Below are 144179 nucleotides of genomic sequence, written 5' to 3'. Positions count from 1 at the left end.
CTTGCCAGTGTCCAGCAACAGATCACAAAACTTGAAAACCTCAACACTGAATCTGAGCTATCTCATTTTCATCACTTGATCGATGATATCCAAACAAAGCTTGAAATTTTACAACAATCAACACCCACTCTGGCAGATATAGCCCTGCTCCAAGATGCTATGCGTGGTGTGGTTGATGCTTCTGAATTAAATGATGTGAAATTGGCACTTGAATCTTTGCAAAATACTGTATCAAATCTGCCTACATCACAGGAACTTAAAAATATTAAGAGATCTGTGAATCGCATATTGAAATCGGAAGATATCAAGAATATCCAGACAGAGATCAAACAACTCACTCAGACAGTGGCCACTCTACCAACCAATCAACATATTAATGAACTGCATGCCCTGTTTGAGGATATCAGAAGACAGGTCCATGATCTTACTGCTCAAAATTCAAAATTGGCAGTTGTTGAAAATTTACAGCAAATTGTTGCTAATATCAAGCAACAGCTAGGGACCATGGAATCCAATCAAGCAAATGCTTTGTCTGTTTTTGCCACCCAGCTACAAGAAATTGTGCAACAATACAAGAAACTTGTTGTGGACATAAAAATCAAGCCAGGCCATGATGATGTTGTTAGGACTATCAATGAGCACCTTGAATCTGTAACAAGTAGATTGCTTACAGCAGAAAAAGAAATAACCGGCATAATCGAGAATTCAAAACATACAGTAATTCTTGAATTGTACAGTATCCCCAACAAAGAATATGATTCACCATTTACACCAGGTGGCAAAATATATATGCTGTCCCCTGCACAATTTTATTACCAATTTTTTGTTGGGGGCACACTTAGACCAATCAAGATCAAATATTGGCTACAACCACAGGCACACCACTACCCTACCTTATCGATAACAAATGCTGATAATAAACCAAAAATCACCAGTGTAGAATTGGAGGATTTTACAGATCCCAATACATTAGAAACATCTTATGCTGAAGATGATGGCTCTCTGGAATTTCATATACAAATAGGAGACAAACTGTATTTAGAAAATCCTGTAGTATCAGCTGCTGAACACCCCATAGTTGCAATATTCTTGTTTACATATTATGTCTAGACAAATTATTGTTGATGAATTACACAGACAAGCCAGACATAATTTTAAGACACTGCCAGTAGTCACAAAAGGCATAGATGATTTATGGCAGTGCGACTTGATTGAGATGGCAAGTGGACAGCTGAAAAACTTAGACAAAATCAACAAGGGCTACAAGTATCTACTCACTGTAATAGATACATTTTCAAAATTTGCCTGGGCTGTGCCACTCAAATCCAAGACTGGAGCATGTGTTACAGAAGCCTTCAGGACAATCATCAATCAGAGTGGAAGATCACCGCGCTATTTGCAAACAGATAATGGCAAAGAATTTTATAATTCAGTGTTTCCACAATTTATTAAAAGCCAGTCAATACAACATTATTCGAGTTACAGTGATCACAAGGCCTCAATTGTAGAGAGATTCAACAAAACCCTAAAAAATCTTATGTATAAACAATTTACACTTCAAGGTAATTATAAATGGATTAATATTCTTCCAGAACTTCTACAAAAATATAACAACTCGGTCCATTCCACAATCAACATGAAACCCTTTGAAGTAACTTCATCTGATGAGCAAAAATTGATCAGAACTGTTTATTATCCTAAATATCAGCCAACAACAAGAAAAGCCAAATACAAGGTGGGTGATCAAGTAAGAATCAGCAAATATAAGCACTTATTCAAAAGAGGCTTTACAAGAAACTGGAGCACTGAATTATTTACAGTGGTTCAAGTTAAACCTGGGACCCTTAACACATATATAATAAAAGACCACCGAGGAGAAATTCTCAAAGGCAGGTTCTATGAAGAAGAACTCAACAAAACTAAACAGCCTGGCACATATCTCATAGAAAAAATCATCCGCAGAAAAGGCAACAAGTTATTTGTCAAATGGCTAGGACTTCCAGAACAGAGCTGGATCGAGGCAAACAAAGTGACAATATGAGCACCTGGGATGTTATAAAGAGGCTGCCAGAACCTGAACAGCAGATTAAGAGAAATGGCAAGTTGCTGCCTGAAAATATTAGGTGTCTTATTGTTGGGCCATCGGCTTGTGGTAAAACTACACTAATGATTGATAATTTTTTATTGGCACCCAACTGGTTAGACTGGAAAAACAGGCACTTGTATGTCTTCTCTAAGAGCTTGGAACAATTAAAATATCAGCAGCTGATGAAGCTATATGATGGACTGGATATTGCCACTTTTGAACCAGATGTTAAGCCACTCCATGAATGTCTCGATAATTCTGTTGTTGTGTTTGATGACATTATACTGGATAATCAAAACAAGGTTAGAAATTTCTTTACACAGGGCCGACACAAAAACATTGATTGCTTCTACCTTGCACAGACTTTTTCAAAAATACCCAAACAGCTGATCCGAGACAACAGCAATTTTATATGTGTGTTTCATCAAGATCATACCAACCTCAAACACATACATGATGAATATGTAGGTGGGGACTTGAGCTACAATAACTTTTTCAAGTTTTGCAGTAGGTGCTGGAACAAGGACAGTTATGGGTTTGTCACAATTGATATGACAAGAACACCTAATACTGGTAAATATAGAAATAAAATTAACAATTTTCTAGACATTGAAACATATATAAATAACCATGAAAAGGCCAATCATTGATGATCTTAAATTAAAAGATTATCCTGTAAAAAGATTTAAGGGATGGAAATCTGAGAACCGAGGAATTTATGAACAACACAAACAAACAGAACAGCCTATTATTGATGCTATTAGTGAATTAGGTAAAAATATCAAAACTGTTACAGAGCAAAAATCAAAATTTGATCACAGAGCTTGTACCTGTAGCTGCTAGGAACATATTAGATTATCCAATCACCCCACTTTCTAGTATTCATACACCTAGTCCTGTTGCTCCTCGAAGAATTGAAGCTAGTCTGGATCCTATTGCATTGGGTCTTCTTGCTCAAAATATTTAAGCACACGTAAAGACAACAAAGATGAGGTTTTTGGCTTATATGCTGCAACAGAGCGTGATGGTAGCATCATACATAGAATTGGCAATTTCAGAGTAACATTTATGGGGGATGATCTTATTGTATATTCAGAATCTCATCTTGGAGAAAAGGGTGCTTTTGTTAAGTATCCCGGAACACCTGGATTGTGGGAACTGATGACTAGGAAAAGGCCTGGCAGCTATACAGATCAAGATTATGAGCATTACAAAGAAATATTAATAAAATCAGATGCTCTATACCAGAACAATGATCCTACACAAAAAAGAGTCAAGTCTAGCAGTAGAGCAAAATACAACAATTTAATCAAGCCCATATGGTCACAGATCAAGACTGGCAGTGGAATCAAACAATACAACACCCTGCCTAAAGAATTTGTGTGGGTTGATGATGTCAGGAAACTTGTAGATAGGTTGTTGGTGATAGCTGGGGAGGAAAATGCTGGCAACCACAATTTTTACAATGAAAAGGTTGGAATTATGGACATGATAAGCACAAAATTGTCTAATTTTATAGTGAATGACACTAAGGGGATTGGATATCTTATAAATATTATTAATACTCTACCACCTAAATTTTGGAATATTTCTGAGGGTCGGGGGCTGGTTAATGACATTATAAACAAGCTGCCATTTGAACTACGCATTCCAGGCTATCAGTATTGTGGTCCAGGCACAAAATTGGACCATAGATTAAACAGAGGTGATCCTGGTGTTAATCCCCTAGATGCTGCTTGTAGAGACCATGACATAGCATACAACACACATTCTGATCTTGTCAAGAGACATGTTGCAGACAAGAAATTAGAAGAGGCTGCATTTGGTAGATTTGTAAGCAAAGATGCTTCTTTAAGTGAAAGAATAGCAGCATTGGGGACCACCATAGCTATGAACACCAAGCAAAAACTGGGGTGAGGGTTGTGAATGTATATATAATAAACCTAGGATGAAGGCCAAGGGTGTTATGTATCAGATACCTTATGCAGGTCTTAAATCTCTTAAAACAATTGATAGCCTTTTAACCAAAAAGCAGCGCAAGAAAAAAAATTCTTGTATTGCCAAGGGCCATGGTATGAAATTATTACTTAGTACCCCCAATTAAAAATTACAGCAATCTAGAAAAAAATCACATGTGGGTGGATTCATATTTACTATCCCGGCCATCTTAGCAGCACTTGGGGCTGTTGGGAGCTTGGCTGGGGGATCAGCTGCCATAGCAAAAACAGTAATAGATGCCAAGAAGAATAGGGCAGAATTAGATGAATTGAAGCGCCATAACCTGGCCATGGGGAAACAAGGCAAAGGTGTTAAGAGAGCCATGAATAAATTTAAAAAAACAAGAACCGCTTACAAACCAAGATATTGAAGCTTTAATCAAGCCACTGGGCATCAAACATTTTAGAGGTGTGTATATGTCTGATTCTTTACCAGAACAACCACTCAACAAAGAGTGTGGCATTGTTAATTTGGATAAGTACAAAAATCAGGGCACTCACTGGATCTGTTATCTTAAATATTTAAAAAATGAGGCATTTTTGTTTGATTCATTTTGAGGTGTTCCACCTGAAAATTTGATAAAATATCTAAATTCAGCTAATCTTTATTACAATAATGCCCGTGTTCAAAAATTCAAAGATGTTAATTGTGGACATCTGTGTTTATCTGTTCTTAGATATATGTCTCAAATAAATAAACCATCAATTGAAGATTTTCAAAAAGCCTTGTGGTATTTAAAACATCATGGGAGTTTTCCATCTCACCAGCCAAAATTCAATATTGAAACTTAGATTACATGATGATATAGTATATCCCAAAACAATAGCTCTCAGAGCATTTTATGGCATGTACTTGTTCCCTAATATTACACACCACAACAACACAATTGCAGTAGGTGATCAAAAAATTGTCATCACTCCAGGGCAGTATAATCTGTCCACTTTAAATGCTCAATTACCCAGAGGTATAGTATTAACTCAAAATTCTGTCACTCACAGAGTAGAGATTGTATCTGCTACAGAGACAGTGGATCTGGGTACTATAGGAGAGCTGTTAGGATTTGAGAACAACACAAAACTTGAAGCGGCCATCAAACACACTGCTATTAATATACCTAAATTCTTAGCCATAGAGACTCTAAATATTCACTGTAATGTGGCCGAGGGTATGATCACCAAATCAAATGGCATAGGCACTCACAAACAAACTGGCATCATTGCAACATTCAAACCTAATTCTGAATTTATGGAGCCCATCATCTACACTCCATCCCCAACATTATATTTTCCTGTGTGCCATAATAGAATAGATTACATTAAGTTGATGGTCACTAATGAAAAAGAAGAATTAGTTGATTTTGCTGGAGCCATAACAAATGCAATCATAGAAATTAATATTTAAATAAAAATACATACAAAAAAATGGAAAATATTGAGAGTTATGAGCTACAATCATTCCCCTCAAACAGGAGGACCTTTGCAAATTTAAATCAACCCAACACAGAGATTGAGGTTGATCTTGATGTAGGGGATGGCTTTATACACCCCCACAGAGCAGATCTATACATCAAATTTGATGTTGTAAAGCTCGATGGTACAGATTATCCGGCAAATTCAAATATAAGATTGGTGGACAATTTTGTGCCACATCTGTTCTCTGAAATTGAGATCAGAAAACATGGTGTTGTTATAAACAGAGTAGATTATCCCGGCATTACCTCCACAGCTTTGGCCACACTAAAATTATCCAAAACCGAGGCTTCTTACTACAAAATAGGTGGATTTGATGCTGGTGATAAAATATTATCCAAGAGCCACACAGTGCTGTTCCCCATGCGCTTGTTGCTGCCAGGATTCTTCTCAGATTACAAACATATTATGTGGAAGGGTGGTTTAAGAATCACATTTAGAAGAGCTGCCAATGATAATAATGTTTTTAAGAAGGACAGTACATTAAACTCTACAGGGGAAGCTCTGCCTAATACCCTGCCTGATGAAGGCAAGTGCATTATTCAGTCTATGGAGCTAAGAATCCCAGTTGTTGAATATGAAGCCAGTTATGCTCTTAAATACAAAGCAGATATAATAAAAAAATCCACAAATATTTTTACAATTTTATACATATCAATGTGTACACAAGCCCGCCACTGGTACTTATTATGAGTTTGATGCTACAAATTCATTCTCCAGTATACAATATGACATGCCGGATTTTGTGGTGGTATTGTTTCAGACTGGAAGACACAATAATCAGGAAAAAAAAATCAAGTAAATTTGATAGCTGCAACATCAAGAACATATATCTTAAAAATGGCAGAAATGAGGTATTTCCTATAGAAAATTATAATTTAGACATGTCCAAGGATGATTTCCTCAAATTATATGAAGCATTTACAGCATACAAAAGGGTCACTACTGGCAATACTGACATGTATTACACACCAGATGAATTCAAAGCACAGAGACCCATGTTTGTCATCAATACTTCAAAAAGGAAACAAGTTGTGGTTAATGACAGGACAAACATTAAAATTATCTGTGAATTCCATGATACACCCCCTGATGACACCATATGTAGTGTTATTCTTATAGGTGAAAAATCATATATTTATGATGTAAGAAATGAGAGAGTCACAGAGCAATTCTAGAAGAATTATATTATCTTAATACTAAATATGCAAGTTGAGCCTGGTGCCCAATTGAACTTAAACCGGAAGTGGACCGGAAGTAAATGTGGGGGATGTGGGTGGGTGTATCTTGGCTTAGTTTTAAGTGTGGCCAAAAAAAATATCAAGAGGGGCATATTTTTAACAAATTTATGGACAACAATCTCACAGAAGTGCCTTTTATAAGTGTAGGCAAATCAATCTGAGGGGGGTCATACTTTCACGGGAAATTCCCGAGGGCATTTTTACAAAAATCTTGGATTAGACAGGGTGCCACACTTGAGCAAAAAGCTCATATGGGCATGTTGAGCTAGTTTTAAGTGTAGCCAAATCTGCCTGAGGGGGGTTCATACTTTCTCGGGTTTATAATAGTATCAATCACACTACTCCAAGGTGTGCAGGGTCAAAATGACTCGTAATTATTCTTTTAGGAAAATGGTGAAAACTTTACACAGGCGTGCAAACAGATTTGTGACATAGATGATTGAACAGCTCGAATATGGTTTTCCAGTTTTAAATCGGCTAATTTCAGCCTGGGCGATCGTCAACGGCGACGACGAATATATTAAGGCACAAATTGAGTCTAACCCAAGATGGTCGCCCAGAGAAATAGCAGAAGCGCTGGACGTATCTGAAAAGATCGTTTTCGAACATTTCGAGAAACGATATTCCACCTGCAATATCTTTCGGAAACGGAACCAAACAGAACCTTTTTTCTAAAGTTAGTGGTGATGAAAACGTTATCGTGCCTGGCAATGTTATGCAAGCTAGTGAACAGGGAAGGTGTTTTCCGTCGAAATATGTACATTTGGTCACTTGTAGGAAATTAAACAAATTGGGCTGTAACCTCATTGGTCCATCCGATTTCCACTTCTTCCTCTTTTACCGAACTCCTTAAACGGAAAATCATCCGCTGTCAAACAACACATTGATGACTTCTTCGCCTCCAATCCAGCCCAATTCTACTTTGATGGGGACGCACATGGCACAGTGGTTCGGATCCCACTTTAAACTGTAGGTCCAGTCCCGATTAGCCTTTCTGTTCGTGAGGTGGACTTAAAACCACAAATCAATCAATCAATCAATTTACTTTGAACGTATGCTTTGAATTTGGCTAAATGATGATGGATCGAGACCGTCGAGAAAAGTTGACAATACTTGCCTGAATAAGGTTTTTTTCATTTTTGCAAAATCAGAATATTTGTTTTATTTTCTACGACGGAAACGCTCAGAATTTTCTTCGCAACCCAATAACAATAAAAAATATTTTATTTCCCAACTTTACAATCTTTCTTGAATAGAGAATAGCTAGCTCATCAGTTTGTTTCCGTTTATATTGCATGAATAGAGTAAAACAGTAGTTTATTTTTGTGTGTGAATTGGTTTATTTATTCTAATTAAGTGCATATGATTACATGAAAGAGAGAGACAGAGAGAGAGTGTGTGTGTGTATTCAATAAATTTACAAAATGAAATTAATATTCTTATTTTGTATTTTCTTGAAGTTTACAAAATACAGTATTTTGAAAAATGATTAGCACCTGCTTCAGAAATTACAATTCTAACTCACAGTACTCAGGTAAAAAAATCATTAGACTAATTAATATTAAATAGTTACTATATTCTTATGATGGTTATTTTCTTCTTCTATTGCCATTACCATTATTTCTGCGTCATAGTCTTCTTAACAAATAAAAGTTATTCCATGACACCTTATCACACACGAGTTTCTTTCAGTTTCTTTCATTTAGCTGATGAAGGTCTTCATGCACATTGTATAACCATTCCAATTTCAATCTTTCCCTTGTTCTCTTTTCTTATTTATTTATTTCGAACACACAGGCACATGCCTAATTACAATGTTCACAGAGCATTATGTAAACAATAACTTCAGTGGCGCAGGAACGTTTTCCTTTGGGGGGTACAAAATTCACGTCCCGCGCACACACACACCTCGTGTGTGTACAGGGTGTTTCAGAGCGACCCAGACACTACCCTTTTCTCGAGAACGGGAGATGGTATCAAGTTGGGCCCTAAGAATCCGTAGAAAGTATTTGCAACAGCCCAAAAGCCACCCTTTGTGGTTTTAGTGGGGGGCACATGCCCCGTTCGTGCGATTTTCAAATGGGAAGGGTATGTTTTGGAATGCAGATTCGGAAAGGCCGGGAAAAATACGATTGTCATATGAAACATTTGTCTGTACCACCTACCGTTTTCGCGTAGAAATTGGTTTTGCAAAGAAAGGAAGGTGAGCCAAATCTAGTATACCGAGCTTAACAATTAAGATAAGTGCAGCACCATAACAGTTTCGGAAAGTGCAGGACACAAGCTTTCGAACGATATGCCACATGACGACTGCGGGACTAAGAAAGGATGAAACCGCGCGAAACAAAAAAGGGTGTCTAAAGTTAGGGAAGAACTGGAAAATTTCAAATACCTCGTTTTAAAAGTCACAGAAAACGTGAAAAGGATGCGAACATGATTTTGTAATACACTGACCGGTTTCAAAATGGCGACCAAAACAATTCCGACCCCTGAAGTTGTTGTTCCAAGGGGAGGAATTACGTACGTAAATAGCAAAACACAAACACTGGACAGAGAACATGAGATCCTGTACAAAGAATGCCAAAGGAACAGCTGTTTATTCGTGACAAGGTTTCTAAATGGTTACTGGTTCGCTACCATTGTCAGACCAAGCCACCCGTCACATGTAACGTCAGTGTACTGAACGTCCGGGTGAGAGGTTTGCGGTTTAGTACATGCCTTTGTGAGTGTACAACATGCAGTGAGTAGAACTTCAGGTCCATTGTGTACGAGTAGGAATAAGCATAAGCCCACGTGTTGGGTAGGCTGCAGTACACAACACAGCATGCTTGTGCAGTCGACAAATTACAAAGTACGCCAATTGCCGGTGCGTCCAGTTCCATTTGACTGCACGTACGCTGTTCCCACTGCCAGGTTCAACAAAGGCAATCGGAAAGTACCACGGGTCGAGGTGTGACGAGGCTACATTTAAAAGTGATGGTCAGGTAAATCGGCACAACATGCAGTACTGGGTCGCCGAAAACCCACGGTGGATGCAAGATGTTGATCATCAACGTAGATGGTTTGTGAATGTGTGGTGTGGAATCATCGGCGGACAAATAATTGGACCTCATTTTTTTCAAGGGAGGCTTACGGGTGTTGTGTACTGCACATTTCTTCAAGAACAATTGCCCAGTCTTCTCGAAGACGTCCCCTTACACATCAGAACACACATGTGGCTACAACAAGATGGCTGCCCATCACATTTTGAGCTGACAGCGAAGAATCAGGTGAATTAAATGTTTCGAGGTCGCTGGGTAGGTAGCGGTGGGCCTGTGCCCTGGCCTCCTAGGTCACCAGACTTAACATGTTTAGATTATTACCTCTGGGAACGACTGAGAGAAATCGTTTACCAAAATCGCCCTACAACGTGGGACGACATGATCAGGCGCATAGTTGATGCATGCAGGCAGATTAGTAAGGCAGAAGTTATTGAAGCACAGAATGATTTCAGTGTCCGTGTCCAGAAATGCATTGAGACCGATGGAAGACATTTCGAACAGTTACTGTAAGTTGGTAAATGTGTATCATAAAATTGGTTGTTTTACCTATTCTTCTCAATTTCGTTGTTTGTTGGTTTCTGATTATTCTTTCGTTTTTCTTATCATTTCAGTTAGGTCTATTTCTCTTGTCAAAAAATGGTTTGGCAATCAATTGTGAGAAAAGGACCTTTTTCGTTGGCGAAGCAGCCGTTAAACGCGCCAACGAATTCCTTATTGTGCGTGACAGTAAACCATTCGTTGCCAGTCCTAAGCCTGGAGAAAGTGTGAAGGGCGGTTAAAATTGCAGCTCAAACAAAGCTTACAGTAGTACGGTGTTTCATGAGCGGACCCATTACCATAATTGTTTGTACAGGATCTTATGTACTCTGTCCAGTGTTTGTGTCTTGCTATTTACGTACGTAATTCCTCCCCTTGGAACAACAACTTCAAGGGTCGGAATTGTTTTGGTCGCCATTTTGAAACCGGCCAGTGTATTACAAAATCATGTTCGCATCCTTTTCACGTTTTCTGTGACTTTTAAAACGAGGTATTACTCGACCCTCCTTCCCATTTGAAATTTTCCAGTTCTTCCCTAACTTTACCTTTTTTGTATCACGCGGTTTCATCCTTTCTTCGTCCCGCAGTCATCATGTGGCATATCGTTGGACAACTTGTGACCTGCACTTTCCGAAACTGTTATGGTGCTGCACTTATCTTAATTGTTAAGCTCGGTATACTCGATTTGGCTCACCTTCCTTTTTTTTGCATAACCAATTTCTACGCGAAAACGGTAGGTGGTACAGACAAATGTTTCATATGACAATCTTATTTTTCCCCGCCTTTCCGAATCTGCATTCCAAACATACCCTTCCCATTTCAAAATCGCACGAACGGGGCATGTGCCCCCCACTAAAACCACAAAGGGTGGATTTTGGGCTGTTGTAAATACTTTCTACGGATTCTTTGGGTCCAACTTAGTGGTGCATTTTTTGTTTGAACTTGATACGATCCCCCGATCTCGAGAAAAAGGTAGTGTCTGGGTCGCTCTGAAACACCGTGTATATATATATATACACACACACACACACACACACACACACACACATACATACATATACATACACACACACAAGGGGTGTGGAAAATTCCATTCTAGAACAACACACATAAATGTTCGGCTTTTTATTTGGATGTTTACATAAAACATTTTTATTTCTTTATTTTTATTTTAAAAACATGTTTTAAAAAGACAACAATTCCGAAACTCTATTAACAAATATATTCGTACTTACAGAGTTCTAGTTCAGTTAATGTTATAGCTCCATATCTGTACATAAAATTTTTGTTAAGCATTTTATGGCGAATGTCTAGCATACCATATCTAGCCTCTTTTTGATGCCATGTATATTTCTTATTTTCTCAGGCTTCTAGGTGTTCCACAATCACTTTTCCTTCGAATACTAAAACTGTACCGTGTTTTTTTATTTATGTTGGGTTGCTTCGTCCGTTAATGCTGTCCAAGCGCTTGTTGAAAGCTATAATGTTTTATTGTATCTTTTAAAAAAGAAGTTTCCGATCGGCTCGCGAGAGATCCCAGTTTGAAGGACTGCTAAAAGATTTGATTGATTGGTCGATTTGGCTGATTTTCTTTCACTTTTTTCTGTCACTTTTGGCAAATCGCTAAGATGAGGATGGGTGGAGATAGGATGAAATTGATGATAGGGACTCTGTGAAAGAACACCCATGCTTAGGCCGGGATTCGAAATCAGGACCACTGTCTTCGTAGCATGCTGCGAGTAAAAGATTTAACAAAGTTATTATTTACAACGGGGTGGGGCTGCACTTTACGACGCTCTACAAGAGCTTGAATGATATACTTTACATCGTTCTTCTGCCAACTGTGGCTAATCGCGAAGATGATGATGAATGGTGGTAGTAAGATGAGATTAGTGAAGTGTGAACAGGACAAAACACAGGCCCCATAGAGGCCTCGCCCTGCTCTACAAATACTGAAAGCAATACCATTGTATATACAAAACAGAAATTCTTCAGTTCTTGGAGCAAAGCAAGAAATTGACATGACTACTCTTGGAACATTAAAAACAATTTATATACCATGAGTGGATGGTAATTGAGGAGTTCGAAAAAAACTATATTTCGGAATATTTTTTTTTCAATCTTTGGTGGGTAATATAAATAGTCGGTTTGAAGACTTGGTTTTTTTCCGGTTGTAGTCGTATTAAATGTAGATACATGGCCCTCTAATGAGTGTCAACGTTATTTATGTGAAAAGGTGAACTTTAAGGCAACCGAAAGCATGTGGAGTATTATAAACTGAAAATTTTTGCATCTTAAAAGAACATCCTCAACACATTGCCACTTCACTTCCAATCTAAATTGCAACTTCAGTGCCATGAATCTACCCTTAACTGATCAGAGACATCATTTAGAAGTTTCAATACTTTTAAAGTTGCTTTTCCTTCTAATAAATGTACTTTCAGTGCAGTTCTTCGATGCAAAAAAATTGCAACAAAATGGATCAAGATCAAGCATCACAGTGCCGTTAACAAAGCAACTCGAACCTACAGTCGGAACAGCCCTAGTCAAACGTCTACTCAGCCGATTTATACAGTATTCTCACAGTTTAGTTTCACATTTTAACTTTTTACAGTTTAGTTTCACATTTGTGTTCGATTCAATATCAAAATTAGATTTGAAACAATTAGAGTAAGGTGGGGTAAGACTGCGCGGCGGGTAAGACTTCGCACTGGTTTTTCGAGGTGAAAATCACACACAGTTGGCACCACTGGGCCACCGTTACTTCGTCCAAGATGGTAGCTAGCTGTGGACAGTGGTGAAGATACGTTTGAAATTCGTTGTGCTGAGAGAGGTTAGTGAAAAGATTTTGAGGGTGTTTGCTATTTATTTTGGTACTTCGTGTTTTGAGTACTACGTCACTGTGAATGTATACAATATTACGATTTTCATGGATAGAAGAAGCTGTGTTAATGCCGAGCCCACCTGTGTATTAGTTTCCGTTGCTTTGTGCAATGGCTGGGCAGCATCACGTGATTTGTTCAGGAAAGCAGCATGGGGCACGACTGCGCACGTGCACAATTTTACCCCACAAGTGTGTGGCTTGCAGGTGCAAGTGTGTGACTTGCAAGGCCCAGTCATTAGATCATTTTTTGGTCCACTGAAGTCGTTTCATTCATCTGAGTGTGATAAGTGGATGAGTAACCATCCGGGTCGCCCAATCACAGTTTTCCAAGTGGCATCCATTTTTACAAAGGAATATGGGAAGGCAGCTACAGTTGGGAATGGCATGAAGGGCTTTGAAGTGACTGGATTATACCCATTCAATCAAGACATCTTCACTGAGGACGAGTTCCTTCCCTCTACTGTGACAAATGTATCAGCTCCAACTCCATTTGAGCAGCCTTCAACAAGTGGGGTTAACAATACTGGATCATACGGGCACATTTCTGTTAACCAGATATCCACGTGCAGAGCATATTCAGCACCGCCGACGAAAGCGAAGGCAGTCTCAGGTGTTAACTGGATCTCCATTCAAAGTCAACTTGGAAGCCTCGTTGGCTGAGAAGAGTAAGAAGAAAGTTCAGGGGAAACAGAAACGGAACATCGTTGTTGAAGCAATGTAGCAAGCAGAAAACGCCAGAAGAAAGAGTACAATTGCCCAGGTTGTAATGAGAAGTACAGCGATCCTCCAGTAGAGGATTGGATCCAGTGTTCCACATGTGACGAGTGGTGGCATGAAAATTGCACCTCGTATGAAACAGGAACCTTTATTTGTGATTTGTGTTAGCGATTCCTAACCCAAGTGAAGGACGGGATTCACTGTGCCTACTGTGAGAATGTCACGAGAAATGTATCCCATATGATAGAAGAACTTTTTAAGGTGATTTGTGTTTCTTTTTATACAAATGTGACTCTGTGTAGAAATTGCGCATTCTTACCCCAACTTGATCGCAGTCTTACCCCGCGGTGCGGGTAAGACTGCGCATTTGCATGGTCACGGTTTTGTAATTGTTTCATGCAGAAATATTGTTCATTCAGCTTTCGGAAATTTACTGTGAGTCAGCAAAGGATAGTGCAATGTGTATTGCATTTTTCTTGTGTGTCTGTAGTTTCATAGCTTGAATATAAAATTATGAACTCAAACTGCGCAGTCTTGCCCCACCTTACTCTAACGTTCAATTATAAGCATGCTTACTATACAGGGGAAAAAATGATTGCGAGGTTGAAATTAATGGAAACCTGTGTATCTGGGGAACTATAGGCAAATATCTATACGTTTGTTGAGATAGTAAACCGAAGTCCATCACTCCCTGTAAACTAATCAAAGGTCGCAACCTTTTCTTAATTTCTACGAAACGTCGTTTCTTCATTTCAATTAGGAAAGGTATCGAAATGAGACGAGTCAAGACTCCTATGTGATGAGGTCGTTCTCGTTATTGTAAGTGCTTGTCCCTTTCTCAGTCTCTACTCAGAAGTTTGTCAAAAACTTCTATAGTAGAACACCACCCCGTTCAGCGGGTTTTGTACGCTGAAGGCATATGTGTTTTTCTTTGAATGTGCGTGTTTTTGGTGTTGTTAATGAGTTGTAATTCTTGGAATTGTGGGTGTGGTTATGGCTTTGATGTCGGGGGAATTTGCATGTTTCCGGTGAAGTTAATGAGTTGAAATTCTCGGAATTGTGTGTGAGTATGATTTCTGAGGTGGGGGATAAGGAAAACGTGTTTAATGTGTAAAACGTTGTTATTTTTTTATTTTTAGTAGTTCCTGGAAACCGTGAGAGTTTTGTCGGTCGTTAATTGAAAAGAAGATGACGGTTGAGGAGCTAAGGGAAATGTTATGAAATTCTCGGAACAGGTGAGCGGTATGTTTGAAATGGGTAGAGGTTAAATTGCTTAAATATGCTTAACGGAAAACGTGACTTAGAAAAAAAAAGGTATAAATGGAAGGGGGACAAGATAATAGGAACATGTGAGGATGGATGTGTGCGGTACATGACTGTCTGATAATTGCGTGAATTTCTACGAGAGCAGCTACGAGGAGTTCTGGGAACTTGTTCGATCTTGCGGTGATCTGGACAACGATGGAACGGCCTGGCATTGGCTGCTGAGTTATTTCCCGTTTATGTATGTAGCGATACCTGAATCTCCCTGGTGTAGATGTTACCTGTTCGACGAATTACGAAAAGGAGTTCATTATCCCCGCGAGACGTTAAAGGAGATAGAAGAGAGAAAAAGTAGAGCGGACGAGAGAATAGGATTTCCAAGTCACGGGTGTATGTGCAAACTACGTCACAGGAAGTAGGAGGACAAGATCAACGAAGTTTTGAAGGGTTTGGTGTTCGCAGACGTCTGTTCCCCGACGATCATCTGGCTATACCTTTATCGCCATTACCAGGGACGCCATCACCTACAGTATCCGATTGTTTTACCTTTAACGACAAATGAGAGTATTTACTTACCACGATTGCTGGACTCTCGCCGAACCGTCAGTGAATTCGAGATACAGAACGTACAGAAAGTGGCCTATAGGATTACGTCAGGCTCCGTAAGAATTAGTTACTGCAGGATTTTACTATTAAGGTTTCAGCGACAGGGTATTGTGCTTTCATTGCTTTTGGACATCCAAAGATTGTCCGATTCTAGGACATTACCTGTTGATACCCCATTGCCCTTTTATACAGTGTTGCGGCGTTACATCGTAACTCAAAGAGTTGCAAGTATTGCGACAGTGTAGAAACTCAAACGTCCGATAAACCTAGTGTGTATTCTGTGACAGTGTGCAAAATATGTTTTGAGAATCCATGCAGTGTTGTAATTCTTTCGTGTCGACATCTTGTTTCCTGCGAATCCTGTGCTTCTCAATTGGACAAGTGTGCCATGTGCCGGGGCAGCATTGAAGAATACATTGACTGTTTTCACCTGTTGAACAAAATGGATGTTTGTTTCTTGGACGTTCAGGGTCTTCGAGGAGCAGAAGGAGAATTTGTGTGGAAAGAAGTCGGAATTTTAAAATTTCCTTTCGACAATGCATTTGACTGTTTAGTGAAATCTTTATATGGTTTACACTTTTTGAGTGAAAAGTATCGCCGAGTGAATTACTGGCTCCGTGCCAAAAAACACGGTCTCAACTGGGGAGATGGGTGGCTACCGTATGAGAAATTAGGGGACTTTTTATATTTTGTGCTTGTGAATCAGGGAGAGTACGTCAAAGGTACGGAGAAAGTAAAATGGTTGTAAAAATTACTTGGAGAAAAACGTATGGGTAAAATCTCCGTACGTGACATCGAAGAACTTGAATGTCCAAAATTGGATAGTGTTAAAAAGACTTCAGGAACATGCAAAGAACATAGCAAATGTGAAAATGTAAAAAAAAAACTGTGCAGTTGAAAATATCTGGAAGATATACAGTATCTATTGTAGTAAGTACATAAACAATCATGAGGAGGTCCTTGGTAAGTCTCCTTCACCTGATTTATACTGAAAGGTTCAGATACAGGAATTTACGGAGAGTGCCCCGATTGTATCGGTGAAGATTCAAAAATGTAACCATACTTAAAGACTAACACAACATAGAAGCTAATATAACACATTGAGAAATATTACTCACGGTTGTATAGTTCAGCGCTGTACTTTTAACTTTGTAATGATCGACGCTAAAAAGGCCATATATTTGAGAGCTCTCAACACTTAAAGAAGACTCACTATCAAAATCACTGAGCACTTATATTCTTCAACTTCTTGTTAGCACTTCAACTTCATTCCTCCTGTCTGTATCCTTAAAAAGTTGCGGTAGAAGGTAGAAGCCACCTCTCGCCGATTCATCACACTACAAGTCTTTTCATCTTTCACGCTACGAGTTCACCATTCGTATTCTCTTTTAGGCTCGAACTATCTATGCACTTTTGTATTTCGCGGTGACGAAATCTAAAAAAAATGTCAACAGCTCGAACGACTGAAAACTTTTCGCGTTTTTCCAGTAACGCGCGCATGGATATCAACCACGAAGACCAGACGCTGTAACTCTCTTTCGCCGACTTTTGCAACAAAACCCGCACCCGAAATTCACGAGCGCTTATTATCCATTGTCTTCGGGACTCAGTCTATTATTTAAGGGGGAGTGAAGCAATCATATTTCATCCTCATTCGTTCCTACAACAATCGGTTATAAACTGTGACTGTCTTCTACATTCACAAATAACTAATATTTACTTTATTTCTATTGCGTACAGGTTTATAAAATTAACAGGGAACTATTGAGATTAAGAACGCTGTATCAATGTCGATATTTGTTTTAAGTTGTTGATTTCGATTCGTTTTTGTTATATGTAAGAAGATTGACTTAAAATGTCTTGTGTTAAAAATCGAAAAATGAGTTTATTTCAAATGTTATAAAATGAAATAATATTTTGGAAGTTGAGTTGTGTTGCTTAATTCTTGCAATGTAAGTATAATAACATTATGAAAACCAGTTGAGCGCTGAGGACTTGCAATTTAATTCTAAAATTGTGTTAGTCTACTCATCCTTCGCGTACAATATATATTCAGTGTAAAGTATCGTTGCAAAACACACTGGTTCGCAGTAACGTTATATTTTGATATAAATATGTTTTGGAAAATATTTTTCCGATAACTGTTTTACGGAAGATGCCTTGTTGACCGAATCAAAACTAGGCGGATATCCGAGCCAGCGAACCAGGTATTCCAAATTTTTACCTCTTCAACGGGTTTTCATAATCTTATCAATTTTATACTCTTCGTCAGGATCCGAATAAACTTTTTGCAGTTCATGTTTGTAAAATGTACCTTTTACTGGTTCTTCAGTTAAGTGTTCTAATATGTATACAGGTACAGGTGTTCGTTGAACAAGGGAATGGATTTTGAAAAGTTCTCGTGACAACGATTGTTCGTATCCCTTCTCGAAATGTCCTTTGATGACGGGTATTTGTACGATATCACCAACATTCAGATGTGAAGATGGCTGTGAAATATGTGTGTCGGGTTTGTTGAGCCGTTTCCACACAATGTAAACATTTGTCTCGTTGACATCTCGAGGCGGCATTCCTATGGAACTATGGATTGCTGTATTGTAACCTTCGAGAAGTTGCGGTAAAATATCTACATAACGTCTTGTTTGATTTGAGTTGAAATATTTCCACATTCATTCTTTTATGCTCTGTTGAAACGTTCCACTACACTTGTTTTCACAGGATAATTTGAAGCGGTCGAGAATGCAAAGGCATATTTTGAAAATACAGAGGTCACTGTTAGAAGATATCTCTATTGATCGTTATGTTTTTGTATCGATGTCATGTCGTTGAGATCAGGTTCCCAAAGCATGTCTATGTTCCACACATTGTAATGATTTCGAGGGAACCCTTCCCTAGCCGGTTTGTGGAGAGTGTACGTTTCCTGGTGCATCAACCATTTTTTCGCCGTATTGCGGGATATATTTTTATCCCGTACCGCGTTCCATAAATGATCTACAGATGAGAATGAAGCATGGTGTCGGGGATCGTAATATGTTTTGGTGAGAATTTTAGCGTGTTTTAACTTAGGGACTCCCATGACTGATCTCTCTGTCTTCGGCTTTTCTCAGAGGAACCAGCTTGTATGCGTCAGGTGTTCTCAAGAAAGGTGTAGTTTTTCTGCTAACACGGACGGCCGCTTTTTTCTTCTTCTGTTTCTGTCGACGAGACGGTCCAAGGGTTACCGTTAACGACGATGAGAACGTCAACGTCTTTGGATCCGGAAGTGTTTTTTCCTGACGTTTGTATATCAAATGTTGTTTGATTGGTACTCATCGATGATATTTTGTAATTGATGACGTATATTACGGAGTAATGTCTAATAATAGTAAAAGAACCATTGTTATCTTGAACAATAGGAATCTGTAATGGTTCTTTGGATTTTCGACTCGTCTAGTTCTTTTCTGTAGAGACGCCATTTTTGATCGTCTGGTATATTTTTCATTTTTAGTATATCATTCATCTTCTTATCTAGAACGGATAATGTTTGAGTTACAGACGAATCGGAAACACGAATGCGTGCTAACTGTTCCGGTGAAAGGACGATCATTTTTTGTAAGAAGATGTCATTTCTCATTGGGAAATGAGAGTACCGAGAAGACCCGATAGCAAAGAGCCTAGAAGTAAGGGTAGTAATCCTCCTTCCTACACAATAAGTTTTCTTCGTTCACTTTCGGTTTCACGAGATTCCGTAAGACCGTGTTGTAAGGTGTCAGACGACGTTTTGTGGATGGTATAATTTTCACGTTCTCTTTTAAAACGTTCAGGCAGCATTGGCTGATGAAACGTATGGTTTTCTTCGGAGGACTTATCAATAATGATTTACGGATTTTTGTCGGTGAATTTTTCAACACATGCAAGAAAGGTGAATGTTTCTTGAAAGAAGTCAAATGTCTATTCCTGTTAGAACGTGATTTGGTACGTGCCTTCCTCGTTTAACCCATCTCGATATTTTAAACTTTCCTGAGGAAGATATGCAGTTGAGTAATTCTGGTTAAAAATGTCTGTAATTTAACGTATCCAGTGTTGACTGTGAAAGATCAATATACAAATAACTGAAAGTTTGTGTGGTATCATCTATATATACTTTTTCGAGTTCCTTCATGCGGTGAGCATGAAGTTGTTGTGGAAAATCAGTGAATTGGTTCATATCTCGTAGTTTTTTAAAAATAACAAAATGTTTCACGTTCAGTGAAATGTACCTGCAATTTTTTCCTTGAAAGAGATTCTGTGTTATGAACACTACCGAAATGTTTTTGTGATGGCTGCCTTTTGTGAAAAGGTCGGCAACTTTTTCTCCTTGAGCAACCATCATAAGATCATCCAGGATTATGAGAGTGTTTTTTTCCGTTCCACGACTGCCAATCGCCGATACCTTTATGATATTGCACATTGCATAGATTCTTCGGAATACTGTTTTCCTGATCGTAGCACCATATATTTTTTTTGACGAATCCTTCGACAAGATGAACGATGGAGTCGACCATATTTGTCACAAACGTAGTTTTTCCTCTTCCTGATGCCCCGCAAACCATCATGGTGAAAGGATGGGAGAGTTCGGGGTACATTTTACCTTCCAGATTCTCATTCTACGAGGTTTGAAGAAGAATGGAGATCTTTCCGTCTGTAAATATATTTTATACCTAGTCTGCATAGGATCCGACGACAAAATTAACATAGTACCCATCCGGACAGTAGAGAAACAAGCTTTATATTTACTTCATGCAGAAACCCAGAAACCATAAGGATACGAGAGATGTTTATCGTCGAAACAACGTTTCACCAACACCGGTTGGAACAGATGTGTTTCCGATATACTTATCACCTGGAATTGTTTTGTTCTAAAAAAATTGTCCACAACAACTTCAGATTTTTCATTTTTCACCATATCACACATTGTGTGGAAATTCACCAATGTTGAAGTTGAAGCATTGAGTGGGATCCCTTTTACTTTGCATATATATTCTGGTTCTGAAAAGGGTTTACATATTTTCAAACTGTAACTTTTTGTTGCTGTCGAGACAAATTCTTCACACACAACATTCGAACCAAAGTCCACTAGTTCATCGGTGAGTTCCCCGAGAGCATCACCTATTTGGGGATGGTATTCCATTCTAGAGTTGTCAATGTAAATTACAGAACACACTCTATCGTCCAATTTCTCGAGAAGGTCGTACAATTTAAGACGTGCATAACATGTTGTGAATGCACCAATGGGGACACTTACTTTATCGTTTCTGCGAAAAGCCTCTTCAACATGTTTCCAGTTTACAAATACAGTGTCCTGGTTGATAAATATAACTCCACTAATATTAATGTTCGGGTCGGTTATTTTATCAAGAAAATCTTTTGATTCTGTGATGATGGTGGTTTGTGAAAAATTATCCCGTTGACAGAACTTGCCCCACAAAGAATTCAGACGTAGCTTTGCAAGGGTGCGTTTACCAGGGTTCACCTCAATGTTTTTTCATCCAACAAAACCCGCTCTCTCTCAAAATTGTTGGATGTTTGTTTATCCTCTTCTGTCTTACACCACAAAGGCCAACAACTTTCTTCTTGTTTGATTTTTAGAAACGTTTTCACATAACCCGTAAACAAGCATCCGGATTTGGTGATAGGATTGTACACAGTTGTTTCATACTTCCACACTTCTGATACCGATAGTACAGTGTAACCTAAAGTGCAGTCTTTACGAACCTCTGCTATCACCCACGTGCCAGTCAGTGCACGTTGTTCTATAGAATGTTGACAGGTACCTTCACACTTTAGTTGCATTCCACATTCTTTGCACAGAACAAACATTAGTCTGCTGTTCATTTTTGTAGGTAAAACAGGGTGGAGAAGTGTTTGAGGTGGAAGAACAGTACATTTGATTAACCCTTCCATAGTTAATATTTCCGATACAGAAGGGATGGAATCTTCAAGGAAAATGGTAAGATGTCCTATTGGATAGACACAGTATTTGTTCACATAGGGGTAAAGCCACTTAAAATCGTAGTATTTGAACTGTTCATTTTCCGTGACTTTATAATAGGTTCTGATAGTCTCTACTCTCCCTCCATATAATGCATCCCGTTGATTTAAAGGTGTGCACTGTACAAGAGGATGTGTTGTTAAGTATTTCTCAAGTTGTGGGTCGGTTTGTAATATCTTCTTAAAGTCACACTCCCACATGGTTTTAACATTGTAACCTTCAGAGTGTAGGACACTGATTCTGCGACATGTTGTTTCATACCTGAATGCATACATATTTTTCACGCGTCCTTCCACCTTGGATGATGGTGATGTTATTTTGCTCCTCGACATATGTTAGTCATTTTAAGGCAGACTTCGACATTGTGTCGGCCTGGTGGTATCCTCCTTGAGGAATTATCCCTATACTATTACTAGGCATAAACAGTTGTCTGTATATTAATGAACATACGGATGCTATTGTAATATAATTCTGGAAAATGTCTATTTTGCTAATATTCATAAAATCCTGTCTAAATTTTAAGCACCTCTGTCGCAATAGTGTCACATCCTTGATACAATATTCCACTAGCTGTTCCTTGTTGTTGAAAGGAATATTTTTCTTGCACTCATTTTCGTACCATATCATAAATTGTTTTGATCAGCCACAGATTTAATGTAGTCATATCCGTATTCTGAAGGTGGTGGTATTTCTTCTACGTAATTTCTGTGTTCGTAGGTATTCTACACATGTGGATAATATCCTTTTTGAATTGCCAATCCAAAAAGTTTGGAAAATCCTGCAAGATTTGATTGAACATAATTTAAACTATCGATGAAGTGTAAATTCTGGTACGTCATGCTCAGGATATTTGTCCCATTCAAAATAATTCTAGGTTCCATTCCTCTTTCCAACATTCTACGTAACAGAAATGTACAATCGTACCCCCGTGCATTGTGTGCACAAATGGTGATGTTACTGAATTTATGTTGCAGTTCCAGGTATGATAAAAATGTGTCCACAGGATCATCCCAGAAAATGTATTGTCGTTGTTTCAACTGGGGTATTCTGTGGATCCTCGCCATGTATACCCTAGACTTGATAAACCCTCAAATGTAAAACTCTAATGGGGTCAGATCGAGGGGGGCAACTCCCCGTTGCGAGACATGACCAATCCATCTACCGGTGAAAACTTCGTTCAGGTGATCACGAACGATGATGGCAAGATGGGGTGTTGCTCCATCCTGTTGGTGTTGCGTCTTTTCCGAGAAATACATTTTTTACTCTATTTCTTTTCTTTGTACACGGCTTTCGCGGCGCCTTTCTCTTTTTATTCTTCCTCCATCGCATCCTACACACGAAACATCTTTCTCAAGTCTTCTCCACTCATGGTCAACATATTTAACGAGATGCCCCATCTCTTTACTCATAAAGCAATTACTCTACCGACCACTCTTCTCTCACACCCTTTCACAAAATTCATCTCCTTTTATCCACTCAAGGTCAACACATTAAATCAGATGCCCATCTGTTATCCCTTAATCCAATTCATTTACCGACCATTCTTCTCTCACACCCTTCCCCATTCCAGTATCCATTCCGGAAACACACAAATTCCCCCGACATCAAAGCCATAACCACACCCACAATTCCAAGAATTTCTACTCATTAACAACACCAAAAATACGCATATTCAAAGAAAAACAAATATCCCCCCAGGGTACAAAACCCGCTGAATGGGGTGGTGTTCTATTACCAAAACACGCACATTCAAAGAAAAACAAATATGCTCCTAGGGTACAAAACCCGCTGAACGGGGTGGTGTTCTACTTCAATATTCATTTTCAAGGCATATATACGGGTGTCTATAAAGTCACTTAACATTTCTACATGAACAGGATGTATGGTACAAAATACAATATGTACTGAAACCTATATCACAGTAGGACATAAAATCAGTATAACTCAATGTGACCTTCCCTCAAGTCTAGGCATATATGCCAACAATCCACCACAGCCCGAAACACCTTCTCCAACATAGCTGGTGTAATCTCAGCAACTGCGGCCGCAATGCGTTGTTTCAACTGGGGTATGCTGTGGATCCTCGCCCCATACACCTTAGACTTGATAAACCCTCAAATGTAAAACTCTAATTAGGTCAGATCGAGGGGGGGGGAACTCACCGTTGCGAGACACGACCGATCCATCTACCGGTGAAAACTTCGTTTAGGTGATCACGAACGATGATGGCAAGATGGGGGTGGTGCTTCATCCTGTTGGTGCATAGTAAGAAGATTAGTGTGCGCCAATCCACCGTGCTATGAGCCACAGTTGGTAGATGCTGGGATTATGGATACTGAGTCGCGTGGTCGATGCGGTGGGCCTACGTGTGATCGCGTCCTGTACATTTTCCACAATTTGTGGTGTTATGGCTGGCCTACCAGAACGTTCTTCGTCCTCAACACTACCTATTCACTTGAATTTGTTGACCAGGTTCCTAATAGCCAGCCTGGTGGACCTGGTTTTCTGTATTTCCGAGTGAAGTTCGTTGGCACCTGTTCATACGTCATTCCACGCAGACGAGCACAAACAACGGCTATTCTATCTTCTACAGAGTACATTTTATCAGATCACTTGCAAAAAAGAAAAGATTTGTCATTAGTTCATTGAAATGTTACGTGACTTTATGGACACACTGTATATAAATCCATTGAAAACTATCATCACCCAAATTATTTGGAGATTTTTCTATTTCTATTTAATTTAAACTGTAGATCCAGTTCCAGTTCCATAAATTATGCTTATAGTGACGGAATATGGAGTTATAATTCATATAATTTCATAGGGAGTAAAAATTTTCACAATTTCTTTTGTGAGAATTGTGGAAGCATTTAATCTAAGAAAAAACTACTTGAAAAATTATATCATATACTCGATATATATATCTTATAAATCAGTAGACTACTACTTTTGAATAGTGTACCCTCCCCCTTTTGATCACAGTTGATCCCTTCAGACAGTTTGAAGAAGGACGTACACTGCAGAGAACACCTTCAGATGAAGGATCATGCTTCACTTCAAATTCCATCTTTCACTTTCGGCCTGGGTGAGATAAGTACTGAAAGTGTGGATGTTATTAAAATTTTAAAATATATTTTGTGTTAGATTTATTTTTCAGTTCATTAACAATGCATAGAATATTAAATTAACAAAATTCTTGGAAGCCGACCCCTGTGGCGGAGTGGTTAGCACATTGAGCTACAACGCCGGTACGAATCCCGGCCTGGGCATAGGTGTTTGTGAATGTCCATTCATCAATTTCATCATATCATCATTCATCCTCATCTTCGCAATTAGTCATAAGTGGCACAAATGCGAAGTAAAATAAATAAAATCAAATCAAATTCTTGGAAGAACAAACTGCGAGGGTGATTAAAATGAAAACCTTAATTATTTATTATGAAGCAAATGAGGAAATACAGGAAAATTATACATACATCATTTTTCGACGTAGTCCCCATGACGTATTCCAGCGCTTCGGAAGTGCATACCTCGTGAGAGAACTCTTTTGATTGTGACTGTAGCCACTCGTGCACCGCGGTTTTCACCTCTTCATCGATTCGGAAATGCTTGCCTCCCATCGCATCTTTGAGCCGCCGTCCGAACATATAAAAGTCACTGGGGGCGAGGCTTGGTGAATAAGGTGGGTGTGTGAGACATTCAAATTTCATATCCTGGATTGTCGTAACCGTGAAACGGACAGTGTGCGGTCGGGCATAGTCATGCAGTAACAATGAACCTGAAGTCAGAAGTCCTCGTTGTTAACTCCTGCTTGCAGGGTGAAGGTGATTTTGGAGCAGATCTGCATAAGAAATACAGTAGTTAAGCCATAGCTTTGGCACCTCTAGTGTGAACGAGGCTTAATCTAATTTCCATGACTCAGCAAATACTTTACACATCCCGTGTTATGTTATATCCGCTGACCTTGACAACATCCGGTGTAATTGAATTTCTTTGACCTTGACGACATCCGGTGATGAGCGGAAGTATCAATAAAAATTTTTGATTTACCTGTTGATCTTGAAGACACCCGTCGAAGAGCCACAAGGCGAAGTGGAAGGGGAGGGGTAATTGACCTTTGATGTTGTTTCTGGTCGTATGCTAACCTAAGTAACATGTGAGTCTCTGTAGACGACATCCGGTGTAATTGAATTCCTTTGACCTTGATGACATCCGATGACGAGCGGAAGTATCAATGGAAAATTTTGAGTTACCTGTTGACCTTGACGACATCCGGTGATGAGCAGAAGTATCAATGGAACATGTTCACCTTACAGACATCCTGCGAAGAGTTTTGTGGCGATGTGGAAGGGGTAGGGCGTAATTGGTGTATGCTAACTTAATATGTGTGTGTATGTGTGTGTGTGTGTGTGTGGAGAATATGCGCGCGCATCTAGTGTGTTAGATGCAAAGATAGTGTTTCGCGTGCGTCTGCGGCGCGGGTGATTTTATTTATTATATATTTTATATATGATTATATTTAATGTTTTAAATATAAATTGGGTAAGTCAAACTCTAAGGTGTTTAAATACAAAATGGTTAAAGCTGATGTTTGAATCAAGTCGTTCTGGGTTCGATTCCAAATGTTGGCAAAATTAGATATTCAATTCTATTTTTTTAAAAGCCCCGATTTGCTTTTGTGCACAAAGAGGAATTCAACTAAATTGGAAATAGGTTGTAAAAGTTAATGCTGTAATCAAGATGTCCCGGGTTCGATTCCCAATGTTGTCAAATTGCTTAATAATGATTTTCTCTTTAAATTTTTTAACTACGATAAAACATAAACTAGAACTTTATTCCACTATCTTTCCAATGTCTTTCAGAATTTTTTAAAACATTTTAAAATAACTTTTTTTTGGTAATTTTTCTTGCGGACAACAGAGAACAACTTTCGTTGTGAGGGAAGAAACAACAGATATGTCTTCGCTTTGAGAAGAATTTCATATTTTAAAATGATTTGCATGTTTTGAAAGAAACTTGTTTTCATTAACATTAATTTTGACTTTACTTTCATAAGAGTTACATGGAAGAATTCGACTCTACAAATATTTTCCTTTCGGTAATTATTTATTTAAAAAAATGCATAACACAGAACTTGTTTTATTTTGGACTTCAGCCATTTCAATATACATGTCTCCGAATTTCTCCTCTCAAGGTACACCACTGAACATGCTGGTCGCCATCTTGCTTCTTTCCACTTCATTTTGTTTATATTGGACAATCATAACAGTTAAAATTGAAACTGAGTCTAATCTGCAATTTGCCTCCACCAGATATCGAACACCCGGCTCTTTTAACCCATTAAATATCGATGCACAAACACCTTCACACATCTCTCAGGTTATCTATTTTTATTTCTTTGCGTCAATTTTATTATGCTCAGGTAGTCTCATCGGGATCAGACCTACAAGTTAAATTTTAATTCGAACCACTATAAAATTTTTCATCCATCTACAATCTCTTGATTATATGATCTAACTAACTAACTAACTAACTAACTAACTCCCTAGCCTTCTTAAACCCGAAGGTTCATGGCTGCAGCAACACAGGCCTTCCATCTTTCCCTATCTTGAGCAAGTTCTATATACTCTTTTCCATCTCTATCGTTTTCTTTATTATAAGATCACTGAATTAATCAATAAGCTATTGGGAGACCACAAAACCACCTTAAAGCGATAAATAGAATCGAACCCATTTTCGTCGTTACTATTTTAATTTTACTTATTTCGAATCACATATCCTCTAATTTCCCTCTGTGAGTATGCTACTGGACACATTGACCGCTATTTTGATTGATTCAACTCCATTGTATGCTCAGATAGGATAATCGGGACAGTTTAGATTGCAATCAGAAGTATTGTGCAATTTGCTAAAACAAGGATCGAAGTTTTGGTGATAAATTAGCTTGCATTGTCAACTAGAATTGAATACACTTTTATTTATTCTTTGAACTTCAACCATTTCGAAATACATATGACATAAATTCTTCTCAGAGTACACCACCGAATATGCTGGTCGCCATATTAATTGTCTCAATATCATTTTATGCTGATATTAGTTAATCATAACTGAAACTACAGGTAAAATTGGCACCCAGATCATATTTCCGTTAGCAGTTTTTCGTTCAACCTTTCAAAATCCATTTAGACATCCACTGGACATTCTAGCCGCCATTTTGTTTATTTCAACTCCATTTTTTACTCATATAGGCTAATCGCTATTGGATTTAAAGTTTAAATTGCTATCAGAAGCATTGTGCATTTTGTCAAAAGCAGAAATCGAACCCGAGACCTCTTCTTTACAAATCACCAGTGTTAGCCACAAAGTTATCGCAAGATCATAGATTAACATGAATTGACAACTACAATTGGATCCACTATTATTTTTTATTTTGGACTTCATCCATTTCGAATAACATTTCCCCCTGAACTCTCCTTTAGGGGAACGCCATTGAACATACTGGTCGCCATCTTGCTTGTTACAACTTCATTTTACAGTCATATTGGCTAATCATAACCAAATTGACAGTTTAAAATAGGTCTCAGTCTAACCTACAGTTTGCCTCCATCTGGGAATCGAACATCCGACTCCTTTATTTCAAAAGAACAACGATAACCAGTTTACTTTCCGCGAAACCAAATTTATCTTTCCGAAAAAAGTAGACTAGAAAGCTTTTTTGTTAGTACCTTTTTAGTTTAGTCACTTCGAAGCCCATTTACACCCTTATTTCCCCCTGCAGACATTCTTGCCACCATCTTGTTTGCTTCAACTCAATGTTTTGCTCATATAGGCTAATCGTTACTGGATCTACAGTATAAATTGCGATCGAAAGCATTGTTCAATTTGTCAAAAACAGAAATCAAACCCGAGACTTCTTAATTGCCAATCACCAACATTAACCACTAATTTGTCTTTGTTTATTAAAATAAAATGTATGCAAATATGGACTTATTGCGACTCGAACTTCACCTACAATTCTTGAACAATAACAATTATTTTCATCTCTGAAGTAAGCCACTGGACATTCTGGCCGCCATCTTTTTCGTTTCAACTACATTTTATGTACAGAGAGGCTAATCGGGACTGGATGTACACTTTACATTGTAATCGGAAGCATTGTGCAATTTGTCTTAAAGAGGAATCGAACCCGAATTATTTTAATTTCCAATCACCAGCGTTAACCACATTACAATACAATTTATTCAAAAATAGGACTCATCGGGACTCGAACTACACCTACAATTTGAACAATAACAATTACTTCATTTGATTGCATAGGGAATCGAACCCGAGACCTCTTCATTACAAGGCAGCAACACGTGTATGAATACTAATCGGGACTGATAACACACTTTTTCTCTATTTAAAGAGAAAATTATTATTAGGCAATTTGACAACATTGGGAATCGAACCCGGGACATCTTGATTACAGCATTAACTTTTAAAACTTATTTCCAATTTAGTTGAATTCCTCTTTGTGCACAAAAGCTAATCGGGGCTCTTAACCAAATAGAATTGCATATCTAATTTTACCAACATTTGGAATCGAACCCAGAACGACTTGATTGCAACATCAGCTTTAACCACTTTATATTTAAACTATCATCTATATCGCGGGCGGAAAACACCTTAAAGTTTGATTTTACCTAACTTATATTTAAAACATTAAATATAATCATATATAAAATATATAATATATAAAATCATCCGCGCCGCCACCGCACGCGAAACATTATCTTTGTATCTTACACACTAGATGCTCGCGCATATTCTCCACACACACACACACACACACACACACACAAGCACACACACATATTAAGTTAGCATACACCAATTACGCCCTACCCCTTCCACATCGCCACAAAACTCTTCGCAGGATGTGTGTAAGGTGAACATTTTCCATTGATACTTCTGCTCATCACCGGATGTCGTCAAGGTCAACAGATAACTCAAAATTTTCCATTGATACTTCTGCTCATCATCGGATGTCATCAAGGTCAAAGGAATTCAATTACACCGGATGTCGTCTACACACACACACACTCACATGTTAATTAGGTTAGCATACGACAAGAAACAACATCAAAGGTCAATTACTCCTCCCCCTTCCACTTCGCCTTGTGGCTCTTCGACGGATGTCTTCAAGGTCAACAAATAAGTGAAAATTTTCTATTGATACTTCCGCTCATCACCGGATGTCGTCAAGGTTAAGGAAGTTCAATTACACCGGATGTTGTGAAGGTCAGCAGATGTAACATAACACCGGATGTGTAAGATAAGGATTAACTACTAGTACTGGTCACTGTTACTCCCTTTTTCATTGGTTGTTAAAAATTACTCCATTTGCATCCCAGAAGAGAGTAAGCATGACTTTTCCAGCTGATGTTTGGATGCGGAATTTTTTGGGTTTTGGCGACGAGGTATGGCCCCATTCCTTGCTCGATCTTTTTGTTTCAGGTTGGTGATAGTGCACCCAGGTTTCATCTGCTGTAACGATTATTTCCAGAAATCCACCACCTTCGACCTAAAAACAACGCAATAGTTCCTGACAGGTATCGACGCGACGGTCTCTCTGTTAAGCAATCAACTGGACAATATTGTGTGCTGAACCAACACTAATATCCCAAACAGCGTTTATTTCCTTCACAGCAATACACCTGTTTTCCTTCACAGGTTCTTCCACTGCTGCGATGTTTTCGTTCGTTACTACGCGGTGTGCCTGACCCGGTCGCGGGGCATTCTCCACAGAAGTTACGCAGCTCTTAAACTTTCTACACCACTCGTACACTTCCTGCAGGGAGACACACAAATCACCGCACTGCGCTTTCATCTTGTGATGAATTTCGACTGGTTTAACACCTTCAATACTAAAAAAAAACCTCATCACAGATGGCTCCTCTACCGCGGTGTATTTCGACGATGGGGCGGCCATCTTTGCAAAGACGCTGCTTCCTTCTTCAGTGTTGGATCATCATGTTGCCACCTGTTGGTCATTCTGTCAACCACAACGAGTTATGGACGAACGGCTAGGGGCAGCATTAACAACTTGAATTGCATGCTAACAGCAACAAACCTGACCCACCTAACCTATCCACGTATGCATATAATAGCAGAAATCAGCATGTAAACAGGTTAGGCTGGTTAATTTTTGTTTATTTAAGCTATTATATGCATACGTGGATAGGTTAGGCAAGCCAGGTGTGGTATTGTTAGTCTGTATTTCCAAGTTGCTAATACTGTCCCTAGCCGCTCGTATATCTCCTGCCAACTTACAAATCAATCGTACAACTTTTCGGAATTTTATTGCACTTTTAAGGTTTTCATTTGAATCACCCTCGTATAATACATTATGCGTAATATATATTTGAAGTCATTTATATACCACTCTCAGCAGTTCAACAAGTGAAGGGCTCGGGTGTAAAACATGGTAAGTGACATTTTGGTCATTTTGGAGTTATAATGTGTATCGTGTAGTCCATCGTAAATGGAGTCGAATCATACTCGAAGTGTTTCGCTTCGTCAACAGATGACAGAGCTAGACGTGTTGGAAGTCATGGTATCTACCAGTTGTTTCATGTAAAGTATGGTAAGTAGCAAAGATGGCGGCGAAACGGCTGTTACTGAATTGCAACGTGTCTCAGAAAGTTTACGAGGATTGAGACAACAGCAAAGATGAGAACGAGTTAGAAAGTGTATCTGATTCCCATAATGACCCGGAATATGTACCACCGACTATGAATGAGGAGAATGAAGAGGTTGCCAATCAAAAATGCGAGTAAAACTGTGCATGGTTACGTACATTCTATTTCCAGTAAAACGTGGTATCTACTGTAGATACTATTGTTTACATGCAGCAGTGCTCATAATGGAAGTTTCGAATTAAATTTTACTAGGGTAGGTACCGCAAAGCCCGACCCCCGCGACCGGCCCCCTCTAACTGGTGAAGTCCAACTTTTAAAATATTTGCATCCTCATCATTAGTCAGGGGCTCCACCTTGCAGTGGAACGCAATAGGTGAGGACTTGAGGCCAGGCGGATCTGCGACTGTTGCCCCAGGGGGTGGAATTTTAACGCGTGTGTGATTGTTAATTTATTGATATTTCCTGGGGAGTTTTAAAGGGTGTGTCTCGGAAGAAGACAGAAGTGGATATTATTAATTTTAGAGGTCCTCTTATAATGATTGTGTTTGTGTTGTGATAGAGTCAAATGCATAATGAAAGATCGAACAAAACATGAAGGGACAGTTCCTCCGCTCCCACACCCAAGAGGAGAGCACCAGAGAATGGGGACCAAATGATAATGGAAGAACAAGCAGGTATAGGTAATCAGCATAGAGAGATCGCTAAAATGTTTAGAATCCACGTTAATGAGCTACAAACGGGTATCGCTCGGGAGAAGTTGACGATACCCACAAAAAACTTGATGACCGAGTTAGGGAGCAAGCTCTTGGCGGGTTATGAGGATATGAGAACCAGTCTCGAGGTTTCCCAGGCCGTCAATGAAGAATTGAGAAAGGATAAGCAAATGTGGCAGGATGAGTTAAGAGTTAGACAATATCCCTCAAATTCACATGAGAGCCAGTCAACCAGAAGTCAGTCCTATGCAGATACATTGAAGAAGGACTGTAGAGTACCTGATGTTCCCAGGCCTTCTAGAGCCTCTAAACCGACGTTATTCATTAGGACAAAGGACAAAACTCCTCGAGATATAAGGTAAGATATTACTTCAAGTATAAGACCTGCTAAGGATAAGATTCGCATCACTAGTATGAGACCCGTCAAACACCTACTTATAGTTGAGCTAGCAACAGAAAATGAGTTGGAGCGGATGCTCGAGAATCAAGATCTTCAATCGAAAGGCTTAAAGATGGAAACAACTAAAAAGAGAAACCCGTTAATTATTTTAAACGAGGTTTCCAAATCTTATGAAGACCAAGAATTACTCGACGTGTTGTATACAATGAACTTCGAAGAAACAATTTCTAAAGAAGAAATGGAGAATAATTAAAGTATTCGTTTTAGGACTGGCAGCACAGGAAAATTTCTTCTCATGTTGTTATAGAGGTTTCTCCAGTCATGAGGAACCTGATAATTGATTGGAATCAGCTCTATCTCCATTTTCAAGTGGTAAATATTAAGGACTATATATATCTGTTCCTAGGTGCTACAACTGTCACGATCTTGGCCATATCAAGAAACATTGCGGCAAAGAACAGACCTGTGGTAAATGCAATGGAGCCCATCCCGAAGAAGGGTGTCCGACTGTCAACATACGCATTTGTATACCATGTAAGAACAGAACCAGAAACTGTGTTAGGAATAACTGCCCAACATATCAAGAGTTGTATGATAGAGCCATGTCAAAGATTGACTATGGGTAGTTCTACTAAAACTGATCTAAGTTGGACATCTAAGCATTATTCAAATAAATGCTCAGGGCTCTCAATTGGCCACTCAAGAAGTGGTCAACTATATAAATACCAAAAATGTAGATATAGCACTTATCCAAGAACCTTATACTAAAAAGGGTAAGGCAGTAAGTGTGTCTAAGAAAATGAGGACATATGCCATTTCAGACAATCCACAAGTTCTAACTATTGTCTCAAACTCTAATCTACAAGTATTCTGGCACCTCAATTACTCAAAATCTCTGTACAGTTGTGAAAATAACGCTGAAAACTGAGAGATGGGTACTGGCAAATTTATATTGTCAGTACAAAGATCCCATTAAACCTTACCTGGATATCTTGGATAAGACTGTCACGGACCTATCAAGCAACAACTTATTGGTAGCGATGGATTCCAACGCAAAGTCTAGACTCTGGAATAGCAGAATCTTGGATGATCGTGGACAAGAACTAGAAGATTTTATAGCAAGCAAAAACTTAAGTGTGATAAATCGCAAGTTGGAGATTACTATTTATTCCAATAATAGAGGAGGGACTTCAAATATCAATGTTACTACTACAAATCACCGAGGGCGGATGTCTGTTTTCAATTGGAAGGTAGAATACAACCAAACAGTTAGTGATCACAATCTGATTAGTTATAATATCTAACTTATGAAAAGACACACACTTAATAATAACAACATCAAGAGGATCTGGAGTACCTAAGATCAAGACCTCCTGAGGTCACTGTTCACGAATCATCTTAAGCTAAATCCTATAAGTCCAGGAAGACTGGCTGAGGATATTGCAAAACCTATTACTAATGCTATTACATCTGCAATTCGATCAATTCCCAAATCCACTAAGAGCTCACCCAAGGATGAGTTGCCCCAATATATATTGACACGTAGGAGTGTCACCGTTCCCCCTGTCAATTAAATTTTACTCTCGTACCCTGATGTGAACTGCTATCTAGTAGAGAAGCACATACTTTTCTTCTACTAGATATAAATAACTGTAGTCACATAGACATTCGTTTGATATTTAATTGGGTATGCGCATTTAAGGCTGCTTGAGATACCATGCCTTACAAGCAACATAAAAAATGTATTACATCAATTATTTGGAAAAGTTTAGTTTTTTTATAAAATATTTCTTGGTGAGCTTGGTGGTAAGGTGCTAGAGGTACTAAATTTACACACTTGAATGGCAACACATGACACTTGAGTTTCACACCCCTAAAGATTGGATCAGCATGGGTAATGTAAGGATATACCTGTCTCTGTACTGCAACTGAAGATCTGCCGTGAGAGGTTATGCCTGTGACTGTACGTAGAGTCTGACTTGCGACTAGCGTTAACACGCTCTCCCTAGAACCTCCTCCTCTCTCTCTATTCAATAGTAACTTGCTCCTCAATAACTGAATTAGAACTGACCCCGAACTCTCTGCCCCCCAGACGTTTATTGCAATTCAATTTAATAAACAAATGCACAGTCAGGCCTGTAGCCTCTTCCTGGATTTCGTCTGTTTACAGCTGATGACCAGGAAGAGCTTCAGTGCTGTCTGACACTGCATTCCTGTGATGTTTCTGAATATTTCCTGATTGGAAAACGATGGTTGAATGACTGGAAGTTGGAGTTCGTTCTCCATAATAATTAAAAGATACTACGGATCGTTACGATGTCCCTCTCCGGAAAAGAATTCCCTTTTGAATTCGTCTTTATGTCTGATCCAATCTTATAGGGATACCATTTATTATAAAAATAAGAAACGAAAACAAAAATAAAATGCCGAAAACATTAAAATAATAAAGTAAAAACCATGAACCTATCCAAAGTGAATATCCTATAAACCCACTGACCCACAAAAACATATAACACAATGCATTATTTCTGCTGAATAAGTGAGTGGATCAGCGTAAAATAACATAACGCATGCATTTGTTGATGTAGAGACCTGACGTCACATGGCGTCACGTCAGAGCGTGACCAGCCTCTTGCGACACAATACGTATTTGTCTACACGAGACAGTCATTGCACCGTTTGAAGGTAAGAGACTCGAAATTACATAATAAATTTGCGTTAACATTAAATTATAGATACTAATAGCCTTCCTTCACCGTAAATAATGTGAAGCACTGAAGAAGAAATAAATCGAAGCACTTGTATAAATACATAATTCGTTGCACCTGTGTTGCTAGTAATTTTTGGTTGCCGAATATGCGAACTGAGTTTATCGCACATAAATATAATCGTAGCATGTATCACTATAGTTTTCCTGTATTATTATTATCGATGGATCACCGTCTTTATTTTTATATTAACAATATATATTTACTTATTTATCACCGTCCTTTACTATGAAATATGTACACACTCATATATAACACATGAATTAATAATTCAAGTAGAAATAATATTTAAGCATCGCAATTGTTACACCTTTTGTCCATGCATATCAATGTTGTATTTATTCTTCGATTAAAATTGTTCGTTGATAATTTCATAAACATGCATTGAACACACGCTGAGAGTGAAAAGTCCAACATCTTTGACCTCGATGTCGTTCACCTAAGGTACGATGAACAAATGAATCGTAACATTGTCCATTTAGGATAAACATCCTTTATTCCGGACACGATGTTCAACTCAGATTGACTATACTTCGTGGAATTGTACTGTACCTGAGAGTACAGTACCACTACGTATCTGCCACACTGTACTTGTGTGGAATGTACTGATGAAAGTCAGACAACCCGGATTGTACATTTCCTTCTGCCTGTCACTGTATGCCTACTGAATGAACATCTTCCCTGTAGAGTTCTGCTGTCTGCGTTTCTCGTACTTGCACTTTGGGAAGGGATAATTTGGGGAAGTTCAAACTTAAGGGTAAAAAAGTGATTTCTTCTGGCAATGAGAATTGTTCTGCACTGGAATATTGATGAATACATTTTTGCTGCTGAGTGTATCATGTAACGACCAATGGAATGTGTGGTCGTATGTGTCCTCGGAATGGGAGAACTATGTTCCTGGAGGAATAATCACTATGTGTACTGCTTTTTTTTTTAGAAAACTTCGTGGGGTGGACCAATGATTTTACCCCTTTGATGAAAAACTGGAACATTTGGTGTGAAAACTTCTTGTACTGCTAACACTTCGTTGGGCGATTCTTCTTTTGAGGCTTTATGAAGAAGAATAGACGTACGTTCGTAGAGTTGTACATGACATGGAAGTGTGTCAAGTAATATGTGTATTAGGAGTGTAGCATGACACTTTAATGGAGGAATCATGTAGTTTACACTCTGGAACATGTCGTTGTTTGTAAAACGTTTTACTGCTGGACTTGTAGATTATATTGAAGATTTTGTTCGAGACGTAGCACGACAATTTTGAGAAGCTGTGTAGATTCTCTGGAACGTGGCACGTCGTGGTGTACTTTACGAATTGCCTTAACAAGGCGGGGGGGGGGGGGTTCTTGATCCCTTGTAGAGTAAAGCTGGAACATGTTTCAGCAGTCTGGCTCCCAAGCTGGCGAATGCTGTCAGGATGCTGGACGCGCTGCTAGTGGTTCCCGGTTCGACATTTTCCTTTCGGGTTTGGGAATGCCGAATTGTTTCCCTTGCGGCTGACACTGGCTGTTCTCTGGCCGACAGCTGATAAATTTCGAATTTGAGACAGGTTTAAGGTAAAGGTAATGTTAGCGTAGATTTAAGATAGGGTAATTTTTCCGGGAAAGGATTATGTTGATCCAATCTTTTTGGTACAACACTCAAGAATAATATTTTGCCACTCATGATTTAAAAATGCCATTCAGCTAAGAGACTTCAGATAGACAGGTAATTATCCTACACCCAGCCATGATACAGGTTCAACGGTTCACAAAACCCAACGAGTAACCATTGTCTTTTCTGTAGTCTAGTCCCTAGTGTAAATTTGTACCTTTCGCATTGCCAAGCGATAACTCGTCATGTCAATGACGAGTGGTCTCATCAAGAGGATGAATGATGAGTAGTTTACATCACCCCATCAATTAACTGGTTAACCTTCTAGGTACTCTTAAGATCCCACGAACTTTAAGGTTCGTTACGATGTATTCTTCTTGGTTCGAAATTAGAACTATTTTAATCCATAAGAGCTAAATATCAGTGAAAACTTTAAAAATCTTTTGAAATTATTCTTTACAAACATGTCAAGTTAAAGAAAAATACAAGAGCAAGTTACAAGATCATAATTGTGTCTTCATTGATTTGCTTTATTTTACTTCGCGTCTTGTGCCACTTTTGGCTTATTTGCGAAGATAGAGATGAGTGATGATATCATGAAATTGATGAATATGCACTCAAAAACATCCATGTCCAGCCAGGGATTCGAACTCGGGACCCCTGGCCTCGTAGCGTCCTAACCACTCCGCCACCGGGGGCGGTAATTGTTATCTTTAAGATACAGATTTAAACTAGGGATGATCTTTTCGAAAAAAATGTTTTTCGATTTACGAAAATGAAATTTTTCAATTTTTCGTTTTTTGGTTTTTCGAAAAGCAAATGGTTTTTCGAAAAAAATTCCTTTTTCGTTTATTGAAAAAAATACGTTTTTCGCTTTCAAAAAAATGTTGTCTTTCGAAAAAATGTTCTTCGTTTTTCGGAAAATTTTGTTCGAATAAAATTTCGTATTTCGAAATAATTCGTTTTTCCTTTTTCGAAAAAAATAGTTCGTTTTTCGAAAAAAAAATCATTAGAAAAAAATATTTCGAAAAAATCATATTTTGAAAAAAGTTCATATTTTAAAAGAAAATCGTTTTTCGAAACACAATCGTTTTTCGTAAAAAAATCGTTTTTCGAAAAAGAATTGGTTTTCGTTTTTCGAAAAAAATCGTTTTTCATTTTTTTGTTTTTCGAAAAAAAAAATCGTACTTCCATTCTTTTATTTTCGAAAAAAATATTTATAGATTTTCAATTTTTCGAAAAGAAGAGGGCATCCCCATTTTATGTATAAATTGCTTATTGAATCACAAAAATCTAATATTGCCATTGTATGCAATTTGGATTGTGTACGTAACACAGCTTTATATCAAGAGAGGCTTGTGAATAGAATTCTGCTTGGCATGCTGGGGTAATAAATAGAGCCTCTGTGTGTGTGAAGTAGATATGTGAAGCTGAAAACCCGCTCATATATAAACATTTTTTTAAAGAATATTGATCTCCATATAGATAGAAGGAAGTTATTTTTAATCACAAGCATTCAGAACTTATTTTTTTAAATACTAACGTAATAAAACGATGAAATCTACGTACTTTTCTAATGGTGAAAGCAAAAACTTGTTACAACAAGGAGCTCAGGTTATTGTTTATTAAATAAAATTATTATTATTAAAGGCTTTCATTTTTGTGTTACAAATGCTATAAAAAGTCTAATGTCAGAATATTATTATTCAAGTGACATCACAAGTTAGCTTGAATAAAGCGGTATCTGATCACTCATCTTGATAATATCGTTGCATGTAAAGCATGGTAACTACTAATAATTCCTTGAACAACCCTCAAACAAATCGCATATAGCACCACCAAAAAAATAATTCGGATGAAATATCATGTTTGTATGATAGTAAACATACAAGTTAATCATATTTCCTGTAAATAATTTAGAAATTTATTTTAATTTGAAAAACAGATTCTTTTGAAACATCAACTTTCAATATCGAGAAACCTGCATTTTGTCACTTACCATGTTCTACACCCGAGCCCTTCAATTAACACTTTCAGCTGAGTCCCTGAGGCTGGGCGTGTAGAGTCCATATATTCTTGTTATTGCAGTGTAATAATAATAATAATAATAATAATAATAATTATCGAGTGTAATATTTAACATTTCTAACAAATTTCAGTCATATGATCCTGGGATGATAACATTAAATAATGTGGATTTTAATTTTAATATTCATGTAACCATTAAACTTATTTATGGTATATGTGCTTATTTTATAGTGAATCCTTTGGAATTGGCAATAGACATTTTTTAACAGATCACCTGCCTCCAGGTGCAAAAATTTCAATTGTGTTATCCATGCGTGAACGTTTTGGGAAGGTAATATTCATTTTCTTCTTTCTTTATTTTAATAATTGATACGCCTTTGTAGCAAGTCAGCACATAAATAGAATAGAATATTCATAATGTTCTCCAAAAACTCAATATGCTGACCAAGGCACAAGTTTTTCTATTTTAAAACATAAACTAAATGTTACCTTTCAACCTAGCAAGGTCGTGTACAGACTCTGTACCAAATACAAATCAATTAAGGTACAAAACAAGAAGATATATATATATATACAAAAATCACTCCACTCCAGACACAAGATTATTAGAAAGTTGTTTATCTGGAACATTCCTTTCCAGGTGTTCCAGCAGGTGGCCTTCTCCTGTCAACTGTTGTCTCACCTGACAGGCGATTTAGATAAACATTTCCTTTCATCTGGAACATGGTTGGACTCCTTATCTCACGCTCTTTTTCCTTATCCTTTCTTTCATCATTCTTCTTCCTTCTTTCCCCTCCTTTTCTTCCTCCTTCGCTGAAGAAGACCTTGCTAGAAGGTTGAAACGTAACATTTAGTTTATTTTTTAAAAATAAAATAAATTCTGCCTTGGTCAGCATGTTGAGTTTTTGGTTCTCATTTTCTAAGGATATTTTTGCGCGTTACAGGGAACGAAATGAAAGTAACTATCAACATAGTTATCTTTAAAAATTCCAAGCCTACTACTTCTAGAGTTACACTTAGTAGAAATTATTGGTCTTTCGTAGAATTTGGCCTAATCTTGGATTATTAAAAATTCCAATTTAGCTCTTTGTTCCAATAATAGTTAATCGATGTTCTTCTCGATTTAAAACCCTTTGATGAACATTTAATTTTACATATGAAATATTATGCGTTCAATGATATTTTTAATATCAGTGAAAATTTATCTTGAAGTAAGTTATTTTCATCTTAAATAGCAAAGAAAAGATGAGTAAAGAAGGTCAAACAGAAACTTGCAAAATCGAGAATGCTGAAGCTGTGTGGCCAAGTTATTGAAACTCATTTATTTCCATCAATATAAAAGTACATTTCATTCTCAACATTACTGTATTCATCAGTAGTTTGTTACTTTTTCCGATTTACAATTGCTTTTTGACATCTACGTTCATAATTTCACACTAGAAAGTCTTCAGTTACATTTGGCTGGTCTCAAATTCTAGTCCTTTGCTAGATTCCCATATAACGTTAAACAATAATTCCAACATTGTATGACAGATGTCCATTTTATGATCATGTAAGCGACCAAGCGTAGACGAGACGCAAATATCTACCCATCCCGCCCTTAGCGGCCAAAATGTAGCCAGACCACACTGAGTGAGAAAATTGCTTGACTGGAGTACAATAATTCTCACCAACGAAGGCGACTAAGTTGTCGAGACATCTATTCAACAAAAGACTACAGCAACAGGGAGTAAAAGTTATGGAAGTTATGTCAGAGTGGTAGTTTGCTGTTGGATTGCATAAATACAGGTTAACTTTTAAGCGCTCGTAGCGCAGAAACTAAGCGCTTTTGGGGTAAACTTTATCAGGAAGAGTTACTTGTTTTTATTATATCTACCAACACCCAAGCGTAGTTAAGTTGTTTTCCAACACCATGTATACACGATTTTACAGAGTATTTACAACTTTACTGCTTACCTTCTGATTTATGTGTTAACGGTGGAAGCTAGTATTGATGCTTTCTAGAACCCACCGGTGCACCGCTGGTGAGGCTGGTGCATCTAAATGCTTTGAAACTTTTCTGATTAATGATATCCGTTCTGCAGGGAATAGCACGGGATGTTAAGCCGATTTTGTTGCACTGAGAGCTAATAAACTGCATGCAGACACATACTGTCAACATCTTAAGGCGTACTGCTCCTTCTCTTGCATGCAAAATTAAATAAAATATGTTGATTGATCAAAGTATGCGTCCTTGTTATCTTACAAAGTGCAGAGAAACATCGATTCGCAATGTTCAATGTTTTTACAAAGAATGCCACTTAAATTCGTACTGCACATGTAAAATGAGATATCGCTATGTGAGAATATATTATTTTCACGAAATAAATTTCGTATTTTAAGATTTGGTCACCATCAGTGACTTTTCCTGATAAATGCGAATACATGTGCGCTTTCCGAATCTAGTCTTTACCTGTTTGAGTATGAAGCTTTCCAGATTTAACCGAATTTGACGTCATTTCTTGTTCACCAGTCTGATCCATGCTGGTGATTTCCTTGTTGAAGAGTGTTCATAAATGCCTTTGAGTCCATTGCTCTCAGCCCGCTGACATGCATGTCTACCACATGTCCGGCGCGGTTTCGTCTCACCTGATCCACCTTGTCGTGGCTGTTGTTCTAGGGACACTGCTGGTGCCGGATCTACACATTTTGGGTCTTACCGCAAATTACAGTGCGTTCGTTTTGGCTCTGGCCCGAGATAGCGCGTGACATGCCGCAGATGCTGGCATTTTCGTCCCGTAACGTCTCTCTTATTTACTCACTGTGGTGTTTGCTTGTATCTCGCATAATTTTAAAAGCTCCACCACATCCTCCTCGTTATTCTAACAAGGAGTTCTTGCGTCATTATGTTCTTGACGCTCGGCTCTGCATGTCGAGCAGAGTAAATTTGGCAACTCTGTTTCCCCTAGTGGAGAACTTTGTAACTAAGGAGGAAAGCTTCGGCTGCGGGCGAAGTTTTCTCCCGACAGAACAGAACAGATCGTTGCAGCTGAGGCATAGGTAGAGTAAGGAGCTTCCTTCTCCTTCTTTGGTCACGGGCGGCGGTGATCGGATCCGCATCGACATACGAATTTGACTGTGGCATTGGATTGATGTCTGGACATGGAATAACGGGGTATTATAATTCAATTTATTTCAATTTATGTTAAAGTAAGTGACCGGTCCTTTTCGTTTAGTTATGATTTGCAGGAATAGTCTTTTTAGAATTATCCGTTCTTGTAATTTAAAACTTTGTGCATTTATTCCATGACTGACGTAACACAGTTAAAAACTCGCCACCTGATTATTGTGAAATTCGTCGATATTGGATTCCGATCACCTAAACCACAAATATGGCTTTGTATTCATTTTAACGGGTGTTCCTTGTTATAAATTTTAACGATCTGTAGCAAAAAGGGGAAGTATTTATTCTGTTACGTGGGTTTTATTATATTGTTCAGACAAATGAATATATATATATATATTGGGAGAGCTTTTGTCAAATTGTGGGGGAGATGTTTCTATTTGTTCGGGTGCCAAGTTTGTTACAATAAATGGACACTAAAATTGAAGTTTGACGCATGCAATGATTCTTATTTTTACGTTCACTAGCGTTCCATCTTGCTTTGATATATATATATGTTGAGAGCGTTTCCGTTTTCGTGGCTAGACGACCACGAACAGGGAAACCAACATTAAATCTCGACGATTAGATATACTGGGAAATATATGGTATTGTGGGGATTGGTGCTCGAAGATCCACGTTAATTTTTGAGTCAGCGCAAGGGGGCCAATTATAGTTGTGGTCATCGTTTTGGACTGAATGGTGATTTTACCACAGTAGCAATAAATAGTGGAATAGAGCAAAAGAAAAAAAAGGGTTGTGGGTTTTTTTTTTAATATTTGTACGGATCTAATTTTTTTTTGGGCAACCAATCTTTTGTGGCTCTATTTTTTTTTGGCCAGTGCTGATGTGAAGTGGTCGTGTGCTTACTGGTATAATAAAACCTATTTCATATTTTTGTTTAGCTTCCAAATTTATACCATTATACTAAAGGACGCGACCACGTCACATCACATATCTTTAGCATGTAGACGATTACATTTATATTGCTTAACGAGTACTAAACCTGTGTTATAAGAGTTGTTCAAAGTTCTTCAGGACCTATCTCGGCCCAGATCAAAAACGAACGCACTGTACTATTGAAGGCTTCTTCTATATAAAAAACATGTATAATGAAATGATGTGTCAAAGCTTTTGCTGTTATTCAGTTTCTTCAGTGTATGTGATTTGATGATTGTTAGCGTCGCTATTCTGCCACTTTTGGCTAATGGCGACGGTGAGGATGATGATAAAATGAAATTGAGGAAGGAAATATCACATAGAACACTCATGCTTAGGCCGGATTCGAACCCGGTACCCTCGTCGTAGCACGCTGTGCTAACTACGCAACGGAGGTCGGCGGCATACTTCTAGAGAGCTAAGTAGAATTGTACTTTTCAAACAGAAGTTTTGCAAAATATTGAACGGGTAAAACGTTTTGATGAATCACTTTTGAGAGCTGTTTAAGGAGACAACAATTAGGCTGGATTGCATGGACCAATATCCGTTTCATAATATTTCTGTAATTGCTCTGCTTTAGCTATCCGTTCGCAATGCCTTGGGTTGGGTATGCATTAGTGTTAAGGTAAGCAAATCATGTTTGTGTGTCCCCAAATTAAGTAATAATTTCGCTATTGCTATTAATATCACCTTGCTCCGCCGTGTTGGACTTCTATGTATAGTAAGACCCGTCTCACCTTCTAACTAATATGTACGTACAAAACAGAAGCTATGAATAGAAAACTACTGTATGTTAACCAACTTGAAATGAACAACAAACCCTTTCACCTTACAATATTTCCGTGATATTTTCTTCCCTGCTTCGCGGTGCTGAACAAATTACTGCGCTTATTATCTTACATAAGCATATTTGAGCATGCAAAGGTCATAGCAAGGATTACTCACCCCCCCCACGCCCCCGCACTGCGGGATTTCGCGCTTTATAGGTACATCTGGCACTGGGTACTACTATCATTGTTCGCGTTTCGTCGACTCGGCGTGGATGTTCGCCTCAGACATTCTCTCATGAGGCGAACTTCTATTCTCCGGATCTCGTCACTATCTCTCGCAACCAAATTCGCGCCTGCGTCAGGAGAATATTTTTGTGGGGAATAGTGTAATTGGGTATGTTCAAAGTAACACTTGGTACGAGGCCTATTATTTTATTAATTTAACAAGGCAAGACCAACATTACCACTATGTTATTGTGTTGAAGGGGATTTTTCCATTATCAATTGTGTCCTCACACAAAACTTAGTACCTGTCTGCATCCATACCTAGATCAAAAAATTCGAACCATGTCTCAGCCCCTTGTAACTTATTTAATTATTTACGCTTGTGCTCGTATTTGCTCTCTTCGGGTTTAAGAAGTCTAGAGAGTTAGTTAGTTAGTTGTTTCCCACTGCACTATTTGAATTTTGAATAATCACATGTTAGTTATAAACGCATCGTTGACATCCTGTCTTATTATATATGTGTTTGGGTTGAAGCTTCGTATCTGCCTGCAACATTTATTTGCTTCTTTCTCTTGTTATCTGCTTTCTATATAGAATATTAGAAACAACACATTTCCATTAACAGTATTTCATGTTATGCAAAACATTTAAGTTTATACACCATCAGATGTGTGATTGCAATAACATTACCACTACGTCATCTGACAAAAAGCCAGAATCGGTATTATTATATTTTATTGCTCAGGTCATTTCTTTTTTTTAATATGTACAGCTATAGGTGGACATAGTAACTTAAGCCCTCAGAGTCGTAAACCAACAAAAGTACACCTCTGTTAACTACCTTGTGTGGGGGTAGGGGGGGACAATTGTAGCTGTTGGTGAAATACACTTTGAAGTTTTGTTTTCTAAGTGCCACACATCAATTTCATCATAATTATCATTATTCATCCTTATCGTTGCCATTAGTCAAAATTGCCTCTTCTTTTTTTACAAATTTTCGTACTGATATCCGTGGACCCTGGGCCTTAGCAGATTAACCAATACCGTTGCAAGCCTCTTTGTGATTATTCTACTCAATTATTCAAAGTACCTGACTTTCATATTCAAATACACACAAGTGAAGGGGGTTCATATTACATTAGTGATTTTAAATTGTATTCTTGGGGGCCATGCACACACTTTCTAACATTGTTGCCTGATATTAAAATAAGCAAAGACACACTGCTATGCTTAATAAAAAAACATCTATTCATTGCCAGATTGTACAACTGTATAGGTCGAGGTTCATAAGCCTCGTCCATCTTATTCCAGGAACTGAATATTTTGTATACAGTTTATAGTGGTGTCACAACACAGGTTATAACTCATTATTAAGTCTGTTAAAAAAAGCGTCAGTCCATATGAGAATTCTTGCTGTGAAATTTTTATGCTGTTTAACCTAACAGGATTCGAATCCCTGAGGGAGCCAAGTACTGATCTTTTGCATTCCATATTAGCAAAACCTTTATATTTATAACCTCAATTTACTAATCGGGAAATTCCCCTTAGTCAACCAATCAGCACATTCACATGACCTCCTATAAAGAAAGGGGGTCATAACATTCCTGAGCTAGTATTATTGATGTAACATTCTTAACAGGTTAATGCCCACACATAGCTGTAACTGCATCAATCTTTGCGCACACACTTAAGAATGTTTGGAATGCAAATAATTCTTGTAACAAAACAAGTAATTGGAAAATTCCCTTAAGCCAACCATTCAGCTAAAATCACATGACCCTCTCTCTCCCTTTTTTATAAAAAAAAGGAAGGGCATAACATGGTATGGTATTTTATTTATATGTCATGCGAGGTTAGGAAGAAAGTTCGCGCCTCAGTCAATGCGATGAGTTGTATGATGATGCTGTCTGTTTCCGCGTTTGACTCATAAAAATTATCCGTATATCGTCTCCTTCCTAACCTCGCCTCATGAAGCTCACCATACTATCGGCCATCTTTTTGTCTGCAGCCCAAAAAAAAAATCTGGATTCTGCAAGTTTTTCATACCGCTTATTTTGCGAAGATTGTCCATAAAAATCATCAGGCGCTATTTTGCTTAAGTCGACGAGCCTCGCGACATCCTCATCTCCATCGAATGTGTACGCAAAAATCTTGTGCAGCAGTTCGAGTGGTAAGTCGGTTATACGAGTTGTCATTTTCACAAAGTGTTATTTAAATAGAAGTTTCTCGGTATTTATATATAAATTTTCTCAGGGAAAAATACAAAACGCACAATGAACTCAAAATTCAATAAATTCTATTTACTAGAAAAACCACTTTTAAACTTACGATAACTGATAGAATGTAACTTAAAAGACAATAGTTATAATTATATTTTTTCAGCTCTGGTATTTATATATAAATTTTGTCGGAAAAAAATACAAAATTCAATACAAATTCAAATTCATACAAATTCAATCTGTGTGAACAAAACTACTTGAACCACCTTCAAAATAAAATAATTTTAGCTATTACGATAAAATTTTCAGCTATGTTATTTATACAGAATTTCCGGAGACAACAAGTAACATCTGATCACATCAAAACTCAATCTGATCGAAATTACTATGAAAAAAATCACTTGATACACTTTTTAAACTTAAAATAATAAATAGTATGTAGCTTTAAAATAAATTAAATTCTTAACTTTTAACACTGCAACAACACATCCGTACTCTTCAAACTCTCTCACGATACTGACTGATCTGTAATGCGAAAACCCTTTAAGTAACCTAAGCGCGGATGAAAACATCCGAAACAGTAAGTCAATCAGAAGACACCCATTACGTCATAACCAACAACACGTTATATACGGGTCTGCGTAATAACTTGTTGCGTAAACATTGCACAATAGTTTACCTTACGAGCCATCGCAATGTTGCGTAATTTAAATCGAGAGAAATTATGACACTCGTACCAAGTGTGAGGTGAAAAAACAGATTTGCAATAGCATAAAATCGACAAAAACATCATCAAAATAGGTTTTTCATTGTAGTTAAATTAATAAAAACAATAGGCCTCGTACCAAGTGTGAGTTTCAATCCCCAAAAATATACTACTTGTACTTATAAAAAAAACTGGAAAAACCCACAGGTGCCTGTCAAGTAATCCGGAAGTAGACCGGAAGAAGACCAGAAGTAAATTTGTGTGGGTTGGTGTAGGTGTGGGTTCAGGTATGGGTGTTGGTGTGGGGGTGGGGGTGGGTGGGTGTAGGTGTTACATACTTTAACTCGAAAGTAATTATAACACTCGTACGAAGTATGAGATGAAAAAAACGCAGAGTTGCAATAGTATAAAATCGACAAAAACATCATCAAAATAGGTTTTCCATTGTGGTTAAATTAATAAAAACAATAGGCCTCGTACCAAGTGTTACTTTGAACATACCCAATTACACTACTGTGGGGGGGGGGTGCAAAATTTTATACCAATTCTATATATCTTCATACAAAAATGGGGGGATCGTTTCTTTTATTTACTTGTTATTGATTTTTAGATATGATTATTGTGTACAGTTTTTCTACCTACCTGCCGGTGATCGCGGCGATGGAGTTGAAATGAAGTACCACCTCTTATGCCTTTAGAATCGGTTTGGAAGAGGAGACGTGCTGTTCGCTTTAGCTTTTTTTTTTAAAAATAATGCGCCTTAAAACAAGGTTAGTCAAGCGGACAAACTCTTAAGAATAAAATTCAGTACACTAACAATGGCAGTGAGTGTGAGCAGTTTTGTACGTTTTATGTTAGCAAACATGAAAGCCTATAAAAAAAAAGATAAAAAAAGTGCTCCCCTGTGCATAGCACCACGACATGAAGGCGTATAGGGGGTGTGGGGGTAACGTCTCACACTTTCTTGATCCGGTCGTGAGTGGGGGTGATGTGACCGCCTTTACCCCCAGGGTTTCCCCCAGGTACCCATGTTATTCGACGCTGGGTGGGCGCCGGGGCCGCTTCCATCGTTAGAAAAGTTCCCGGATTTGAACCGTCCGGGGATCGAACCCGGGACCTTTAGCATGGTAGTCAGACGCGTTACCGATTGAGCCACCGCGGCCAACCTATAAGGAACTTAAAAAAAAACACATATTGCGTAAAAATGTCTGTATTATATTGTTCTGCAAATTTTGTCTGACCAAAATAATTTGAGTAAATAAAGGGGGATGTTCTACTTTGGGGGAAGTGCGTCATAGGTGTTGGGAGGGATGCGCACCCCTGGATCGATGCACTTATCTCTTGCGACCAACTTATATGTACTAGCGCAAATCAAAAAGTAAGTTACACCCCTGTATAAAACAAACAAGACACATTAGAAAGAAACTAATTATTGGAGAAAAATGCATGAACATTTAACTTTTTTCGACATAGTCACCAAGCACTTTTCGAATCTTGTGACCAGTTTTTTTATTTTTGTGTGTAAAAATTCCGTCCAACTTCAATTGACTTGACTTTTGTGCTCATCGGTTAAGAATCGTGGCACCCAGTGAGAGCACAGTTTACTATACACCCAACTGGTCATGAATCAGCCTAGACACACTATTGTATGATATGTTCAGTTCACTTGCAATCTCTTTTAATTTTCACATGGTGGTTGGCAAGGATGATTGCATTCACATGCTCCATTTTGTCGATAGTGTTCCAGTTGCAGGCTGCCCGACACACTGTTCATCGTTAACGTTCGTTCTTTCGAACATCTGGCAATTTCCTGATCATGGGATGTGACATTGCATTCCCACCGTAAACCTCGACAATTTGGCGATGGATTTCACTCTGATTATGGCTTAGTGTCCACAAAAATCGGATGACTCAGCGCAACTCAATGTTGGACGCCACCTCAGTACGACACGCCATACTGACACGGTGACTACTCTCATAATAAAGCAGCTGCAGTATGCCTGCTACAGGTATGGGGAGAATACATTCCGGACGGTGCTGCCACCAAGCATGATTATTTTCTCTCTTTTAGTAGAGGAACACGGCTCGGGTGTAATTTACTCTTGATTCGCCAACTGATGTAACTTCCTGCTTTCCCAAAATGCGATACAATAACCCAGTCTAGCGCTGCACTTTTCGACTCTCTTTGCATTCGTGCGTCTAGTTGGTTACATGATGCAGCACCGACCCGTCTACTTCGTTGGTTTGGAGTCAACGTAAATTTGGTGTCTGAACCGTTTGCACTACGTTCTGGAGCGGTGTGTCGCGTGTTGCAGGCCCGTACCCAGCGGAGCGGCCAGGGGTACCATGCTCCCCCTCGAACCATGCAGTCATTTAAAAAAACTAGGAAAACAACACATTTGTAAAATAATAATAATAATAATAATAATAATAATAATAATAAAAATACTAAAATTCGTCCTTGCATAAATTAATCTGTTTGTTGTATAGAGAGGTAGGCTCCAGAACTCAGCAGTTTGCAATATTGGGCAGTGTTAGTTTTATAACCATCGATGCAAGGTTAAAAACAGTAGCGGCGATTAGGGGGCATGGGAGACACTTGCCTCCCACTTTTCTCCACTTTGCCCCTGCACTATGACCTCTTAATGCTAACCCTTGTCTACCAAGATCCGGTGAGGCATAGTGGTTCGGATCCCACTTTAAACTGTAGGCCCAGTCCCAAATAGCTTATCAGTGCATAAAAGTGGATATAAACAAACACTCAAACTCGAACTTGATTAGCAAGAGAAAGTAATTTGTGCTTGACCCCCCTCCTCCAGATGTGGCACCCAATCGCCGCAAATATGTCTCGTTTCTTGGTACCTCATATTTAGAGTTCTTTATTGTAATAATAATTTCTAATAAGCATCATTTAATTTATAAATATATAATTTATAAACATAGAATTATATGCTTAGTTAGATGCTCCGACACCAGAGGTTCCGGGTCTGAATCTCAGAATGGGCATAGGTGTTCTTTGTGAGTGTGTTGCTTCATCAATCTTCATCGTCTCAATTAGACAAACGTGGCAGAAAGGTAACGCAAAATAATTTAATTCAATCAACCTCACAGCATTTCTGATCGTCTCTTTGTTCCACATTTTAGGATCTACCCCCTCTCCTTTAAAGAAATCCTGGGTACTGGCCATATTAAAAATAAAGACGATAAAATACGAAATGCAAGACACACATACATATGAAATGTTAATCATTATTATTAATAGGAAGAAAGAATTAAATAAAATCTAAGACTGAATAAAAAATTACAACTATTTTGCAATCTTTTTATATATATATATATATATAATGTATGTATTGGTTGGATTTATGCACACATTTCTTGACCTGGCCCCTCCCTCAAAATAATCCTGGTGTGGTTATGGTCACATGGTGCGTGCTAACTAATCAAATGAACGTTTATGAAGCGGAGACATTTGTTGAATATTATGAACTTGAACACCGCTAGTCATCTACTTGGTTGAACGTTATTTCCTTATACCAGCCTGACAGCAGTATACACCAGCACTATACCCTGTACCAGTGTAGCGATTTTCGGTAAAAAAAAACCTAGTTTATTTGTATAAAGTTGCCAAAAATCCTACAATCTTCGACACCGAGTGTTATTTGCGGATATTCCGCTCTGTTTACGAAAGAAAAGTGACGTAGTTTAGGAAAATCGCTATAGGTGGCAACACCTGTTATGCTGTTTGGCTGATTTCTTAATCATGCCAGTTCGCATGACGTAACTTGAAGTGCTGTGCGAAGCAAGCAGACCCAGTCGACACACAGTTCGAATCACGCATCAGAAAGGCGCAGTTGCAATTGCCGTTACGGCACTTCAAATTGCTATCGCAGGTACTTTGCTATTTTCGGCAAGAGCGATATAAGGGGAGTATAATTTCACGCATTTTATAAGCAGCGTCAAGAAGTAATATATACGAACGTCTGACTATAACACGTAAAAATCCAGATGCACGAAGTTTAAGCGTGGGCAAAAACTCGAAAAGTTGGTCAAATTCTTCTTGGTGATCAACACGTTTGGAATATGCATTGAAAAAGGACTGAAGGCTAGCCAAATTCTATAGGACGTCGTGCAGAACTTCTAAAAGGTATGAGAGTTACATCTTTAAAGTGTGCCCACAGTATTTAGTTACATACGGTGATCTCTACAAGTTCCCTAGTGTTTGAATACGTGTCGTAGTACAAGTGAAACCCCTCTAACCCCATGAACCTATTTTACGTTTGAGTAAGGCGTAATCAACTATTACATTGGTCCATCGAGAGGTAGTTAAAATAAATCACAATATATATATATATATATATATATATATATATATATATATATATATATGCTCAAGTGAAGTTCACAAAATGCTTAAATTTAAACAAGGGAGTTGATAGTGAAACTTTACGTAAATTGGTAATTCTCGTTAAATGAAAAAAAAGACATGAACCTATAATTGTTTGCTATACTGGAAATCAGAATTAGTTTTAGTTAACCAGTAGTGGATTGTGTGCTGTGATAAAACTGTTGTTAAGTTGCGAAAGATAAAAGAAAGTAAACCGCCACGAAAAGTCATTTTGGCAAATCGTGACAGTTGTGATTTTCGACGCATGGTTCTGGCATTAGTATCGTCGATTTAAAGAAAGTAATTTGATCTAAAGAAAGTAATTTTACCATAACCTTCCTTCCGAATAATTTAATTAGCATTACTTCACATTTTTAACTGAGTAGTTGCATAACAAGAGTAACGTAAAATGAAAGTCATGGGTAATTGTCACTGTTTATAACTCACGAATACAAAGTGTTGAACACTTATTAATTAAACCGATTTTTTTCTGGACAAAATTGTAATTGGTTTTAAGCAAAACGTGTACGTTAGGCAATTGAATAGTTTTTGCAAGTTAGTTCTCTTGTTATGTATTCGCGTGGAATTAAAAGGAACGATTGTTGAAATTTAGAAAATTTAAAATACTAGGTTATGCAAAGCAATTAATTAGTCTTTCTTGTTTTGAATTATTATTATATTGAAAGACTTGATTAATATACGAGTAATTGAATTGTTATTGTTAAAACGCGCACAATTCAATAAAGTTGTCAAAATTGTCGGAAATTGAAATACGTGTAAGATAATTTAACCTTGCCATAAGAACAAATAAGTGTGGACATACATGACATGTGTAGTTAGTGGTGAAGGCACTAATGTTAACAATCGCAATACTGTTGTTTATGCGTGCGCAACTTGAAAATTTCGTGCAGCATTTATTTCTTTGCAGGTGAATTGTATACGAATACGAAGCTTGACTTGTGTTTCTTCTTACAAGCAACCATCCGCATCTTGGTTAGGCATTACTTAGTCCTTCTTATACATTTATTGGGCCCAGTTTGCATTAATTGAAATTGAGGTGCTACGAAAGTAGTGTAATTTGACCTATAACCATTTCGAGAAAGTATGAACCCCTCTCAGGCAGATTTGCCTACACTTAAAACTAGCTCAACATGCCTATATGAGTTTTTTGCTCAAGTGTGGAACTCTGCCTAATCCAAGATTTTTGTAAAAATGCCCTCGGGAATTTCCCGGGAAAGTATGACCCCCCTCAGATTGATTTGCCTACACTTATAAAAGGCACTTCTGTGAGATTGTTGTCCATAAACTTGTCAAAAATATGCCCCTCTTGATATTTTTTTTTGGCTACACCTAAAACTAAGCCAAACGTATTAACACACACACACACACATTTACTTCCGGTCCACTTCCGGTTTAAGTTCAATTGGGCTCCAGACTCAACTTGTATATCTAGTATCAAGATAATGTAATTCTTCTAGAATTGCTCTGTGACTCTCTCATTTCTTACATCATAAACATATGATTTTTCACCTATAAGAATAACACTACATATGGTGTCATCAGGGAGTGTTTCGTGGAATTCACAGATAATTTTAATGTTTGTCCTGTCATTTACCACAACTTGTTTTCTTTTTGAAGTGTTGATGACAAACATGGGTCTCTGTGCTTTGAATTCATCTGGTGTGTAATACATGTCAGTATTGCCAGTAGTGACCCTTTTGTATGCTGTAAATGCTTCATATAATTTGAGGAAATCATCCTTGGACATGTCTAAATTATAATTTTCTATAGGAAATACCTCATTTCTGCCATTTTTAAGATATATGTTCTTGATGTTGCAGCTATCAAATTTACTTGATTTTTTTTTCCTGATTATTGTGTCTTCCAGTCTGAAACAATACCACCACAAAATCCGGCATGTCATATTGTATACTGGAGAATGAATTTGTAGCATCAAACTCATAATAAGTACCAGTGGCGGGCTTGTGTACACATTGATATGTATAAAATTGTAAAAATATTTGTGGATTTTTTTATTATATCTGCTTTGTATTTAAGAGCATAACTGGCTTCATATTCAACAACTGGGATTCTTAGCTCCATAGACTGAATAATGCACTTGCCTTCATCAGGTAGGGTATTAGGCAGAGCTTCCCCTGTAGAGTTTAATGTACTGTCCTTCTTAAAAACATTATTATCATTGGCAGCTCTTCTAAATGTGATTCTTAAACCACCCTTCCACATAATATGTTTGTAATCTGAGAAGAATCCTGGCAGCAACAAGCGCATGGGGAACAGCACTGTGTGGCTCTTGGATAATATTTTATCACCAGCATCAAATCCACCTATTTTGTAGTAAGAAGCCTCGGTTTTGGATAATTTTAGTGTGGCCAAAGCTGTGGAGGTAATGCCGGGATAATCTACTCTGTTTATAACAACACCATGTTTTCTGATCTCAATTTCAGAGAACAGATGTGGCACAAAATTGTCCACCAATCTTATATTTGAATTTGCCGGATAATCTGTACCATCGAGCTTTACAACATCAAATTTGATGTATAGATCTGCTCTGTGGGGGTGTATAAAGCCATCCCCTACATCAAGATCAACCTCAATCTCTGTGTTGGGTTGATTTAAATTTGCAAAGGTCCTCCTGTTTGAGGGGAATGATTGTAGCTCATAACTCTCAATATTTTCCATTTTTTTGTATGTATTTTTATTTAAATATTAATTTCTATGATTGCATTTGTTATGGCTCCAGCAAAATCAACTAATTCTTCTTTTTCATTAGTGACCATCAACTTAATGTAATCTATTCTATTATGGCACACAGGAAAATATAATGTTGGGGATGGAGTGTAGATGATGGGCTCCATAAATTCAGAATTAGGTTTGAATGTTGCAATGATGCCAGTTTGTTTGTGAGTGCCTATGCCATTTGATTTGGTGATCATACCCTCGGCCACATTACAGTGAATATTTAGAGTCTCTATGGCTAAGAATTTAGGTATATTAATAGCAGTGTGTTTGATGGCCGCTTCAAGTTTTGTGTTGTTCTCAAATCCTAACAGCTCTCCTATAGTACCCAGATCCACTGTCTCTGTAGCAGATACAATCTCTACTCTGTGAGTGACAGAATTTTGAGTTAATACTATACCTCTGGGTAATTGAGCATTTAAAGTGGACAGATTATACTGCCCTGGAGTGATGACAATTTTTTGATCACCTACTGCAATTGTGTTGTTGTGGTGTGTAATATTAGGGAACAAGTACATGCCATAAAATGCTCTGAGAGCTATTGTTTTGGGATATACTATATCATCATGTAATCTAAGTTTCAATATTGAATTTTGGCTGGTGAGATGGAAAACTCCCATGATGTTTTAAATACCACAAGGCTTTTTGAAAATCTTCAATTGATGGTTTATTTATTTGAGACATATATCTAAGAACAGATAAACACAGATGTCCACAATTAACATCTTTGAATTTTTGAACACGGGCATTATTGTAATAAAGATTAGCTGAATTTAGATATTTTATCAAATTTTCAGGTGGAACACCTCAAAATGAATCAAACAAAAATGCCTCATTTTTTAAATATTTAAGATAACAGATCCAGTGAGTGCCCTGATTTTTGTACTTATCCAAATTAACAATGCCACACTCTTTGTTGAGTGGTTGTTCTGGTAAAGAATCAGACATATACACACCTCTAAAATGTTTGATGCCCAGTGGCTTGATTAAAGCTTCAATATCTTGGTTTGTAAGCGGTTCTTGTTTTTTTAAATTTATTCATGGCTCTCTTAACACCTTTGCCTTGTTTCCCCATGGCCAGGTTATGGCGCTTCAATTCATCTAATTCTGCCCTATTCTTCTTGGCATCTATTACTGTTTTTGCTATGGCAGCTGATCCCCCAGCCAAGCTCCCAACAGCCCCAAGTGCTGCTAAGATGGCCGGGATAGTAAATATGAATCCACCCACATGTGATTTTTTTCTAGATTGCTGTAATTTTTAATTGGGGGTACTAAGTAATAATTTCATACCATGGCCCTTGGCAAGACAAGAGCTTTTTTTCTTGCGCTGCTTTTTGGTCAAAAGACTATCAATAGTTTTAAGAGATTTAAGACCTGCATAAGGTATCTGATACATAACACCCTTGGCCTTCATTGTAGGTTTATTATATACATATTCACAACCCCAGACCCAGTTTTTGTTTGGTGTTCATTGCTATGGTGGTCCCCAATGCTGCTATTCTTTCACTTAAAGAAGCATCTTTGCTTACAAATCTACCAAATGCAGCCTCTTCTAATTTCTTGTCTGCAACATGTCTCTTGTCAAGATCAGAATGTGTGTTGTATGCTATGTCATGGTCTCTACAAGCAGCATCTAGGGGATTAACACCAGGATCACCTCTGTTTAATCTATGATCTAGTTTTGTACCGGGACTACAATACTGATAGCCTGGAATGTGTAGTTCAAATGGCAGCTTGTTTATAATGTCATTAACCAACCCCCGACCCTCAGAAATATTCCAAAATTTAGGTGGTAGAGTATTAATAATTTTTATAAGATATCCAATGCCCTTAGTGTCATTCACTATAAAATTAGACAATTTTGTGCTTATCATGTTCATAATTCCAACCTTTTCATTGTAAAAATTGTGGTTGCCAGCATTTTCCTCCCCAGCTATCACCAATAACCTATCTACAAGTTTCCTGACATCATCAACCCACACAAATTCTTTAGGCAGGGTGTTGTATTGTTTGATTCCACTGCCAGTCTTGATCTGTGACCATATGGGCTTGATTAAATTGTTGTATTTTGCTCCACTGCTACACTTGAGTCTTTTTTGTGTGGGATCATTGTTCTGGTATAGACCATCGGATTTTATTAATATTTCTTTGTAGTGCTCATAATCTTGATCTGTATAGCTGCCAGGCCTTTTCCTAGTCATCAGTTCCCACAACCCAGGTGTGCCGGGATATTTAACAAAACCACCTTTTTCTCCAAGATGAGATTCTGAATATACAATTATATCATCTCCCATAAATGTTACTCTGAAATTGCCAATTCTATGTATGATGCTACCATCACGCTCTGTGTCAGCATATAAGCCAAAGACCTCATCTTTGTTGTCTTTAGGTGTGCTTAAATATTTTTGAGCAAGATGACCCAATTCAATAGGATCCTGAGTAGCTTCAATTCTTCGAGGAGCAACAGGACTAGGTGTATGAATACTAGAAAGTGGGGTGAATGGATAATCTAATATGTTCCTTGCAGCTACAGGTACAAGCTCTGTGATCAAATTTTGATTTTGCTCTGTAACAGTTTTGATATTTTTACCTAATTCACTAATAGCATCAATGATAGGCTGTTCTGTTTGTTTGTGTTTTTCATAAATTCCTCGGTTCTCAGATTTCCATCCCTTAAATCTTTTTACAAGATAATCTCTTAATTTAAGATCATCAATGATTGGCCTTTTCATGGTTATTTATATATGTTTCAATGTCTAGAAAATTGTTGATTTTATTTCTGTATTTGCCACTATTGGGTTTTCTTGTCATATCAATTGTGACAAACCCATAACTGTCCTGGTTCCAGCATCCACTGCAAAACTTAGAAAAATCATTGTAGCTCAAGTCCCCACCTACATATTCATCATGTATGTGTTTGAGGTTGGTATGATCTTGATGAAACACACATATAAAATTGCTGTTGTCTCGGATCAGCTGCTTCGGTATTTTAGAAAAAGTTTGTGCCAGGTAGAAGCAATCAATGTTTTTGTTTCGGCCCTGTGTAAAAATATTTCTAACCTTGTTCTGATTATCCAGTATAATGTCATCAAACACAACAACAGAATTATCGAGACATTCATGAAGTGGCTTAACATCTGGTTCAAAAGTGGCTATATCCAGTCCATCATATAGCTTCATCAGCTGCTGATATTTTAATTGTTCCAAGCTCTTAGAGAAGATATACAAGTGCCTGTTTTTCCAGTCTAACCAGTTGGGTGCCAATAAAAAATTATCAATCATTAGTGTAGTTTTACCACAAGCCGATGGCCCAACAATAAGACATCTAATATTATCAGGATGCAACTTGCCATTTCTCTTATTCTGCTGTTCAGGTTCTGGCAGCCTCTTTATAACATCCCAGGTGCTCATATTATTATTTTGTTTGCATCGATCCAGCTGTGTTCTGGAAGTCCTAGCCATTTGACAAATAACTTGTTGCCTTTTCTGCGGATGATTTTTTCTATGAGATATGTGTCAGGCTGTTTAGTTTTGGTGAGTTCTTCTTCATAGAACCGGCCTTTGAGAATTTCTCCTCGGTGGTCTTTTATTATATATGTGTTAAGGGTCCCAGGTTTAACTTGAACCACTGTAAATAATTCAGTGCTCCAGTTTCTTGTAAAGCCTCTTTTGAATAAGTGCTTATATTTGCTGATTCTTACTTGATCACCAATCTTGTATTTGGCTCTTCTTCTTGTTGGCTGGTATCTAGGATAATAAACAGTTCTGATCAATTTTTGCTCATCAGATGAAGTTACATCAGAGGGTTTCATGTTGATTGTGGAATGGACAGAGTTGTTATATTTATGTAGAAGTTCTGGAAGAATATTAATCCATTTATAATTACCTTGAAGTGTAAATTGTTTATACATATGATTTTTTAGGGTTCTGTTGAATCTCTCTACAATTGAGGCCTTGAGATCACTGTAACTCGAGTAATGTTTTATTGACTGGCTTTTAATAAATTGTTGGAATACAGAATTATAAAATTCTTTGCCATTATCTGTTTGCAAATAGCGCGGTGATCTTCCACTCTGATTAATGATTGTCCTGATGGCTTCTGTAACACATTTTCCAGTCTTGGATTTGAGTGGCACAGCCCAGGCAAATTTTGAAAATGTGTCTATTACAGTGAGTAGATACTTGTAGCCCTTGTTGATTTTGTCTAAGTTTTTCAGCTGTCCACTTGCCATCTCAATCAAGTCGCTCTGCTATAAATCATCTATGCCTTTTGTGACTACTGGCAGTCTCTTAAAATTATGTCTGGCTTGTCTGTGTAATTCATCAACAATAATTTGTCTAGACATAGTATGTAAACAAGAATATTGCAACTATGGGGTGTTCAGCAGCTGATACGGCAGGATTTTCTAAATACAGTTTGTCTCCTATTTGTATATTAAATTCCAGAGAGCCATCATCTTCAGCATAAGATGTTTCTAATGTATTGGGATCTGTAAAATCCTCTAACTCTACACTGGTGATTTTTGGTTTGTTGTCAGCATTTGTTATTGATAAGGTAGGGTAGTGGTGTGCCTGTGGTTGTAGCCAATATTTGATCTTGATTGGTCTCAGTGTGCCCCCAACAAAAAATTGGTAATAAAATTGTGCAGGGGACAGCATATATATTTTGTCTCCTGGTGTAAATGGTGAATCATATTCTTTGTTGGGATGCTGTACAATTCAAGAATTACTGTATGTTTTGGATTCTCGATTATGCCTGTTATTTCTTTTTCTGCCGTAAGCAATCTACTTGTTACAGATTCAAGATTCTCATTGATGGTCCTAACAACATCATCATGGCCTGGCTTGATTTTTATGTCCACAACAAGTTCCTTGTATTGTTGCACAATCTCTTGTAGCTGGGTGGCAAAAACAGACAAAGCATTTGCTTGATTGGATTCCATAGTCCCTAGCTGTTGCTTGATATTAGCTACAATTTGCTGTAAATTTTCAACAACTGCCAATTTTGAATTTTGGGTTGTAAGATCATGGACTTGTCTTCTCATATCCTCAAACAGGGCATGCAGTTCATTAATATGTTGATTAGTTGGAAGAGTAGACACTGTCTGAGTAAGTTGTTTGATCTCTGTTTGGATATTCTTGATATCTTCTGATTTCAATATGCGATTCACAGCTCTCTTAATATTTTTAAGTTCCTGTGATGTAGGCAGATTTGACACAGTATTTTGCAAAGATTCAAGTGCCAATTTCACATCATTTAATTCAGAAGCATCAACCACACCACGCATAGCATCTTGAAGCAGGGCTATATCTGCCTGAGTAGGTGTTGATTGTTGTAAAATTTCAAGCTTTGTTTGGATATCATCGATCAAGTGATGAAAATGAGATAGCTCAGATTCAGTGTTGAGGTTTTCAAGTTTTGTGATCTGTTCCTGGACACTGACAAGGGTATCTACAATCCCAGGCAATCGGGATTCTAGAGTTTCTTGTACATTTGTCAAATCACTTTGCACTGCTGCTATTGTACCCTCAAGATGGGATATGGTACTTTGCATTTTTCCAAAATCTTCATATGTTTCAAGTTGCAGCTTGATGTTGGCAACACTACGAGTTATTGCACTCAAAGTATCAGAAGATGGCAAGTTGTTCATAAAATTTTCAAGTGTCTCAATTTTTTCTTTAACCTCGGCTATGGCATTGTTCAGAGGGTCTAGATTAGGTATGTGTTGTGATTGAATCTGTTCCTTTAGAGTGGAAATCACTAGATCAAAATCTTCTTGTGATTTTATGCTTTTGACAATTGTTTGGAGCTGTGTCTGGACATTATTTATCTGCTCTTCCAATTGTTGTTTCAATTGCTCAGAGTTGTTAGCCTGGGTCTTAAATTTGGCTTGAAGAGCTGCTACAGCATCTTCTAAACTTTGAAAATTATCCAATGTGGCCAAATCAATATATTTTTGAAGCAATAATTTGAGTTCAGAATCAATTTTAAGAAGAGGGTCCATGCATTGTGATTGTAAATTTGTAATTTCTAGTTGAAGACGGGCATTGAGTGTGGTTTGTAAAGCTTGTAAATCACTTCTTAATTTCTTGACTCTGACATCAAGCATCAGAATCTCATCACTGTGATCTTCATGTCTTGTATTTCCAAATATATCATTAGGCATTTTGATTTAGTGGTTATTTATTATTGAATATCTAATTCTTAATTCTATAAAAAAAAGGTATAAGCTTGTCATAGGATCCTGGGACCTCAATATATAAGCAGTCACCAGCAGAAACAGTATAAACAGTGCCAGAAATCATGTTTGAGTGCTTAATTCTATAAATATTTTTCCCTATTGAAATCTTGACATTACCCTCTGGAGTTGTAATAAATTGTAATTGTCCACCTACAGGTAATTGGTAATGATTTAAATTATTGTTAAATATGTACAATATTTTACCTGTTTTATCATCAACATCTGTAAGTATGCTGTTCAGATGAATAATTAACAAAGCACTTAGTTTAGATATGTTATCAGAAGAGGCTTGTGGTGTTGGCAGGTCCATAATAGCCTGTTTTTTGAACCCAAATAAGTTCATAGGCATGTTTATTTATTTCAAATCATGCTCTGTAATTGGGCATTGATTGCCATTTTTCAAATCACAATGACCCCATGGTAAAGTATGTATGCCACATGATAAAATGCATCTCTTATCATCATGTGGGTCCAGAGCCACTTTTCTTACAATATTGCTAGTCAATAAGTGATCCACACTCTGAATTCTGGATTCTGATGTTCTGATTGTGCTACATGATTTGAGACAATTTTTGTAATCCTCAAATTCAAGCTCTTTGTCCACAGTTACTCTGCCAATGCCCTTGGCCTTTTTGGCAACACCAGCACTACATGTTTCAAAACTGTACATCTTGGCCCTTAACCCAGCAAATGCCACAATAACATCACCAAGTGTCTCATCTTTTAACTTGCCAGGCACCTTTTTGTTGTAGGGGTGAATTTTTGAATGTTCACTGGTATCAAAATATTCAAGCAATGCAGGCTGTGATATATCTTGAAAAACATCTTCTGTTTGAATATCAAGAACAAAACTATCTGTGTCCATGTACATCAATTTTACACAATCACCATAAAAAGGTTTCAACACATCTTAATACAATTTTAACATGTGTAATTTGGCCAATTCCAATATCACAGCCCCTACATAAATAGGCTTATCAAACTTAATCTTTGTTTTTTTCATGTTGAAAAGTGCCATATTTTCATCATAAATTCTTCTGTAATTGAAGTTGGGCTTTGCTATCAATTTTTTGCTCCGGCTGGGGTCAGTAATTAATTTAACATCGGTATATTTTCTGACATTTTCTATTGTTTTGCCATACACAAAATTGACCATCAATTTAAACAAAGTTTTATCAAATTGGCTCATTGCAGATGTTCGAAGCTCTGTGTTCGTATCAATATATGGTTTCAACCATCTTGAGTGCCTGAACCTCAAAACTTTTCCAACTTTGGTAACTTGAACACCATGATTCATGAGGAACTGGAGGTTTTTGTAATATATAACATAACCCTGTTTTGGCTCCAGTGTCATCATCAATTTCTCATGTTTAGAGCCAGGTGAGCACTCAACCTCGGGAATTGGGGGCAGATCAGAAAATATGTTGTGTAAATCATCAGGAATTGTCAGATCAACCTCTAAGAAGAGGCCATAGTCACTGTCATCAAAATCCTGAAGATCTTCAATATTGAAATCTTCAACCCACTCAAGCCCTGCATATGGCAATTTTTTCATCATGGCATAACCATACAGGCTGTTTGCATCTACATACAGTATATAATTTGATGGCAGTGCTGGATCATAATCAGGAATATATTTGTTATTTGCTCTGGCATATCTCTGAGAACATTGTACCATGCCCCCTCTTATACATTGGTCCATAAACAGATACATGTCTTGATCCTGGATCAGATCCAATTGCATTTTAGTGTTCAAAGACATTGAAGACCATGCTAGGCCTGGCGCACTGTAAAAATACATTGGATCCAGCTTACAATTTTGCATGGAAGATTTTCTGAATACCTGCAGTATATCAGCTAAGAGGGTCACATCAAGTTTTAAATATGCCATGTGATAATCACCAAATGTCTGGCATTTTAAATTGTTCCACATCAACTGGGCATGGTGATAATCTTCATCAGTGATTCCAGATCCTCTGATTTTGCTGTAAAACTCTTCTTGTGTTTGCAGAGAACACTCATCAAATTTAGAAAAATCTGTAACATAGTCATATGGATATACACCCTTCCGCCTAATTAATTTCAGGTCCTGATTTGGAAACAAAGCACATGTGATTTTGAATTGATCATCAGATAATTGAGTGGCAAGTGTAGCCAGGCTAGCCGATAAAATTCTGTATGAATCAAGAAATCTTAACCCTCCAGTACTCGCGCGGGTGACCATTGTCACCCAGCCCATTTGTTTTTGTTACCGCCAAGCAGTCTGATGGAGGGGAGTGTTAGGGGCTTCAGTACCTTCCGCCTACATTTCCAGCTACCTGACTAGTGTGCGTTTGTATGTTGTAGGGAGGAGTGGCCCGTGTTATTGTGCTTGAAAGTCAGTTGGGTGACACTTGTCCCCCGCGCGATTAACGGCGTTATGAATGCACCCAAGCGTCCACGACTCTGTAATAACTCTCTTATTTTGGACGTATTGCTTGGTGAGAGTTCCGATGACGATGATGATGTGGAGAATGATAGCGACGTTGGTGGAGATGACCATTTAGATGTCCAGGACGATCTCTTTGACACCGAAGAAGCAGATGAGCCACAAACGGACCAAGTGAAAAATGCCGAAAATGACCTGGCGCCAAATGCGGAAGAAGAATCCAGTGATGAAGAGGACATCCCATTTGCAAATTTATACATGGTAAGAGACCAGTTTAAGAATGTAATGAAGTGGAAAAACTATCCTCTCAGCCCAGAAATGTACGAACCATAGCTGACAACATTATTTTGCGGCACCCAGGACCAACTGGACAGGGTAGGGAAGCTCGCAGTGCACTTGATTGCTTTGTACTTTTCAACGTTATTGGAACTATAGTTACATCAACCAACATTTATATGGACCATATAAAGGAGCATTTTAGCCGAGACAGAGACTCCAAACACACGAATGTTGTTGAAATTCGTGCTTTCATAGGCAATTTGCTACTAATTGCTGTTTTGGCAGTAAAAGAAAAAAAACTAAGCAATGTGGGACAAGTCTGCAGGAACTGGTGTGGAAGTCTGTTATCTTGCCATTAGTGAGAATAGATTTCATTTCCTTATGCGATGTCTTCGTTTTGATGACATCGGAGATCGTCAGCAGCGAAGATAAATTGATTGGCTTGCGCCTATCAGAGAAGTCCTAGAACTTGTAGGGCAAAATTTGTGGTCGACGCCTCAATCATTTACAAGTTCAACGAAGCTGCAGCTAAGCCACCTGCAAGACGAGAATTCCTGAAACGTTTGGCGTTGGAACTCATAAAACCTCGGATTGAGAGTCTCATCCAGCTTCCTTTCATCCCTGCGCATCTGAAGAGAAGAGGAAAGGCCCTTCTTGTAATCGAAGAAACTCCTCAGCCTGAGCGCAGACAACAAGGTAACAGTAGAGGTCGCTGCTATCTGTGTGGGATGGTAAGAGACAAAACAACCAGAAAACATTGTGAAAAATGTGGATGTCATATCTGTAGTGATCATTCATAAACTCTTCGTCATAGGAATTTTCAACCTACAATATGCATAAAAAATTATTACGAGTAACAAACAATGTTGTGACTATACTCCTTCTATATGTAAAATGCAGGGTACGCTTTAGCGATTTATTTTGCCGTGTAATAAGGGCCAAATTAGGTTAATATATATATTTATGGATTCTCAATAAAGCAGTCTTTCATATGAGCAAGGAGTTTTACAATGTTACCCTGCATTAAAAAAAAGTTACGGTAGCCTAAAGTTTAAGATATTTTTTCCATGCAAAATTTTGTTAAAGAACGATTTGGTATTTTCTTCTATACAACACCTGTTTTATACAAAAATAATTAAAAAAATACTCAAACTGTCCCTAGAATAGATTGTAAATATAACAAAACAAAAAAATCCACCATACCTTAATTAGTCTTTTCCAAATAAATAAAATAACTTATGGGTGACAACTGTCACCCGCGCGAGTATCCGTGTTACGGGATGCCACGCGAGTACTCGAGGGTTAAGTGAATAGAAACACCATTAACTTTAATTATTTTGCTAATAGCTATATATTTTTCATCATTTTCAGCTAAAATATTTAAATTCTGCTTGTCAAACCCCTCATACCTGATCAGATGACGAAAATCATAATTGGATGCACCATGGCAAAATATAGGGATAAATTTTGGTCTCTGGATCTTAATATTACAGCTATTACACAGAGCCATTAAGAATTTACCATCTGTATGAGAATGGTGTTTCACCTTGATATTTGCATCTGAAAATTCAGAATCACATAGCGGGCATTTTTCTGCATTGTTGAAACCTTCAATTTGATCCTCTGTTAAAGGCAACATGGGTTTTGATTTTAATAAGATATTAGATGCTATGTTATGGCACTCATTTTCTATTCTATGTGCAAATTCTTTGATAGCATTTGGTCCCATGTATAAGTGTGGTTCACTAGCTACACCATCCCGTATAATTATATAACAAAAACTAGAAGGTTCATGTAACTGGTATGGTGTAATTGAACATTCATCAGGATCTGGGCTACAGAATGCAAGGGGTTTGAGGTTTGATTCAAAATCACAGACTATATATGCTGGGTGTTCCAACAAGGCTTCAAATTTTTTGAATTTGGCATTTTCACTTGGGTTAGGCATAAGCATATGAACAGGTTTATGGTTGCCACAGTATTTCAGATGCTCAATTAACTTGTTTTTAGCAATTTCTGCATTGTTTTCACAAACACCATTCACCATTTTTCTACCATCAAATACAGTTAAACATCTTCTGCACAACTTGAATATTGTATTGGATTTGTCTAGTTGTGTTCTCACTAAAGCTTCAAGATTATGTATCAGAGTATAATGGTGTGTATCATCCCCTTCAATTAAGAGCAAATCAATCGGAACAGCAGAATCATCATCAAATGTACTGATTCTGAGAGGTGCTATCAAGCAATTGCCACGGCCAGTAGAACAAATAAATACATTAATAGATAATTGTTTACCATTAATATCCCTGGCCTTTTTTTCAAATTTATCAATATTCTGAACAGACATTGGATATTCTAAACCCTCCATTGCTTCATCAAAATTATGTTCATGCTGTTTATAATAACTTATTCTCTCAGGATGCCTTAACTGGATACAAAGCAGCTAAAATACACCACAAAAAGCATTTTTCATCATTATTTTTTATATTAACCACGGCTGTTTTGTTTTTAATATTGGCAGGTAATGGCAAATATGTAGATCCTTGTAATGGGCTGAATTCAGAAATATTAACATAGAGCTTGTGTGGAGATCCGCATAGGCTCCATCCAGACTCTTTTCCAGCAAATTCAGAGTTTTAATATTCAATTGATCTATCAAACTGCTTATTATTTTGTCTGAATTTGCATTTGAATATACCGGTACAGTTTCTGTTATGTGGGGCTGTGTAAATTTTGTGCCATTTGGCTTCTTATATTGTGTAAACAATTTGAGGGATAGCTTATAAGAGCCATTTTGTGCATTTAGAATTGCCTGCACATCAGGATTTATACTGTTCAAAAAATTCTTAATGTCACATCTTGGCTCTGATACAAACCGGTAATCCCTAAGTTGGCCATTAAAACTGCTGTGGATAGGTGGTTCATAGCGTGGCTGCTTTGCAGGTCCAGCATTAGCAGGTGCTTCATACCTTTCTTTTCAGACCAGATGTAGATAGTTGTGGGAGCAATATTGATGACTGTGCAGAACAAGTATCTTTATGTTTATATGTGAAATATTCCATGCTATATTTTCTATGGCATTTAGGGCATATTTTTGTGGGAGTTCTGTATTTGTCTGGATTACAAATCCTTTGATGCTTAGCCCAATTGGGGCTGGATATATTTTTTTTGCATTGATTACAATATTTTTGATTTGGCATTTTTGTTGTTGTTTATTATATAAGATTTCCTGGGGTCCAAATCAAAATTCTATGCTTAATAAAAAATATCAGTTGGGTTCAGTAGTGTGATTTGTGTATGTGTGTGTGTGTGTGTGTGTGTGTGTGTGTTAATATTTTTGGCTTTGGTATTTATATAAAATTTCTTACGGTTCAAATCAAAACTCTATACTTAATAAAGCTATGACAGGTTGTCAAAAATTCTGTATATTAAATCAAATATATTTGTAATTTAATTTATACAAATCTGCAATATTTTTGTGTTTAAAAAATATGAGCAGCGCTGCAACAACACACCCTTTCTCTTCAACAACTCTCACAATACTGGCTGATATGCAATGCAAAATCTCTTTATATAGCCTAAACACGGACCGCATATACCGCAAATACCTCACGACGTTTCCAACCTTAGTAATTTTGTTAGGGTGCTGCGAATATTAATATTTTGATAACGGCTTCTAATGTTTATAGTTTTGGTAGTTTATTATTTTCGAACCATCGAAGCAGACCGTTACACCAGCTATCTGTAGACCAGGCGAACGAGAATAAGTCTCTGCGCAAGTAGTAATGCGAGACTGCTCCACCAATGAACAGGGAGAGAAACAGGATTGCGTAATGAGCGACTGCAGTTACCCGATTTTCCTACTTCGCTCTGGAAGCGTTGCAAACTTTTGAAACAGATAATACCGTACGCTCATGGCAAACGGACCGTATTTTAGTCTCCAGGTCCACACGCTTCGTTTAAGAATTTCTTAGGCAAATATTAGGGATAAAACAGTAGGTGCAAATTTTGATAAGCCGTACATTTATCGTACGGACTGTGGTCTGGACCGTACGTCCGTACATGCCATGAATTGTCCTTACATGTACAGTCAGGACCGTACGGTTGGGAACGCTGCGCTTTCACCACTCGATTTCCCCCCTCTGCCGCTATCCGCGGCCCTGCTTCAAAGTTAACTGGGACAGGGTATAGACGGGGCTAATGAAGCAAGTTCTTGTAGACTCCTGCCACTTATAAACTACGGGTGTTTTGAAGGTTAGACAACTTGAGGGCTATCAGACACATTATCTTCATGGAGACGGAGATATCTATTTTGAAAGAAAACAGCGTAGATTAGATGACAAGGAAATTTTGATAGAAAACGTGTTAACCCTTTCGTTGAAAGATGGGATGAAATTTAAGTTGGTTGCTTCTTTTCCCACGGGAAGACTAACTTGCACTAAATTAAAATGTAGGAGCAGCAACTAAGCATATTTTAAAACAAGGAATATAAATATGTGGATATAATCTTTAAAAAAATAGTTACAATCATAGCGGCAATTGTTATGGTTACAATAAGCTGGAATATATCCTTGATGTGTTTTTTTTATGTAGGAAATGTATGCCTATCACTAATAATAATCAACTAATCCACAAGCGATTAACCTTTCCATTCAATGGATTTTACAATGTTTATTTGTTACAGGTAGCCAGACATTCTCCGTATGACATTCCAGACAAATATATATCTTGTCGTGACGAGCTTGTTTTAGAAGGAGAATTTGAAGTTGTTACGATTTCTAGTTCCAAGGCTGTGAAGGATCTCTTTCTTTGGCAAAGACCTTGCTTATTTAGTGACGAGTCACAAATGCAAATACAATTCTACACTCGCAATTTGTGCATAATGGAATGCAAAATAATTTTCGCACAAAGAAAGTGTAATTGCATACCTCCTATGTTCCTATCATATGGTATGTAAAAAACATTAGTCTTGTACGTGGAACTGACAAAATTTGTTAACCCGCCAGATACACACACACACATACCAACAGGTACAAGCACATACATACATACATACATACATAAGTACAATATAATTCTTTAGAAATATTTGTATTGTTTTTAATCGGTGTATTTATATGGACTTTTTCAGATTATTTTCCACCATTGTCATTGAACGACTATTTAATTAAATTCTGAAAGTATTCAGAATTGAAATAGCAGATATTCAGATATTCTGTGAATATCTACCACCTGTAGGTTCTTCAGAATATCACAAACGCGCATTCTAGAGAAAGGAAACAGGAATTGCCATCGACTTCATATATACAGTGGACCGTTTAAGTTGATGATGTAAAATATCTCGCAAACAAAGCGTTTCAGAAATAAATGCTTCAAATAACAGTTCATGGACTTTAAGGGTGAAAGCGAATGCTATTATGAATGTTTTAGTATGAGGGCAAGAAGTTTTAAACGCTATTCAAAGTCAATTAATTGTTTTAGAGAAACTGATTTTCATTTGTTTATTATTTATTATTCCTAGTTCAAAAATAATAAAACAAATTTGGTAGAAGCTATGCTTCTATTGAGCGCCTAGTTTAACAGATATTTGACAAGTAAAAAGTGCTAACATAAATTCATACAATTTTATAAGCTCAATATTAGTATTTCCGTACAAGAGGTTTCTACAAAACCAATTTAGCCTGCTCGGTGATTAAGCGCATTAAGTGGTCAACTTTCGAACTCACCACCGAAGTTGAGAGGTTCGAGTTTCCGCCAGGTCATCTATCAAATCATCCTTCATATTCATCGCCAGGATTACCAAAGAGTTGCAGAAATTTATGTTCAACTATGAAGCGAGTACATAAAGAAAGCTCGTTCTAAGTTTATTTTACAGGTAAAGAAGTTAAGTTGGAGGAATGTAGAAAATTTGACAAAATATTTAATCAAACAGAATAATTATTCAGCTTCCAAAATGGAACCACTAAAATGACTCCCTAAAAATTGTGATCCCCGATGGTGAAAGATCTTATAATTTTGCAGATTCTCACATCAGTGCCACCAATGGTGATGACATTATGTATTTGTGCATTCTCATTCCACAAAACTATAGAAAGTAACTAACTCTTAGTAGCATAATACAGTTTGTTTCCTCTCCTGTATAATATTCGTTTCATTTCCCAGAAGGAGCAAGACAGATATTTTTATTGCGATTTTTATTATCATCCAAACCATGCGAAAATTATGTAAGATTTCAAATTTCCTCTTTATGAGCAGAGCTTAATGCATTTACTTTTATGCATATTATTCACCTTCAATACACAGCCAACTCTATCGTTCATTTGGAATGAAGAAGTCAATTCAGAGATTGGTCTGCCATCCCTTCCTTAACGTATATAAATGAATTCTAAATGAATTTCTAAATTAGTTTTGAAAACGAAATCGAACGGTAAGCTGTTGACGGAACGAATCATTCCTACTGTAATGTACAGCTTTTTCTGCTATATATATATATATATATATATATATATATATATATATATATATATATATTCGTGTTTATAGAGTTTACATTTTCCTGCCTCGTTGGTCGCTCCCTCTGCCGGTTGTGGAACGCGTTCTTCGGCACCCTTGTTCGGCTCCAGGAATGCTTTTATTACAAAATCCACTTTTCCCAATTTCACGGGTATGGGGGAAAATTTTCCTAAATATCGGCATGCACCGTTATTTCCACCACACTCATGCGCTAGCCTCTCCCGGTCTTCAACCAAATTCTGTTTTTTGTATTAAAAATGGAGACGAAATCCATCGTAGGACCGGCGCCTGATCTCTCCTTGAACCTAAGCGCCGGTGGGCATCGTTTTGCCGCTTCTCCTGTCCAGAAATGTATAAGCGATGCCTTGATTCATTTCTGTCCGCACTTGCGTCCAAGGAGGGGTCTGTGTTTTGCCGAAAGGTGGCATGCCAGTGTTGCCAACCACGTTTCGCTTACCCACAGCAGCGATCGCAAACCCGCTTAGAAATTTACCATTTACATGTCCAAATTATACTTCATATTCCGTGTTGAATACCTTCCTTCAATCACAATCAGCATAAGTTCAGTGTATAAGAGTATTAATAGTATGTTTAGAGGTAGTTCAGTTTATTAATGAGAACCAGGTATTTGTTATTAAGGGGGGAACCTTGATATTGTATGGGATATGTGTGTTCTATTTAATTGTTGAAGGGGAAACATTTGTGTGCAGCGAAACAGTGTATTGGGGGTGGTAATTAATGAATATAACTATGCATAGCATGTGAACTGAAATATAGAGGATGGAAGATTTTGTTCGTCTGTGTGTGCTTGTTTGCGCGGAGAAGTTCCTAGACAGCAGCACTGGAGAGTAAAGAAATCTTTGGGGTCCCTGTGAACAACAGCCCCAGGGCCGCTTTCAGCAGTATCACGGATCCAAGGGTGTCTATGGGCCCCCCTTTAGATTCGGTGGTCACCCCAAAGGAAGGGATGACGCCAAAAGATGTGGCAAACCCGGAATCAATGGTGGCCGGACGAGGACTATGACATGAAGGGGAGCCGACAGTTGGCTTAGAACTGCGGTGATGTAGATAAGTTAGTTTCTCGAGTTGACTTAAAACGGCGGTGATATACATAAGTAGTTCCTCGAATTGGCTTAACACCGCGGGGATATGCAGAAGTAGTTCCTCGAGTTGGCGTGAAACTGTGTTGATACAAAGAAGTACGTTATTTAAGAGGTCTTCGAACTGTGATGTGCAGTAAGACTCCCATGTAACACAGGAGTATGTGTTACAGAGCTCTACGGTGGTACCATACGAACGCGAAAGGGCGGGCTGACTGTAATCGCAGTGTCGGTACGCTGACTTCTTGCCCCATGCTGTCGGGACTCGACCCGAGGACCCCAATAGTGACCCTGCGCACTGACCGGTGCTGAACGGAGGACGACGTACGTCGCCTAGACCAGTTAGGATTGTGGCCAGTACTTCCTACATCAGTGATTAGTGAAATACGGAATGATAGCGCGCAACACTATTTTCGGCCCAGGGGAGAATATGTTGTGGTACGTTGGCCAACGTAGATGGTAGCTGTGTGTGTGTGAGATAGTAGGTTGCTTTAGGTGTGTGTGTGTGTCTATATATATATATATATATATATATATATATATATATATATATATATATATATATACACACACACATATGTATGTATGTGTGTGGCCGCGGTGGCTTAGATGTCGACCTCCGTGGCGAAGTGGTTAGCAGAGCGCGCTACAACGCCAGGGGTTACGGGTTCGAGTCCCGGGTAAGGCATGAGTATTTGTAATTGTCTGTCCTGAAAAGTCCTGAAATAGAAATGTAAATGATATGAGTGAATGAAGTGTGATGGGGAAAGCTTCCGCTTAGGGGCTTTCCTTTAAAAAAAAAAAAAAAAAGTCGGTAACGCGTCTGACTACCATGCTAAAGGTCCCGGGTTCGATTCCCGGCCGGTTCAAATCAGGGAACTTTTCTAACGATGGAATCTGCCCCGGCGCCCACCCAGCGTCGAATAACATGGGTACCTGGGGGAAACCCTGGGGGGTAAAGGCGGTCAGGTTCGTGATGCTGATCACATCACCCCCACTCACGACCGGATCAAGAAAGTGTGGGGCGTTACCCCCACACCCCCTATACGCCTCCATAGCGTGGTGCTATGCAGAGGGGAGCACTTTTTTTTTACTTCTTTATATATATTGTGTATTAGGGTCTGTGTAGGATTTTCCTATGTGTATTTAATATAATATATAAAGTCGACGATTTGCTTTTTTTCCCAATGCATCACCCTCTTTTACTGCAGAGCTCGTGGGCATCGGCTGGCGATTTGGTGAGGTAGGCGAGCATATCAAATTTGTTTCAACTCTGGCGACTTTTTGCTTATCAATCCATGCTCTATAGGCGCGTCTACTGAGCTACAGTCGACGCCGTGCATCACTAAACCAATGCATGCTACATAGGGTGATCATCCGTACTGATTTTCACAGTACAGTCCTTTTTTTTGATGGTCTGTCCTGCAGGATGCGAAGCCATGTATAAAATTAAGAAATGTCCTTTCTTTCACATATGTCCTGCGAAATGTACTGCTTTCTACTCCGGTCTCCGAAGTCCAAATATTTATTTTCTATTTCTATTTTCTTTTGTTTCTTCCATGTCAACAGTTTATGCAGTACATACTTTTCTGTTGTGGTCGGGCTGGAGATAATGAACATCCGGTTAGAACAATGCGTAGTTACCACGGCAGAGAGCAGGTTGTAGACAGTTGCGAACAAAAGGGTCATGTGGCGCTGATCTGTCCAGTTGTTGCGGGGTGCGTAGAGTGGAAGTCTCGTTCCTGAAGTGCACGTCTCGTATTTCAACACTGCCGGGTGAAGATGCCTCCTAGGAGGAAATGTGCATTTAATTCAGAACTGAAATCTCTTTATCCATTTCTTAAGAGAGGCAAGAGCGATAGTGATGTTCACTGTGAAAAATGTTCAGGTGAGTTTTCAATTGCAAACAGTGGAATGTTTGGAATAACACGACATCTGCAAACGGCAAAACACAAATCTGCCGACGCTGCTGCTGCATCTCGTGCTACTCTTTCTACATTTTTTCGAAACAAGAATTTTGGGTCTAAAGAAGAAAAATTGGCAGCAGCAGAGCGTGTTTTGCAGTTCATACAGTGAAACATCAACATCAATCGTTTGTTCTACAGACTGTTGTTCGAAACTTGTTAAGAAGTGCTTCGAACCACAATATGCTTGTGCAAGAACAAAATGTGAAGCGACCGTGACAAATGTGATAAGCCCCTATGCAATTGCAGAGCTTCAGAAAGAGTTGGATCAGGTAAATTACATTACAGTTTACACAGATTCGTCGAACCATAAAGCTACGAAATTGTTTCCATTGTTGGTGCGCTACTTACTTCCTTTGCTGGATTTTCAAGATCAGTGTGGTGAAACGTCCGATATTGTGCCTTCGTATATCCTGAAGACATTAAAAGAATACAACATTGAAACTAAAGTTGTTGGATTATGTGCTGACAACACCAACTGCAACTTTGGAGGAGCAGCAAGGAAAGGAAAAAAAAAATGTTTACAGTATTGTTCAGGAATGCTTAAACAAACCAATTGTAGGTGTAGGTTGTTCTGCACATATAGTGAATAATTGTGTACAAACTGCGATGGGCTGTTTACCGATTTGCATAGAAAGTGTGGTGCACAAAATATACTCATATTTTTACATATACGTATACAGTACGTGAACATGCTTTACGTGAATTTTGTGACTTCGTGGAGATAGAGTTCTCAAAGCTTCTTTCTTATAGCAAAACTAGGTGGCTCTATTTGTTGCCAGCCATAGAGCGCATACTTAAACTCTATCCAGCATTGAAATCATACCTTCTATCACAGGACAAGTGTCCCACAATCATTAAAATGTTCTTTGAGGACCCCCTATCTGAAATATGGCTTTATTTTATCCATTCCAATGCAGAACTTTTTAATGACTTCGTTCACTTTCTAGAGAGTCAAAATGTTTCTATGATAGAAGGTTCTGCATTGATTGCAGAACTTAAACAAAAATTAGTTGACAGATATAACTGCTTTTTTTTGCCTCTTGCAGTCGAAACTGAAAAGTCTGGAGGAAAATGGGTTTGTTTGTATGTCAAGTTTTAAGGAACATGTGCGTTCATTTTATTCAACTTGTATTGAATATATTAAGCAGTGGTCATCTCCCTTTTCTGAAATGACTGTGTTGGATTGGGTAAAACTGGATTCGATGATCGAATGGGACAGGGTGCAAAATAGCGTACAATTTTTCAACAAATGGTCAGGAAAGCAACTTAATGATTCTTATCTCTTTGATGAAATTTCAAATGTAAGAGCGTATGCTACTCTTGCAAAACTGATAGCATGGAACACTGCTCAAATGAGAGTAGATTTAAGATGGGGTGAGATAATCAAATATTTTCGGGAAAAATGTATTTCCTTTTAGCAGGTATTTGATATTGTAGAGTTCAGTTTGTGCCTTCCAGCTAGAAATGCACCCACTGAGAGAGTTTTCTCATTAATGAATAACATGTGGACTGCTGAGAAATCTCAATTGAAAACTGAAACTCTGAAACACCTAAAAATAACTAAATATAATTTCAGTTGTACCTGTAGTGAATTCCATGATATGGTTATGGAAAATACAAAGTTATTACATGCTATTCACTCGAAGCAAAAGTACAGAACCATTAAGGATGATACTTAAATATTGGTACATTTTATTATGAAATATTTGTTAATTTGAATTTATTGGAAATGTTTTAAAGCCTTAAAGTGTAAGTTCATGTTCTCAACAAAATTTTGCTCACAACTGTAGTTTGTTTAATATGTCAAATTTTAAATACATTTAGTTTTAATTTTTCTTTTATGCCACTCATATACTTTGGGGATTCATCAAATAAAAGAATAATTACTTTTAAAACTTTTGTCCTTTATGTCTTTCCTTTTTTGAAGAAAGTTTGTCATGGTATGTGTGTGTACTGTTTTTTGCTGGTAAGGATCTGGTCACCCTAATGCTACATTAACATTCAGTATATCTTCAGTTACTGTATCACATCCTAATCTCCACCTCTCATCTTGTAACTTCAAGGTCAAAATTCTCTACAGAGGAGGGTCAGATGACAAGACGATTGCACAAAGACGAAGATGGAAAAACTATTAAAAACTAAGCTGATACTAATTGGCAATAATTAGAAACCGGATTTTAAAGGGAAAACTTTTACTCTAAAAATAACAAGTAACGAAAAATTATTGCCAAAAAAAGACATGAAAAAGAACTATATATTTTTGCACTCCACTAAAAATATTATTGTAAATGAAAGCACAATACATACCATCATGGCCGTTTTAGGGTTCAACCTCCCCCCCCCCAAAACTTCTGGCATGTTGGAGTAATGGAAGTTCAGAAACAAAATTTGTAAAACATTTTCAAAAATTTATTCGCAGTTTCACAAAAATATAACAGGAAGACAATCATGAAATGATAGAGCAAGATTTTTCAAACATTTTGAATTCTGAAATTGGAGCAAAACTGGTTTAATTCTCAGAATCGCAGCCCATCAGCGATCCTCTTTCCAATGCTGTTCCTGGATTAGACTGAAAATTCACTTGTGATTGTCCCAAAATTTCGGTTCCAACTTTTAATTCCCTGTTCGGTAAGGTTTTAAATCCCCCTTTATAAGAGTTCAAACCTAGGATATCCAGCTTCGTAGCGCGTATAGTACATAGTGGTTGTATGTAATGCTGTTTTGTAAGTATAGGAACAATATGAGCGTTTGAAAGTGGGATCGAATTGGTCCATAGAGCCCCCTCCCCCCGGTCTCCCCTGAATTGACATCGTTTTTTGCAAGTTACAAAATAGCAGAACGTTTGTTAGTTGTATTGTTAATAACGTAAATATAGTCCAGCAAGTTAGTATTCGAACAGAATAACAAAAGAAAAACTGCGTTCAATCGAAAAATTGAGGTTACAATGCAGGCACCAGGTTATGCTTTACCATCTAATCCAAACAATTACTGGTTCCACAGTTATCAAAATTCCAAAAGAATAGAGTTATGTGAATGGTCTAACATTACTTTATGACTAAAATTCCTCTCTTACTTTGAAAATCTTTTCTTGAGGTATGTAAAATTTAATAACAAAATATAATAACAGTGCATTTCAGTACACACTGCATGAAACTTAAAAAATAATAAAATAAAAACAGTTGTGCTGCATATTCAAAATTCTGATGGATAGAGTAGAAAAGTCTCCTCAAGGATATAAGGACAGCAATAATAAATAATAATAATACGTTTGGAATAAATTAGTTTATTATTATGGCATTTTAATCATTATTATTATTTAATAATTATTATTGTTATTATTTCCATTATTCATATTTCTTGCGAAGCCCATGGAAACAATTACGAGTGACCCCCCCCCCCCGAAAAATTGTCCTGCCTACAGCCATGTATACCATTCATATATGAAAAGGGATACATTAAATTTCGTATGGACTAAAGTAAAAAATGCAAGAAATTTAATGTATCCCTTTCTATATATGAATGGTATATATTGTGCTTTCATTTAAAATAATATTTTTATTAGAGTGCAAAAGTATAGTCCTTTTTCATTTCCTTTTTTTTTAAGGTAAAGTACAGCGAATAAACTTACAATACGTTTCGATAAAATCTTCCTTGAAACAGCTTACCGCATTTCATAGCTTGCTGCCATTTATACCTGGCTTCCCAATTTCACTGACTCTCAATACTGTCATCACTGTGACACAGTAAAGTTAAAACTATTCTGAAAACTTAACAATATAAGTCTAAATCTAGCGGTACATTTTCAACTTAACAGGCATGCCGCTTACAATGCGTTTGGTTCTGCTTAACCCCAGATCGCATTGTTGCAACAATCGCTGCAAAGTACTCCTAACACTCATCGAGGGAAGGGGAGGTAGAAAGTGCTTGTTCTTTCTTTCCTCTAAGCTGCAACAAATAGACAATTGTTGAATGTTTTGTTTAGGGAAAATATAGTCGTACGAAATATTTGATATCTTGCCAATAAAGGGACCAAGAAATATGTTTTTTTTTTCAAAAGGGGGGAAAGGAATGTAGGCTGAAAAATTAGTCAATAAAGAGACCAGAAAGGTATTTTTTTTAAAAAAATGGGAAAAAAAGACATGGAATGTGGACTGAAAAAGGAAAAAAAAGAATGTGGGCTGAAAAAGGAAAAAAAAGGGAAGTCAAAACCATGTAATCTTGTTGGTGGAAGTATCAACACTGTTGTTATTTATTTCATGATCCGTGTTGAGAAATATAAAAATGAATTCCCTTTAAAATCTGGTATATAATGATAATAATTCGATTAATGTTAAACCGAATGAAGGTAGCAAATGTGTTTATGCATTAAAGAAAACAAGAATTGTGCACAAAGATGAAAAAAATATTTCTCGTAAGTTATATGACGTCACATTTGGGTCATTAACATAATGATGTTTATAGGTAAACAAACCAAACAAAACTTATAGTAATATGGTATGTGACCAAAACAAAACTTACATTGATATGGTATGTGACCACCCAATACCTTTACACAAACTTTACAACGAATTTCCATGCTTTCAATGAGGTGATCAACCATCGCAAATGCGAACAATGGTCATTCCTCTATTAGGGCAGTTTCAAACTCTCTGAGACTGGCTGGAGGAGGTAAACGTGCAGAGACAGCACGTCCGAGAGCATCCCAAAGTTTTCAATGGGATTAAGGTCAGGGGAATAAGCCGGCCACTCCATACGAGAAATGCCCTCACTTTCCAGGTACTCGTCAACGATGTTGGTTAGATGAGGACGGGCATTATCGTCCATAAGGAGGAAATCAGGACCAACTGCTGCAGCGTAGTCTCACAATGGGGGTCTAGGACTTCATCCCGATACCGCGCAGCCGTCACCGAACCGCCTTTAAAGATGTGCAGCTCGGTGCGATATCCCATTGAAATTCCAGCCCACACCATGACGCTGCCACCTCTGAATGCGTGATGTTCGATGATGTTCTTGGCTTGATATCGTGTGCCTCGTTCTCTCCACACGCCTACACGCTCATCATATGATTTCAGGGCAAATCTGGACTCGTCCGTGAACAGAACGTTGCACCAATCTGGGACAGTCTAATTGACATGTTGACGACACCACTCTAATGTTGTCCCTCTGGCTTGGACGGTTAGTGCAACACAAACACGTGGTACTCGGGCGTACAATCCCTTCATGTGGAGCCTTCGGTGCACAGTACTGGCAGATATTGTCTTACCAAGTGCCGCTGCAACCATTGGATGTAACAGTAGTTGTGATGGTCGCTCTTCGATTTCGCTTGACTACTATAGCAACATATCCATCATCGGAGGGGGCGGAAACCCTTGGACGACCGGGCACAGGTCTCCGGACAAATGCTTGTATCAGAAATAATTCTACAAAAGTTATAAATACTTCGTATCAGCTTTTAAATGCACCTCAAACCCTTCACAAAGTGTGATGACTCTTGCACGAAATACTCGCTTTTATTTCAAGAGCATAGATTAAGCACCTAGGTATAGATGATTCACTCTCTACTTACAAAAAGGAAGCCACACATAAAAACTGACATCTACATCCGAAGCGATTTCCAGCCACTCAAATTCACATACACTATCGAAAATTTGCATTGTGTGCTTAACTTTTGGAAGCTAGTGTATATTGCTGTAATAGAGCATTCTTAAATGAATGCTAGAAATTTATTACGTTCGTCATTATTTTGCATTGTATCCAAAATGTACTAAAGTAATGTAAACATTTTCAATACGATATCAAATTTATTGTATATTCATGTGTGAATTTTCAATTTCAGGTGTTTATAACGTTTGCAATATGTCTGGTATATTGTGTTTGTTGAAATACACGGGTTAGTATGTTTTGTTTCAAATATTTAGTATTATATAATGAATTTGTCACATGTAATATATATATATCTAATGTTATATTTGTTTATCAATTAATATATTGATTACCCATCTAGAATTTACATATCATGCACTGGCGTACGCAGGTTTTTTTTCGTGGTGGCTGAACTTCTGTACTTGCATGGTGCATAGGTGCATTCGGTGGCTGAGGAACATCTTTCATCTGGGCGGTACAAAATTCGTCCTCTCTCTCTCTCTCTTTCTCTCTCTCTCTCTCTCTCTCTCTATATATGATTTGATTTATTGTACTTCGTCTTTTGTGCCACTTTTGGCTAATTTGCGAAGATGGGGATGAGTGATGATATGATGAATGGACACTCACAAAACATCCATGCCCAGGCCAGGATTCGAACCCGGGACCCCTGGCGTCGTAGCGCGATTTGCTAACCACTTCGCAACGGGGGCCGGTTCCTCTCTCTCTCTCTCTCTCTATATATATATATATATATATATGCGTTCACTGGTTTCAAGAGCATAAACTAGGGAGATCGTGACTGTGAACGCTTAAGGGGTCAGATGGTAGAGCAAGGTTACGTTTTATGGTCCCCATATAAGCTCGCTGATAGGCTTTTGGCAGAGAGTGGAAAGATTTCAAGGGATGTCGACTATGTACATCTTACCTCTCGGCCAAGAGGTTGAGTGTAGACGTCAGGCCACAGAGCACGGAGTTAGACGGCCCACGTCTTCTTGCCGTCGCTGGCGACGAAGCACAAGCTTGTCTGGGCGAGATGGCCTTTGAGAAGGCGTCCGAACGACGGTCTGACCTACGGCTGTGACTTACAAGCCGTGGTACTGAAGTTGGTCAACTCGCATATGTGTTTGCGAGTGCCTTGGCGAAAGCTACGTCTCGGTTTCCAGAGATGGGCTTGAGACCTAAAAGTGCAGAAGGTCTTCGCCTGGTAGCTGGTATTCTCTTAGAGCTTCTACTGAATTGTGAGGTGTGACTAACTGCGGAATTCTAGTGCCTAGCTCTTTTAAGCTGCTGGCAAATACTTCCTAGCTGCATGCTCAGCTCTTTCGTATTTGCCAGCCGATGACGGGTTTGAACCAGGTAGTATCGAAGTATGCAGATTCTCCTGACGTCATTTTCTTCCGCTATTTGTGAAATGTTACGTTGTGCAGTGTAATTTCGCTTGACCGAGCACTGATGTGTGGAGAGAGATTTTATTTTTTTACAGTCTCCCTTCCACAATATATATATATATATATATTTTAGGGTAAATCAAAAAGTAAAGGCAATTTTCACATAACATCTTTATTTCCACACAAGAAGAAGAAGTACACATATCACTTTTCCACATGTACAAGAATTAGGTTTCTTTTCGCATGTAGTCCTATTGAATGCGCACACATGTCATTTGCATGAATAAGAACGTGTGTTTTGTAGTTAGATAAATTGTAATGTAAACGAAAGTATGTGTGTGTCACAAGTTAAAGATTTTCACATCTGCAAAGAAAATCCAAGACACATATCCATCTCACTCAAGGGTTATGTTAATTCAATTGAAATTGTACCAATATCCAGCTGAATGTGAATACATACGGGTTCAGTGCCATGAATCTAACCTTTACTAAACAGAGTGAGATTTTGTATGGATCATAGAATCCATCGGCTTGAATCAATTTCGGTGGTACCCCGTTGTTGGTATTTTATTTTCATGAGATATGAGCTCCAATTACCATATTAAACCTTCGTTTAAGGAGTTTTTGAAAGACAAAAATGATTATCGGAGGTCATTTTACGTTTTTTTACTTCACTACTGCCCCCATTTGATTTTTTATTTTCTTAAAAATTCGTGAGGGGAGCTGTAGCCCCTTCAGCCTCCCTCTGCGTACGCCAATGCTATCATGTAAGTTGTAGTAGGATTACCGGGAATTGTGTATACTTAATTTTAGAAAAGAAGTAATATGGAATCTTACAATGACAGAATTTCTCCGATTAGTGATTTGTGTGTGTTAGAAAAAGCCAGAGACACAGAGAGAGAGAGAGAGAGAGAGAGAGAGAGAGAGAGAGAGAGAGAGAGAGAGAGAGAGATATAGATAGAGATTTATCTCATTTGAAGTTTCTTTTGTAAAACGTACAGACATGCAACTATTAATACATTTTTTCTGTGTCGTGAATCTTCACAAACAGATGTAGGCGAAGTACACCCTGTTTCACATTTACAAACATAATTGCAGATTCCTTAACCACAATTGTCATTGTCATACGGGAAAACCCCTTATTTCAGTTAGAATGTGAAGATAAGAAGGGACAAGAAACCAATTTCAAAATCTTATACAATTGTAAATACTTGATACTTCACATTTCTAGTTCTTCATTAAAATTTCATTAAAGGGTCCCTATGGTAAGGCCTTCTCTTGTATCTTCCCTTCATAACTTAAAAATATGGGTATATATTGATGAAGGAATTGAGAGCATGAAAGTGGAAATATCAATTTTATTAAAACATCGCTCTGAAGCTCGCCAGTTGAAAGCTGATTTACCCCATCTTCTACCGGATGCAGAGCCGAGCAACAAGAATTTTCCACTCGACTCTGCACAGTCAGAAAGGCAACGGCCCTCGCCAGTGGTGAGTGCACCTCCACCGCAAATTTCCACTTGCACCAAGTTGGAGGTGTAAAGTCCACCAAGTCTCGGCGAAATTCCGATGTATAAAAAGTCCTGGAGATGGTAAATCGATCTCTCTATCGCTCCATGTCATCAGCAACTCAATCGACGAGACGATCGCGACATTACGAGGCGGCAATGAGCGTACAGTCAACGGCAAAGATAATGGTAGGCAATTTGTCTACCGCTATTTTAATTACTCTTTTCTTCTACATTCTGTGTTGTTTTAAGAAGTAAACTATGTTGGTTCGAAGCAGGCATTGTTCTCTACTTATTGACATCAGATTTTCAGTTCATTGGCATCACAATGTGTCATACAGACAGAATTAAAATGGTGGTGGACAATTCGTCTACTGTTTCTTTCGCCGTTGGGTGTACAAGAACGAGTAGCAGTCCAGACTACAAAGAGCAAGAAGCCAAAGGCTAGGCCAAGCCCGTAGAATCAGTGCTCCGACGAGTAAACCGCCGAATCGCCAGCCGCCTCTTATCGCAGCGCTACAATATATAAAAATACAATTGAGTGAAAAAAATGTATTTTCTCAGTGAAGCTTGGTACTCATGTGCAAAATATATTCAAAATGTTGGCATTATTCGCTCAACACCGAAACTTATGAATTGCTTGGTGATTTTTAATGTAGAGCTGAAAGGGGGGGGGGGGACGACGACCATGCCGTGGCGACTGGGACTTGCCTCCACCGAGAATGATTACGAAAGCTATGAACATTTAAAAATTGTGTAGTTCAGTTTTTTTCTGCTGAAAGATTGCATTCTGTAGCTCTGAACATATTGAATTAGGCGGTGAGTTACTGTGATTAGAGGTGACGAAGGAGGCAGTAATCCCCCCCCCCATTTTTGCTACTTTTATCCCGCACTATGCTAAACCTTATGTACCAAGGGAAAGTGAACTGTCCTTGCCCACCACTTTCTGCACCTTGCCCCCTAGTTAGGAACCCAATCGCCGACACTGGTCAGAAATATTGATTACTAACGAGGAATTATTAGTATCTGGATTTAGTACATCAGATATATACTTTATAATTTCAGAAGTATTTCTATCCTTGAAGTATAACAATGTATCGATTTGTAATTGCAAGCCGGCATGTGAAGAAATTATTTACAGAGAGTTATACGTGAGACACAAAGGTCTTTGGACGTAAGTAATTTGTATATTTATTTATTTATTTATTTATTTACTTAAAGTTTCAGATACGCTATTGAACACCCATTTTATTTACTAAAACTGTAACAGAAGAAGGAACAACAACAATACAAGATGGCACAAAGTCAAACATACTTTGTTAATGACGGTCGGAAACTGTGCTCCGACAAGAAAATGTCGTCACTTGGTTGTATATTATTGTAAAAGTATGGTAGCTCATAGAAAAGAGAGTATTGAAGAAGGGAGGGCCTTGTTTTGTGATTGTGAAAGGGATTTTATATTGCGGATTTGTCGTGTGGGTACTCCACAATTAAATTGATTGATTAGAAAATCGGTTTTAACTTTAAGTTCACAGATAGGCTAATCGGGATTGGGAGTACAGTTTAAAGTGGGATTCGAACTACTATGTGCCTCCACCAAGATATTTTCCTATTGAAGATTGATGATTTGAGTCAGTCAAGTATTCAATTTTATTAGGTTTATTGAAAAAATTCTAATTCGTATTTAAACCTGTAGATAAATATCTTATATTGCTATTTGATTTATTTCCAATATTTTTACTTTTGATAATAATAATTTTATCTCTGCAACAGTAGTGTCTGTTTGTCTCTACGACGCTATCCTGGCGTATGTAGTATTATCTACATAGGTGAATCGCCCAAGAAGCAAGGCCCCATTTCCAAGAGAATACCGTCCTCCCCTTGCCATCAATTTACAACTATCTTTGCTTATCTTCTCTTCCCTCTTATTCTATCCAATCATTTTGCAGGTCAACCTCAGTTGAACTCTGTTGCTATATTTTGAAAACAGACAATAAACTTTTCATTGTATACATGTGGCGCCGCCCGGAATTTTTGCAGGATGTGGCAAAGTCAGGGAAAAGTACCTTGTAAAAGTTGACTGAAGAAATTACTGTCTATAAGACCTCAAATTTTAGTTTTTACTTTTGGACATGGACTGTGTCCTGGGTGCTTCTTTTCTATCTTCGGGGTTTAGATGTTGGAAATATATGTGCACCTTAGATTCGATGGTGTTCAATTACCGTTAAAAAATTATGGTGGGCGTAGTAACAGCTATGATGTAGTTGCCGTAATTAATGTAATTTGAATGTATCAGTTTTAAACAATATATTTATGTCATAAGCAAGTGTAAATTGTAATAATTATTTATCTTTATGCAGGATAAATTATTCAAATTGAAAAAAAAAACGGTTGTGTACCATTTTTGTAAACTAACGGACAGGCTGTTAAATTTTTGACGGTAGAATATTGTAATTTTTACAGTAACTTCTAGAATTGAGGCAGGTACATTTAATTTATGAAACACTAAACGCAAAGCTAAATAAATGAACACATTATAAAATATGAGGTAGACGAAAGTACTCTTCGACACTTTCTATTGGATAATTTTCACGATACTGTTGCCGTGAGTGCAGCAAGGTCGCGTTGCTACCACGTCAATGTGCTCACCAATTTGTTGAACTCAAACGTACAGTCACGGACACTTGTTGGTTGTTATAACTCCATTGACTTTCTATGGAATAAATGCAACCCAGAAGTGTCCGTGACTGTACATCTCTGCAAATTTGCTGTCGGCATTTTGCCTGTCTTGCAGGATCAATAACGAACATTCAGAAGCTCCCTAAATACATCTTCCCTGTCCTTCAAAACCCAATATAATTCTTGTCTTCCAATAAGTTAAGAGGAAATTATACAACAAATGCTAAACGAGTATATTTTCATTATTTAATATTCGTACTTAAGTCTTTCGGGTGTTAGTGTGTGTGTGGGGGGGGGGCGGTCCGGACCCCCTAAATACGTCCTGCCTTTCCTTCAAAGCTCAATATAATATAATTCTTGTCTTCCAATAAGTTCAGAGGAAATTATACAACAAATGCTAAAGAGTATATTTTCATTATTTAATTTTCGTACTTAATAAGTCTATCGGGTGGGGGGTCCAGACCCCCGAAATACATCGTTCGTGTCCTTCAAAGCCGTAAGATCCGAATCTAATCCTTGTCTTACAATAAGTTCAGAGGAATTTATATAACAACGGCTAAACGAATAAATTTTTCATTATTTAATTTTAGTACTTGATGAATCTTTCGGGGGGGGGGGGGTCCGGACCCGCTGGACCCCCCCTAAATACGTCTTTGAACTGCACATATTTTAAATTACAGTTATGAGAGATATATTAAAATTCACACTTCTACTTACTAAATTATAGAAGAGTGTAAAAGATTTATCACTTATCGTGAAGTGTAATTTCTTGTACAGTACAGTTCGAATATACCTCAACAAATTCAAATAATATACAGATCACAATTAGGTTTTCATTGAGAACAATAAACACGAATTCCAGTTTAATTTGTGTTTTTGTCAATTCTGTGAATTGCAATTGTTTGTCCTAGATCACTGAGTTACTAAAATATTTTTTTTCTTCTACAGGAATGGTGACTTTTACATTTGGTTCATAGAAAATTATCCACTAGTAAAATATTTCAGAGATGTACTTTTTGGGTGGAAAGATCTTCTAGGTAAGATTTTATGCGTACACATAATAATTTCCTATTTACCTAATGTTTCAGATAGAGTACTGAATGACCATTTTATGTATACTCAAACAGTAATAGCAGGAAAACAACAACAACAACAAAACAACACAGAAATAATTAAAAAGTTAAACATACATCCTTAACAATTCTCTGAAACTGTGTTCTCGCATGAATGTCAGCATTTGGAGCCAGATTATAGACCCTTGTTGTGGTATTGTGTTCAGTCATGTGGGTTCTCGTAGAATAAATCAGATTATTAGAAATTCGGTTTTAATTTTACCATTGATGACTTATGCGATACTTTCATGTCTGCTGGTTCGTGGCGAGTATGGGTGGCTAGATATTCAAGACAGACACAATATCCGTTATGGAGGTGTCTCGTGAAAGGTGTTCTGTAGCGAGCAATGGTGAGGAAAAAGTTGAAAACAGAATCAACCATGGAAAGATTAGTTTTTGAAGCCATGGTCCGGATAGAGGTGCAGTATTAAAAAATAGGACAGATAAGAGATTTGAAAAATATGCTAGTGGATGATTGGTTTCGGATTTCAGTGAATCTGCACAGAAAACCAAGGAGACATTTTACTCTTTCGGTAGTGTCTGTAATTTTCTCATTAAAGTTTAGTTTTTTGTCGATTATAACACCAATAAGTTTCTGAGAAAACACTTTTTTGATGAGGATGTTTCCAAGAGAATAAACAAAGTGCACTTTGTTCCTTTTTAGAGAATAGTGAGGCAGGAACATTTCAGGAGTTGTTCCAGATTCCATTGACAATATCACACTAGTAGTTCTAGAAACGACAACAATATTACAGTTCTCATAACTGTGGGTCTATAATTTTTCCAGCATCTTTCGGAGGCACAGTTAGTTTCTTCCTTGGATGCAGCATCCTAACGGTTGTGGAAATGTTGTTCTTCGCTGCTGTAAGTTGCAGAGGGACCAGAAATAAGCCACCATTGCTAGGAAGTAATGGTGCAATGTGGAGACAGAAACGCAGAAGGAATTGCTTTATTGATGCCAAGCCACGGGAACATGGTTCTAGATGGAGAATTTTGATTTCTCGAGGCAGGATCAGTTCAATGTGAGTTCATGACAGTCACAAATAAGTGATATATATCGTATCAATCCATAGGATTATTTTTTATTTTTTTATTTTAACTTTCTCTAAGCTTCATTTCACCTAAGTTCATTCACTTGTTTACACCAACTGTCCATTCCTCTAAGGTATTTGAATTATGCACAGTCGAGTGTTAAGCAGACTTCCACTTCCTGATATATTGAGGCTCCAAGGTTTTCAACAGGTAAACAAGGAGTAAGTAGCTTACAATAATAGGAAGGTAAAAACTCACTGATCAGCGTATAGGAAGTCTTGAGTGAGAGGTGTTGAGAGGAACGGACAGACTGGCAAGGGACTCACTTTTGGTTTTGATTAGAGACAGGCAATAGCACTCTGGGAAGGAGAGAAGGAGAGCAGTCTGCCTGAGTTAGGTGAACTACCTACGAAGCCTAGAGAGAGCTCAGTTTTAGTTTACTCTACGTGACTAAATTCATCATCATTCTTCTAAGTGTAGACAGGTAACTACCGGGTGTTTCAACAGAAACGCCGTGATTTCAAATGACCGTAAAAAATATTTAGTATATTCACAGTAATAATTTGTATATGATATGATTGACAAAAGTCTAAAATTTAATTTTTGGCAACCTATAATCCACATGAACGAAGGAGTCACCTCTGTACGCACAAAAGGTTTTGGTATGGTGGTGTATCGAAACGTGGCTTGATTGGACCTTTCTTTTTTTATGGCTGGTCTTCGACGGAAACGTTGTCCAATTCGTCAGCAATGGTTCCAGCAAGACGGAGCTAGGCCGCATACAACTGAACCTGTCCTGACAATCGCTACACACATTTATTTCAAAATGGTTTAGAGTGGCCTCCAACTAGCCCTGATTTAAACCCGTGAGACTATTTCTTGTGGGGTTTCCTAAAGCAGGGAGTATTCAAACGAGAAACCGTGATAACTAGATGATTTGAAAGCAAACATTGAACAGTGTACTGCACAAGTTAGTCGTTCAACCCTTGGTCAGATATTTGACAACATGTGCAACCAGGTGCAAGAAGTAATAAATCGTCAAGGTGGACATTTCGAACATGTTTTCTATTAAACCTTTGCGTTTTCTCTATCAGAATATGTATTTTTTTTTGAGTAGTTATCATAAATATTTTAAAATGCCATTTGAAATCACGGCGTTTCTGTTGAAACACCCGGTATCTTAACCATAACATGCATGATTTACAGGGTCTGTCCTTAAAGTAGTAGGACTGAGTGAATTAAACAAAATATATTGACAGAAATAATACATACGCTTAACATTCTTCGAAATATGATCCTCCTGCATCAACACACCGCTGCCAGCGGGATTTCCAGTTTGTATACGCTTCCTGGAAGGCGCAAACTGGAATGCTGTTCAACTCCCTCGTCACGGCCTGTTGTAAAGCTTCCACCGAGCTGTGATGATGTCCTTTCAGGGTGGTTTTGAGGCGGGGGAGGAGGAAAAAGTCTGGTGGGGCAATGTCGGGACTGTAGGGTGGCTGAGGCAAGGTTGCAACGTTGTGTTGGGCCAGATACGCCGCCACTCGGAAGGCTGTGTGGCTCGGCGTATTGTAATGATGCAGTCGCCAGGAGTTGGCGATGGCTCGGCGGACGCGGACGATGCGTTTCATCAGCCGTTCCAGGACCTCAAAATAAAAATCTGCATTGACAGTCTGTCCGTGGGGAACAAATTCCCTGTGGATCACTCCTTGTGAATCGAAAAAGCAAATGAGCATGCTTTTCACTTTTGACTTCGTCATGCGCGTCTTTATGGGGCGTAGGGAATTTCGGGTGTGCCATTCCGCGCTTTGACGTTTGGTCGCAGGGTCATACTCAAACGTCCACGTCTCGTCCCCAGTTACTACATTGTCTAAAAAGTTTGGATTTTCACTCACTTCTTCGAGAAGGTCCTGGCAGATCCGTTTGCGAACTTCCTTTTGCTCGCCTGTCAGCACTCGCGGCACCAACGTTGCGCAAATTTTCCGCATTTGCAAATTTTCGTGCACAATTTCATGAACTTGGGTTTTAGCAATGCCAAGTTCATCGGCAATCATGCGAACAGTTAATCTTCGGTCACTGTCCAGCAAATTCTTCACTCTTGCAACATTTTCCTCAGTTTTGGAGCACGAAGGTCGTCCTGACAGTGCGGCGTCTTCAACTTCCTCTCTCCCCTCCCGAAACAGCTTGTGTCACTCAAAAACACTCGATCTTCCAATGGCGTTATCACCGTAAGCCGTCTTGATCGATCATTTCATGGGTCTCTTTATCAGTTTTACCGAGCTTCACGCAAAATTTGATGGCGTAACGCTGTTCCAAAAGTTTGGCCATGACGCAGCGTGACGAGGGCACTCGCAGAGGTTACGATGACGAGCTGCTATTGCTGGCAGCCGACTGGCGCTGCTTCCTGCCTTTCCTTAGACCCACCTCAACCAACAACTGGTGGAGTAATCGCCGTCAGTCTGTAAAAAGAAAAGAAAAAAATCAGTCCTACTACTTTAAGGACAGACCCTGTATGTTGAAAGGTTCACAAAATCGAAAGAGTGACTATTTGCCATTTTTAGTTGTATGGTTAGGTATTCTATTCTATTTCAGTTGTACCTTTCGCAGCCAAGCATCCAACTTGTCATGAGGACAAGTGGTCTCATCATTAACATTATAAATGGTGATTATCTACATTTTCCATTAATCTATTGGGAGGGGTTGGTTCGATCTCATCATTCAGTAGAATGATACGTAGTGGAGGTGCGGAGCAGGGTGCGCCCTCTTCCGGAGAGCGGTTAGTCTAGTAGAAAAGCACAATTGTATTTCATAAAGAGATAAAGTCGAAGTACCCGCGCTGCTGGGCCGCCACCACGTATCATTCTAATGAATGACGGGATCGAACCAAACACTCCCGATAGATTAATGGAAAATGTAGATAATCACCATTTATAATGTTAATGATGAGACCACTTGTCCTTATGACAAGTTGGATGGGAAAATATTACAGTATTCAATTTCTCCCCATGTGAAATGGCGTGAAATGTTCGCTTATTTTACAAAGCAGGTGGTCGGTCGTCCATATCCCTCCCTAAAATTTTGTTGTGCAGCAATCGATGACTTGATCTCATGATACCATAAAACACGTTGAGCTTTCTCCTGCTCCGACACCATTTTCAGTTCCAGTAGCTCCTATACCAACTCAGCATCTACCCAGGGGCGTAACGAGACACCTGGGGGGCCCGGGGCAGACTACAATAGTAGGGGCTCTGTAGTTACTGTTATCATTGTGGCTGGATTTACGAAAAAAATGCGTAATTTTAGCATGTGGTGTGTAAGCAAATATAATTCTCCTTATTATGATTAAATATGTGTTTGTTTTTGATAAATGCTAGAGACGAATAAAACAAAATAACTAATAAAATAGATACTGTGTAATACATTATTTACTCATTGACAAATCGGTTAATTATTAATTACAATGCTTACATGATAGATTAATTTATTATCATGTACACAAAGCATTTATTTTCTTGTAAAACTTGGTAATTTTGGCTCTGTCATTTTTAGTTGAAAGTTAAGCCAGATCACTAAGACGTTCATGACTCATAGTACTGCGTAAACAGAATATAAATTTTAAATTTTGAAATCGCTCTGTTTTTGCTGCTTGAGAGGAAGAGTAAGGTAGAGTCGCCGGCAATAAAATGGGACACCCCTATCCTGAAACACTGGCTACCCATAATTTTATCACACGTATTCTTTGGTTAGCATAGCGGGAAAGCGTGGCATAATTACTGCAGAAGTGCAACTATATCTGTACGAAACCACTAGCTTTGGGCCTCACACGTCACCATAATCTGTCTGCAGCAGGTCAGTCTAACAAAAACATAAGTCAGGAAAACCCTTTACATTACATCGGCCTTTCGGGGCCCCTTAACCTCGGAGGACTAAGGGCACCGCCCCGGCTGCCCCAGGCTAGTTACACAACTTACACCCCTGCCTCTACTTAAAACAAGGAGAAAAGAACTATATGGCATTCTCTTTCTTCTGCCACAAGCCATGCAACTGTACCTGTAACAGATTCTTTACAATAAACCTTTGTTGTGTTGGAATTATTTTATTGGTTCGAATGAAAGTGTAAAGGGTCTTTACAACAACATTTTTTTTTCTTTGTAGCATGTTTTAAAAACGAAAACTTTAAATATTGCCGTTTGATATTATGTTGGCATCTTCTATTATATCATTAATTCAGGGGTGCCCATCCCCCAAGGCTAATGGCACAATCCCCCCCAAAAGCCAATGTCACATCCCGCCAAAAGGAAATGAAGCAACCCCCCCTCCCCATAATCCTTCCGGATATATATATATATATATATATATATATATATATATATATTTATTTATTAAGTTTTAATGAACACTTCACTTAATACCCTCAGTCCTGAGTTATTCCTTTTCTTCATCTAACATGTCACTATTACATCAAGTACTGTGTAGTGCAAAGTGGTGACTATCTGATTTGTTTTGCTTCTAGTATGAGCAAGATTTACCATGAATCAGGGTATAAAAGATGAATTGCCACATCAAACTACATGGCATGAATATGAAGATAACTCTAAGATATTTAATGTCATAAAATGCATTTCATTTCTAATCTGCTTAAGTTTATAGAAATAAAAATGTTCGAGTTCTGTTAAGAGAAAATATACTGCATATTTGGAATACAATAGGCAATTATAATTATATGAATTTAAGTATAGACATGTATTGACTTTACTATTGTGCTCATTCATTATAACATGTATATGAACAAAATGTACAATTGTTTTCCTAGTAAGAACTAAAAACTTAATATTTTGTAGAAAAAAAACCAATTAATAGTATTTATGGAACCACAGCTTACACAGTACATTTTTATGACGAGATAAGAAATCTTAAGTTCTCAGAGTATCACGTGAATGGTAAGCCATATTACTCTTTTGCTTTGTTTTTTGATTACTCATTGAAAAAGAATTAATGTTTATTTACAAGACAGCGTAGATACTAAAACAAACTTTAGTATGAAGATCTTAAAAGAAGCTTTTGTCTCTGAATACTGGACCTTGCGAATTTATCTATTATTTCATCATTTGGAATTTGTGCAAGAATGTCACTCTCACTACACAAAACAAGCAAACTTGACAATCACGAATCCCCCAAACTGGAACGCAACCTACTTTTAATAACCTTTAGTCAAACATCACCTCAAGACCGTGGATGTATTACCTCCCCAAAATCGTTCATCATAATCCCCCCAAATAGTTTAAATAGTTTTAATTTATGTTAATTTGAATACAATACCATGTTAAACTGTCCATGTATTTTTAAGTTCAGTTTTCGAAATTACGGACAGCTAGCACATTGATTGGTTAAGGGTAATAAGTTAAATTATATAAATATGCATTTAAACAGTGTTTGTGAATGGAGAATAAGATTTATAAGATTTATAAAAAACCCAATTTTAGTATTTGACAGAAATTGTTACACAACTTAAGATAGAAAATTCAACCTGGGAAAACCAAATAACATGCTGCAGCCGTGTGACCGATTCAATTATTGTTTCACGAGACATTACAGAACCTTAGCTATTAATTCCTAATCTAATGACGAGAATTTAATATGGTTCCTCCTTCACTGAATTCGCCCCCCTGCTTGGGTTAAATATAATTATTTTAGTAATTCATAGCAATAATTACATGGATTCTATCTTCAGTGCAAATGTCACTTGTTAAAGTAAAATTGTCCTGCGACAAGATGTTAGAAATGCGAAGAAATTTGGTATAATTTATTTTTATTTTTCTGTTTTATCGGGTAACGTGCAAGGTGTTACTGTATGTAGTACACTTAGTACAATTACTACAGCATACAGAGAATCAATAGGCTAATAGAAGTACATCCATCATCCAAATGATGCACCTGCTTTAAATTGAGCAGAATACTAACACTATAAGCATTATATTTTAAGAAGTGGTGTTATGAATCAACATCGAGAAAGTAGTTCATGTCTTGCAATGCAGCTATGGTATAAAACTTTAGTAAAATGCGAAACACGCATTTTCGTAACACAATAAACGAAACGAGGAAGAAAATTTTTACATCCATTTGTTTGAAGTCTTTCAAGAATATTAATTTAATGGGATGTCAATACTTTCTTATTGTTTGCGATATTTACTCTTTTCCAGCTTCTCTTTTAGCACGTTCGGCGCCAAAAACGTGAAAACCATATCGCTAAATATAATCCCCTAAATATAATATTCTAACTCTCCATCACTACAGAAATCCATTGACAATCTAAGATTTAATTAACGCTTTATCAAGAGCTCCATATCTCCTCCCTTTAAATTTAATACTCAATCCTCCCACCAAAATTTCCGTGCCAATTTTAGACTTACTGTTTATGTTGAAGAGTGGATGTTGGTTGCCTCCTCCAAAACAAATAATTCTCAGTCACCAGAATTTTCGCAACAGTTTAGACAATAGTAATATACAAGAATTGGGTACCCCCTCAATTTAATGCTCAATCCACCCCTAACTAAGATACCCTCTATAATCTAAGACTTAATACTGATATTCAAGAGTTGGATATTGTCCCCCCCCCAAACGTTTAAGTCTCAATCCCCCCAGATACCACGTGTCAATATGTAAGAGTTGGATATCCCCCCCTCCCGATAATTACCCTTTACAATTCCCTTGAAAGTCTACAAATTGCTATTTATATAGCAACAATGGTAACTTGTGTCCAATGCTATATTGTTCACGTCAAATTTCCATAATTAAAATCACCTCCCCCTAAATACTTTCTTTTCTTCGTCTAATTGATTAAATATGGTGCATTTAAGGTGTACAATTTTTAGATATATTTTAGAAATTCATATCAATAAATTAAATAAAATATAACTTTATGTTACATAAAATAACTTTATGTTATTTGAAAGGGAAAAAATCCCCCCCAAAAATCTCGATGGCGCAGTCTGCGCCAGACATCCACCCCCCCCCCCCTGTAGGCACCTTTGCATTAATTAGTTTGTAGAGGAAAGAGCAATTCACCTGCATGGCGTCAGGTGCTACTTTACTGAAGTTTTTGTCTGAAAGTGGATTAAGTCTGAATCGAGTGCCTCCACGATGGCGCAGTGGTAGCGTCGTCGACTTGTAATCAAGGAGTCCCTGGTTCGATTCCCGTGGAAGCACATAGTGGTTCGAATCCCACATTAAACTTTAGGTCCAGTCCCGATTAGCCTTACTGTGTATAAAGTGGACTTAAAAACACCAATTCAATTAATCAATCTATCTATAAAACAATCGTATGAATCGATTAAGCTGTGGAAATTTGACAACTGCCACTTTCAATCAAGGTTACTTGTTTCCTCAAGAGAATTCGAAACGTGTTTAGTAATTAACATGGTCTAACAAGTTCCTCCTCCCCTCTCCCAATATAATAAAATGTGACACGGGGTTTTGAGCGGAATCTGGGGGGGAAGAGGGAGAAATTTCGTCACATTAGTATCTACACTTTGTTTAGGGCATCTGGAGCAAGCGAACAAATAGGACTCGAGTGGGCTAGACCAATGAACGCGTGAGAGGAGAAGTAAGTGCATGAAGCGGAAATGCTGCTGCAGCTACCAGCCGTTTGCAGCAACGTGCATTGCATTGCTACACACAAGTAGTAGGAAAGTATATAGGGAGAGCACCACTTACAAGTGTAGAAAAGAAGAGGTTTTTGATTAAACAGCCCGATTTGCCTACACTTAAAATAATGACAAGAGGGGCCTATACCCCAATTCTTCAGGTGTGATATGCTCTGAATTTTAAGAATCTTGAATTTAAGTGTAGAAAAGATGAGCACCTCAGACAGATTTGCCTATACTTAAAATTATGCCAAGTTCCCATATCATCTTATTGTTTATAGTGTGTTTTTCTGTCAAAACCCCAGGAATCTTGAATTGATATAAAGCTCATATCTATTGGGTTCTGAGACCCAGTAGAGTGTGGTGCATGGTTTTTATTGCCTTGTAATCGGGAGGCTCGGGTTTGAATCCTGGTAAAATGTGAAGCCTCCCCTGATGGCAAAATGTTAATATTGTTGCTTTGTAAACAAAAGGCTCGGGTTTGAGTCCTGATAAAATTTATAAGATTGAAATACATGTTGCAAAATAATATCTCCATACGTGAGATTTTGAAAATAATTATTCCTAGTTGATAGCTCCCAGATCTGAAACCTGGTAAAAAATATTTTACAACAGAGCAAAATTATTCTCTATTGGGAATCACCAGAGTTTTGTTATTGCTGTTGTCTGGGTAAAATATCAGCTCAGCAATGCAGGCAAAATTGCCTGATCAATACAATGGAAGAGGGGCGAACAAACATAATTAATTGCTTCCATGTTCTTTCCAATCTTTTGATCAGTCCCATGTTTCGGCCAGCAATAAATCATGCTTGCCCGGGGAATTAATGCCAGCAGATAAAATCTACACTGTGTCTTTTCAGAGAGAAATAACATATTATCCATCATCAAAGAGAAATTAGTAATGGCTTCTTTCTGTATGCCTGGGAGATTTTATCTGCTGGCATAACCTGCACTAAGCTTTTTCAGAGGGAAATTACATGTCATTTATCATGGGACTCAAAGAGAAAATTCTTATCTACACTGTGCACCCTTTCAGGGAAAATTACTTGCTATCCATCATATTGAGGAAATTCCTAGTAATAATTATATTGGCTTCTTGGATATTGTCATGCAAACTGAATTGCATTTAGGCTTGGTCTTGTCGCAATAATATAAGCCCCGAGTATGTGTGTAACTTACAGAAATATTCATTGCATATTTCTATATTCCTGCAATGCAGATGTGCTGTGTTTTTTAGCTTCCCTGCCATGAGCAGATGTGCTGTTTTATATGAGCTTTCCTGCCACGAGCAGATGTGCTGTGTTTTTTAGCTTCCCTGCCACGAGCAGATGTGCTGTTTTGAATTCCTGCAATATGCAGATGTGCTGTTTTATATGAGCTTTCCTGCCACGAGCAGATGTGCTGTTAAATTTGGGTAAGTAATATATATAAAAGCTTTCCTGCTACTAGCAGATGTGCTGTTTATATATTCCTGCAATATGCAGATGTGCTGTTTTATATGAGCTTTCCTGCCACGAGCAGATGTGCTGTTAAATTTGGGTAAGTAATATATATAAAAGCTTTCCTGCTACTAGCAGATGTGCTGTTTTGAATCCCTGCAATATGCAGATGTGCTGTTTTATATGAGCTTTCCTGCCACGAGCAGATGTGCTGTTAAATTTGGGTAAGTAATATATATAAAAGCTTTCCTGCTACTAGCAGAAGTGCTGTTTGATATGAGCTTTCCTGCAATATGCAGAAGTGCTGTGTACATAGTTCCATGGCTTATATGTTTTAAAATTAAGAGGCCCCTAGGCCTCCCTGACAGCAAAATGTTGGTATTATTGTTTTATAATCAAAGGGCTTCTATGTTTCAATCGGCCCTCTAGAATTGCTCCGTGACTCTCTCATTTCTTACATCATAAACATATGATTTTTCACCTATGAGAATAACACTACATATGGTGCCATCAGGTAATGCCTCATGGAATTCACAGATAATTTTAATATTTGTCCTGTCATTTACCACAACTTGTTTTCTTTTTGAAGTGTTGATTACAAACATGGGTCTCTGTGCCTTGAATTCATCTGGTGAGTAATACATGTCAGTATTGCCAGTAGTGACCCTTTTGAAAGCCGAAAATGCCTCATATAATTTGAGGAAATCATCCTTGGACATGTCTAAATTATAATTTTCTCTAGGAAATACCTCATTTCTGCCATTTTTAAGATATATGTTCTTGATGTTGCAGTTATCAAATTTACTTGAATTTTTTTCCTGATTATTGTGTCTTCCAGTCTGAAACAATACCACCACAAAATCAGGCATGTCAAATTGTATGCTGGAGAATGAATTTGTAGCATCAAATTCATAATAAGAACCAGATGCGGGCTTCTGTACACATTGATATGTATAAAATTGTAGAGGAATTTGTGGATTTTTTATTATATCAGCTTTGTATTTAAGAGCATAACTGGCCTCATATTCAACAACAAGGATTCTTAACTCCATAGTCTGAATAATGCATTTGCCTGCATCAGGTAGGGTATTAGGCAGAGCTTCCCCTGTAGAGTTTATTGTACTGTACCTCATCAAAGCATTGTTATCATTTGCAGCTCTTCTAAATGTAATTCTTAAACCACCCTTCCACATAATATCTTTGTAATCTGAGAAGAATCCTGGCAATAGGCGCATAGGGAACAGCACTGTGTGGTTTTTAGATAATATCTTATCACCAGCCTCAAATCCACCTATTTTGTAGTAAGAAGCCTCGGTTTTGGATAATTTTAATGTGGCCAAAGCTGTGGAGGTAATGCCGGGATAATCTATTCTGTTTATAACAACATGCTTTCTGATCTCAATTTCAGAGAATAGATGTGGCACAAAATTATCTACCAATCTTATATTTGAATTTGCCGGATAATCTGTACCATCGAGCTTTACAACATCAAATTTGATGTATAGATCTGCTCTGTGAGGGTGTATAAATCCATCCCCTACATCAAAATCAACCTCAATCTCTGTGTTGGGTTGATTTAAATTTGCAAATGTCCTCCTGTTTGGGGGGAATGATTGTAGCTCATAACTCTCAATATTTTCCATTTTCTTCTTGTATGTATTTTTATTTAAATGTTAATCTCTATGATTGCAGTTGTTGTGGCTCCAGCAAAATCAACTAATTCTTCTTTTTCATTAGTAACCATCAATTCAATATTATCTATTCTGTTATGACACACAGGAAAATATAATGTTGGGGATGGATTGTAGATTATTGGCTCCATAAATTCAGAATTAGGTTTGAATGTTGCAATGATCCCAGTTTTTTTGTGAGTGCCTATGCCATTTGATTTGGTGATAATACCCTCAGCCACATTACAGTGAATATTCAGAGTCTCTATGGCCAAGAATTTAGGTATATTCATAGCAGTGTGTTTGATGCCTGCTTCAAGTTTTGTGTTGTTCTCAAATCCTAACAGCTCTCCTATAGTACCCAGATCCACTGTTCCTGTAGCAGATACAATTTCTACTCTATGAGTGACAGAATTTTGACTTAATACTATAGCTCTGTGTAATTGAGCATTTAGAGTGGATAGATTATACTGCCCTGGAGTGATGACAATTTTTTCATCCCCTACTGCAATTGTATTGTTGTGGTGTGTAATATTGGGGATTAGGTACATGCCATGCCATAAAATGCCCTGAGAGCTATTGTTTTGGGATATACTATGTCATCATGCAATTTGAGTTTCAATATTGAATTTTGGCTGGTGAGATGGAATACCCCCATGATGTTTTAAATACCACAAGGCTTTTTGAAAATCTTCAATTGATGGTTTATTTATTTGAGACATATATCTAAGAACTGATAAACACAAATGACCACAATTAACATCTTTGAAGTTTTGAACACGGGCATTATTGTAATAAAGATTATCTGAATTTAGATATTTTATTAAATTTTCAGGTGGAACACCTCCAAATGAATCAAACACAAATGCCTCATCTTTTAAATATTTAAGATAACAAATCCAGTGAGTGCCCTGATTTTTGTACTTATCCAAATTAACAATGCCACACTCTTTGTTGAGTGGTTGTTCTGGTAAAGAATCAGACATGTACACACCTCTAATATGTTTGATGCCCAGTGGCTTGATTAAAGCTTCAATATCTTGGTTTGTAAGCGGCTCTTTTTTTTTAAACTTATTCATGGCTCTCTTAACACCTTTGCCTTGTTTCTCAATGGCCAGGTTATGGCGCTTCTGCTCATCTAATTCTGCCCTATTTTTCTTGGCATCTATTACTGTTTTTGCTATGGCAGCTGATCCCGCTGCCAAGCTCCCCACAGCCCCGAGAGCAGCTAAGATGGCAGGGATGGTAAATATAAATCCACCCACATGTGATTTTTTTCTTGATTGCTGTAATTTTTTTAATTGGGGGGTACTAAGCAACAATTTCATACCATGCCCCTTTGCAATACAAGATTTTTTTATCTTGCCTTGCTTTTTGGTCAAAAGGCTGTCAATAGGCCCAAGAGATTTGAGACCTGCATAAGGTACTTGATACATAACACCCTTGGCCTTCATTGTAGGTTTATTATATACATATTCACAACCCCCACCCCAATTTTTGTTTGGTGCTCATAGCTATGGTGGTTCCCAATGCTGCTATTTTTTCACTTAAAGAAGCATCTTTGCTTACAAATCTACCAAATGCAGCCTCTTCTAATTTCTTGTATGCAACATGTCTCTTGTCAAGATCAGAATGTGTGTTGTATGCTATGTCATGGTCTCTACAAGCAGCATCTAGGGGATTAACACCAGGATCACCTCTGTTTAATCTATGATCTAATTTTGTGCCTGGACCACAATACTGATAGCCTGGAATGTGTAGTTCAAATGGCAGCTTGTTTATAATGTCATTAACAAGGCCCCGACCCTCAGAAATATTCCAAAGTTTAGGTGGTAGAGTATTAATAATTTTTATGAGATATCCGATCCCCTTAGTGTCATTCACTATAAAATTAGACAATTTTGTGCTTATCATGTCCATAATTCCAACCTTTTCATTGTAAAAATTGTGGTTCCCAGCATTTTCCTCCCCAGCTATCACCAATAACCTGTCTACAAGTTTCCTGACATCATCAACCCATACAAATTCTTTAGGCAGGGTGTTGTATTGTTTGATTCCACTGCCAGTCTTGATCTGTGACCATATGGGCTTGATTAAATTATTGTATTTTGCCCCACTGCTCGACTTGACTCTTTTTTGTGTGGGATCATTGTTCTGGTATAGTGCATCTGATTTTATTAATATTTCTTTGTAATATTCATAATCTTGATCTGTATAGCTGCCAGGCCTTTTCCTAGTCATCAGTTCCCACAATCCAGGTGTGCCGGGGTACTTAACAAAAGCACCTTTTTCTCCAAGATGAGATTCTGAATATACAATCAGATCATCTCCCATAAATGTTACTCTGAAATTGCCAATTCTATGTATGATGCTACCATCCCGCTCTGTGTCAGCATATAAGCCAAAAACCTCATCTTTATTGTCTTTAGGTGTGGTTAAATATTTTTGAGCAAGAAGACCCAATTCAATAGGATCCTGAGTAGCTTCAATTCTTCTAGGACCAATAGGACTAGGTGTATGAATACTGGAAAGTGGGGTGAGTGGATAATCTAATATGTTCCTTGCAGCTACAGGTACAAGCTCTGTGATCAAATTTTGATTTTGCTCTGTAACAGTTTTGATATTTTTACCTAATTCACTAATAGCATCAATTATGGGCTGTTCTGTTTGTTTGTGTTTTTCATAAATTCCACGGTTCTCTGATTTCCATCCCTTAAATCTTTTTACAAGATAATCTCTTAATTTAAGATCATCAATGATTGGCCTTTTCATGTTTATTTATATATGTTTCAATGTCTAGAAAATTGTTGATTTTATTTCTGTATTTGCCACTATTGGGTGTTCTTGTCATATCAATTGTGACAAACCCATAACTGTCCTGGTTCCAGCACCAGCTGCAAATCTTAGAAAAATCATTGTAGCTCAGGTCCCCACCTACATATTCATCATGTATGTGTTTGAGGTTGGTATGGTCTTGATGAAATACACATATAAAATTGCTGTTGTCTCGGATCAGTTGCTTGGGTATTTTTGAAAAAGTCTGTGCCAGGTAGAAACAATCAATGTTTTTGTGTCGGCCCTGTGTAAAAAAATTCCTAACCTTGTTTTGATTATCCAATATAATGTCATCAAACACAACAACAGAATTATCGAGACATTCATGAAGTGGCTTAACATCTGGTTCAAAAGTGGCAATATCCAATCCATCATATAGCTTCATCAGCTGCTGATATTTTAATTGTTCCAAGCTCTTAGAGAAGATATACAAGTGCCTGTTTTTCCAGTCTAACCAGTTGGGTGCCAATAAAAAATTATCAACCATTAGTGTAGTTTTACCAAAAGCAGATGGCCCAACAATAAGACACCTAATATTATCAGGTATCAATTTGCCATTTCTCTTATTTTGTTGTTCAGGTTCTGGCAGCCTCTTTATAACATCCCAGGTGCTCATATTATTATTTTGTCTGCATCGAATAAAGCTGTGTTCTGGAAGTCCTAGCCATTTGACAAATAATTTGTTGCCTTTTCTGCGGATGATTTTTTCTATAAGATATGTGTCAGGCTGTTTAGTTTTGCTGAGCTCTTGTTCATAGAACCTGCCTTTGAGAATTTCTCCTCTGTGATTCTTTATTATATATGTGTTAAGGGTCCCAGGTTTAATTTGAACCACTGTAAATAATTCAGTGCTCCAGTTTCTTGTAAAGCCTCTTTTGAATAAGTGCTTATATTTGCTGATTCTTACTTGATCACCAATCTTGTATTTGGCTTTTCTTGTTGTTGGCTGATATCTAGGATAATAAACAGTGCTGATCAATTTTTGCTCATCAGATGAAGTTACTTCAGAGGGTTTCATGTTGATTGTGGAATGGACAGAATTGTTATATTTTTGTAGAAGTTCTGGAAGAATATTAATCCATTTAAAATTTCCTTGAAGTGTAAATTGTTTATACATAAGATTTTTTAAGGTTCTGTTGAATCTCTCTACAATTGAGGCCTTGAGGTCACTGTAACTCGAATAATGTTGTATTGCCTGGCTTTTAATAAATTGTTGAAACACTGAATTATAAAATTCTTTGCCATTATCTGTTTACAAATAGCGCGGGGATCTTCCACTCTGATTGATGATTGTTCTAAAAGCTTCTGTAACACATTTTCCAGTCCTGGATTTGAGTGGCACAGCCCAGGCAAATTTTGAAAATGTATCTATTACAGTGAGTAGATACTTGTAGCCCTTGTTGATTTTGTCTAAGTTTTTCAACTGTCCACTTGCCATTTCAATCAATTCGCTTTGCCATAAATCATCTATGCCCTTTGTGACTACTGGGAGTCTCTTATAATTATGTCGGGCTTGTCTGTGTAATTCATCAACAATAATTTTTCTAGACATAATATGAAAACAAGAATATTGCAACTATGGGGTGTTCAGCAGCTGATACTGCGGGATTTTCTAAATATAATTTGTCCCCTATTTGTATTTTAAATTCCAGAGAGCCATCATCTTCAGTATAGGCTGTTTCTAATGTATTGGGATCTGTAAAATCCTCCAATTCCACACTGGTGATTTTCACTTTGTTATCAGCATTTGTTATTGATAAGGTGGGGTAGTGGTGTGCCTATGGTTGAAGCCAATATTTGATCTTGATTGGTCTCAATGTGCCCCCAACAAAAAATTGGTAATAAAATTGTGCAGGGGACAGCATATATATTTTGCCTCCTGGTGTAAATGGAGAATCATATTCTTTGTTGGGGATGCTGTACAATTCAAGAATTACTGTATGTTTAGGATTCTCGATTATGCCTGTTATTTCTTTTTCTGCTGTAAGCAATCTGCTTGTTACAGATTCAAGGTGCTCATTGATGGTCCTAACAACATCATCATGGCCCGGCTTGATTTTCATGTCCACAACAAGTTTCTTGTATTGTTGCACAATTTCTTGAAGCTGGGTGGCAAAAACAGACAGAGCATTTGCTTGATTGGATTCCATGGTTCGTAGCTGTTGCTTGATATTAGTTACAATTTGTTGCAAATTTTCAACAATTGCCAATTTTGAATTTTGAGCAGTAAGATCATGGACCTGTCTTCTGATATCCTCAAACAGGGCATGCAGTTCATTAATATGTTGATTGGTTGGTAGAGTGGCCACTGTATGTGTGAGATGTTTGATCTCTGCCTGGATATTCTTGATATCTTCTGATTTCAATATCCTATTCACTGCTGTCTTAATATTTTTAGGTTCCTGTGATGTAGGAAGATTTGACACTGTATTTTGCAAAGATTCAAGTGCCAATTTCACATCATTTAATTCAGAAGCATGAGCCACATTTTGCATAGCATTTTGGAGCAGGGCTATATCTGCCTGAGAGGGTGTGGATTGTTGTAAAATTTCAAGTTTTGTTTGGATATCATCTATCAAGTGATGAAAATGAGATAGTTCAGATTCAGTGTTGAGGTTTTCAAGCTTTGTGATTTGTTTCTGGACACTGACAAGGGTATCTACAATACCGGGCAGGCGGGATTCTAGTACATTTGCCAAATCACTTTGCACTGCTGCTATTGTACCTTCAAGATGGGTTATGGAACTTTGAATTTTTCAAAAATCTTCATATGTTTCAAGTTGCAGCTTAATATTTGCAACACTCCGAGTTATTGCATTCAAAGCATCAGAAGATGGCAAGTTGTTCATAAAATTTTCAAGTGTCTCAATTTTTTCTTTAACCTCGGCTATGGCATTGTTCAGAGGATCCAGATTAGGTATTTGGAGTGACTGAATCTGTTCCTTTAGAGTGGAAATCACTAGATCAAAATCTTCTTGTGATTTTATGCTTTTCACAATTGTCTGGAGCTGTGTCTGGACATTATTTATCTGCTCTTCCAATTGTTGTTTCAATTGTTCAGAATTGGTGGCCTGGGTCTTAAATTTGGCTTGAAGAGCTGCTACAGCCTCTTCTAAACTTTGAAAATTATCCAATGTGGCCAAGTCAGTATATTTCTGAAGCAATAATTTGAGTTCAGAATCAATTTTAAGAAGAGGATCCATGCATTGTGATTGCAAATTTGTAATTTCTAATTGAAGACTGGCATTGAGTGTAGTTTGTAAAGCTTGTAAATCACTTCTTAATTTCTTGACTCTGACATCAAGCATCAGAATCTCATCACTGTGATCTTCATGTCTTGTATGGCCAAAAATATCATTAGGCATTTTGTTTAGGGGTTATTTATTATTGAGTATCTGATTCTTAATTCTATAAAAAAGGGTATAAGCTTGTCATATGATCCCGGGACCTCAATATATAAGCAGTCACCAGCAGAAACAGTATAAACAGTGCCAGAAATCATGTTTGAGTGCTTAATTCTGTAAATATTTCTCCCTATTGAAATTTTAACATCACCCTCAGGGGTTGTAATAAATTGCAATTGCCCACCCACAGGTAATTGGTAATGATTTAAATTATTGTTAAATATGTACAATATTTTGCCTGTTTCATCATCAATATCTGTAAGTATGCTGTTCAGATGAATAATTAACAAGCCACTCAGTTTAGATATTATATCAGAAGAGGGTGCTGGTGTTGGCAGGTCCATAATACCTTGTTTTTTGAACCCAAATAAGTTCATAGGCATGTTTATTTATTTCAAATCATGCTCTGTAATTGGGCATTGATTGCCATTTTTCAAATCACAATGACCCCATGGTAGAGTATGTATGCCACATGATAAAATGCATCTCTTATCATCATGTGGGTCCAGAGCCACTTTTCTTACAATATTGCTAGTCAATAAGTGATCCACACTCTGGATTCTGGATTCTGATGTTTTGATTGTGCTACATAATTTGAGGCAATTTTTGTAATCCTCAAATTCAAGCTCTTTTTCAACAGTTACTCTGCCAATGCCCTTGGCTTTTTTGGCAACAACACCACTACATGTCTCAAAACTGTACATTTTGGCCCTTAACCCAGCAAATGCCACAATAACATCACCAAGTGTCTCATCTTTTAACTTGCCAGGCACCTTTTTGTTGTGGGGTTGAATTATTGTATGTTCACTGGTATCAAAATATTCAAGCAATTCAGGCTGTGCCATATCTTTATAAACATCTTCTGTTTGAATATCAAGAACAAAACTATCAGTGTCCATGTACATCAATTTTATATTGTCCTTATAAAAAGGTTTCAACACATCATAATACAATGTTAACATATGTGATTTGGCCAATTCCAATATCACAGCCCCTACATAAATAGGTTTATCAAACTTAGTCTTTGTTTTTTTCATGTTGAAAAGTGCCATATTTTCATCATAAATTCTTCTATAATTGAAATTAGGCTTTGCAACCAATTTTTTGCTCAGGCTGGGGTCAGTAATTATTTTAACATCGGTATGTTTTCTGACATTTTCAATTGTTTTGCCATATACAGAATTGACCATCAATTTAAACAAAGATTTATCAAATTGGCTCTTTGCAGATGTTCGAAGCTCTGTATTTGTATTAATGTATGGTTTCAACCATCTTGAGTGCCTGAACCTCAAAACTTTGCCAATTTTGGTCACTTGAACACCATGATGCATCAGGAACTGGAGGTTCTTGTAATATATGACATAGCCCTGTTTTGGCTCCAGAGTTATCATCAATTTCTTCTGTTTAGAGCCAGGTGAGCACTTAACCTCGGGAATTGGGGGCAGATCAGAAAATTTGTTGTGTAAATTATCTGGAATTGTCAGATCAACCTCTAAGAAGAAGCCATATTCACTGTCATCAAAGTCCTGAAGATCTTTAATATTGAAATCTTCAACCCATTCAAGCCCTGCATATGGCAGTTTATCCATCATGGCATAACCATACAGGCTGTTTGCATCTACATACAATATATAATTTGATGGCAGTGCTGGATCATAATCAGGCATATATTTGTAATTTGCTCTGGCATATCTCTGAGAGCATTGCACCATGCCTCCTCTTATACATTGCTCCATAAACAAGTACATATCTTGATCTTGGATCAGATCCAAATGCTTTTTAGTGTTTAAAAACATTGCAGCCCATGCTAGGCCCGGGGCACTGTAAAAATATATTGGGTCCAGTTTATAATTTTGCATGGAAGATTTTCTGAATGCCTGCAATATATCAGCTAAGAGGGTCACATCAAGTTTTAAATATGCCATGTGATAATCACCAAATGTCTGGCATTTTAAATTGTTCCACATCAATTGGGCATGGTGATAATCATCATCAGTGATTCCAGATCCTCTGATTTTGCTGTAAAACTCTTCTTGTGGTGGCAGAGCACACTCATCAAATTTAGAAAAATCTGTAACATAATCATATGGATATACACCCTTCCGCCTAATTAATTTCAGGTCCTGATTTGGAAACAAAGCACATGTAATTTTGAATTGATCATCAGATAATTGAGTGGCCAGTGTAGCCAGGCTAGCAGATAAAATTCTGTAAGAATCAAGAAATCTTATGTGAATAGGAACACCATTAACTTTAATTATTTTGCTAATAGCAATATATTTCTCATCATTTTCAGCTAAAATATTTAAATTCTGCTTGTCAAACCCCTCATATCTGATCAAATGATGGAAATCATAATTGGATGCTCCATGGCAAAATATGGGGACAAATTTTGGACTCTTGATCTTAATATTACAGCTATTACACAGGGCCATTTTGAATTTACCATCTGTATGAGAATGGTGTTTCACCTTGATTTTTGTATCTGAAAATTCAGAATCACATACCGGGCATTTTTCTGCATTGTTGAAATCGTCAAACTGTTTCTCTGTTAAAGGCAACATGGGTTTTGATTTTAATAAGATATTAGATGCTATGTCATGGCACTCATTTTCTATTCTATGTGCAAATATTTTGATGGCATCTGCTCCCATGTATGAATCTTTTTTAGTAACAAAACCATCCTGTACAATCACATAATAAAAGCTGGAAGGTTCATGTAGCTGGTATGGTGTAATTGAAGATTCTTCAGGATCTGGATTGCAGAATGCAAGAGGTTTGAGGTTTGATTCAAAATCACAGACAATATATGCTGGGTGTTCCAACAAGGCTTCAAACTTTTTGAATTTTGCATTTTAACTTGGATTAGGCATCACCATATGAACAGGTTTATAGTTGCCACAGTATTTCAGATGCTCAATTAACTTATTTTTTGCAATTTCTGCATTCTCTTCACAAACACCATTCACCATTTTCCTGCCATCAAATACACTTAAACATCTTCTACACAACTTGAATATTGTATTGGATTTGTCTAGTTGTGTTCTCACTAAAGCTTCAAGATTATGTATCAGAGTGTAATGATATGTGCCATCCCCTTCAATTAAGAGCAGATCAATCGGAACAGCAGAATCATCATCAAATATACTGATTCTGAGAGGTTCTATCAAGCAATTGCCACGGCCAGTGGAACAAATAAATACATTAATAGATAATTGTTTGCCATTGATATTCCTGGCCTTTTTTTCAAATTTATCAATATTCTGAACAGACATTGGATATTCTAAACCCTCCATTGCCTCATCAAAATCATGTTCATGTTGTTTGTAATAATTTATTCTCTGAGGATTTCTTGAAGCTGGAAACAAAGCAGCTAATATACACCACAAAAAGCATTTCTGGTCGGTATTTTCTATATTAACCACGGCTCTTTTGTTTTTAATATTGGCAGGTAATGGCAGATATGTAGATCCTTGTAATGGGCTGAATTCAGAAATATTAACATATAACTTGTGTGGAGATCCGCATAGGCTCCATCCAGACTCTTTTGCCGCAAATTCAGAGTGTTTAATATTTAATTGATCTATCAAACTGCTTATTATTGTGTCTGAATTTGCATTTGAATATACAGGTACAGTTTCTGTTATGTGGGGCTGTGTAAATTTTGTGCCATTTGGTTTCTTATATTGTGTAAACAATTTGAGGGACAGCTTATAAGAGCCATTTTGTGCATTTAGAATTGCCTGCAGATCAGGATTTATATTGTTCAAAAAATTCTCAATGCCACATCTTGGCTCTGATACAAACCGATAATCCCTTAGTTGGCCATTAAAACTGCTATGGATGGGTTCATAGCGTGGCTGCTTTGCAGGTCCAGCATTAACAGGTGCTTCATGCTTCCTTTTCAGACCAGATGTAGATGGTTGTGAGGGCAATATTGATGACTGTGCATAAGAATTACACTTATGCCATTTGTAATATGCCTTGCTTAATATTTTATGGCATCTTGGACACAATTTAGTAGCTTTTCTGCATTTCTTAGAGTCACAAATATGCCGGTGCCTAGACCAATTAGAACTAGATATATTTTTTTTGCATTGATTGCAATATTTTTGTTTTGGCATTTTGTTGTTTATTTATATAAAATTTCCTGGTCCAAAAAAACAGAACTATGGACAATATGTCAAAACAATTATAACAGCAGTTAATAGCTGAGCTGGTGCTTTTATACCCAAACAACAGCAATAACTAGGCTCGGGTGATTCCCAATATAAAATAATTTTGCTTTTTTATGCTGTTGAACAACACTTTTTACCAGGTTTCAGATCTGGGGGCTATCAACTAGCAATAATTATTCTCAAAATCTCACGTGTGGAGATATTATTTTGCCACATGTATTTCAATCTTATACATTTTATCAGGACTCAAACCCGAGCCTTTTGTTTACAAGGCAACAATATTAACATTTTGCCATCAGAAGGGGCTTCATATTTTATGAGGACTCAAACCCGAGCCTCTTGTTTACAAAGCAACAATATTAACATTTTGCCATCAGGGGAGGCTCCACATTTTACCAGGATTCAAACCCGAGCCTCCCGATTACAAGGCAATAAAAGCCATGCACCACACTCTACTGGGTCTCAGAACCCAATAGCTATGAGCTTTATATCAATTCAAGATTCCTGGGATTTTGACAGAAAAACATACTATAAACAATAAGATGATAAGAGAACTTGACATAATTTTAAGTATAGGCAAATCTGTCTGACGGGCTTCTCCCTTTCTACACTAGAATTCAAAATTCTTAAAAATTCAGAGCATATCACACCTGAAGAATTGGGGTATAGGCCCCTCTTGGCATTGTTTTAAGTGTAAGAAAATCGGGCTGTTCAATCAAATAGCCTCTCCTTTTCTACACTTGTAAGTGGTGCTCTCCCTATATACTTTCCTACTACTCACACACTTGCTTTGTCCCCTTCTCTACCGTTACGCGCGACCTTGCTCCACAGATTTCTAGGGCAGAGTGTAGATTGCACAGATCACTTAGAGGGTCAGGAAAAAATGTAAACAATGATATTCAGAGAATCCACCCAAGTATAGTGAAGAGGGCGTGAATAGTGAACAGCGAATAGGAGGTGAATAACAAAACCGTACACTGGCACATACATGACGAGGCAAAGCATTAGTCACAAGGAATAACAACTTATGGTACACAAAGATAAATATATTATACTTTTTCAATGAAAAACTAAATATGCTGACCAAGCCAGAAATTTATTTTATTAAAAACCATAAACTAAACGTAACGTTTCAACCTTCTAGCAAGGTGTTCTTCAGATTCTGCACCAAATACAAATGTAACAAGGTACAAAACAGGACGATATATACACAAAAATAACTCCCCTCCAGACTATTAGAAAGTTGTTCTGGAACATTCTATCAGGTGGCTTTCCCTTGTCAACTGTACTTTCACCTGAAAGGCTAAACATTTTCTTTCATCTGGAATGTGGTTGGACTCTTAATCTCACGCTCTTTTTCCTTCATTCTTCTTCCTTCTCTCTTCTTTCTCTCTTGTCTTTTTAAACTCTTTCTAACACCTTCTTCCATTCTTTGTTTATCTTCAGTCCTCCATTGCAGTTCATTGTGTCTTCTTCACCTTTCATCTCTATTTTCTTGACCTCTTTCCATGTTCTCACTAGTATTCTTTTCTCACTTCCTATCTTCTTAGCCTCATCCCACTCTATGTCATGTCCTGTTTCTCTCGTGTGTGTAATATCGCATTTCTCTCTCTCTCTCTCTTAAGTCGTACATCATACCTATGTTGTTTCAACCTGTCTTTCAGCCTCTTTTTCGTTTCTCCTATGTACACACTCTGACATTCTTTACATTTCACTTGGTAGATAATCCCTCTTCCTCTTCTCTGTTTTCCCTTTTCTTGTTTGCATTCTTCGATATTCTTAAGATGCTCCTCCCTCCCTTCCTGTAAGTTTTAATGCCCGCTTTCCTAAGCACTTTGCATATCTTTTCTGTGGTCTTCCCCATACTCCTTATTCCAAACCTCCTCTCTTTTTCTTTCTCTTTCAATTCTCCCCTGCCATTTTTCTTCCTTCTTCTGTTTATGTCCAGTCTATCCTCCTTCTCGCAGCCATTCTTTTCCAGCTGTTTCTATAGGCTATTTATTTTGCCTTCTTTTTCACATTCTTTCGTGCATATTTTCTTGATTCTGTCCTCCATATTCTTTATAAAATTGATTTTTGTCACCTCACTTACATCACTTCTTTTGTGGCAGAATACCCCTGCTGCACACTTCTTCTGATGCCAAGCGGTTTCAATTTCTTGTCCTCTCTTTCTTTCCATCAATATATCTAGGTAGCTTATCTTGTCTTCTTCTTCTATTTCGAGCTGCCTCTTCCTTCCGTTACGTTTAGTTTATGTTTTATAATAAAATAAATTTCTGCCTTGGTCAGCATATTTAGTTTTTCATATCATGGAAACAAGGCTTAATGGTCTTTCACTGAACAGGCACAACAGTATTAATCAGTCTACATAGTACGTTACACATAAAAAAACCTGTTTACGAACCTGTTTACTGATTAAGAACAATAAAATTTGTAAAAAAAATGTATACTTACAAATTTTCAACGTATGGCAATCCTGAGTTGACGTAAAAGTTGATAAGTTTTCCATTCAACAAAATGAAATTGATTATCCAAATACTCATCATTTTAATATTTTTCACTGGCAATTTTCAATCATCTTGTTTGGTAATGCAATTTATCATTGTTGTTTGTGAATTAACTCAATTTGAATTGAAAATGTCTTTTTATGAAGAAATACCATTTACATTGTTATCTTTTTATAGTGGACGTAGTGTGAAAGAATACATGAAGAAAAGCTCAATTCATGGGTTTCAGTTTATTGGAGCAAGAGGAAATACCTGGGAGAGGTAAGGAATATATGCATTAATTCAAGACACAAGTAGGCTTCTTGTTTCTGGTTCTCTACAGATGCGAATCCTTCTTGAATCGGAGTGGAGGCCGAATCTTGACACATCACTGAAGAGAACGTTGGCCCACTGTTCATTCGTCAGTTGACATGCTGACGGCACCACACCACTCCAGGCGTCTTCTTTTCCGTAGTCGTGTCAAATGGATACAGACAGCTGGTCGCCTGGAATACAGTCCTCTTAGTCGAAGTCTCCTCTCCACAGTGAATCTGGATACAACAGTTCCAGTGGATGCTGCAAGGTCAGATGCCACCCGCTGTGTAGTACTACGGGGGCATCGTCTTGCTCTGAGTTCCACATAACGGTCTTCTCTCAGTGTTGTCGCTAATGGACGTCCATGTCCAGGTCGTCGGGATACATTTTCAGTATCTACACATTACTGCTACAACAGACCGATACACATTGAGCCATCAAGCCATCAGCTTGCGACTGCCCTGCCTCCATTCGACCTATCGCTCTCCACCGGAGCGAGTCTTCCAGACGTCTTCTATGTGTCATAGCGTATTGTATACACGTTACAAGTTGATGCTGGACTGATGCGAGCAGTCCACAGAAGGTACACTTGCTGCTAGGGGCGCTGCAGTCATTATCAGACGGTGATCATACAGTATTGCTGGACGTGATTGCCATCTTCCGTTTAAAAAACGCGGCCATAATACTCTGTATACATTTAACAGCAATCTTGGACCATTGTATGGGACATTTCTATCTGTGGGGTGAGGTTTATGTTTGTTGCTTTTATTTTGCACACTAGTGTACTTTTAGACACGGATCTTTCATGTCAAGTAAAATGCAATAATTCTATTGTTTCTTCCAAAGCCATTTTGTAGTGGAATAATATCAGACTTACTAATTACTATTTATATAAACAGTACAAAATACGTCATAAGAGCTTCGGATAAACGTATAAATATAAACATAAAACTATTTCTATGTAAAGAGGTTGAGTACTTTTTTTTTCCTAAAATGAGAAAATGAACTACATCAAGAAATACGATAAGATACATATATTTTCATGAGCAGCTACAAACCTTGTTTAAATCCAAAGATTTTGCAAGCTCTTTCTCAAAGAGACAATAGATAGAGCACTCAACCTCTCGTTACCAATTCCATTACGAAGATATCACCTGTTTTTCTGCAAACAGCCGTTGATAGGGGTATCTATGATCATAGTGTGCTATAAACCTAAATTGTCCAAATCACAACAGGGAGAGGCAAAATATTGTAGCTTTTCGGAAAAGTGGCACTCACTTAATAAAGTAAGCACCCTTGAATATAAAATGTGTTAATGATATCATTTACTCTGCTGTCATGATGAAATATCTTACGTTGTCTTGTTCAAGGACTGAAATTCAGAACTTAGGGCTAAAAATGGGGAGGATACGAGAAATACCGTCAACATAGGAGGTGCCACTCTCAAGGAACAAACATATTTTCACTATAAATTCACCTCAATTAGGAGACAACTATATTGACATAAAAGCAATTAATAGAGTTGCAACCCTTGCACCGAGCATTTTGATTAGTGCAAATAACTGCTGAAGATTATAATTTTGTTTCAGAATATATTATGCATAAATACTGATCAGAATTGGATCAACGATTGATTCTCCTGCACGGATACCAATATAACGGTACTGCAGAAATTGCTTTCTAACCTCACAATGATATAATTAATTAAGATGTAGGACTAAGACTGCGAGCAATAAGATTGCCCAAGCATGCCGTTTTTTACGCACCGTATTGCAATGAATAGTTGATTGGATTTGTATTAAGCTCCACAATATGCAGAGAGACCTACAGTTTCTAGTGCAGGTTTAGGGCTAGACTATCGGGGCTGGGAGCCCAATTTTTATGTTAGCATTTAAGAATCAGGTACAGTATGCGCCAAAATATACAGTACTGAAATGAAAAGATGAACAAAAGTATAAGACATGTTACAATATAGTGACTGATCTATATGCAACCCAAATAACAATTGTGCCTTTTGGGTTCCATAACTGTCAGGAAACCTAAGGTTAGGTTAGGGCATGTGGAGTGGACGATTGTCATTTGGGTTGCATATAGAACAGTCACCTTTTTCAAACTCGGTCCACCTTCACGACCGCTTCCGTATGAGCGGAAATAATGCTCAACTATGAATACTTTTTCCTCCGTCGAGAGACCCATTTCCAACAACAACTGTACAAGACAACTTCCTTTTCACTACTGCGAACACGTGCAGCTGGAGCTATGCCCCGTCGACAAACGCAACCACGTGTTCGAGATGCGCGAGTTTCAGTACTGTATATTTTGGCGCATACCGTAGTTTGTGTACTCTCTGATTCTTTATAATCGTAGTTTTCTCTCTCTCTCTAATATTTGCAGCGATAAGAATAGATATAACGACAAAACCAATGAGAGAACATTGCTAACACTCGTGCAATTGTCGGAACTAACAAACAGAAAAGAAACATAACACTTCTTTAAATTTTGAACGTCGTCCAACTTATTCATGCAAAATTCATTTGTCACACCTGCTAGACCTATTCAGAAACTGTATATGCCAACAACCAAAGAACAATGTCACTGTCACTGAATACGTTCACCTACCAGACAGGCACCAGATTTCGTAGCAAGTTTGGCGACTCGATTGGCCAATTACTTAGTATCAAATAAATGATCAGTGGCCAGTATTATCAAGGTATATCTCTAGCTGTTCTCCCCCTATTTAATTTTAAAACACATTATAAATAAGGTAACCTTGCGATCAAACCGAACTAGTAAATGTATTTGAACATTAAACTTGTCCCAATGAAAGTTTTTAATGGAAAATGTAAACTTCTACTTTTTAAGTTTTCGATCGAAATGCATCTACCGTATTACAAAAATCTAGGGGGTCTACAGGGGGGGCTGAGACCATTTTTGGGGGGCTGTAGCGCCCCCCTATAGCGCCGTCCCTGCACGTGTGGCTTATCGTGTCGCCTAGATCTTCTGTTCGCATAATTAGCAGCAAACGCTTGCTAAAAGACTGAAGGCAGCATGTCGCTTGTCACTTAGTTCGGAACTCCCCCTGTAGCGCGTCGCTTCGGTCTGAGCACCCTTTCCTTAAGGAGCTATCAGACCGAAGTAACATGTATCACGCGAATACGGCATATGAACGTGTCGTTTGCTGTTTGGACCCTCATGCGCAATGAATGCTATTTTACAGTCTGGAAGTGTCTGTATCACTTAGTCACATCAGTATGAACATCCCGTTTCTCTTGTCCCATTGGTCTGAAAGTTTCCTTACACTCATGTCGATGGCACTAAGGAAGTTTTGTGGGTTTCCCCTTGTCGTTTCATGCAATCAACATTATCATCATCGCCGCGATTATTTTAAAGCGGAAGAAAAGAGACCAAAAATACAAATGCTTCAGTGTGTATATATTTAAACAAATGATGATGATGATAATAATAACGAACCTAATTCATACACAAAAATTTAGTTACCAAGAGCATTTCACGCGTATATTTTGTTCCGTATTATTAATGAAAGTATAACGATAACAGGACGTGGTCTACTGTCTAGAATTTTCGTTAATATCTTCGCAACCACTTTACCAAATATCATAGCAATTATCACATTCATACAAATGCTTCATGTAAAAGAACCTGGCGTTGCAGCGAAAACTCCATTTACTTCCATTATAAGCAGTCGAATTGTATGCAGCTGTCACGCAATGGCCCCCTCTACGGGCGCTCTTTATTTTTAAAGACAAAGTTTGAGACTGGCAGCATATGAAACACACCGCCGAAGTTACAGGGTGAACTACAAATACATGCCAGAACAATTCCCAGGCATGAAAACTTTTCACTTGTTGTATGCATAATCCATTGTCTAATTGCACATTAGAAATTGTTTTTCGAATTGGAGTGGAAGTAAAAGTTTTCATTTTCAGGTTATTCTGGATATTCTTCGTCTCGTTGTCTGCTACTGGTGGTACAGTTATATGTTACTTCCAATATATGGAGTATGAAGAAAATTCAGTAACTTACGAGGTTAGAAATGATATCCAATCAACAGAAAGCCTATTTCCTGGAGTATTTATTCAATTGAATTTAAATTATGATATGATATCACAAACAAAGCCTTACAGGGAAGCTTTTGACAGGTAATCGTTCTCCTTCTCTCTCTCTCTCTCTCTCTCTCTCTCTCTCTCTCTCTCTCTCTCTCTGTCTTTCTCAGTTGTTGAGGAATTTCTTCTTTATTTGATATCAGACAAGCAAAGTAATCTGTGGATGTGAAAATGTAATATATAATTAAATCTGATAGTATTAAATCAATGACAGTTACTTTGCTACTTTTTAAACTTTTTAATTTCTTTAAAAAAACAACTTTAAATACAGCAGTTCTAGTTTCTGGGCAGGATGACAATAAAGTTTGGGAAGTTGTACAAGAAGCTACCTGGAGGGACCAGTGGCGTAGCAACATATCGCTAAGCCCTGGGCGAGATTTGAATGCGAGGCCCCAATCCGTTCTTTAATCCTCGCTTGGTAACATACACTTGACATCCCAGAGGTTTCGTATACAAGTCAAATATGCCAGTTCTTTCTGCATGACTTTATTATATTGATTTTTTTTTTTTTACAATTTTGAAAGCAAAATAAAATAAAATTACTAAGTTAATCGAGGCTGGATTACAACCGGATCCATACATATTTCCAAGGAGAGTTTTCATATACTCTTCTACGTTTCTTTCATAATTTCAGATCCTCCGTCGTCGTCATCATAAAAATCATCCTTTTTTCAAAATTTGACAAACAAAAAGTAGCGAATTCATGGTGGCCCTTATTTTTCAACTTTTGAAATTTTCAGCTTCCAACCCATAATTTTGTTCCAACATATAAAACAAGTTTACCTTGTAAAATTTCAGCTCAATTTCACTATTTTAAGGTGACCCCAAAGGCATTAAAGTCTCAAATTTCAACAAAATAATAGTCGAGCATAACCGAAATACAATTTTAAATATAACTGTTGTTCGCATACAGTTATGTACAAGAAAATTTAGCCAATATATTGAGTAAACATAAAAACCAGGAAAGAAATACATACGTCACAGTAGTAGTACGCCACCCCCCCCTCAAATCTAACAATTTCATAGTGAGCTCTCTTAGTGTAATTTAACTGAAAATCATGATTTTAGTTGATTTGCCAAGTGTAAAAAACTGAAAATTTGTTTTACGCAAGAGCTTAAATTTCAATTTTATTGTATAAAACTTCTAAGATTTAGATAATTTAGCCTATGACACCCATTTTTTTTAAAATTTCACTTTTTCAAATAGTAGTGTATTTTTGCCGATTCAAAGTAATACTTGGTACGAGGCCTATTGTTTTTATTAATTTAACCACAATGGTAAACCTGTTTTGATGATGTTTTTGTCGATTTTATACTATTGCAAATCTGTGTTCTTTTCATCTCGTACTTGGTACGAGTGTCATAATTTCTTTCGAGTTAAAGTACGTAATACCCACACCCACCCACACTTACACTTACACCCACACAAATTTACTTCCGGTCTACTTCCGGTCTACTTGACAGACACCAGTGGTTTTTTCCAGTTTTTTTAAGTATATAGTTTTATTAAGTATATAGTTTTTGATTTGAGCCCCCAAAAAATTATATATAAATAGCAAAACCAAAAATAGTAACGGACTAAGTATACACACTAATCGATCAGATTGAGTTTTGATGTATTTATTAATTTTTTTATTATATATATAAAAAAACGTCATGAATATTTTTGGGTTTAAGAAGCAACAACATAATCAGCCTGTACAGAGAATTCCAGTAAACATGGATGCATTAAGTGTAATTTATCATCAATTGAAAGGGTTACTTCTTGTTCACTTGAATAGTATTTGGTCTCATGTTGACGAGGATACTGGAAAGCACTTATTTCTATTTAATAATAACTTATCATCATATAACTTACCTGTTAGTGGGAAAATTCAAATAAACATTTCACCACCCATAGGTCGAAATTTGTATAGAATTAAACATAGTACATTACTTCCTGATACGTCTTATGATGTGGAAGCTGGTGAATTTTTGTATACTGAGATAATTGGAGAGTATGATAAATTGATTCCCCTGTTTATCGAAATAAGAATAATCTATCCTCTTATTAATATATAAAATACCTAAAAACAAAACAAAAACAAAAAACATGGATATATTTGGTAATAGAAGGCGACAGGAGATTTTAGATAATTCCCGCGAGATTGCTAGTTTAGATGTACGTCTAAAGAAACTGTAATCAGATTTACTCATATTACAGAATTCGCTAAATCTAAATATTCAAGCAGAGATTACAAATCTTCAAACTCAACTGACTGATCCTATAGTAAAAATTGATGGAGAACTCAAATCTTTGCTTGAGAAATATACTAATTTAGCTTCAATAGATAATTTTCAGAACTTAGAAGAGAATATTGCCAACTTTCAAAAAGAAATTAATAAATTTAGAGAAATCCAAAAATCGAATACCGAGCTGCTGAAACAGCAATTAAATGACCAGGCAAATAGTATTCGTACCGAACTGCAAACCATCATCCAGAATATCAAAAATCAAGAAGAATATGAGAAGGTAAATGCTAGTATTGCTAAATTGCAAGAACAGCTTCAATCTTTCGAAGTTCCTACATTGCAAAGTATCAAATCTGAATTACAGACAGATTAACTGCATACAGCTATAACAGAAGTTCAATCGAAACTACAGACAATGGAAGATTTTACCAATAAATTACTTTCATCTTCTGAATTAAATGCTATTGCTCGGAGCGTTGCTGGCATCAAATTACAGTTGGAGACTTATCAAGATTTTGGGAAGATACAACGTACCATAGCTCACATAGAAGATACTTTGACAACTATGAGAAATGAGCTAACAAGTGTACAGGAAACTCTGGAATCGAAACTGCCTGGCATTACTGATATTCTAGCTATAGTTCAACAGCAAGTTTCTAAGCTTGAAAGCTTGAATACTGAATCAGAATTATTACTTTTCCATCATCTTATTGACGACATTCAGAGTAAATTAGAGACACTGCAACAGTCTACACCTACGCAGGATGACATAACGCAACTGCAAGAAATTTTGAAAAATGCAGCTGATGCAACAGAACCCGATGCTATAAAATTACCTCTTACCACACTTCAGAATACTGTAGCTGCTTTGCCTACTTCTCAGGAAATCAGAGCTATGAAGAGAGCAGTACATCGAATTTTAAAATCTGAGGATATCAAAAACATTCAAGCAGAAATTGCGCAAATCAGAGAAACAGTTGCTACTCTCCCCAACAATCAAATAATTAAAGAACTACATGCATTATTTACAGAAATCAGAAGTCAAGTACACAATTTTGCTACCCAGAGTTCTAAATTGAAACTTGTAGAAAATTTACAGGAGATTATTTCTAATATTACGTTACAAATTACTAATCTTGAAGCAAGTCAAGAATCGGCTTTATCAGGTTTTGCTACTCAACTTCACGATCTCAAAGAGGAATATAAACAACTGTATGTTGATGTAAAAATCAAACATAGCTACGATGAGTTGGTAGACTAGATGACGTAGATACTCGTCAATTTTATTCTATGGAAATTGTTAGGTTACAAAGTGTTCCAAATGCTCGAGGGCACTGGACGTACGTCAATGCTGATAATGTTTACAAATTATATCCGTACACTCAGGTGCATGAATTTTTTGTTGATGGTAGTTTACGATTTCTGAAGTTTACTTTTCTAAAACATGGAAAACATATTGAAGTTCCTCAGTTTACTATAGTGCGAAAAGATGGTATACACAAGGCAGTTCAAATACCTATTGCATACTGGGATGAGTCTACCAATAAATATAAAGTACATGACGACGAACAATTATCAGTTTTTGATATTGAAATTGGTGACAAGCTAGTATTTGACATAAAGCGGATATACCCTGAAAACAATCCATTTTATGCGATATTCTCACTTCGAACTCGATGTCAAGACAAGATATAGTTTATGAATTACACAAACCAGCCCGTCGCAATTACAAGCGATTAAGTGTAGTAACAAAAGGTATAAATGAATTCTTCCAGGCTGATCTGATTGAGATGGCACCCCCCAAGGGGGACTTAAAAAAATAGATAAGATAAATTATGGTTACAAATATATGCTTACAGTTATTGATACCTTTACCAAATATGCATGGGCTGTTCCTCTAAAATCTAAGACTGGTACTTGTGGTACCGAGGCTTTTAAGTCAATATTTAGTGAGGGAAGGATACCAAAATATTTACAGACAGATAGAGGGAAAGAATTTTACAATTCTACATTTGCTAAGTTAATGCAACAACATAATATTAAACATTATTCTACATACAGTGATCTGAAAGCTAGTATAGTGGAACGATTCAACAGAAAATTAAAAAATCGCATGTGGAGGCAATTTACTCTACAAGGCAATTATAAGTGGGTGCAAATTTTACCCGAGCTAGTCTATGATTATAACAATACAGTACACAGTACTATTCACATGAAACCTGCTGAGGTAACCAAATCTGATGAGCAACGATTGATTTCTACTTTTTATTATATATAATAAATTACTACCAAAAAGCCAAAGTCTAAAATAGGTGATCAGGTAAGGGTTGGTAAATATAATCAGTTATTCGAGAAGGGATTCGCTAAAAATTGGAGTACGGAGTTATTCTCAGTGGTTCAATTTTTACCAGGGAATAGAAATACATATAAAAGATAATCATAACAAAATATTGAAAGGGAGATTTTATGAAGAGGAACTTGGTCAAACAAAATATCGAGATACATATCTAATCGAGAAAATATTGAAGAAGAAAAATAATAAATTGCATGTGAAATGGTTAGGTCTGCCAGACAAAAGTTGGATAGAAGCAAACCAGGTGATTCTTTGGCGCCAACATGGAATGTGGTACAGCGTTTACCAGATGTAGTGGAAACTAATAAAAAATGGAGAGTTGTTACCTGATAACATAAGATGTCTCATTGCAGTCCCATCAGGTTGTGGAAAAACCACTTTGCTGGTTGATAATTTCTTGCTTGCCCCCAATTGGCTAGATTGGAAAAATAGACACTTGTATGTATTCTCAAAAAGTTTAGAACAACCGAAATACCAACAACTTATGAAGCTGTACGAGGGACTGGGCATAGCTACATTTGCATCAACAATAAAACCTCTCGACCAATGTTTGAAAAATTCTGTTGTGGTGTTTGATGATGTTATTCTGGAAAATCAGAATGAAATTAGAATTTTTTTTACACAGGATCGTCACAAGGAAATAGACTGCTTTTATTTAGCTCAAACTTATTCCAAAATTCCCAAACAATTACTACGAGATAATACAAACTTAATCTGTTTGTTTCGTCAAGATCATACTAATTTGAAACATGTATACGATGATTATGTGGAGGAGACTTAAATTACAACCAATTTTTAAAATTCTGTTCATCTCGTTGGAACAGCGACGATTTTGGATTTGTTACTATCGACATGACTCGTAAACTTAACAATGGTAAATTTAGAAATAAAATCAACGACTTTTTAAACGTTGAAACGACATAAAATAACAATTAATCAAAAAAATAAATATGACGAAACATAAAATAGAAGATAATTCGAAATTACGAGAGTACTTGTCCAAACATTTCAAAGGTTGGAAATCAGAGAATCGAGGTTTTTATGAACAACACAAGCGTCAAGACCAACCTTTTATCGATGCAATTAGTGGTCTTGGTAAATAGATTAAGAGTGTTACAGAACAAAATAAAAAACTCATCAATGAATTGGTACCTCTTACTGCTAAAAAATATGCGGAATTCCCTCCTACGCCATTATCTAGTATCCACACTGCTCTGGTACTTAAGGAACCACCTGCTAAAGCAGCTATAGAAAAATCAGAGAAAATCGAGTTGGGTCCCCTGCCAAGGGATTATTTGAGTACTGGAAAATTCGAAAAAGATGAGGTATTGGGTTTATATCCAACTATAGAGACTAATGAAGGCGTAGTATGGAAAATTGGCAAATCTAAAGTTACATTCGAAGGGGATAACATAAAATTAATTTGGGTGGGAGAAACAGCTGGTCCAGATATCCTGGTACCGTAGGGCTATGGGAGCTCATTTCCAAAAAAAACAACCAAAAAATTTTACAGAAGATGATTATCAAAGTTACTCTGAAATTTTGACATTCTCTGATGCTTTGTACCAAAATAACGATGCCAGTCAAAAGCGTGTGAAATCGAGCAGCGGGGATAAATACAACAATCTGATTAAACCTATCTGGAATCAACTAAAAACCGGTAGTGGTATAAAACAATACAATACTTTACCTAAGGAATTTGTATGGGTAAACGATGTGAAAAAACTTATAGATAGGTTGCTGGTTATAGCAGGGGAGGAAAATGCTGGAAAAATAATTTCCATAATGAGAAAATAGGTATTGTAAACATGATTAGTGACAAATTAGCTAATTTTATTGTAATCGATCCTAAAGGTATAGGATACTTAATTAAAATTATCAATACTTTACCTCCTAAATTCTGGAATATATCAGAGGGTCGAGGTTTAATGAATGATATTATTAATAAACTTCCGTTCGAGTTACACGTACCTGCCTCAACAATCGGTAACGACAGAAATGTCAAATAACGTTTATTTGGAAGAGAAAATCATAGAATTTTTTTAACCAAAGAACAAGAAGAAAATGTCACCTTAGTAGATCTCAATGTGTGCTCCTTTGGTGGCGCGACAAACATCAAGGCGGTACTCAACCTCCATCCAAGTGTTCTTCAACATTTGATGAGTGACGGAGCCACATGCATCGATAATTCTTTCTCGGAGATCATTGAGTTCTTGCACAGGTGTTTGGTAAACCACAGTCTTCACATAACGCCAAAGGAAAAAGTCCAAAGGAGTCAAGTCTGGTGACCGTGGTGGCCATTTAATGGGTCCACCCCTCCCTATCCAATTACCAGCGAAATTGTTATTAAGAAAGTTAGTAACGCAACGGGCATAATGTGGGGGGGGGCATCCTGCTGAAACATGTACCCTTGAGGTATACGAGGTACAGCATACTGTTGCAACATTTGCAGGGAACTTGCACCTGTAACTGTAGCTTCCTCAAAGAAAAAGGGCCCAATTACGGAATCTCGTGTCAAACCACACCACACATTCAACTTAGGCTGTCGCGTTCATGTTCAACAACTGCATGGGGATTCTCGTCACCCCATATTCTACAGTTATGCCTATGTACTTTTCCGGAAATGTGGAAGGTAGCCTCATCTGAAAATGTTACGCGTGTCAGGAATTCATTGTCATCATCAATACGTGATAGTACTTCACTAGCATAATCAAACCTAGCGGGTTTATCACTGCACTTTAGTTTCTGAACAAGCTGTAACTTGTAGGCTCTTAGCCTTAATCTTTTATGGACGATATAATGCACAGTAGAACGTGGAATTTGAAGTTGAGAACTAGCACGTCTCACAGATTTACGCGGGCTTCTTTGGAAAGCTTCCTGAACCGCAACCACTTTATCCTCCCTCACACGCTTCCGACCACTACCAATCTTCCTCAACAAAGACCCTGTTTCCAGCAATTGTTTATGCCATTTAACAATGTAATGACGTTCTGGTGCTTCCTGTTCATATTGTTGCCGGAATCTTCTTTGTACTCTACTCCACTATAACTCACAGTGGAAACCTGTACCAGAGCTCAAACATTTTCTGCTAAAGCTTTGGATGTACTATATGTCACCTCTAAATAAAATATAGATCTGATATTACATTACTTCCCTACACATTGATTATTCTCCAAAACTGAGCATAAGTTTTAGCCTTAAATTTCAGCCATTCGCATTAGAGATGTTGAAAAAGGGTAAAGAATATAAAATGTAGCTTGAAATGTACCGAAAACAATGTTTTTACTCCAGCTTTCCATAATTTTCGTAACTGAGTTATAATAATAATCACAACTGTCTGCAAAGGCCAAAATTGCAGCAAGTCTTGAAACAAAAATGGCCGCCATTTTGAAACGAAGTCAAGTTTTAGAAAAATTATGTGTTTTTTTTCTTTTTTGGGAGCGTCAGCAGAGATCTGATTATTTGTTAAGGAGAACAAAATAAAAAAAAAGCAAGGGTATTTTGCATCGAGGGTCTGAAGAGTGACAGAAAACGCGGATTTAATAATTCTTCGAAGAGCTCTAAAATTAAAACCGTTTGAGATATTGAAAAAATCAGGGGGTTTCTTTCAACCATAAGTAAAATGTGTACACAAAGTTTCATCGAAATCTGAGGTTGTGGGTGACAAAATCGTTGTTTTTGCGTTGATCTGATGTGGAATAGCCCTGTAACCTCTTCCTATCCCAGGAACCTTTTACGATTTATGTTATGTTTCTACGACTGGTATAGTTAGTCTAAATAGGTTTAGCAGTTGTCACCAACCTAATTGATGCGTGTAGAACGTATAGTGTAGCTTTGACGTAGACCGTGATTGGCTCTGGAAAACTGTGTTCAGGCGCACGAAGCATCACAAGACTATCTTAAAGTTTAGAACTTTTTCTACTTTCTTTAAGTTTGTGTGTTAAAAAGTATATATTGAGCATGTACAAATTAAGTTAATCCTCCAGTTTTTCATGATGTTACAGGTGTGAAAAATGTAATGATACTACGTTAGTATCTGCAATGTGGAACCCATTTGGTACGACACTTGATGAATATTTGGAGTGCATTGAAACTTGCCACGGAAAGCTGAATGTTGATCTTATGGACCAGGTAATTTACTATACTCTGAATGAAAAGCAGTGAAATTAGGAGTTGTTAGGCACAGATTTGTTTAAGACATATTTAACAAGGCAATTCTTCTAAGGTTCAGTTTATATTCATTAGCAAAATTACTGTCTCTTTTATGATTTGTCTTTTCGAAAAATGTTTAAGTCTGTAATTTTCAGTGGAATTGTGGTGATATTCTAGTAAGTAAGTAGGTTACATTCATAGCCTAGTAATGTGTTCCGAAATCTGTTTGTAAAAATTCGATTATTGTAATACCAGGGTGCATAACCACGGTAAAGCCTTAACAAATGAACTACAAAACTAAGCTAGCAACATTTGTTCAGAATTGGAAAAACGAACAATAAGAGATGTGAATGTGGCTGGGAAAGTGCAAACGCGCGACATATAATACTGGAATGTCCCCAAAATATAATATATTATAAAACTTTATACATATAATTTAAAGGTTCAGTTTCCAATAAATTTATCAAGTTTGGTTGTCACTCTAGATGTTCGGATGGATTATAGTTTGTTAATATTTTTAAGAGAGTTTAACATACAATTGTAAAAGGAAACGTTTTTCTTTCTGAATGTAATGTCTGTGATATAGGGGAGAAATTGATTGATTGATTTGCTTTATTTTACTTTGCTTTTTGTGCCACTCTTGGCTAATTTGAGGATGAATGATGACGTGATGAAATTGATGAATGGACACTCGTAAACATCCATGCACAGGCCAGGATTCGAACCCGGTACCCATGTGCATAGGGGGAGATAAAACGGATATTTTTAATGTACAGCAATTATGTATATTTTATATGTATAATGTAATGAAAAAAGGACGGCTTAAAAACTGTTAGGTCCAAAATAAAGGAATGAATTGATTAATTTTTCTCGATTGTTAAATCAACATGCTTTAATGATGTACATTCAATACGTTATACCTATCTTTGACTTGCAACAACACGCTTCCGTTACAATATTCATTTTGAGCCTCCCCGATGGCGCAGTGGTAGCGTCTTCGCCTTGTAATCAACTTGTCCCGGGTTCGATACCCGGTGGAGGCACATAATGGTTCGTATCCCACTTCAAACTTTACGTCCCGTCCCAATTATCCTACTGGCAAACCCGCGAAACAATAATGAATGTATCATTTTCAGGAATTGCTGAAATGCTCCAAGGTATTGAACTCGTGCCATTTAAACGGTAAAATGTTTGACTGCTGTAGTATATTTGAACCGTTAAGAGGAGAATCTCAAAAGTTCCTAGCGATAAGTCAATCGTAAGTGGAAATTTTTTTAATGCTCTGTGCACTGTAACAGAAATCACTTTCAATAATAGGTAGAAGTATTTGTAGTTGTTATTACACTATGTTATCACATTTGCATGTCGCACATGCACAAGCAAGTTACTTTTACAAGAAAACATTTTAGGTACATACCTTCTGAAAATCATTAAAAAGTTGCATCAATTACATGCACTTTTCTCATAGAACAAATTCTGTACCAAATGTAATTATAATTTTAAAAGTATCGTTAATTGTTATATTTTTCGTTATTTAGGTGCATAATATGAACTAATTAATGAGTAAAGCTAATACATAATCTAGAAGCACTACAATACAATCCTCAAACTTACCCAGTACCTCTTTGAAGTGAGATTCCTGCTAACCTGCCCTGTAGATGACTCTACAGATCCTGGTATGCACGTGTACGTTTAGATTCATTATAAGTAATAGCTTAGTTCCTCTAATCTCGTATTCGGATAAAGAGAAGGTGATTTAATAACTGCGCTTTATTTTCAGAAAGACATTATACTTCTCAAATTGTTAGTTGACCGCCCCTTCCCCCTCCACAAAATTCAAAGTCAAGGATTTGTAAATTTCGCAAGTAGAAAAAAAATGTAAATGGCGCCCACCCTCATCTGACTTATGAAAAGGAAATCTACCCCTTGCTGACGAAAATTAAGAACATCTTTCTGTGATATGTCTAAAACTTCTTCAATTCTTTGAGTTCTATAATTAAGTGTAGATTTTGTGTGTGTCTTCAGGCGTATGAAACCTACAAGAAACCTGAAAAAAGTCATCTTTCCTTGTCGCGACATTATTGTTCCGTCACTGATGATCCATAACTTACGTCTGGATCTACATGGCATCCGATGAGAGAAGGTAATGAGTGGATAATTCGATATAATACTGAACTCTATCAAACTACAATAACGCATTAGGTTTCAAAATTGAGAAATTTGAAAAGGCACAGTACAATGATTACAAGGAACGTTCTGGAAAGAGAGATGTTCAAAGATCGACCTGTTTTGCATCCACGACATTGATGGGAAGACAGCATCCGCCATGAAGACAAGGAAATAATGAAGATGGACAACAGGAAGGAAGAAGAAACGAAAGAGGCATAATGGATGTAGAGCAGGGGCGTGCCGTGACCTTTCGTGATAGGCAAGCGATGGGTTAATTTTTCGTTTCGGTTAATTATAACAATTTCAAATATAATATAGGCCTACACACATCCCTACTTACAATAATGTGCATAATGGTGAAGTATCGGGCTTGAGTGTGTGAAGTGCATACATACCGTAAAATCAAATCTTCGCTGCACGGTTTATAAAGAAGAAAAACAGCCTCTCGATATAAACTTGTAAATTTCAACCATGAAGAAAATAATGATTTACTTGATATTTGAGGGCAACTGTAAATTAAATTACGTTTTTTTGTTTGTACGGCATTTTTGCCCGGAGGTTATCATAAATGTAGTGGAAGATTGTCATTGTAGATTGTATCTGGATTGCACTACTTTTTTTTTATAACGCAGCTTCCAAAGTCTTTCACTGTCACGTTGCAACATCCCCTCTTGGCCCACGACACCCTCAGGAAGTACGTGAAACGCTTTTATTAAAATGAAAATGTTCTTATCATTTCATTTTTTTCAAAACTTTTGAGAGAGGAGTATAGTCTAACTCACAATCACGGCCTTAATTCAAAGTTTCATGGCTTCACTGTTATGGTATTTACAGTAGCTTCAAGGGTGAACATGGAGTGAAGGGAAGTGAAGGAATAAAATAGATTCTTGTAGGGAAATAGAACTAATCGTTAGTTTTCCTTCCATCCTGTTTTATCCAATCTTTTACTAATCCAACCATATATTTTTCGTCAATTTAATTACGAATCCTCCCCTCAAAAAGTCCCGATTTCACGTTCCCAATTAATTGTAACGTTAATGTAATTATGAGTATTGCCGTACCTGACCACTTTGCATAGATGTAAGAATCCTTTATACAATTTAAGTAGTTTGAAATTTATCCATTTATGTTTTTTACAGTCCAGTCACTGAATTGGAAAAAGTTTGGAACCATTCGAACATAACAGAAGTAACACTTGACCTGAATATAAGTACATTGTATTATTGTGTAAGTTTGTAAAAGCTATTCTTTCTCTTTTCGTAGTAAAGGTATATATATTTTTGTAGTGGCTTCATTTAAGAAATGAAGAAACAATAGCAAAAATGGGGGAAGTACTCTTATCCTGCGGTTATATCTGTCCTATCCTATCCGTTAGTATTACCTTTCGGTGATTCAGAAATTACCAGAGCTATAATTGAAAAATTCGCTGAACTCATACACCAAATAAATTATAGCTATAGCTATCACAAATTATCTCGAATATGCCGTCTACTTGGTTTTGGGGGGGGGACATTCAATGTTATTTGACGTATCGACATCTAAGAAAATTTTTAGGACACAGCGATAAAATGTAGCGAATTTGGAGATCTACCAAAATACTATTTTAATCTGATATAATTCAACTCGTTTGGTTGAACTCCATTTGTCTACATAGAGAAACAATGAATATGTTTTCATTTTTCCGATTTCTCTGAAGCCGTTCAAGCTATATACTGGCTCGTTAAAGGAGGGAACATACCATCTACATCGCTGATTTAATATTCATATACTGGGTCACTTCAAAGGACAACAAAATCTTTTCGAAATTTTGAGCCTTGTCCTATCCCCTCATTTTCTTTATCGAATCTAGTTAAGCAGTGTTAGGAATAATGATTTTTTTTTTACAAAACCGAAACCTTTATAGATTTTGTGGTGCTGAATTTGAAAAAGACATTAAATTTAATGATGAATGTTTATAATTTCTACCATTAATTCTTGACCAGAGAGACGAAGTTTTAGGTTTTGATCAGTGATGATCCTGTATCACATATAGTTTTAGATATTCTACATATTTGACAAATATTACTGTCAATGGCTTCACAAGAATACCCTTGCCAGCTTGCATTCGAAAAATTTGATACATATTATATGCTTAGTAGTTAACATGAAATAGGGTGACTTTCCTAAAGTCAGCCTCTTCCAGTAGTCAGCCACATCACAAAAAATGTACATTTATAAGGCCGCCATTAAACCTTATCTCTATACTTGGTAACAGACTTGGAAAACCATATTCCAGTAGTCAGCCAGCCTTTGTGTGAAAGGCGTTGGCGTCTGGTGAAGAAGGAATGAACCATCCAGTGGAGTTGTTTGTGTTACTGATGCAAGAACGTGTCTTTTCTATCGAAAAAGTAACAACAGCAACTGTGATAACAAATAGGTAACAAGGTTATTTAGTGAAGAATTACCAAATATTTTGTTTCTAGTTGTGCCAGAAGTAATGAGGATTTGTTTCAAAGAAGTTTTAAGTTTTATATTAATGTCTGTATGTCGACAGGGGGAGGATGAGTACAGGGTTGTGAATTCTGGCTTCCTGCCAGTGGGAGAGGGGCTAAGTGAGATTGCTCGCGATAAATTGTCTGGAAGCGCGCGCGGCAACTCACCTCCAAAAAAAAAAGAAATCCAGACCCGCTCTTCACGTACAAAAATGTAATTCCACCTCTTCTTGCGTCATACTTCCCCCACAGTGACGCAGGAGTTTACGGGCGACAAGTGCAGGAAGCACGAGACAGAAAGGGGAGGAAGGTGACCTGAAATACAAAGAAACTCACGTATAGCACGCGCCGCGCTTCAAGGTTTCAAAAAAAGGTCCAACAGCGAATAGCAATGTTAACCTTCTCCGCTGTATCAAAAAAAGATAGTATTCCTCCAACGTAACCATCTTTCTCACTTCTCTCTGCAATCTAAATTATATGAAAGCTTAAACACGTGTACACTCTCTCTTTTTTTTTTTTTTTGTTAAACTAACCTTCTGATTCTACGCTACGTTTCTTACGGGCAACTCTTATTGATCAAACGTCTCACCAGTAATTAAGACACTACTCAATTCAGTCAACAAATATAATTGCATTCAAGATTGTTCTCCATTTTACATTATTTGAGTACCACAACAAAACTCCCATGTATTTGCACTGGGCATGATTTCAATTAACATATTCATTGATTAACAGGTCGAGCGACCAGCGCTCCATTCTATCGCGTTACATAAACTCATGTTCAATTTTAACAAACCAGCAAAAACACGAAGCAAAAAACTTCCACTTAACAATCTTGTCGTTTTATCAATTAATCCTACGTAATACTTTTACTTGCCGAAGAGTTTCATCTCTCTCGCATAGCGTACATTGCATATCAAAAAAATAAGAACGTGACGTTCTTCCTTTGCCCAATCCAACAAAAGACCTAAACGGCCCCAATCTTTAACATAACTTCTGCGTACTTACGCATACGTTATTACATCGCTTGTCCCCAATTCTTTACGCATCATCTAGTGCTACCTTTTACTTATACAGGATGCTATTAGGACAAAAGGGGGGAAAAGGGGGGGTTACAAATGGAACAAGTCCTTTTGTTTTATTTAATTCTGGTGCAAACACGCACGCCTTTGTCGTCGCATGAACAATATAACGTTTCTTAGAACCACGAGTTCCGCAGCAAGTTTCAAACTTCCATTTTTTTTGCCCAATTGTACTTTACATGGAGATTCCAAACAATTCCCCACACTTCTCCTTGCAACTTTTTACAAACACCGAATTCAACCCAAAAAAGGCCGGTTCGTGATGCTGAGTCCACACAAACACAAAACGTACGCGATTTGCGTCGTTACAAAGATTCGCCGTGCTACAAAGGAGCGGGAAATAGTAAATCACGCACCCAATGCGTAGAAGCAAAAGTACATATATTAGTTTACTCGCAATTTCACTTATTCAATTGGCTTGTATCAAAAATACGGGGTAGTCAAAACTTATGCGACGAACGGCAAGGAATTAGCCTTATTCCCACCTTTCACGGTCTAGTTAAAGTTTGTACGTACCTCAACCATGATTGTAAATGTCACCTAGAACTGCAACGCCTTCCTTTCACAAGAGTCCGAGTGATCACTCCATTTGCCTTCTTCCCATTTAGCTGTCGGCGCAGCAGACGGGGTTCCGCAGGTCGTGGTTCGGGTACTCTCTAGCCGGTTGGGATTGGATGACGTAGCACCTGGCCGGTGCGTGCCGTTCGAAGCGAGCGAGCAAGATTGAGGTCAGAGGACGAACTGAACTGGCAAATAGCAGCAGAATTTACCAGCGGGCGTAAGCCGCAAAAACATGCCACCAGGAGGCAGCAGCAGAGAGCGATCGAGAGGCGAAACGCCCTCGATGGCGAAAAATTGAACTTGCAATTTTTTTCTTAACTATGTAAGGATTGTAAACCGCAAGGGACAAACGTTACATGGTCAGCCTTGGGGGCTGATTACTGGATTAACCTTGGTTGGCTCATTGGGACTATCTTACCATGTTCTGAACATAGAACAGTAATCCCTGTAACTTGGTTCTGTTTAAAATGCTATGAGACAAATCCTTCCAGTGGTCAGCCCCATATCACGAAAGTGGCTGACTACTGGTGTCAACTTATCCTGTAGTCAGCCCCCTCTGCTGAAGAAGGAAAATCACAGACATTTTAAAATTCTAGCTATTATAAAGTGCCTCTTTCACCTGTCGCAATAATTTCATTGATAAGCAGGTATGAGCACATATTAAAATAAGAAAAATACATAAAATTGTAAGCTGGAAGTTGTAGTCATATTTTAATTAGCCAACAGGTAACTGAATGAAGGGAGTAGGTCAACAATAATTTACTTGTTATGCTTTAACATTGATTCACATGTTACAAAGCAGAGCAGGCCCGTAGCCAGGGTGTAGGGGAGTGAGGCAGGCCTTACCGACTGAGCCACCAAGGCCGTAGACTACACAAACTGTGTGCAGAATGCTCTAGAGCATATGTCTTTGACCACAAACTTACAAGAAGGTAATATTAATATTCATGTGAAACCAAAAGAGATGAATGTGAAGTTGCAATTGTTGTAATTAAACACTTCCAAGCTAGACTTGAGAGAAGAGACATTGATGTGGCAGCAGTTGTTGAAGAAATCAGCAGTGTAACAGTGACTTCAGGAGAAAATGAAACTACATGCATTTTAACAAACTCTCTTGCTCCTACCTATGTTCAGACAGAAATGCATGAGGTTCTCCCTGTTCCACCAGATGATGCAGACAGCCTTTCTGCTGATATTCAGATTCATTCTGACTTGGGAAATCTTGCGCCTGGAATGTATCAAGGAACTAACTACCAGTGGACTTCTGGAACCTACTTTTGATCTGACACACAGTGAATCAGGAATAGTTACTCTTGCAACAGGTTCTCCACCAACAACCCCCTTTCCCCAGTAGCTAATTCTTCAGGTGGAGCAGTACAGTGCCTACCACCAACTTTTTCTTCCTCACCAGAAACGACAGGACATTCTCAAGCAACAGTTTCCCCACCAGAAACAAGACTTCCCCCATCAGCAGCAACCACTGGGATGCATGAATATCTCTCTCCACCTCCAACAACAGTGTGTACAATAGACACAACTCCTCCAACACCAACAGTGCCTTCACCAGGAGGATTTGACAGCCATCTGTTTTGACCTGGTCTTATAAGAAGAAAGGAAGCAAAGGACAGAAAAAATGAAAACATTCCACACGCAATATTGTCAGAGGCATGGAGAAAACATGTTGCAGAAAAGGTAGAAATAAAGATGAAAACTGAAGAAGAAAAGACCATGCGGAGAATGACAAGAGAAAAAAAAAGAAAACTGGAACGTTCAAAGACAAAATGTCGAGAGAGACACCGACCTGTCTCATCTAACAGTAGCACTGGAGAAAGGAAAGACAGTCATGAAATATGTGCAGTGTGTGATGAAGATTTAATAAGTGATGTCGAAGATAATGATCTTAAAAACATTGGTTGTGATTGCTGCATTCGCTCGTTCCACCTGAAATGTACAGAGCTGTGTAACTTGCCTTATAGAGATGTATCTCAGCAAGTGTTTGCCTGCTCAGAGTGTGCTTAGTTGGGCCAAACAATGAATGGTTCTCGCAAAAGGTTCATAAAACCTATACTAGGGCCTATCCTTAATGTTAAAATGACAACAGTCTGTGGGAAGTCAGGTGTTCTTAATGTCACCCACAAGTATACCTATTTAATGTTACTTCTCCTCCTTCTTCTCCTATGGCGCTGCAGCCCGATATCGAGCCCTGGCCTGCATAATAGAGCCTCTCCATGCTTCTCTGCCCAATTATTTCCTCCTCCAATTTCTCATTCCTAACATTCCTTTCACATCTTCCTCCACTGCCTCCATCCAACTTCTCTGGGTTTCCCTACAGATCTTCTACCTCCTATTGTACCATAAGCCACTATCTTGGGTATGCGATGTGCATCCATTCTTTGGACATGTCCTGCCCACTCTAATCTTTTAAATTTAATAAATTGGGATATACATAATTCTTTGTATAGATGCTACAATTCATTGTTATATCTTAGTCTCCATCCATCTCTGTCTCTTACTGGTCCCCATATTCTTCTCATAATTTTCCTTTCAAAAGCATCCAGGTCCATCTCGGATTTCTTATTGAACGTCCAGCTCTCGCTTCGATAGTACAATATTAATCTGATTATAGATTTATATAGTTTAACCTTAGTTACTCTGTGTACTTCCCTGGTTTTGAATATCGGCAATAGGGAAAAATAAACTTTGTTTCCCTGATTTATTCTCCTTTTGATTTCATAGCTTTCATTTCCATCTTTATGTATTTTTGCTCCCAAATATACAAATTCTTCTACTAGGTCAATATCGTCATCACCTACTGATATTGTTTTTCTTGCATCATATGCCTTGGTCTTTCGACTCTGGATCATCATTCTTGTTTTATTTAAGTTTATTTGTAGGCCAACTGTTTAGCTGCATTTATAAATTGAGTATATGTTTCTTCTGCTGCAGCCATTGTTCTTGAAATGATAATTACATCGTCTGCGTAAACCATTATCTGAGTGGTCTTATATACTATAGTGCAATTTCTGTCTATGTTAGTTTGTCTTATTATATATTCTAAGACCATATTGAAAAGTAAAGGAGCAAGTCCGTCACCTTGCTTCAATTCCTGGTTCACTACTATGTCTTCTGTGAGTTCGTTCTGTATTTTAATTTGGCTTTTGGTTCCTGTCATTGTCTGACTAATCAATTTAATAAGTTTCTCTGGTATTTTAAATGTCCGTAGTATGTTTTCCAATTGCCCTCTCAGTACACTATCATATGTCTGTTTAAAATCTATAAAAATCATATATATGTCCACATTGTATTCCCAGCATCTCTCAGTAATCTGTCTTAATGTGTATGTAAATCTAGTCTGTTGTTGATCTTTCTATACGAAAACCTGCTTGGTATTCTCCTATGCATTTTTCCGCCAAGGGTTCCAATCTCTCTTTAAGAAGTCCTGATAATATTTTATATGCTGTTGACATAAGTGATATACCTCTGTAGTTGTCACATGTTAGCTTATCCCCTTTTTTATATATAGGGCATATAATACTATTCTTCCATTCTTCCGGCATATGTTCTTCTTCCCAGATTTTATATATCAACTGGTATATTGCCTTTATTAATTCCGGTCCTCCTTTTTTGAGTAGTTCACTGGGTATGCCATCACTTCCCGGTGCCTTATTCCTTTACTGTTAGTACATTACTTTCTTAAGATCTTCTGTTGGTGGTTCGATTTGTACTTCTATATTACCTTGCTGTTCTCTATTTATCTGTATTTCTATTACATTATCTTCTACGTTCAGGGATGGGTTTAGTAGCTGTTCAAAATAGTCTTTCCATACTTGCATAATCTTCTGTCTTTCACTTACTATTTCTCCCTCACTTTTGCGGATTAGATCTGTTCTTGGTTTGTATTCTTCTTTGAAGGATCTAACTTTTCTAAAAGCTTGTTTTATATTAATATATTTCCGTTTCTTCTTTTTACAAATTTTATCCGCTGCCCTTCTTGCTTCTTTATACACTTCTTCTCTTCATCTAGTTGGTCTATCCTGGTATTCCATTTATAACACCATTAAGCCATGTATTTTCTATTCCTAAATTCAATTACTTCCTTACATTCAGTATCAAACCATTCCTGTTGTTTTGGTTTCTCTTGATATCCTAGGATTTCTCTCGCTGTTGTTACATTCTCCCTCACTTTTTCCCACATTTCTTCTATAGAGTCGCCTGGTATTATTGGGTTTCCTTGCATTCTTTCCTTTATAACTCCTCTGTATTCAGTTAGTTTTTCTTCTTGATATAATCCCTCAGTCTTGTATTTGTCCTGCCTACTATTTTTATTTAGTTTGTTTTTGTTCATTCTGCTTCTATATTTGATCGTTACTAGATGATGATCCGATCCACAATGTGCTCCTCACATGGTTCTTACATCTAATATGCTTGTGGCGAATCTTTTATCTATTAGGACATGGTCAATTTGATTAAATGTTTGACCATCCGGTGATATCCATGTTCTTTTGTGTACATCTTTATGTGGGAAAATAGTGGAGCTAATTATCATGTTCTTACTTACTGCAAATTCCATTAATCTCATCCCATCCTCATTGGATTCATTGTGCAGACTATGCATACCTTTCGTTCCTCTATATTCTTGCTCTTTTCCAATTTTGGCATTCATGTCTCCTAAGACTATTATTGTATCATTATTAAGCGTTGAATCAGAGACTCTTTCCAGCTGTTGGTAGAAAAAATCCTTTGTTACCTCATCCTTTTCCTCTGTTGGAGCGTGGGCATTTATCAAGGTTAGGTTAAAAAACCTGGTCTTAATTCTTAAGGAGCATATTCTTTCACTGATTGGTTTAAAATCCAGGATATTGTTTTTAATCTTCTTATCAATGATAAATGCCACTCCAAATTCTCTTCCTCCTCCTTCTTTTCCACTGTAGCAAATTGTATGAGTCCTATGTTCAGTGATTCCTTTATCTTTCCATCTTGTTTCTTGTACGGCTGTTATCTGGATGTCATATTTCTTAATTTCTTGTATTAAACCTCCTATTGCCCCTGGTTTATAGAGTGTTCGGACGTTCCATGTACCAATCTTTATATCCATGTTCCGTTGCCTTTGTCGTTTCCATTTGTGGCTACCATTCCGAGGCTCCTTTTCTGGTTTCGAAATCTTTCTCATTTTGCGGTGTGGGGTTGTCAGCCCCACCCCAACCCCCATACTTGGAAGACCAGGATTTTTGATTGAGGTTTACTCCCCTAGAGAGACTGGCTTCACTACGCCTTCGGAGCACTCTCTGCCCCTTTGGTTTTCTGTCAGGGTTCCTTCCCTTAGCCTTTGGGGATCCTTCCCTCCCTGCAAGGCAGCAGGGGCTGAGCTTTTATAGTGGCGGCTCTACTTCCCCACATCACAGGATTTTCCTCGGAGTCTTGCAGTATTTACTGGGATGTAGATGCCACTCCACTTCTCACTGCCTCCTCTAATCCTGCTGCTGCTTGTGAGCGACTGTTTCCAGCTAGCCAACATATCTGCTGGCCGTCCCCCTATCCGCAACCTGGGGACCCCTGCCTCTGGGAAAGTAGCCCAGCCCAGGATTTAATGTTACTAGGCACACATAATGTTACTTACATGATAAGTTAACCTTCATTTTTAAATATATACTTTCTTAAAATGTTTTATGCACAAAAAACAGCTCTGTGAAACAATATCTGACCTGGGGCAACCTATATTATCTTTGTGCAGTTGCAAGCTGACCACTAGTGTTGACCATGGCTGACTTCCGAATTTCAGTGGCTGAGTACTGGGATTTTTGCTCTCTTTACAATATGAGCTTAATTGCTATACTGCAGACATAAAACTGCAATTCTCAATTTTATATACATCCTGATTACTAGAAAATGTACTCGGATATTTATTCACGTGAAATCACTGAAATAAAAAAAAATTCTCTTAAAAGGCTGACTACTGGCAAAATCACCCTATACAGTAATAATTTAATTAATACAAAATACAATCTCCATTGAACTGAGAAATGTGTACACTTACAAATCGTAAATCATAACTGTATTATTGTTACAGATATCAATTGGAGAGAGAAATTTCATTCCGTATGATCCTTCAACGGTGTTCATATCCAAGGGCAATTTAGAGAGGACATATCTTACGAAAGACTTCACAAGCGAGTTTGCAGCTAGAAACGTCGACATTAATAAAAGACGTTGTCGCTTTCGTGATGAGATTCAGGGTCTGTGGGCATTTCCATTCTATAGCGAATCTGGCTGTTTAGTGCAATGTCGAGCTGAACTAATTATGCAGTCTTGCAACTGCACACCTCCATATGTATCGGGAGTTGGTAAGTTACTTTAGTATAAGTTGGGACATTTCGATTGTCAGAAAACACTAACTTCAATTCTGCAATTCAAATGTACGTACATTACCGGGAGAAAAAATTATTTGGAGACCATTTGATTTCTTTTTAATATTAAAAAAACGAAAAATTGAATTAACTTCAATAAGAAACTTTATGAATAGTTCCTGAATGATAACGGAATTTAAGTACTTACGAATTGAGACTCATGTAATAGAAATATCCAGGACATCTAAACGAATACGTGCAATGGATATGTGGAACTTTATAACCATATGAAGGAAGTTTGATGAATATTAACTTAAATATTTCCACAGCAGTGTCTTGGAGAAGCAACACAACTTTGTAGTAGAACATAGAGTTATGTGTCAAAAGTTGTAGCTTTTTAATGCATTAAACTGTTAGTATTAATACTGAATTACGATGTATTCAATTGACGAAATCGATCTGAAGTTTGAAACTCCAAAATTCGTAAAATTTTAAATTCTTTGATAAATTGATGAATAATTTCCCTTGGACTATCGACCAGGTCAGTTCTGTAACGGTTTTCTGTCGCTTACTTCTTTTGATTTTTTTTGTAAAAGTTAGCGAGATACACATCCAGCTAACCCAAGAAGTAAACCAACAATACGAAAATCCATAGAACGTATCCAAAGCAAGTAGTGGAAACTTCAACACAAGGCAGAGAAACGAAAGCTGACCTCTGGCGTGTCCAACGGCGCTGTTTGCTTTTATTCTTCAATATTCTGTATTTGGACGAACATTTTACCCAGTGTAAACTTACTTTCTCGAGAGTCGACGCTTAAACATGTTGAATCGCGGGTACACCACGGGACATAGGCGTAACTTGGCGGTGGCAAGTGGGGCACTTGCCCCCCACATTTTTAGGTTTGGTAAAATTTACAAGTTAACGATATTTTTGTCAGCTTTTTTGACCTGACGAGTTAAGTAATAAATACTAATATTCATGATTTCGCAAATGTAGCAGTTATTTAGCAAATAATCCTGGACACTATTTTTATGGTATGAGAAACTTTTCGACTCTGCTCCATTAACGCATTAGTTTCACACCAGAAAATCTTTCGAACTGCTGAATTAAAGTGCAAATTCATGCTCAGAGAAAGTCTATCCTTGTTTGGAACATGGACGAGAAGCTGTAAATAACGAAATGTACATAATATGCCCACTTGTTTAATTTATTAGTATTCGAGGTAGCCTATTTACCTTTAGAGAAATAAGTAAGCGAGTACAAATTAAATAGAGATTAACGACGCTGTAGCAGAAAAAGTATTGAGTATCTCTGTTAATGCAAGTTCAAATTATCGTGTGCTACAAAGGTTCTAGACGATTTCTCGAAGTCTATGCCGTGGATAAATAGTTTATACCTTAAAGCTTTTTTCTATTAACCAAAATGGAGGTATTTAAAACATTTCCATGCAAGTTTATGAAACATAACAAAAATCTATATATTTCTAACGTACTTTCTTACAGATAAATTACCAATGTGCAACACATTCGCATTCATTTACTGCCTTGGTCGAGTATCACGTACGTACACTAAAATATGAGTATTTAGTTTTGTTTTACGCACTAGATAGTATTAAAAAAAGGTTCGGATCACAGCATAGTACTTGGAATTTGCTACAGGGTACAGGGTACAGGGTGTCCAGTTAGTATCGCAGTAGGTGACAAGTGAGATAGTAAGCAATTGCCATTTCTATTTCATTCTTATTTCTTTTAAATCCTACGTGTATTTAGGAAGTAGAACCTTCCATGAACTGCGGCAGTGGTTGTACTCTGATGTAGAGCTGTTAAAGAGTCCTAATTAGAAAAGCGGAAAGGAACTACCCTTTTGAATACTTATATCCGTCTGTGTCAGTTCTCTGCAATCTCATTACCATTACTATTTCATAACCATCTTATGTCCATTTAAAAAGGTTTCATTCTTAATGAGTGCACTTCTTCCGTTTGAAACTATATGTGCAAATGAAGCCCTTCAATAAAAATGCGAGACACATTACATTCAACCTACATTATATATATATTCCTTCTTATCATTCTTCCAGAGAGACACTTTGTATAATTCTCCCTTTGTTATTCGTGTCAACACTCTTCCTTGATACATTGACATACACCATACTGATGAGAATAGAAGCCAAACATAAGTTCTTACATAAAAGATAATATGATGATCAACAGAACAGATATAATAAATTCATGCTGGTTTACACATGATAATAAAATACATAATACAAACAACTGAACTCGTTTTTGCACAAATTACAACAAATTCAACCCTTACGTACAATTACAACATAAATCAGTATTTCTTAACAACTCCTTTCTTTTCTCCTCCGAACAATTAAAAGGTTTAATGTTTTCTAGATTTTGTCTACCTTTTGTTCCCTTTCCATCTAGAGAAACTACAGTCGCACAATTGTTTCTTACTTCTATTACCGAGAATGGGCCAATAAACAAATCATACAATTTGTAGATAGTTTTGTTTAAAGCAGAGCTCTTAGCATGATTTTTAATCATGATTAAATCTCCTTTGGCAATATTTTTGGTACCAGAGCTTGTTTGAACACCTTTAGAATTTCTTCGATGTTTAAGTTTTTCTTTTAGCTCCAAGTATTTTGCCTTCCAGGATAATTCTTCAATATTCTCAGGCCAATCAACATTATTAGTTATATTATCTTTAACTTGATCGTGTAAAAATAGTTCCGCAGGTGTAAAACCAATAGATTCAGAATATGAATTGTTCAACAATTTGACAACTTTTGTCAAACATTTAGCCCAAGATTTATGATTATCCTTGCAAAATAACCTCAGTAAACGCACAATCTCTTTATTGTAGCGTTCAATTGGATTAGCGTGTGGTGAATATGGCGAAGTAAAAATATGCTTGATGTTCTTGGAGGTAATAAAACTTCGCCACTCCTTAGATTTAAATTGTGAACCATTATCACTTAATATAGTTAGAAATGCAGGATAATGATGAAAATACGATTGGTTTAGTTTATTGATAATTTCCATAGATGAAGCTTTACGCAAAGGATAAACCATAATAAATTTACTTGCAAGATCCACTATACTTAGTATATATTGATAACCTTGAGAAGCTGGTAACGGACCAATCAAATCTAATGAAAGGAATTAATGTATTTTAGGAGTTAATATGTGAAGATCTTCTCGTGTGATATGATGTACTCTCTGCTTTGACTTGGCACATTCAAGACAATTTCTCAGATATAATTTAATGCAGGCTTTCATGTTTGGCCAAAAGAAAAATTTTGAACACTTTCTGAAGGTTTTTGAATAACCAAAATGTCCACATAAATCATAATGATCATACAGTACCTTTTCCACAGCTTTTTTAGGTACAAATATTCTCCAGTGTTCAGACGCAATAGATTTATAGAATAAGATATCTTCATGCATTCTAAAATGTCCTCTGATTTCGAACTTAGAATCTCCTTTGTTTATCGCAATTCTTAACTTTTGACACTGCTCATCGTTCTGTTGAGATTGTACCCAATATTGTGGAGTATCTTGGGATAGGAGATCGATATTTGTATTATTAACGTAGAGTTTCGATGTGAATATATCTCCATGTGCCCTTGCAGGATATCTGCTTAAGGCATCAGCCACAATATTGGTAGAGCCTTGAATATGTTCAACAGTAAAATCAAAACTTTGAAGTTTTAATGCCCAGCGGTTTAGTCTTGGGTTTAAACTTCTAGCCGACTGCAGCCATGAAAGTGACTGATGGTCACAATGAATAACAAATGTTCTTCCACTAAGATAAACACTAAACTTTTCTACTGAAAAGAGGATAGCAAGACATTCAATCTCATGAGTTGAATAAGTTAATTCTGTACCACGCAATACTCTACTAACATATTGTATTACTAACGTTTCATCTTCATCTGATAACTGCCATAAAACTCCTCCAATTCCAACTTTGCTTCCATCAGTGTTAAGATGGAAAATTTTACTAAAATCCGGTTGAGCTAATACATCAGGAGATGTAACTAGTTGTTTCAAATCATTAAAAGCTTGGTGATGATTCTCCTTCCAGTCCCACTTGTTATTTGATTTTAGTAAATAATACAAAGGAGCAGCTATCATTGCAAATTTGTGAACAAATTTTCTCCTCCAATTTACTATTCCTAAAAATTTCCTTAGAGCCTTCTTGTTTTGAGGAAATGTAAAATCCATGATTGCTTGGTTCCTTTCAGGATCAATATGAATGGTTTCTCCAGAAATCACATGGCCTAGGAAATGTATTTCAGTTTGGAAGAACTTGCATTTCGACAATTTAATAGACATATTAGCTGTCTTCATAGTTGATAAAACATAACGTAAATGTTCTAAGTGGTTTTGAATTGATGGAGAGAAAATTAAAATATCATCAATATAAACAATCAGGAAAGAATTTGTATGATTGCCAAATATTTTATGCATTCTATCAACGAACACACTCACGGCACTTTTGATTCCAAAAGGCAAAAAATGGAACTCCGTCAAAATATCTCTATAAGAAAATGCCGTAAACTTAAATGACCTTGGTGTCAAAGGAATCTGAAAATAACCGCAACTAAGGTCAATAGATGTGAAGTATTTTGCTCCCTTCAATCTTTGTAGTAATTCCGAGATAGGCTCTACCTGTGTCATCGGAGAAATTACGTGTTGGTTTAATTTACGGAAGTCGACCACTGGTCTCCATAAACCTCCCGCCTTTGGGACTATGTGGAGTGGATTCCTATAGGGAGATGTGCTTTCTTGTATGACGCCCCACTGTTGCCATTTTTGTAACTCTCTTTCCATATCTAGCATAAGGAACAGGGTAAGTGGGTGCTATTATTGGCACATCAGTATCCAATTCTGTATCGTAAGCTTCCACATTTGCTTTTTTAGGTCTGTCAGAAAATAAAACTTGATATTCGAGAAGAAGATGAAATAACTGATCCAAACAATCACATGGAAGAGTATTGTTCATGTACGCTGCACGCCGAATATCTTCCTCCGAAGAGATGTCAGATGTTCCTTCAATTTGTGAAGTGGTTTAAATTGGTAATTTGCAAGAACGTACTATTCCCTTCATTGACGGAAGACTTTCTTCAGATTGCACTAAAAACTGAGTAATTATTTCCTGACCTAATGAATTCGAAAGCATGACGGTTGCGTTTCTGTAATTTATAATCGCCTTATATTGCCACAAAAAGGGCGAACCCAAAATTAAATCAGCATGTAACTGTTTGACAATATACAGTCCCATGTGGAAAAACTCATTTGCTATTTGAACTTTTACATATTTGAAACCCATTACCTTTATACGTTGATCTCCTGCAAAGCAAGCCAATTGTATTCCTTCTACAACCTTGGTGACAATGAAGTTCGACCAGAAAGGAATACGTGATCAAATGCACAGAGGCATAGACGGTGGAATGGGTGACCCGCAGAAGTGACGCATGTGTGTAAGAGGAGGCGTGTGAGCAGGCAAGAATCGTGATCCCAGCATGTAGCACCCAAGGTCACGTAAAGAACGAAAACGGGGAACAATACGCGTGACATTGAACTTCGACCAGGCACCAGACCCATACGGAAAATTCCAGATAGTGGCGGATTCGACGGAAGCATGACGTCACGGACAAGATAAGGGAGTCCGCCGTATATAAGTGCGTGCTGTGCAAAGAGGAACCGCAGTGCATCATCACCATGGCCAGGGGCAAACCTATTGACAGCACCGTGAGTAGAAGAGTGGTGGAGTTGCAACGGGATGGACTCAGTGAACGGGAAATAGGGCGCCAACTGAACTTACCCAAGTCAACCGTCCACTGAGTCATTAAACACCACCAAAATACGGGTACTACAGAGCCAGGTAAGGCCCCCGGTCGAAAACGCCTGCTGAGCGTGCGAACCTACGGATATTTAGGCGCTATATCCAGACCAACAATCATGTTTCTGTGGCCGAATTACGACTGTGAACTCGAGAACGCTTTCACATTGAAGTGTCAACCAGAACTATTTGCCGTTACCTACAGCGATGCGGTTACCGAGTGTACAATGCGAAATGTAAACCCTTCCTTTCCATGTTAAACAAAGGCAATCGACTACGATGGGCACGAATGTACCGGGGATGGACATTTCGGCAGTGGAACAAAGTTTTGTGGACGGACGAATCCATTTTAATGTTGTGTACGGGAAAATACGGAAAATAGTCATTTGTCGGAAGGAGGAACAGAATGAAGCAAAATGTTATGCACGTCGGGTACAGAAACCTACGTCAGTGATGGTATGGGGATGCATGACGGCATCTGGGGTTGGCCCACTACACGTCTGTGAGGGCATTGTGAATGCACACGCCTATACACGCATACTGGAGCGGCATCTTCCCACGGTGCGAAGGCACCTTTTCCACAGGCGTCGTCTCATCTTTCAACACGACAATGCCAGGTCTCATACAGCGCGGCAAACAAATTTCCAGTTCTACTATATCTTCTGTTATCAGATGTTGGGGTATTGCCAAGTCTGAAATTCGAATTATTTACGTTATTATTAATTCTTTCAGACCTTACAAACTGCCTTCTTGAGGGATTGCGTTCAAATCTTCTGGGAGATGGGCGATGATTTACATTGAGTAAATCATTTTCGGTCTGTGTTGTAGAATCATAAGAATTCCGCTCCACATTTACTTGCCTGACGAAGTATTTTGGTCTGTCGAAACTTCTCTTCTTATTAGCCCTGTCATCAGAATCTGTATTATCACCGGGTAAAGATAAACTTTTATTCTCTTCGCTCGAATACAAATCAATAGTCCTTAATTTCTGCGTCAGTTGCTTGAGATCTGTAATATTATGGCAGCCCACATTCTTTGAAATTGACTCAGGTAGCTGTTTCAAAATCATCCGTATTACTTCAACTTTGTTTGGAGTTTCCACAAGGTTACAATAAGCAGAGTACGTTTTTAAAGCGTATGCTTCCAATGACAAACCTGAAGCTGGGTTGTATTTTCTTGATCGTAACAATGTCAACTGGCTTTCTAATAACTCATTAGATGCAAACTGATCAAGAAATTTATGTACAAAGTCCTCATAAGAAATGAAACTCTTCTTTTCACTGTTGAACCAGTAAGCGCCTACATTATAAAAACACTTACGAATTATACATAATTTATACTTGGGAGGAACACCAATTATGTTTAACATTGTAGTTAGTTGTTCGATAAATTCTCTAGCAGACTGTTTTGAAACATCACCTCCAAAACGTGGCAATTGACTGAGTTCACTAACTCTTGAAAATCTATTAGAGCATGTATCAGACTGATTATAAGAATTCCATGTAGAATCATTATTCAGCCACATCGGGTTATAAGTACAGTTTGTTCTAGTACAAGGACTATGATTTACATTTAAGTCATCAGGAAACTGATCATGGATTAAGGAATGACATGTACTTTGACGTTGGCAACCACATACTGAAGTTTCAAGACCTGTGAAATTGTCTTTATTATCACAAGCAACATAAGTTCTAGAAGGTATGGAATTTCTGTTAGATGTAGAACAAATTTGTTTTGATGTGTCTGTAGCACATAAAGAACTAGGTGCATTATTTTCAGTATCACAAGTATGTACGTGCTTATTATCATACAGTAAAGTGTTGTTCAAAGAAGAAAGACATGAATGGTTATTGAGTGAACATGTACAATGGATTTTGTCAACAGTAGGATTGCTATTACTAAATTCAGTATTATCTAAAACACAATGCCGCAATGCATATGTATTCTTGCCTTGTGAAGTGGAAGCTTTACCAAATTTATTTCTACTTTTATTGTGAGCAGATTTGCCCTTGCACAATTTGGTTACATTTTCCTTTACAGAATTCACTTCAGCATCAGATGTATCATAGCCAGAAGAACCTGTATGAAATGTTTCGCATTTATTGTGTTCACTAAAAACAACGTGCTTTATTTTAGAATTTAATCTTGTATCAGTTTGGCATGCTATGTGCTTATGTTCATTAATAAGTGTATCAACATTACTTAGTTCTTTATCTGGTTGTAGAACGTCTCTAACCATACTAGTACAAATGACATCGCTTTGCTCTAAGTTAATGCATTTCTCATTTAAATCCTTAAGCATAGAATCAAATTCTTGCAACTTTACCTGCGTAGTATTCATATTTGTTTGTAGTGTACTTATAGAAGTTTCATGTTGGCACAACTGGTTTGATACGTGTTGTTTTAACTCATCATCATGATGGTCTAGTTTTGATTCAAGATCACTGACTTTCGAATTTAATAAAGTTACTTCATCATTTATACGTTCATTTAGTAACCTATTAGCTGATTGACAAGAATCAGAAACCTGCTGCAATTTATCTTCTACATGTTGGAGTCCTTCGTTCAGTTTTTCAGTACTTTGCTGCAACCTAACCAATTTTGTGCCCCAAACTTCACAGTTTGTTTGTAAACTTTCGCGCAGCGTTTCAGCGTTCTGATCAAGTCTATCTTGTAACCTATTCTCCAAAGCTTCAATGTTCTGATCAAGTCTATCTTGTAACCTATTCTCCAAAGCTTCAGTGTTCTGAAGTAACCTATTCTCCAGCGTTTCGGTATTCTGGAGCAACTTGTCT

The sequence above is a fragment of the Lepisma saccharinum genome, chromosome 9, assembly GCF_977018435.1.
Source record: "Lepisma saccharinum chromosome 9, izLepSacc3.1, whole genome shotgun sequence".
NCBI lineage: Eukaryota > Metazoa > Arthropoda > Insecta > Zygentoma > Lepismatidae > Lepisma > Lepisma saccharinum.
The sequence above is the reverse complement of the archived record's forward strand: the minus strand, read 5'-3'. Positions refer to the sequence as shown.